Here is a 127,859-nt window from a genome sequence, read left to right on the forward strand (position 1 = left end):
CTCTCTCTGAGGGCCCATTTAGTTTCTCGCCAGGGCTCCGCACCCCAGGTAACACTGGAGCAGGAGGGAATTTCTCACAGCCTCTAGCTAGTCAGCTTATGTTCCCGACTAGCGCTTATATAGGGAATTTTTAAACACATCCCATGTGCATGCCCAGGCTGGCTTTGAGAACTGGCTGCATTGTAGGAGATGAGGTAGGGTCTGTGATTAAGCCCAAGGGGTGGGCATATGTCAGTGGAGCAGCTCAGCTCTGGGCTCCCCCTCGGAGAAGAGGAGCCACACCTCTGCCCTAACCCTGGCATATTACAGGTGGCCACTGAAGAGAAATTGCACCCCACAGCCACAGCAGGGCTGTGTGACACACTGTACCAGTAGCGAAGGAGCCTAAGCACAGGACAAAGATCCAAAACATTCCCTTCTAAAGGATCTCTGGTAGCAGAAAGAAGGTGACTGGAGTGAAACTGACTAAGACAGGGATAGTCAATTATGTTCTATCAAGACAGTGGAACCTTGCCCAAGGTGTAGTCAAGGTCCAGACTCCAGAGAAAAAAATAATAATAAAAAATAACCCTAATGATTATAAGCACATAAAAAGATTTTGGTGGCTGTTCAGAAGTGCTCATCTGGATTTGGCCCACAGTCCACCTGTTGGCTACCCCTGCACTAGGACGTGCGTTCCCAGGAGATATCTCCCAGGAGATGTGTTCCCAGGTTCTCCAAACCCAGTGATAATTTCTTCCCTGATTATTGTGGTGAGAGAACACGAGAACACAGAAGCCCCTCAGAGATGACAGACAGGTGTTACAATTACCGAGACCCTCTCCAGAGGCTGCCCCTCTCACATGAAGGTGACTCCGCCAAAGGAAACGAAAACGCCTTCTGATGAGTTGTTCATTAGGAAACGTATCCGGAGACAGGACTTGTGGGAGAGTGAAATTCCAACACATTTTAAAAACCCTGTTGTGAGTAGCAATCGGCCACAGTGCGGGCAGGTTTCGTGACAGTCGCCTGGAGCAGTGAGAATTCGAAGGGATTTGCTGTAGAGTTCTGCAGCAGTGATAGGTCACCTTGCTGTACCCCAATTAGGATTTCCTGAACTTCTTAACTACATCTTCTCATTACAAGCCTGAACTGTTACGGTTACTAGCCCAAGTGCTTTACTGTGACCCACGCACCTGTGTCGATCCTAACTGGATTCCACATGGAAGGGTGCACGAACCAGGGCCAGCGCTCATCTGACACCAGGGTCTGTGCCCCCTGCTTGGTAATGTAGGCCCCTTGTCTGAGTTCCCAGGCGCAGGAAATAGCCAACAAACACACAGACAGATAATTATCAAGCTACAATTTATTCCCACAGCATCACCCCCCCACCCTCAAGATACTGTTTCTCCTCCTCAGTTGCACAACAAGCATTCTAAGACCGGACAAAATCGTCCCTTTCTGGGACACCTCTTCAGAAGAGTAGCCAGTGGTGCTAAAAACCCATGGTTTGTGATCAGCGTTCGTGCAGCCCTCAGCCTTCCTCAGACCCTCACAAGGAACATATCATCCAAACCCAGACCCACACCAGCCTGAATGCAGCAGCTCTGCTGGGAAAGACAGCCAATCAGCCACTCTCCCCCAGCCCCATTTCACTTGCTCCCTCTGCAGTTACTGACATATTCCTTTCAGGCTTGAACTGTGAGCATCATTGAATAGAAGAGGCCCCAGGGTGTCTTAAAACAAACGCTGGCCATGATGCTACTTGAAACAGCTCCACCTGGGGATGCTCAGGGTAGGGGTTGGGCTACTATACACTCAGTGCCAGCAGAGGGTCCCGTCCAGCCCTACATGTCTAGGACTCTCTGATTTCACACAAAGAGTAAATATTATTTCTACTCCTCTGTCATGTAAACAGGAAGTCTAATGAGGACTAGTGGGATGCAGATCACAGGCAACGATCAATACACTTCCAGCTCAGCCCCCTCATCTCACACTGACGAACACATCCTGCACCTGCAGATATTTCAGAGTTTTCCTAACTACTGACAGTCTCCCCTGGTCTCCTATAGGAGCAGAACATTTTCTGCTTTGCCCTGTGCTTTTCTAGACATACCGTCTCCTCACCTTTCCATAGCCACTTAATTTTTACCCAGCATTTTACTATTGTTCATGCATTTAAATGCCAAAAAAGCCCACAGCTCCGTCCATGCAGAAAGAACGTGTGTGTTCTCTCAGGTGTGCAGTGGGGATGGAAACAGACAATATGCTTCTTCTCATATTAGCAGGGGTTAGCCTCCTAGGTGCTAATATGCAGCTATGTGCGTTAAGGTACAATATTACCTTTTGCTTCCCAAGCTCAGGACAGAATGCTTGCTGCAGAACACAAGGATGGTTTATTTGCCCTGCTGTTTAAAGACACTAATACCTGAACGTCAAAACACCCAGAGCTGGGCTTTCCTGAGCACTCAACCCCTCTAAACCTGCTGCCCAGGTGTGCACCAGAAGGCTCAGCAAGGGCTGTTAGTTGTACAGGAGCTGCATAAAAATCAGGGCTCCGAATTTAGAGCTTTGCATCAGATGACAACAGAGAACTTGGGGGCATTGGCTCAATACAGCGGGCAAAGCACATGGCTCTGCAATAAATCAAGTGGTGGCATTGCCCCTTCTGTCTGTCAGCTGGCACACTGCTGTGTCCCAGCCATGCCCACGCCCCTCCCAACACACACAAAGCAACGTCTCTCACCCCTCCGCCACAGAGCCCCATGTTTACAGGTGTCCTTAAATGAGGGGACAAGACAAACCTGTCTCCCGAAAGCTCCCCCCTGCCCCAAATAAGCAGCAGTGCGGGTGCCCGGTGTGGGGGGAGGAAAGGCGGGTGCTGGAGGGCCAAGAGGGGGATGAGGGGTAGGAGTTCCCGGGGTGCAGGGGAACCAAAGGGGGGAGATGCAGGGGGGGGATGGGTGCAAGGGGATGCAGGAGAGCCGGGGCAGGGCCCAGGCAGAGAGAAGAGGGTCGCCCCTGAGCGCGGCGGGGGTCCCCGCTCTGCCAGGCCGGGATTACTCACAGCGCCCGGAGCTTGACCCACATCTTCTTGCTGGGGGCGGACTTGAGCTCCAGCGGGGACGGGCAATCCTCGGGGGGCTCCAGCAGGTCCCGGTCCAGCTGCGGGGGGCTCCGCGGGGCGTCCATCTCCTGCTCCTCCTGCGGCGCGGGGGCGAGAGGCGGTGAGAGGCGGCGGCGGCGGGCGCCCCGCTCCCCGCGCCGCCGGGCGCTCGGCCCCGGCCACCCCGCTGCCTGCGCGGCGCCGGAACGTGCGCGCCGCGGAGCTGCCCCGCTCGCTGCCAGATAATGGCCTCCCTCCGGAGCGCCCGGGCGAGCCCACCCCTCCGCCGCCGGCTCCCCGCCCCGGGCCCCCAGCGCCACCTTCCCTCCCCGCCGCCGCCGGCTGCAGCCCCGGCCCTGGGAGATGGCGCTAAAATGGCATCCGGGGGTCTCCAGGGGCCGGCTCGCTCCCACCCCAACCTGCTGCATTATTCCCCGGCCGAGGCGGCTCCCGCGGCCCGGCCCCGCCGGGGGGAACGGGAGACGCTGCAGCCGGAACGGAGCGGGCCCGCCGCCGAGCTAGGGACGGGTGCTGGGCTGCAGGCGCGGCGCCTTCCCCTGCCCGGCTCGGGCCCGTGGGGAGAGGGACCCGGACCCGGACCCGAACCCCCGCAGCGGGGCCTCGAACCCACCTCGGAGCCGCAGGTTTCAGCGCCCGCGCTTAACCCGGGTGCAGGGCTGAGCTGACGGGCTTCCCGCTCGCGGAGCCTCTGCGCGGAAACACACGCAGCCGGCAGCGAGAACACGTCCCGTGGGCCTCCTCTCCCTCCCCCACGGCCTCGATCTCGGGCGTCTGCACGTGCTCAGGGAGACATGAGGCCAGGCCAGGCTGGGGCCAGCAGAGCCCTCTCCCCAGACAGGGCAGCACCACGGCCTGGGCTATTGTCCAGCCAGCATGGAAAGGTGAGAGGCCGGGGAAACCACCTGCATGCCATGGGAGAGGGGGAAGATGGGCCCTGTTGGGTTCAGAGAGCAGCGAATGATGGGGGTGTAACTTCAAGTGGGATTAGCAAAGGCGAATTGCACCAGGCCTCAGAAGAACACAGGGTACAGGGGGACATTTAAGGCAGAGGGAACCCCTCTGTCTGCAAATGCACAAGGAGCCTGTGGAACTCACTGCCACAAGCAACACTGAGGCCAAGATTTAGTCGTGTGCAGGACCAGGTTTGCCATTGATACGGATAATCCCACTAGAGGTACATAAGGACAACCGTTCTGGCTCAGACTAAAGGTCCACCTAGCCCAATAGCCTGTCTTGCAACAGTGGCCAATGCTAGATGCCGTAGAGGGAATGAACAGAACAGGTGATTCCTCCCCTGTCACCCGTTCCCAGCTTCTGACAAACAGAGGCTGGGGACACCATCCTCGTCCAACCAGGCTGGTAGCCATTGATGGACCTGTCCTCAATGAATTTCTCCAGCTCTTTTTTGAAACCTGGTCATCACATCTGGTGAGGAGTTCCATAGGTTAACTATGTGTTGGGTGAAGACCAACTTCCTTTTGTTAGTTTTAAACCTGCTACCCATTAATTTCGTTTGGTGACCCCTAGTGCTTGTGTTACATGAGTAAGTAAGTAACTTTTCTCTATTTACCTTTTCTACACCAGTCATGAGTTTATAGACCTTTATCATTTTCCCCTTAGTCTTCTCTTTTCTAAACTGAAAAATCCCAGTTTGATTAATCTCCCCTCATACAGCAGCTGTTCCATACCCTTAATCATTTTTCTGAACTTTATCCAATGCCAAGATACCTTTTTTCAGATGAGGCAACAACAAGATGTTCTCTTGTCTTTTTCTCTGTCCCTTTTTAAATTATTCCTAACATTCTGTTTGTTTTTTTGCCTGCCACTGCACAATGAGTGGATGTCATCAGAGAACAATCCACAATGACTCCAAGATCTCTCTCGAGTGGTAGCAGATAGTTTAGTCCCCATCACTCTGTGGGTACAGTTGGGATTAAGTTTTCCAATGTGCATTATTTTGCATTTATCAACAAGAAAATTCGTCTGCCATTTTGTTACCCAGTCACCTAATTTTGGGAGATCCTTTGGAAGCTCTTCACAGTCGGCTTTGGACGTAACCATATCTACACTTACCAGGAGAGATGGACCCAATCTGATTTCGGGGTTCGATTTTGCATGCCTACGCAGGATGCACAAAATCGAACTACCAGAGCTCGACAGTCGACCCCCTGTACTCCTCATGACCTCACAGAGAAAGGAAGGTCCACAGGAACGTTTCTATGAGGACAGCCAGATAGATCGATCCTAGATAAGCTGATTCTAGCTATTCAGTTGTGGTGGCTGGAGTTGTGTATCTAGGATTGACTTTCAGGTCCAGTGTAGACCTGCCCTACGTGAAAGGTTCAATATCACCAACTTTTCCCACCTCGCTGTTTCCTCCTATCTCCAGACCACGTATAAATATGTTGAATAGGATTGGTCCCAGTGCAGACCCCTGCAAGACACCACTAGTTCTGGCATGTACAATGTGGGGCACCTGAGGTCTCAGGTAACAGCCTGGGTGTTAGCATCATGTCCATACAGATACTTTGTCAGGTGTTATGTATGGATGCTTCATGACATGGTCTCCAGGGTTCTGCCAGACTGAGGATGTTTATTCACCTGTCTCTGTCATCCCACATGTAAAGTGAAATTCTGAGTTAACACCATGCGGCATCGTTTACATCCAAAGTCGGGTGCAGTGGAAGGGTGAAGTCAGATGGAAGACAGCACACCCGAGAATCAACTAGAGCAGGGATCAGCAACCCCCGGCACAGGTGCCAAGAGTGGCACATGAGCTGATTTCCATGAGCACACAGGGCAGAAACTCAGCCTCACTCCTCCCCCATGCCACCAGCAGCTCGCTCAAAGCCCGGCTGGCTGTGGATTGACGAAAGACCAGCTAATGCTACCAACCACCACCTACACGGTAAAGCTCTGCATCTGAATGTATTTATTAATGAAGCTGTCGTAGGTAGGACTATGAGTGACTTTAAAAAGTGTCACCGGCACTCGGACCATACTTAGAGGTCAAAAGGTCAAATTTCGTCTCTCTGCCTCGGAAAGGTTGCTGACCCCTGAACTACAGTTATCTTGCCTCTCTGAGGCACAGACCCTGAACTTTGGGACCTATCAAAAAAGCTTTGCAAGGGAGGCTTGTCAACATCCTGCACCTAGCAAGCCATCGTGAAGCGGGGTTGCACTCCTAACAACAGGATCTCAGCCAGGCTTGGCCACACAGGGGAGGTGAGCTCCTCCGGGTGGGTGGGGAGCCAGATATGTCTCTGGGAAGCATGTTGTCATTTTGTTCCATGTGCAGCCCTGTGTTTCAACTGGCCAGTCCACTGGTGAGAGCAGAGGCACAGTGAAAACACTCCTACTTTTATCTCAGTGCTGTGATGCTACACAAGGTGCTGCTCCCACGCTGGAGTGTGACTCTCCTGCCTGGGGTCATCCAAGCTAGTGCTGCAGGAGTGCTCACTGCACGCTACAGAGGAACAGGGCCTGGGGCCACCTACTGTTAAGCAGTCTGGCAAGCAGGGGCTGGAGTAGCCCAGAGGAGGTTGTTTGGTTGCTGATGGGCTGGTGGGGTATTGGAGCTGATGCCCAGTTTAGCACAAGCAAGTACCTCTTGCTGGGGAATCACAGTCCTGGGTACCACAAGAATCATCACACAAGCTCACAGCATGCACCAGGGCTCCTTGCACCCACCCATCCACCCACCCCTCCCAGCTCCCTGGGTGCTACCCTCCCATACCAAGGGGAGAGACTTGAAACTCCTTCCCCCAACTCCTGCCTGCCAGGAGTAAGTGCCCCAGTCCTCCCTCCCTCCTAAACCAGGGTATCCCATTCTGGTCCACGTGGCCCAGATTCTGTGTGTGCCCCCATGCCCATCTTTGTCCCACTTCCTGCTTCCACCCTGCCAGGTCCCCACGTTCTCCCCACCAAGGGTACTGGGTGCTTTCCATTTCCTCTCCGTCTGGGCCAACATCTCCATTCTCTGCCCCATGCCCGGGGTTTTGTGTGCATCCCTCTTCCCCTGCTTTCCTCCTGCCCCCCATGGTTGGATCTCTGTGTGCCCCATACCAAGGTCCCCCAGGGCATTAAAACTCTATTAGGCGAAGGAGCCACGCTGAGATGAGGTATTGTTAGGCTGAAAGATGTCCCTAGGTGCCATCCACCTGATGCACAGACACTTGCAGAGGTGCTGGAAGCAGAGGGCTGAGGCTCCAGGCTACCCTCCCTGTCCCAGCCCAGCCACACCAAAGTGGGAAAGCAGAGTCCAGGTTTTGACCTCACTGTCACAGCCCCCTGGTGCTGCTCGGGTGACATTAATGGGCTGTACAACTGGCAGATCTGGCAGTCGGGGAGTGGACTGTGCCGTGTAAGGGCTCAAGGCTACCCTCCTGTGACTCCTTGCATGGAGCTGGATACAGCCTGAGAGCAGGAGGAAGGCTGGGGCTTGGCTATGCTTGGGCTAACGGTGGCTGTTGGCTCAGCCCCTGGATGCTATCAGCAGTCACAGGCAAGTCAGAGCAGCCCCAAACGCAGGCCAGAGAAGCAAAGAAGCCACCTTTCCCTGTCCTCTCCCACCTGCATGCCCGTCCGGAGCAGAAGTGAGTCAGAGGTTTCAGGTGGTACAAAGAACCCTTTCTAGGCACCTGGCTGCTGGCTCCCATGCACTAGGTCATGCCAATGGCCAGATTTGGGTTTGGGAAGGAATTTTCCCTGGGTCTGATTGGCAGAAATCTTAGGGCATGGGGAGAAGGGGAAATGTCACCTTCATCTGCAGTGTGGGGTATGGATAAATTGTTGGACTCAACTGGGCACCTCGTAGCTAACCCTTTCTATGCCATTGCAGGGCAGTGGGGGCACCTCAGTCTCCCCTATTCTCTGGCTGTGATACATTGGGACTGAGTGTGAATTGCAATGAATAGTCATTGAGTGAAAGGACAGAAGGACTCCACAGTCTGGGGGCTAAGGCCCTCACCTAGAGCCTGGGACACCCAAGCTGACATCCCTGCTCCAGTGCCCACTCATGGGCTAGAAAGTGACAGAGCGTCAACAAGGGAGACTGATATCAGAGAGGTCGCCGTGTTAGTCTGTATTTTCAAAAACAACAAGAAGTCCTGTGGCACCTTATAGACTCTCAGGTATTTTGGAGCAGAAGCTTCCATGGGCAAAGACCCGCTTCATCATCTGGTCATCATCACGAAAGCTTATGCTCCAAAATATCTGTTAGTCTATGAGGCGCCACAGGACTTCTTGTTGTTTTAGGGGAAACTGAGACAGCCCCACACCTATCCCTGAGCCAGTGGCTAAGCTGCTCTTCTGCCAGGTAGGCAGCCCAAATGCAAATCCCTTTTCCTTTCCCACTGGGGGGTTTGAACTGGGTCTCCTGCAGCTCAGGGAAGTCTGAAATCACTGAGCAAAAGGCCCTTCCCCACCAACGCTGGGTCAGTCTGCCCCTCCTTTGCTCTTGTCAGATGCCCCAAAACCAAATGGGAGACCAACATGCAGCCCACAGACCTGAAGAATCAGAGAATCATAGAACACTAGAACTGGGAGGGACCTCAAGAGGTCATCGAGTTCAGTTCCCTGCCCTCTCGGCAGGACCGAACATCATCTAGATCTTTCCTGATAGTTGTCTGTCTAACCTGCTCTTAAATATTTTCAGCGATGGAGATTCCACAACCTCCCTAGGTAACTCCAGTGTTCAGCCACCCTGACAGTAAGGAAGATATTCCTAAAGTCTAATCTAAACCTCCCTTGCTGCAATTTAAGCCCATTACTCGTTGCCCTCTCCTCAGAGGCGAAGGAGAACAATTTTTCTCCCTCCTCCTTGTAACCCTCTTTGAGGTACTTGAAAACAGCTATCACGTCTCCTCTAAGTCTTCTCTTTTCTAAACTAAAGAAGCCCAGTTCTTTCAGTCTTCTCTCACAGCTCATGTTCTCTGGACCTTTAATCATTCTTGTTGCTCTTCTCCAGACCTTCTCCAATTTCTCCACATCTTTCTTGAAATGTGGTGCACAGAACTGGACACAATATTCCAACTGAGGCCTGATGATGCTGAGTAGAGCGGAAGAATGACTTCTCATATCTTGCTCACAACGCTCCTGTTAATCATCCCAGAATCATGTTTGCTGTTTTTGCAACAGCATCACCTTGTTGACTCATATATAGCTTGTGGCCCACTATGACCCCCTAAATCCCTTTCCACAGTACTCATTCCCAGACAGTCACTTCCCATTCTATACATATGAAGCTGATTGTTTCTTCCTAAGTGGAGCACTTTGCATTTGTCCTTATTAAACTTCATCCTGTTTACCTCAGACCATTTCTCCAGTTTGCCCAGATCATTCTGAATTATGACCCTGTCCTTCCAAGCAGTTGCAAACCCTCCCAGCTTGGTATCATCTGCAAACTTAATAAGCGTACTCTCTCTGCTAATATCGAAATCATTGATGAAGATATTGAATAGAACTGGTCCCAAAACAGATCCCTGCAGAACCCCATTTGTTATGCCCTTCCAGCGTGACTGCGAACTATTAATAACTACTCTCTGAGAACAGTTATCCAGCCAGTTATGCACCCACCTTATAGTGGCCCCATCTAAGTTGTATTTGCTGAGTTTATTGATAAGAAGATCATGCGAGGCCATGTCAAATGTCTTACTAAATGCCCTCTGTCATTTGAAAGCTGGTCCCTTCCGCACCAGGAGTTGGTCCAGTAAAGATATGAATTGAGCTGTCTCGTCTCTCATATCGTGGCCCCAAAATGCCAACAACCAGCGATAGCACCATGAAGGGTTTCATGTCCACCCACACAAAAGGGTGACCTTTGACCCAAATTGTAATCTTTTTTTTAACTTTTCAACTTGCTAAACGATACAAAACACATGGATTTTGGGTCAGCCGGGAGGCGCTGCCCCCCGGGTGGCCAGAGGAAACAAACATCTTCCCTTCCTCAGAGCTGGCTCCCAACCCAGCCTTGAAACACTGCACCTCCCCTCACAGGCAGAGCTCCTTTCTAATGGAGCTTGAAATTAGCACGGTCACTTCCACGCCTGTGCAGGGATATTATGAGCGGTGACAGCCCGCTCCATCAATGTCTCCTCCTGCAGCTGGCTGTGCAGAAGCAGAGCACAAAACATGGTAGGTCCAGAGGTGACCCGAGCCCTGCGGGGGAGGGAGGCAGAGTCAGGATACCCTGCTTCAGTAATTAAAATCTGCGGAGGAACGTGCCCCACCCACATGTCACCTATGAGTCCTTGGATTTCAATGGTTGTTTTTCTGTTCTGAATGGGCAGAGTTTGAGGACTATATTCGGATTGCCGTAGCGACCAGGAAAATGCCTCCCACAGGACAAGCCTTCGTTAGCAAGTGCTTAGTTGAAATGCTGGACACAGGACAGAGCCTGGCCCAGCTCAGGTAGCCTCAGCATGAGGGGCATGGGACTTCAGACAATGAGCTACCTGCACTTGCAGGAAACAAAGGCAAAACCAGTGGCAGAGCCTGAACTAAAGATCTGTGCACATGAGGCCACCAAGCTCAGGTGAGGAACTCAGTCCTGCAAGCCCCAAGGAAAATCAAGCTTCCACATGAGGGAAGGACCCCTTGCACAGGTGGCCTTTCTGCTGAGGGCCAGGGATGGTGACAGCTGGCCCCAGGAGACACAGGAGGGGCTATCCAGGAGGCATGTGCCATGGAGGTTCCACTGGAAAAAGGGGGAAGGGCAGATTTTGCACCAGGGCTATGCATGTGCTCTTGTGGCTGTGAAGGACTTGCTGGCCTCCTGTGAGGCAGCACTGCCCATGGGGAGCAGGGCATGCTGGCACGCCGGGCTCTGCTCCATCTCCCCACACAGCCTAGCCCCACCTCAGGGCTTTGGCTGATGCCCATGTTTCAGGGTGCAGTGGGCAGCCCAGCTGTTCCCCAGCCCATGAGGAAGAGGGAGATTGCTGCAGCAGGCAGCACAGGGACTGGGGATCTTCCCAGGCTCTGAGATGTGGTGTGCCCTTGCGACCAGGGATCAGAACAGGCACCTCCTGCAAAGCACAGTGGCAAACTTATGCCTAAAAACCAGCCCCTGCAGAATCCAAGCAGCATAGCGAAACCAGTTCACGTCAGTGGGTTGTCTTCCCTCCCCACACGTACCCTGCAATGTGAACTCACCTGATGGGAGGAACCCGCTGGGGCAGAGCAACACAGCTTTTTGTTCTTTACTGTACCACAAGAGTCCTTCTAGTGTGGATGGGCCTTCCCTGCAGGCCAGGACATGAGACCCGCAGACCAGCACTTCGTGTCCCTCCTGGCTGGTGATTTTCACAGTCACAGAGGCTTACGGTGCAAATGCTCACGTATTACCTTGCACTATGGGATGCCGGCGCTGTAAAGGAGAACACTGCTGCAGCCGCTCACCAGAATTCAATCGATTCTGAAGGAGTGGTGTCCAAGAAAAATTTAACCAATCGACGCACAAGCAGCCCAAGGCTGAAGCCCGATGGGGCCAGAGGAGCCACCTCCACCGCTGCTGCCATGTGCTTGTCCCACCACATGATGTGGCAGATGTGCGGAGTGGCCAGAGGGGCGCCCCACATGTGTGGCTCTCCTGAGCCTCATTTCACCACACTAAGATGCCCTGTTCACCACAAAGCGCGTATTGGACACCCCATGTCTAAACCCATTCCTGTACCCATGCCCACCGTAACCACACAGCACACAGCTGAGCCAGAGTCCAGCTACAGACTTGTTGTCATCGTTCTGCTGAGACATGGGGACCTTGGTATAAGCTGGCTTCTGGTCTCCCAGTGTCACCCCCTCCCAAATCCCTTGACTCTGCCTGCTGGGTCACCACTGCTAGCCAGCCACAAGATCCCTAGGGAAGCAAGTACCTGTGTCCTCTCCCATGTGTGAGCAAGTCCCACCCAAGCCCTGCACACCACCCTGCAGTGTTAGCTCTGTTACTCTCTACCCCGTGGCGGTGCTAGGACACCCCAGTCAGGCATCAAGCGCCCATTGTGCCAGGCATGTATGTACACCCTGCCCCAGCAAGCTCACAGCCGTTACCTGTGTACTACTTGCTTGCAAGTACAGGCTAGGTCTACACTAGCCATGGAAGTTGGAATGCTGAGGTTCCATCTTCCAGGGCGCCGTCCTGCGCATGCCTGAAGCGGCGCATTCCACAGTCAACGTCGTTCCCGGAACTCCTTGCGAGCCACGAGGATTAAGGAATGTCAGTGGGAGGAGCGCTTCCATCAACGTTCTGCAGTGAGGACAGGGACCAATGTCCACAGCTGCAAAACTGATTTTAGATACGCAATTAGCGTATCTAAAATTGCATAGCAGCCGTCGACATTCCTGTTAAGTGTAGATGTAGCCACAGTCTCCCAGGCACACAGCAGGAGTTCACTCTCCCGTCCATCACAGAAGGTGAAGACTTCCTCCACAGAAGGCAGCATTTAGTCCTGCTGGCACAGCAGGCTGAGCAACCAGTGAGAGCAGTACAGAGCAAGGAAGAAAATTGGCAGCATGTAACCTCCAGGAGAAGAAAGCCAGTTCAGATATCTCCAGTTCGGGTGGAGGTAAGCAACCTCTTTCAGGCTGTCTGCATGGGTGATACGGTGGAGAATGCTGCAGCAGGAGCTCACAGGGCAGGGATCAGAAGAAGACCCCACTGACTGGAAGGCATGGGATGCATAGTCCTAGAGATGGGAGTTCTATGACCACCACCCCCCAAGAGAAGGAGGTAGTCAGGGTCTCCCTCCTAAGAGGTACTGAGTCATCCATCCGCCATTCAGACCTGGAATCTCAGGAAGTTTGCTGCTTGCCAGGAGCTAGAATCCAGGATGTGACAGAAAGACTTCCAAAAATCATCAAACCTCCGATTATTACCCCTTCCTACTTCTCCATGTAGGAACGAATGACACAGCAAAGAATTACCTTGAGCAGATGATTGCGGATTATGTAACTCTGAAAAGGAAGATCAAGGAATATGGAGCGCAAGTGATGTTCTCTTCCATCCTCCCTGTTGAGGAAGGGGTCCAGGTAGAGACAGTCAAATCATGGAAGTAAATGTGGGCTTGCAAGGTGGTGTCAGAGAGCAGGATTTGGTTTCTTCAACTGTGGGATTCTGTTTTGGAAGCAAGGGTTGCTAGAAAGAGAGGAGATCCACTGACAAAGAGGGGAAAGAGCATGTTTGTGGGCAGGCTGGCAAACCTAGTGCGGAGGGCTTTAAACTAGATTCGTCAGGGGATGGTGACACAAGCCCTGAGGTAAGTGGGGAAGGAGGAAGGAACAACAAAGGAGGACCCCTGGTTCCAAAGGAGAAAGTAGGCCAAACAACTGGTTATCTAAGAAAACAACAAGAAGTCCTGTGGCACCTTATAGAGTAACAGATATTTTGGAGTATAAGCTCTCATGGGCAAAGACCCACTTTGTCAGATGCATCTTTGCCCATGAAAGCTTATGCACCAAAATATCTGTTAGTCTATGAGGTACCACAGGACTTCTTGTTGTTTTCGAAGATACCGACTAACACGGCTACCTCGCTGATACTAGTTATCTAAGGTGTTTGTACACAAAAGGAAGAAGCCTGGGAAACAAATAGGAAGAATTAGAGGCCCTGGCACAGTCAAGGAAGTAGGAAGTGATTGGAACAATGGAGACTTGGTGGGATGACTCACATGAGTGGAACACTGTCATGGAAGGGTATAAGCTGTTCAGGAAGGACAGGCAGGACAGAAAAGGAGGAGGAGTTACACTGTAGGTGAGAGAGCAGTATGATTACTCAGAGCTGTATGGAAGGAGAAAAGCCAGCTGAAAGTCTTTGGGTTGAGCTTAGAGGCATAAGCAACAGAGGGGATGTTGTGGTTGGTGTCTGCTATAGATCAGCAGATCAGATAGCTGAGGTATGCGAGGATTTCTTCAGACAACTAAGAAAATCTTCCATTTCACAGGCCCGGGTTCTCATGGGAGACTTTAATCACCGAGATATTTGTTGGGAGACCAATACAGCAGCACACAGACAATCCAGGAAGTTTTTGAAGAATGTTGGGGGTAACTTCCTGGTACAAGTGCTGAAGGAACTGACCAGGGCTGTGCTCAGCTTGACCTGCTGCTCACAAACAGGGAAGAACTAGTGGGAGAAATAGAAGTGGGTGGCAACCTGGGCTGCAGCGACCATGAGATGGTAGATTTCAGGATCCTGACAGAAGGAAGAAAGATGAGCAGTAAAATACAGACTCTTGGTTTCAGAAGAGCAGACTTCAACTCCCTGAGAGAAGTGATGGATAGGATCCCCTGGAAAACTAATATGAAGGGGAAAAGAGCTCAGGAGAACCGGCAGCATTTTAAAAATTCTTCCTGAAGGCACAGAAGCAAACCATGCTGATGTGAAGTAAGAAAAGCAAATATGGTAGGCAAGCAGCTTGGCTTACCAGGGAGATCCTTGGTGAGCTTAAACTTAAACATATAAAAAGTGGAAACTTGGACAAATATCTAAGGAGGACTATAAATATATGGCTGGAGAATGCTGAGGAGTAATCACAAAAGCGAAAGGACAGTTGGTAAGGAATGTGAAGGGCAACAAGAAGGGTTTCTACAGGCCTGTTAACAATAATCAAGGAGGATGTGGGGCTGCTACTGGATGAGGGAGGTAATCTCCTGACAGATGGTATGGGAAGGGCTAAAGTACTCAATGCATTTTTTGCCTGAGTCTTCATGTACAAGATCAGCTCCCTGACTACAGCACTAGACAATGTAGTATGGGAAGGAGGTGGGCAGCCTGCAGTGGGGAAGGAACAGGTTAAGAGCTATTTAGAAGAGATAGATGCACACAAATCCATGGGTCCAGATTTAATGCATCCAAGAGTACTAAGGGAATTCGCAGATGTCATTGCAGAGCCTTTGGCCATTATCTTTGAAAACTCGTGACAATCAGGAAAGGTCCCAGATGATTGGAAAAAGGCAAATGTAGTGCCCATCTTTAAGAAAAGAAAGAATAACAATCCAGGAAAACTATAGACCCATCAGCCTTACCTCAGCCCCAGAAAAATCATGGAGGGGATCCTCAAGGAATCCATTTTGAAACCCTTGGAAGAGGGGAAAGTGATCAAGAGTAGTCAACATGGATTCACCAAGGGCAAGTCATGCCTGTCCAATCTGATCAGCTTCTATGATAAGGTAACTGGCTCTGTGGACATGAGGAAGTCAGTGGATGTGATATACCTGGACTTTAGCAAAGCTTTTGATACAGTCTCCCACAACATTCTTGCCCATAAGTTAAGGAAGTCTGGATTGGCTACATGGACTGTAAGATGGATAGAAAACTGGCTAGACAGTTGGTCCCAATAGGTAGTGATCAGTGGCTCTATGTCAGGCTGGTGGTCAATTTCAAGCGGAGGGCCCCAGGGATTGGGCTCTGGGGCTGGTATTATTCAACACCTTTATTAATGACCTGGATGAGGGACTGGATTGCACCCTCAGCAAATCTGCAGATGATACTAAGGAAGGGGGAGAGGTAGATACATTGGGTGGTAGGGATAAGGTCCAGAGCGACCTACCTAAATTGGAGGATTGGGCCAACAGAAATCGGATGAGGTTCAAGAAGGAGAAGTGCAGTGCAGGACAGAAGAATCCCAAGCACTGTTACCAGCTGGGGGCAGACTGGGTAAGTAGCAGTGCAGCAAAAAAGGACCTGGGGATTACAGTGGATGAGAGGCTGGTTATGGGTCAACAGTGCGCCCTTGTAGCCACAAAGGCTAATGGCATATTGGGGTGCATTAGGAGGAATATTTCCAGCAGATCTAGAGAAGTGATTATTCCCCTCTATTTGGCACTGGTGAGGCCACATCTGGAGTATTGTGTCCAGTTCTGGGGCCCCCAGTGTAGAAAAGATGTGGTTGCACTGGAGCATGTTGAGCAGAGGGCAACAAAAATGATTAGGGAGCCAGAGTACATGACCTATGAGGAGAGGCTGAGACATTATTATTACTTAATTTGTGGAAGAGAAGAATGAGGGGCGATTTGATAGGAGCCTTCAACTTCCTGAAGGGGGGCTCCAAAGAGAATGGAAAGAGGCAGTTCTCAGCAATGACAGACGGCAGAACAAGGAGCAATGGTCTGAAGTTACAGAGGGAAAGCTGTAGGTTGGATATTAGGAAAAACTATTTCCCCAGGAGGGCGGTGAAGCACTGGAATGCGTTACGGAGAGAGGTGAGGAATCTCCACCCCTACAGGTTTGTCAGTTCCAGTTTGACAAAGTCCTGGCTGGGGTGACTTAGGCAGGGGGCTGGCTAGGTGATCTCCCTTCCACCCCTAGGATTCTGTGGTTCACTGGAGGGGAGAATGGGGTAGATGTCTGCCAATCCCCCCATGCTGACAGCTTCAAGAGGGAGGATGAAGAAGGGACTGGCAGAACTCATTTTAGTTTGGCAAAAGGAAGGCTGAGAGGGAGCCACTCACAGGAGCTAGAACTGAGGGGGACCTGCCGGGGGGATGCCACACTCTCTGGCTTGATGTGGTTTCCATCTAATACAGGGCTTAGGCTTTGATTTAGTGGTTCTGAGCACCCCCGCTGCAGGCATTGCCCCCACGTGCCTGGAAAGCACTGCTCTCCAGAAATGCATTGGTGGGTAAGCAACAGGGAAGGTGAAAAGCTAGGGAAACACAAACACCACCCGGCGAATTCAGGCTGGAAATCTGAACGTAGAAGCCATTGGAGGAGTGAGGTTCTGGAACAATCTGGAGGAGTGGGGGTGTCGTAATACCCCCTCTGTGGTCCAGGAATGGCACATGGCTTCTCAGCCATCCCTTGGCTTTGACAGAGACCCATCTCAATCTCTATCCTGGACAGGCTGCGAGCTCCCTGCCTAAGCTCGTCTAGCGCCAGCAAGGCAGATACAGATCTAAGGAGGCCGGTTGCTGCACTCTGCTGTCCTCACCATACTGCCCAGCTTTCTCTAAGCAAGCACACAGATTTTGCAGGTGAAAGTGTGACAGAGGGCGCACTGCAAACACAATCAACATGCACCAACTCCAGCCATGGCTGTGCTGGGAGCCAGGCCCTGACACCCCTCACAGGTAGGGCAACAATATCTCCCTGTCCCAAATACAGGAGAGGGAGATATGGGCGGGAGGGGCAGCTTCTCCAAGCCCCGGGGAGCCGGGAAGGAGACGGCAGCTGCTGGCACTCCCTGGGAACCCCGGGGAAGTCGCAGCTGCTAGCCTCCCTGGTAGCCCTGAGGCTGGGGGAGGGGGAACAATATGGGACAATGAAAAAAAATCAGGACACCTTTTTGGCATCCCAAATACGGGACCATCCCACCCAGTACGGGACGGATGGTCACCGTACTCACAGGCTTTTCCTGCGCTTACAGCCCCGCCTATTGATGGGATCAGTCTCTTCTTCTGCATCGTGGGTCTTTGATGGTCTGATTCCAGGAAAAGGTGCTTGGCAGACCAAGGCCCCTTCTCCAGCAAGACTTTGGGCACAGCTGGGTAATAGAGACGTACCGAGGCAGGTAGTGGTAGATTAGCCCTGTGACCCACCATCTGCTCAATACTTCACCCCAGGAGCTGGGAGGTAGCTCAGCTGAAAGCTATGAGCTACCTGATTGGCAGGGCTGGTGCCAGCTGTTTGTACAGGGAACTACAGAGCTAGGTGACCTGTAGAGTACTAAGATCCAAATCGGCTGGGAGGGAAACCTGTCACCAGGGGAGGGCGAGTCAGGGAGCTGACCCAGGCAAGGTGAAAACAATGAACAGCCCTGGAGACAGCCACTGTTTACTGTCTGCACTGGACACAGGCTGGCGACTGACAATAACAAACCCAGGAGAAGGGTAGGAGAGGGCTGTGAGAAGAGGTGGGCTCGGGGCTGTGAGAGGAGGTGAAAAGGCCCAACTGACACTGTGATAGAGCGACTCAGCCATGCAGGGGGGTCTCCTGTAGGGGGTCACCAGTCTCTGAACTGGACCCAGGCTGCAAAAGCTCACCAGGGTAGGGGAAGTAGCTCATTAAAGTGAAAGGTTTTAAGCTGTGCAGGTTATAGGCTGCCGTGTGTATGTGTGTGAGAGAGAGAGAGCTCTGACTTGCTTTTATTTGAATCTTTACCTCCCGCTCTGGTAAATAAACTGGCGTTTGGCTTTCCTGTACGCTGCCAGCCTGGGGTAAGGAGGGTGTGGCTGAGGTGAAACCTGTGCATGGTGGGGGAGGATTTTCTACAGTGGTGGGGCTGCATGTAATGCAGTTGTCTGAGAGCTAGGAGGTGAGGTATGCAGGGGCAATGAGGGGGTTGTCTGTTGTAGCCTGCAATGGATAAGGTCTGTAGCCAGTGGCTAGGCAGTTCCTCTGGTGGGCATTGGCTGGCAGAGCTCCCTCCTGCGGTCAGCAGGGGCAGTAATTCACCCTGGACGTTGCAGGTCACCCCTGAAACTTATCATAGCCGTGTTTTCACATAACCAGCACCTGAGCTTGCGGGAGGGGGAGGGAATTTTCTCGCCCCTCCTCCCAGATATGTCAGGACATCCACTTCACGCCCATGATCCCCAAAGTCCATTCTTGTTCAGCACAATCCCACAGGCCCACTGTGGTCCAATAGGCCCCCCAGATGGGTCAGCTGATAGGTCAGGGCTCACTGCTGGGTTACAGCTTATGTTCCCACAGCTCCTGCTTCAGGGCTTTGGCTGGCCACCTGCAGGGGGTCAGGAAGGGATCACCAATGTATTCAGGAAGGGATGTTTTGGTCTCCTTCCTGTGGAGAATTGGGGATGGCCATGGCTGGAGGTGAGACATTGGGCAGGGAGGGCCAGGGCCCTGAGGTGGCACCAGGGATTCTTCTGCCCAGGCACTTGGCTGCCTGGTTCTTGCCCACGTATTTCCATCTGACTGATTGCTGTATGTGGGGCCAGGAAGGGTGTGGCACTCTGCAGCCCTCGACAGCATGCTGTAGCCCTCATATGTATTATTCTTGAGTAGGCCAGGTGAGACACCCTACCCAGGGTGACCCCCACTGTTCTGCCCAAATGCACATACTGATAGTGCGTAATTGTTACTGACAGATGCTACAAGTCTGCTAGCGACACACAACAGATCCCTCTCCAGGTGAGGACAGTGAGCTGAGACTGCCTGGCTGCACCTATACACAGGAATGTGCTCTCACCTTCCAGGAGCCATGCCAAGCCAGGGCAGGCAGGGAGCCTGCCTTAGCCCTGCTGCACTCCAACCCACGAGTGGGGCTGCCAGAGCAGTCAGGGTCTCTTTTGGACCAGGGTTTTTGTTGTAAACCAAAACTTGGCAAGCGTAGCCCCACCCTGTCAATGTCTGTGTACGTGCAGACCTGGCGGGGTCACGACTTGGTCTACACTCAGCAGGTAAGTCAATTGCAGATATGCATTCTAGGTACAGCAACCCCATAGCTAGAATCGACTTACCTGCAATCAACTTACCTGGCCATCCTCGCAGAGGGTGATTGATGGGAGAAACTCTTCTGTCGACCTCCCTTACTCCCAGTGATATCAAGGAGCACAGGGGTTGACTGCCAACTCTAGGTAGTTTGATTTGCATATCTCTACGAGGTGCATGAAATCAAAAGCTGGAAAACTGACCCTTATCTGGTCTATTTTCTATGTAATGTAGACATACCCTAGCTGTGAGAGGGAGCCCATGTTGGTAAAGCTTACCCAGGCTGTACTGTCACAATGGGACTTTCCCCGGGTCAGATTGGTAGTGACTGGGAGGGTGAAGGTTCAGCTTAGAATCACAGAATCAGTCATAGGGCTGGAGAAGACTTCAGGAGGTCATTGAGTCCAGCCCCCGGCTTCCTCTACAACATGTGAGTCCTGGCATAGGTTAGCCCCAAGGTCATTCATTTCATGCAGATAGACCCAACAGATTCCAGTGTGGATTTTTTCATGCCAGTGAAAACAGCCATTCTGGATTCCCTGGCAGCTGGCCAGCCCAGGAGGGCAGTGGCAGGAAAGCTGGGGCAAAGATTAAATGAATCAAAATTAAATTGAATTTGATTGCATGGAAAGGGCTGAGTGAAAGTCTCTGGAATGCAAAGCTGAGGTTACAGAGAAGACAAACCTCAAGGGCCACTGAGCCCACTCCCCTCAGCTGAAGCAGATCAAGAATACTTACATATCTCAGAGCTAGAAGGGACCTCATGAGGTCATCAAGTCCTGTCCCTTGCCTTCTTGGCATGACCAAGCACCATCCCTTATGCTTTTTCTTCTTTTTTAAAAAAGAAGAATGAAACTAATCTCTTTGTCCTAGACCCCAAGATAGTCTTCTCATGGATTGAGCTCACAACCTGGGGTTTAAGTAGGCCTATGCACAAACCACCAGGCTATCCCTCTGTGCTTAGGCCAGTCCCCATATTTGTCTGGTAGCTCTTATCTAAGCCCTTCAGTGATGCAAACACAATATTCAAATTCCCTGTGCATCAGAAATTAAGGTGTTAGAAATCCCAAGGGGGATGTTGTTCATTTGCCTCCTGGGTTTGTGTCTTTGGGTGTCGCCTTCTCCAGCTTTTCTCACAACCATTGGGGCTAGAAACTTATTTTCACAAAAATTGAAAGCCAGAGGCTAAGAGCTGAGACTTTCCAAAAGCCCAAAATACCAGGTCTAGAACTGGCCTCAGTCTGTCTGGTGGGGTGGGAGCAGAGAAAGGTTCATGTCCCACCTGATGTGATGACATGAGCTCCTGAGGTTGGTGTCTACACTTCTCCCTTGGTCTATGTTGTGCAGGGGGTCACACTAGACCAATGTTCCCTCTAATCTTTTCCATGTGCAGATTTTTTTTCTTCTGTGTTCAGAATAACTTTTTAAGTGCATTGAGACATATGAGGATGTGAACTACCTGTAGAAGCTCAAAACCTAGCTGTGGGCACTCTGCTAATTAGCTGGGTGGCATGTGTGAATCCCTCCTGAGCAGCTGCACAAGCGCACAGCTTAAAGAGAACACTATACTATACTAGACGATCCTGATGGCACTTCAAATCCCTGGCTCTGTTAGCTGCTGGGTGGAAGGTGAGAGCAGGAAACCAGCTGAGCATTCGATGGTGTGACCTTTATAGACAATGTTGCGTTTTGCAGGTAAGGGCACAGGTAAAGTCACAGATGAGTCTCCTGGCTGCTGGTGTGGCAGTGTTATATACCTCCAGCCATCACCCCATGGCTATGTCTAAACTAGCCCCTTCTTTTCGAAAGGTGGATGGTAATGAGCGAGGTCAGAAGATGCTAATGAGGCACTGCCATGAATATGCAGTGCCTCGTTAGCACAATGACGGCCATGGCAATTCAGAAGTTCTGCTTTCCAATCGCACGCCACCTGTGTAGACAGGGGCCTTTTGAAAGAACCCTCCAATCTTTGAAAGTCCCTTGTTCCTAAAACCAAATAGCGGCATGTTCCTGGCAGTGCCTCATTAGCATCTTCCAACCTCACTCATTACCATGTCCCTTTCAAAAAGAAGAGGCTAGAGTAGACATAGCCCATGTGACACACAGAACAGGCTGGATAACACAAAAAGGTGGGGCAGGACAATCCAGTAGTCCAGGACTCACTGGGCAGTCCTGGATTCAGTTCCCCACTCTGACACAGGCTGCCTGGTCACTCTTGTGCAAGTCCCATTGTTTTCTGAGTCTAATTTCTGCAGCTAGAGAACAGGCTGGGAAGTGCTGGCCTGCCTGCTGGACAGTCGAAGGTTACCTTCAAAGACTGTGAGGTACTCAGATGCTATGGTGACAGAGCCCAGATAAGTGCCAAAGATAGCTAGATAATAGTTTCAGAAAGGTTTTGATATCTAAAGTAGGCCAGTGACAGTCTGCTGTTATTCAAAGGGTCTTACTAACTGCCAGGCATTCGGTCAGCAGGCAGTGGACTGATGCAAGGCAAAGCACATTGGAAAGAATAGTCTGATTTACTCAGAGACATTGCTGGGTCATAAATTAACTGTAATCTCTCAGGTGACAGCTCTATGCAGCTCAGCGAAGGCTTCTCCATGTGCTGCCACAGCGGAAAACAAGCAAGATGTTAGGCTGCTTAAGAGACAGGCTGGAAAACTGCAAATATTGTAACGCCAAGGGACAGCTCAAAGGGCTGCCATTCCTTGGAACACAGCATGCAAATGGGACACATCAAAGAGGAGGCTGATGGGAGGTTACTGTCCAAGACTGAATGTCCTGGTAAATATATAAATGTCCTTAAGTGGCTTCATGACAACGTGACAGTGACTGTTCTGAATAGTAGTGGCTCCCAGAGTGAACCTTTCAAAGTACACACAGGAGTCAAACTGGGCTACATCATCACCCCACCCATGTTTGCAATTTTTATTGCCATCATTCTTTATCTAATTGCTGGGGAGCTCCCAGCTGGCATTGAAATCGTTTATAGAATGGATGGAAGCTGTTCAGGCTGAGCAGGTTGAGAGCCAAGTGTAAAGTTTCCACCACATCTAGTGTAGAACTTTAGTATGCTGATGACAATGCTGTTCTAGCCCACTCTGACAAAGATCTTCAAACTATTCTGAATGTTTTTGCAAATGCCTACACGTGTCTTGGTCTCACGCTCTGCATCAAGGTGACCAAAGTGTTCCATCAGCCCGCTCCAAATTAGGTACCACATTCTCCTTCTATTAAAATCAATGGAGAAGTACTGGAGAATGTCAGTCACTCTGCCTTCAAAGGCATCACTCATACAAAGCAGATATTGGCACAGAAATCCAACACTGTTCCAGTGCAGCCTTTGCTGGTTTACAGCACAGGGTTTTTGATGAGCCTGGCATTCAAACAGGCACCAAATTTCTTGCTTATCCAGTAGTTATTGTCCTAACATTGTTCTTTGGGTCTGACACCTGGACAATCACTTCAAGTCCTTGAGAGAGAGGCATGACCAACACTGCCTCTCCACGATCTTGAAGATCAAATCAATAGGAAGACAGATGCACCAACATGAGTGTGCTGGAAGCGGCAGGGACCCCCAGTATCCATGATCATCCATCAGCAATTCCACTGGGGAGGTCACATTGTCTGGATGCCAGACCATCGCTTCCTGTTCTCGCACCTGAAGGAAGGTGCTGGAATGTAGGAGACCAATGAAAGTGTTCTAAGGACTTGCTGAAGGATAACTTAAAGAAGTGCAATATTGACATTGACACTTGGGAGACAGTCGCCCAGGATCGCACAAACTGGAGAGAAGTCCTACGCGATGGTCCTCTGCATTTTGAACGTGCCTGTCGACAAGCTGGCACAGGAGGAAGGATAGACTGGTTGTCAGTCACGGTCAACAGACTCCTGCTGGACCTGGAAATATCTGTCCTCACTGCAATAGAACTTGCGGCTCAAGGACAGGTCTTATCAGCCACATGTGGATCCACAACTCCCATGGAAGATGATCATACTAGGATAAAATATGGATGACCAAAACAAAGTGGAGCCTCAAGGGACTTCCATATGAAGAGAAATGGGGGGAGACTGGGGCTCTTTGGTTGAGAGGGAATGAATTCTACAGGGTGACTAAACTGAGTAGTCAAGGCAGACACAAAGTAGGGACAGTAATATCTGTCATTGCCGGTGGAAGGCCACAATTCCAAGCTACCCAGAGCTCTTCTTCAGGGCTGGGGTGGGCAACAGAGCACTGGAAAGTTCTGTGTGCTCAGAAGCTTGTAGCTATCATCAACCGACGTTGGTCCAGTAAAAGACACCTCATCTCTCGTGCACATGGGACCTGCATGGCCACAACACCACTGCAAACAGCTATTGATTAGCAAGAGCAACTGGGTTCTCTTACCTTTTCATAACTCACCATCATGGGAAATGGATAGCAGCTAATATGCTGCACCTCTGATAAACCAGTGGAACTCACTGCCACAGGACATCATGGGAGGTCAAGTGCCTAGGACAGGGGTGGGCAACCTGCCGCTCTGGAGCTGAATGTAGCTCTTTAAGAAGCCCTTTGTGGCTCTGGGCACTGCTGCTGTTGCTGCCTCTTGTGGCTTTCTGCCCTGGCCCTGCTGAAGTAATTGAACCCAATGGAATTGGTTTAACAGCCGGCACGGCGGCAGGAGGGATCCAGCTGTTAAACCAATTCTGTCCAGTTCCATTACTTCAGTGTGTCAGGGCAGGGAGCCGCCTGCAATGCATGTGGGGGAAGGGAGCGGAGGAAGGGCGGCCGAGTCTGCCCCGCCAGAGCTGCCACACAGCTGCACTGTGAAGGAGGAAGGTCAGGGGAGGCCTCTTGGATGCAGCTTCCCTCCCCGGAGGGCCAGCACCGCCTCCCGGGCAGCATGGCACCCCCAGCTCCTCCTCACTCTGCAGCTGTGGCCCTGCTCCATTTCCACTGGCAGCTGCTGGAGCCACGTCCTGGTGCCAACTCAGCTCCTACAGGACCTGGCCCAGCTCCCCACCCAGCCCTGGCACCGCTGGATGGGGAGTGGCTGGGAAAGGTGCAGGCATTTTCTGGCCTGAGAAGTTTGGGGTGAGGAGGGCAGGAGACCCAGAGCGCATGCAGGGGGAGAGCAGTGGGAGGGTAAGTAAAATTGGGGTTCACTGGGCAGGTTGGGGCAGGGTGGCTGAGGCTGGTTAAGCCTGGAGATTGGAGGGTGGTGTGGGGCTGAGAGGGATTAAGCCTGGTGATTTTGGGGGTGGGTCTGTGGGATAAAACTTGGGGATGGGGGGAGAGGAAGCCCAGAGATGGGGGTAACTTAACTTTCTCACTCGTACAAATCATCATGTGGGCACTGTTCTTACACATCTATACAGAACTGGAAGGGACCTTGGGAGGTTATTAAGTCCAGGCTCCTGCCCTCTTAGCAGGACCAAGAAACACCCCCCCCCTTTTTTTTTTCCTGCCTCAGATCCCTAAATGGCCTCCTCAAGGACTGAGCTCACAACTCTGGGTTTAGCAGGCCAATGCTCAAGCCACTGAGTGATCCCTCCCCCTGCTCTTAACATAAGGGTGACAAAAAGTGCAGTTTGATAAGAGTATTAAGGACTGTCTCATATTCACATGCACTGCGGCTCTTCAAGTATTGGTTTTGTAACTGAATTTGACAAAATGGTTTTTCTCACTATTTTGGTTGCAGACCCCTGGCCTAGGGGTTAAAATCTAAGTGGGAGCATCTAGGAAGTCTCACTTGAGGGCCCCTGTGTGATGAAGTGAGGGGTGTGAGGAGTTTATGCCCCTGGTTTGGTTGCATGTGTTTCCTACCGTCCTGTAGCAACCTGAGATAGGTGCCTCAGTTTCCCTAGGCACAGCTTCGGTGCACAGTGGTAAAGGGAGTTTGGGTGTGATGATTTCTCACACATAGGCAATGGGCCTCCCTGCTCATTGTAACCTCGGCAAACAGGTGAGACCTTTCTTCCCAGAGGAAACAGGACAAAGGAGGGAGGAGAGGCCTGGCTGGTTTGAATTGGAACTGTGCAGCTGGGTGGGAAACTCTCGTGTGGCTTGAGAGGGAGGAACGAGGGCTGGGGCCCCGGCTCAGGGACCCCTCTGGGCCCCTGTTCCCATGATGGATTGTACTGACAGCTTCCGGTTTCTGGGCTGACAAGTCTGTTCTACACTGCGTCCCTTCTGTTCACTGTCCACCTTCTGTTCTCTCAGCTGAATGGAGTCACATCTGATGTGGCTGGGGTGGGGTGCAGGGCCTGGTGACCCCCACACTCCATGGCACCCTGTTCCAAGCACTGGAAGGTCAGCCGGGTGTTCTTGTAGCCCTTTGTCCCCAGGCACATGGCCCAAGCCAGCAGGCGTGTGGTGCCCCACTAGGGTTGGAAGCTGAGTAAAGCAGCATCTAGTTTGTTCTGGAGCTGCCGAGTGCGTCTGCAGGTAGAGCTGGGGCTCCTGGCTGGAGGAGACGTGTTCTGGTGAGACCACAGAGAGCTGGAGCGCTGAAAATAGAGACAGCTGCGGCAGCGGGGAAGCAGTGAGCGGTGGGAGGGTCCAGCTGCCCGGCGCAATCCATCCAGCTCCTGTGGGATGCACATGGCTGGCTAGTCCCAGCGGCTGCCTGTATGCCAGGGGCTGTGCTACCCCGATTAGCTTGCTGGTTGAATGGGAGTTGCCAAGCTGGGGCTCACACACCTCGCTGCAATGCCAAGGGAACCCGGCTGGCATGGAATGGGGGTCCACACAGCATCTGAACCCCAGTGTCCAGCCTGATAGTCCCCCCACCCCTTGGCTTACTGAGCTGGGATGTGCCTGTAGGGGCAGAGTGGCAAGGGGAGACCCTCAGAAGAGGCAGTGGGATCAGACGCAAGAAGGAGCTAGACAAGTGGCTTCTTCCTCCCTTGTCTTGTCCTTAGCAGTGGGACTTGTGTTGACTGGTGCCTCTGGCTTTGAACTGAAAAAGGAGAAGATTCCCCCAGCTGGAGACATGAGGAGCCATCTGGGGTTTGCTCAACACAAAAGCCAAGGACGGAGCCTGACATGAGACACTCCCACAGGGGCTTGGCTATAGCGATGGCTCAGAACTGCCTCCCGGATCAGGCCCCTTTAAGCTGTCTCTGATCAGGCTGCCAAAATCATTAATCTTGGCTCTGATTCTAACCACCCCCAGTGCTAATCCTGCCCGGGCCCCGTACGACATGAGCCCTCCTGTCAGTGCATGGTAGATCCTGGACAGAAAATTTTGCTGAATTGTTTTATGCCATGGCCCAGCTGGTAGCTCTTGAGTTCCCAACCCCAGTGATAAGGCAGTGTTCGCTCCACTGAGTCGTGTGTCATAGCCCCCACACTGCAGACCGCTGACAGATATTCAGGAGGATCCGCTTTCTGGTGCTGCCATGAAGCTGAAAGCGGCTGCAGCGCAGTCACATGGATTTGCACTTGGGTTTGTGGCAAGAGGAATAACAGGGAATACGCTGTAATTAACCCCTAGACTCAGTGCTTGTGTTTTCAAAGCAATACACAGGCATTGACCCTCGAGCTCTTCTCCACCTGTTTGTTACCTCTGGCTTCCTTGAGGCTAGCCCAGCTGCAGGGGCGTCGTGCTGGAGGGCAAGAGGCAGCTGAGCTCCCTGCTGTGCAGCCACGTGCCAGAGAAACTGCAGCCTCCAGGTGTTATTAATAAGCACTTATATAACATCGTAGGTGTGCACGGCACCTTCCCAGGAGCTGCTGTTTGCCGGAGGTGCAGTGCCGGGGGGTGGGGATCTCCCAGCTGACAGCGACTCTCGCCGCAGCACGGAGTGAGAGGCAGCGTAGGTCCCGACTGCATTGCTTTAGCCTGGTGTGGAGGCTGCCATGCGTGGCGCAGGGCAGAGGGGAACTGACACCCACGGCCCACTGCGGGTTGGGTTCAGTTTGGCTTATTTGGGGAAGAGGCTTTGTGTTAATGTATGTCAGAAGTGGCCACGGGCGACAAGCAGTGTTCCCGTAAGCTGAGTGCCTGGGTGGTAGCCCAGGAGAGATGCAGGTGCTGCCCAGCTGATTAGTAGAGAACCCACAGCCATGTGGGCAGTGTGTGTTTCTCTTGGTGGTGCGCATTAGCACATGCCTCTGTGCATGTAACAAAACTTATTCTGCCCATGGATAGAAAAAATTAGAGGGACCACGGTGACAAGGGGTGACTCAGCAGTGCATCACTCTGCTGTACATCTGCTCGTGGGAATAAGGGGACTTCGAAGTAGGCAGGGTCCTTTCGAAAAGGAGCCCCGTCGGGACGAGCCACGTCAATTTTGAAGTGCCGCAGCCGCCCACATGCTAATGAGGTGCTGAATATGTATGTCAGCGCTTCATTAGTAAACTTCGAAATGGCCATTTGCATGGCCATGTCGAAATTTTGGGCTAGTGTAGACGTAGCCTGTGAAGGCTAGGACTGTAACAGAATTTAAGAAAGAGCTAGATAAATTCATGGCAGTTAGGTCCATAAAAGGCATTAACCAAGGGTGGGAATGGTGTCCCTGGCCTCTGATTGTCGGAGGCTGGAGATGGATGGCAGGAGACAAATCACTTGATCATTGTCTTTGGTCCACCCGCTCTGGGGCACCTGGCACTGGCCACTGTCAACAGACAGGCTACTGGGCTGGACGGACCTTTGGTCTGACCAAGTATGGCCGTTCTTATGTTCTCCTTCCCTTCCCTGGCTGGGAACAGGAGAGCGGGGTTTGTTGTGCACTGGCTTTTTCCAGCTGCTTCTCTTGAGTGCATTGGGCCACGGAGCCTTCAGCTCACTTGGGGGCCAAGTCCCACCCTGGGAAGGCCTTTGCAGACACTGGATTCATGGAAGAGGAGAGGAAAACAAAGCAATGCTCTAACCCCCATATGGGGCAGCATTTTTAACCCTCTCTGGCTTCTGCTTACAGTGAGAGCTTAGCATAACCACCCACCAGCAAACTCAAACCTGGGATCTGTGGAGCTTAGTGCCAGGAGCCTCTGCAATCTGAGCTTAAAGCCTGTTGCTTAGCTATAGCAGTTACTCGTTTTTCCTCTCTGGATGTGGTCCAAGTGCCACTCCACAGGCCAGTGACCCACACCCTGGCTTTTCTGCCTTGTTCTTTATTGTGTGTGGCCCTTTTAAATCTCACAGGCAGCCATGCTGGGTCCGGTCAGTGCACACGGGCAGGGCAGTCCCAGGTCAGCGGGGCGGTGTCTGGTGCTCAGTCTGTCCTGGGGGATGCTGGAGGTAGCTCCAGTGGGACTCACTGGCAGAGCAAGAGCTAATCTGGACACTGACTTGGTTGCCTGACAGAGCAGCCCTTGTCCCCTCCCTCGCAGGGAACAGTGGAAGCTCATTATTATTTAATAGTGTGATTGATGAGCTTGAAAATCGGAGGTGGCACCCATCTAGGCTGGTAACAAGCACCTCACCTTTCATTCTGCTGCAGGCCTGTGACAAGCCTCAGCACAGCATGCGGAGGAGGAGGCGGCAACCCTGGAGAGGAAGGCTGCACCAGCCAGATCCCTGGGCAGTCGCTAGAAGACCTCAGCAGGCGCTCAGCAGTGGAATCACCATGTGCCATTGCACACATACCCCAGGCTGCTGCACAAGAATGGGTTTGGGTTCCCTCACTGTTGTGCTGGTGCCAGTGTAACTGCCCACAGGTAGACTCAAACCTGCAACCTCTGGAGCTTAGTGCAGGAACCTCTGCAGTTTGCATTACAAGCCAGCTGGTTGTCAACTAGGGCAACAGAGCAGCCTCATTCTTTCTCTGTATAGCCACGTCTACACGTGCACGCTACTTCGAAGTAGCAGCGCCAACTTCGAAATAGCGCCCGTCACGGCTACACGTGTTGGGCGCTATTTCGAAGTTAACTTCGACGTTAGGCGGCGAGACGTCGAAGTCGCTAACCCCATGAGGGGATGGGAATAGCGCCCTACTTCAACGTTCAACATCGAAGTAGGGGACGTGTAGACGATCCGCGTCCCGCAACATCGAAATAGTGGGGTCCTCCATGGTGGCCATCAGCTGAGGGGTTGAGAGACGCTCTCCAGCCCCTGCGGGGATCTATGGTCACCGTGTGCAGCAGCCCTTAGCCCAGGGCTTCTGGCAGCTGCTGCTGCAGCTGGGGATCCATGCTGCATGCACAGGGTCTGCAACTAGTCGTTGGCTCTGTGGATCTTGTGCTGTTTAGAGCAAGTGTGTCTGGGAGGGGCCCTTTAAGGGAGCGGCTTGCTGTTGAGTCCGCCCTGTGACCCTGTCTGCAGCTGTTCCTGGCACCCTTATTTCAATGTGTGCTACTTTGGCGTGTAGACGTTCCCTCGCAGTGCCTATTTCGATGTGGTGCTGCCCAATGTCGACGCTGAATGTCGAAGTTGCCAGCCCTGGAGGACGTGTAGACGCTATTCATTGAAATAGCTTATTTCGATGTCGCTACATAAGTTATTTCGATGTAGCGTGCACGTGTAGACGTAGCCTATAGTCTTGGAGCCACCAGATGAGACAGTGAGCCATGCTCCGTAGGTGAGGGGGTTTCACCAGGGTCTGCACAGCACAGGTGAACTGAGCCCTCAGCCTCTAGGGCCTGTCATCCTCTCTGAGAATGAGATTTGCGTCCTCAGGCTCTGAGCAGGGCTGGAAGGATACAGCAGTCCATTCCCCACCCCACACAGCAAGAGCACACCTGGCCCCTGTGTGTCACAGCTGCGTGGCTGGGAGCGAGTGCTCTGCACTGAGCCCCTCATCCGGCTCTGAAAAATCCTGGCCTGCAGGATCTGGCACCTTGTGCTGCTCCAAAAACTTAACAGGGGGAACTGATAGCAATCGCTACTGTGCCAGGGCCTCCCCAGCCTGTTCCCAGGCCTTGGCATATGGTGCATGCTGGGTTGGGAATCAGCATAGCTGTATTGCACCATTGCCCTGAGGCACGCTTGAACCTAGGACTTCAAGGCTACGTCTACACGTGAAGCCTACATCGAAGTAGCTTATTTCGATGTAGCGACATCGAAATAGGCTATTTCGATGAATAACGTCTACACGTCCTCCAGGGCTGGCAACGTCGATGTTCAACTTCGACGTTGCGCGGCACCACATCGAAATAGGCGCTGCGAGGGAACATCTACATGCCAAAGTAGCACACATCGAAATAAGGGTGCCAGGCACAGCTGCAGACACGGTCACAGGGCGGACTCAACAGCAAGCCGCTCCCTTAAAGGGCCCCTCCCAGACACAGCTGCACTAAACAACACAAGATCCACAGAGCCGACAACTGGTTGCAGACCCTGTGCCTGCAGCATGGATCCCCAGCTGCCGCAGCAGCAGCCAGAAGCCCTGGGCTAAGGGCTGCTGCCCACGGTGACCATAGAGCCCCGCAGGGGCTGGAGAGAGAGCGTCTCTCAACCCCTCAGCTGATGGTCGCCATGGCAGACCCTGCTATTTCGAAGTTGCGGGACGCGCAACGACTACACGGTCCCTACTTCGACGTTGAACGTCAAAGTAGGGCGCTATTCCTATCCCCTCATGGGGTTAGTGACTTCAACGTCTCGCCGCCTAACGTCGAAGTTAACTTCGAAATAGCGCTCGGCCCGTGTAGCCGTGACGGGCGCTATTTCGAAGTTAGTGCCGCTACTTCGAAGTAGCGTGCACGTGTAGACATGGCTCAAGAGCGTAGTATAAGCTCCTCTACTGCTTGAGCTAAAGGCCAGCTGCTTCTTAGCTTAGGCTGTAGAGGACACCTGTTCTTTCTCCAAGAAGTGGTCTACCAGTACATGGGATAGTGAACCACAAATAGGTGTGCGGGTTACACTGTCATCTGTTTCCCAGGGCCCTAGGCAGCAGAGCATCACTTAGAGCGGCCCAAAGGCTGCTCTTACTGGCTACGTCTACACGTGAAGCCTACATCGAAGTAGCCTATTTCGATGTGGCGACATCGAAATAGGCTATTTCGATGAATAACGTCTACAAGTCCTCCAGGGCTGGCAACGTCGATGTTCAACATCGACATTGCGCAGCACCACATCGAAATAGGCGCAGCGAGGGAACGTCTACACGCCACAGTAGCACACATCGAAATAAGGGTGCCAGTCACAGCTGCAGACAGGGTCACAGGGCGGACTCAACAGCCAGCCGCTCCCTTAAAGGGACCCTCCCAGACACACTTGCACTAAACAGCGCAAGATACACAGAGCCGACAACGAGTTGCAGACCCTGTGCATGTAGCATGAATCCCCCGCTGCAGCAGCAGCAGCCAGAAGCCCTGGGCTAAGGGCTGCTGCACACGGTGACCATAGAGCCCCGCATGGGCTGGAGAGACAGCGTCTCTCAACCCCCCAGCTGATGGCTGCCATGGAGGAACCCACAATTTTGACGTTGCGGGACGCGGATCGTCTACATGGTCCCTACTTCGACGTTGAACGTCGAAGTAGGGCGCTATTCCGATCCCCTCATGAGGTTAGCGACTTCGACGTCTCGCCGCCTAACGTCGAAGTTAACTTCGAAATAGCGCCCGATGTGTGTAGCCGCGACGGGTGCTATTTCGAAGTTAGTGCCGCTACTTCGAAGTAGCGTGTACATGTAGACACAGCTACTGACACCAAGGACAGACAGGTCCGCTATTGCTCCAGAATGGTGCCTTAGAGCTGCCCAGTTTCAGCCCCTACCCCAGCCAAGGAGAAGACTCCTTGTGTCTGCTCATCTCTGAGCAACCAGGTCCTTTAGCCCAGTGCCCTGCATAGCTCAGAGCTGACACAGTCCCCTCCCCAGCAGAAGCTTTGTGACAAAGTGCCATGGAGACCTGAGACTTGAAAGAGCGGTTATGGCCTGGGGCTCAGGACACCTGGGTTCAAAGCTGGGTCTGTCTCTGCCCTGCTGCATAGCCCTGGTCAACTATTGAATCATATGACTCTGCAACTGGAGGTCATCAAGTCCTGCCCTCACAGCAGGACCACACACCAGCTCTAAATCACCCCAACAGATCTAACCTGCTCTTAAACATCTCTAATGATGGAGTGTCCACAACCACCCTGGACAATTTGTTCCAGTGCTTAACCACCCTGACAGTTAGGAAGTTTTTCCTAATGTCCAACCTCAACCTCCCTGGCTGTAGTTTAAGCCCATTGCTCCTTGTCCTAGCCTCAGAGATCAAGGAAAATAATTTTTCTCTCCCACCTTTCTAACAGCCTTTTAGGCACCTGAAAACTGCTATCATGTCCCCTCTCAGCCTTCTCTTTTCCAAACTAAACAAACCCAGTTCTTTCACTTGTCCCTCACAGGAGATGGTTTTGAGACCTGTCGTCATTTGTGTGGCTCTTCTCTGGACCCTCTCCAATTTCTCCACATCTTTCTTGAAATGTGCTCAGAACTGGACACAATACTCCAACTGAGGGCTCATTAATGGCTCCAGGCCTTAGCTCCAGCCTGTGGCTGCTGAGAGCCTGACCTCCTCAGGGCACAGGCTGCCTCCCACTAGGGCCTCTCCAAGGGTGGTGGGGTCCTTTGCCTGAGCTTTGGCCAGGCCCATCTGTCTGTGCAGCCCCCAGTGTCAGGTGGCAGCTCTAGTAGATTAAAAGCAAACTGTTTGGGACAGCTGGTCATTGGGTGTGATGGGGCTGACAAGTGTGTCCAGCTGAGGAGCTGGAGCTATGGTGGTGGCAGGTGCTGGCTCAGCAGAGGGGCAACGGGAGTCCTCTAAGTACCATGAGTCAGCACCAGTGTCAGGGCATTTTCTTCCCCTAACTGTTCCCTGTGGGTTTGCCTGGGCTCTGACCTGCCAGGAGCAGGAGTGGGCCCTTTGGTGCCAGCTGTGCTGGGGTATTGCTGTGCTGCATTCACCCTGCTAGTGGCCATGGGGATGAACCCAGTGGTAGCGTGAGGCTGGTTGACCAGCTCAGCTTCCATCTGGTTACATGAGGGTGAAAGACTGGTAGATACGCTGGCTCCAAGCTGTTTGCTCTGGAAGGAGGCATTCCTAGGAGAGGTCAACAGCCCAGGTCCTCTCGTCTCTGCTGCATGGGGCCCTTAAAGGTGCCACACAACATTTGAAGCCACCTAGGGAGAAGCTCTGGTATCTGGAACTGCTGTGCTCCTCCCTAGAGCTGGGCACACTTTGCTAGTGCTGCGAGTGTTTCTATTTGTAGAACACGCTGGAATCCTTCTGGTGAAGGGCCCTTGTACCAATCCTCCTATAAAACACGAGAATTACTGCTGCTCACACCCTGCCCACAGCCGCCTGTGGCTGCTAGACTTGAGCAGGTCCTGACGACTGGGGCGCGGGGATTTTGGTGGCAGCAGGAGGTAACAGGCAATGCTCCAAAATGACTCATTAAAAGGTGAGGAGAAAAGCTTCCTTTGTGGTTGTTGGAGGGGCTGAGCCATTCGCGGATCAGCTGGGCTGGCGGGAATGGCAGCTCTCCAGCCGGAACCTGATCTGGTGGGGGGAGTGCGGTGTTTCCTCTGTTTTCTCATCATGGGCAGAATAAATTTTGTTACGTGCACCAGGTACATGCAGATGTGCACCACCAGTAGACACAGCCGCTGCCCACTGTGAGAACTCTACTAATCAGCTGGGCAGCACTTGAATCTCTCCCAGGCAGCTCCCCAAACGCTCAGCTTCCAGGGGATACTGGGGAGAGGTAGACCAGGATCAGCTCCTCATGCTGAGAAGTCTAATTTCTCTATCACCAGGTCCCGGGTTGGAGGCTGCGCATTTCCTCGCTGAGCCCTGAGAGAGGGGCTGAGAGGCCACAAGCTATGGCAGAGCAGCTGGGGCAGGAAGTGATTGCTCACGCCTACTGCTCTGGTGTTCGGCTGTCTCCTGACATCTGGAGAGTCAGGGATCTGTGGGCAGCGCTGTGCTTCATTCCCTCCTTGGTAGGGCAGGGAGGGGGAATCCAGAAAAAGACGTCTGCCTGCAGTGTTATCTCGTCTAAGCACTCCCAGCAGGTGCAGGAGGTTCCAGCCAGGCACAGTGGTGTCTGCTGAAGCGTATGGCTCGATTGCACCAAAAAGTGCTAGCAGCTGTGAGCGGGGGGAGTGCGTTGTGACTCTCAGGTCAGCCACAGACCTGTTAAAGGCCAAGGGTGCCAAGGCTCAGCAGCGGGGACAAGTGAACCCTGCTGGGGAGTTAATCCAGCTGCAAACCAGGCACTGCATGACACAGCAGCTCAGAGCTTGCCCTTCCCTGGTGCCAACACAGGCTATTGGGTTGTGTGTGTTGTCGGCAGGTGGCTGGGGAAAGAGTTGCAAGCGTTAACCTGGGAGGATGCAAAGGGTTGGATTTCTTGGGTGCAGAGCCGACAGGGATCTGTGAGCCAGGAAACTGCCCACAGCTGATTGTTTCTCCTGGGTTCTGGGGTCAGTTTTCTGTAGCTCAGCAAGATTCCACCAGAGAAGAGATCTTCAGTTTGCTGGAAACAGCCCCACAAGGCCCAGATTCGGTGAACCAGTCAGGCCAATGGGGCAACAGTTGAGTTTGCTGTGTTACCTTTAAGCCTCGTTTACATTCATTCTGGCCTGAGATCTATGGGCGAGACCCACTCCTGTGCCCTGAGCCTGCTGTAGAGCTGGGCCTAATGCTGCTGCTTGGCCCAAAACGGACATTGCAGCCCTGCGTTTGCACCAGAGATATAAAGAGGGACACTGGTGGGATCAGAAAAGGGCAACAATGTCACATGACCCATTTTGCAGCAATTGCTGCAACACAGGAATAAAAGAACAGCCACACTGGGTCAGGCCAAAGGTCCATCCAGCCCAGGATCCTGTCTGCCAACCGTGGCCAGTGCCAGGTGCCCCAAAGAGTTTGAACAGAACAGGTGATCATCAAAGCTGGCTAGATACTCAGGCCAATGGCTCAATGTCTGGTTGGTGGTCAGTTTCAAGTGGAGCGCCCCAAGGATCAGTTCTGGGGCCAGTATTGTTCAATATCTTTATTAATGACCTGGATGAGGGGATGGATTGTACCCTCAGCAAGTTTGCAGATGACACTAAGCTAGGGGTTCAGCTAGATACATTGGAGGGTAGGGATAGGGTCCAGAGTGACCTGGACAAATTGGAGGATTGGGCCAAAAGAAATCTGATGAGGTTCAACAAGGACAAGTTCAGAGTCCTGCACTTGGGACAGAAGAATCCCAAGCACTGTTACAGGCTTGGGGCAGACTAGGTAAGTAGCAGTACAGCAGAATACGACCTGGGGATTACAGTGGATTAGAGGCTGGATATGAGTCAACAGTGTCCCCTTGTAACCAAGAAGACTAATGACATAGTGGGGGTGCATTAGGAGGACCATTTCCAGCAGATCTAGAAAAGCTATTATTCCCCTCTACTTAGCACTGGTAAGGCCACATCTGGAGTATTGCATCCAGTTCTGGGCCCCCCAATATAGGAAGGATGTGGACACACTGGAGTGGGTTCAGTGGAGGGCAATGAAAATGATTAAGGGGTTGGAGCACATAACCTGTGAGGATAGGCTGAGAGATGTGAGCTTATTTAGTTTGCAGAAGAGTGAGGGGCAATTTGATAGCAGCCCTCAACTTCCTGAAATGGGGCTCTGAAAAGGATGGAGAGAGACTGTTCTCAGTAGCGAGGGATGGCAGAACAAGGAGCGGAGGTCTGAAATTACAGAGGAAGAGGTGTAGGTTGGATATTAAGAAAAACTAAGTCACCAGGAGGATGGTGAAACACTGGAATGTTTTACCTAGAGAGGTGGTGGAATCTCCATCCCTAGAAGTATTTTAGTCTCGGCTTTGCAAATTCCTGGCTGGGATGATTTACTTAGGGTTGATCCTGCTTGAAGCAGGGGGCTGGACTAGATGACCTCCTGAGGTCTCTTCCAGCCCTGAATTTCTATCATTCTATGAAAGTGATCCCTCTCCTGTCATCCATTTTCTACTCTAAGAAACAGAGGCCAGGGACACCATTCCTACCCATCCCGGCTAATAGCCACCAATGGACCTAACCTCCATGAATTTATCTAGTTCTTTCTGAACCCTGTTAGTCCTGGTCTTCAGAAAATTCTCTGGCGAGGCGTTCCACAGGCCCACCATGCACTGTCTGAAGAAAAACACCTTTCATTAGTTTTAAACCTGCTGCCCATTAATTTCACTTGGTGGACCCCTAGTTCTTTTGCTGTGGGAACAAGTAAATAACTTTTCCTTGTTCATTTTTTCCCACACAAGTCATGGTTTTATAGACCTCTCTCATATCCCCCCCCTCAGACTCCTTTTTTCTAAGCTGTAAAGTCCCAGTCTTTTTAATATTTCTTCATATGGCACCTGTTCTAAACCCCTCATCATTTTGGTTGCCCTTTTTGAACCTTCCAGCAAGGGAGGTTTAGATTGGACGTTAGGAAAAATTTCCTGTCAGGGTGGTTAATTACTAGAATAAATTGTTGAGGGTGGCTGTACAATCTCCATCATTGGAGATATTGAAGAACAGGTTGGATAAATACCTAACAGGGATGATATACGTGGTGCTTCATCCTGCCATGAGGATAGGGGACTGGACTTGAGGTCCCTTCCAGTTCTAGTGTTCTAGGATTCTGTGCGTGGAATGAAAGCTAACCAAGGCGGCTCAGGCTTGGGATCCTTGTGAGAGGCCAAAGGGTGGCACAGCAAAGGAGGGATGTGGCCAGGACACAGAAATAATGCAGCAAAGGAGAGACCTGGACACAGTGAGACAAAGGAGAGATGTGGACGTGACCTAGCAGAGGGGAGATGCAACGTGGCCAAAGAGAGACATGGTCCCGGCCGGGGAGAGAGGAACATGGCTTGGCAAACAATGCAGAGCAAATCTAAACCCAAGGCAATTGGGTGCCACTCATGCACCAGCAAAGAGGAGAAATATATCACTATGACATTGTTTGTGTTCGTGCAGCACCTCGAGCCCATGCCAGAGTTCAGCCCCCACCCCATTTTCCAGACACACAGTTGAGGCAGGGCTGCCCCACAGCGCCGAGGGTCTGATCAGACACAGGAAGGGCTGCTATCCCTGTTTTGCAGCTGGGGAAAAGAGGCCCAGAGAGACGGGGTGATGCTGGTCCCAAGGTCACACAAGGAGTCTGCAGCAGAGCCAGCACCCAAGCTCTGATGCCCCAAAGCCCCAGCCCAGAGACTCAGCCACTAGGCCAGTCCTCCCCGCTCAGATTGCTGCCAGAGCTGCTGCACTTGGCTATAGATGGGCCTCTCATTACCTCCAGGAAGGTGCCCCGCTGCAGGACTCAGGGAAGCCTCTTGGCTTTGTCCATCAGTGCTTCTGGGGGTGATCTGCCTGCGGCACGCCCCCTTCCCCCAGTTTACATGGGCGGTTAACAGGCTGTTAACAGACCAAGCCCTGGGATACTGTCGGTGACATGCCGCATTCATAGCCAGGCACTTCACACAGCGTCAGGCAGGGAGGGCACTCCCAAACAACCTATGTGGTCTCGGAGCAGGAGAATTACCAGGCGCCAGCCCTGGACCAGCCAAGCCACTGGGTGCAGGCCTGGTTTTTAGCACACGATTCCTCTGTGTGCCAAGTGCTTTGCTGCATCCAGCCCGGATCAGGGTCTGGTTCAGTGCAGTTTGCTGCTGCACCTCGGCTCCACCCTCGGTCCTGTCTGGAGCATTCCTGAGGCGCTGATCACCGAGCCGTCCAGGCGCCCCAGCCTCACAGGGTGAGCCCACTGCAGTATCTTGTCTCCTGCCACCTCAGAGCAGCCCACCAGTCCCACAGCCGCCACCCACCAGTGGCTGACGCTGAGGTGGAGGGAGAGCTCCCTCCTGCGTCCAGCTCCTGCCTAAGCCCTGCGGATGGCTCACTTTGAACTGGAAGTGCCCTGCACTTTGTCTTGGCTTCAGGCAGCTGCAGAGATCCACACTCACCTCAGATTTGTCTGACCCCTAAGTCCCCTGCCTTGGCAGATCCTGCTCAGAGTTTTCTTTACTTGTTGTGAGCAATCAGCACTATATCAGCTGCTCCGCATAGAACTGGAAGGGACCTGGATAGTTCATGGAGTCCAGCCCCCTGCCCTCACAGCAGGGCCTATCACATCCCTGGCAGATACTTGTTTTTAAATTTAACCTGCTCCAGGCCCTTGAAAGGCCCCTCAAGGACTGTGTCCAGGTCTCCTGTGCAGCAGGCTCTCCATGTCCTGGCTGCAGACCCTTGAAAGGGCCCCTCAAGGGCTGAGCTCACAACCCTGGGTTTGCAAGGCAAATGCACTAACCACTGAACTATCCCACCTCCTGGTGAGAGGATTGATTTGGCTAAAGCATCAGTAGCCGTGCCAGGCTTCTTCACCCTGGGCCAAGCAGCTGCAGCCTCTTTCTTACACTTCTGCTGGCTCCAGGACAAGTGGAGAACAGCAAAGACAGGGGACAGAATTAACCTCTCCACTCCACCTTCAGCGAGTGGGAGCCTCTGGGCTGCAGGCACAGAGGAGCACATTCTTCAGCCATGGATTGTGGTGAATCCAGTGGTGGCTCTTCCCACTGGGCTACCCTGGCTTTTCTTATTTCACCTTCCAGAGCTAGGTCACAGTGATGAACTGGTGTTTTGTGCTGAAGTAGAAGAATTTCCTCAGCTGGATAAAGGTCCCAATGTCCAGCTGTAGTGCAGAGAATGCATCTTCAAATACTGTAGCTGATGGGTTATCCCTTGTATGTATTGCACATCTATATAATGCTTTTCTAGCAAAGAAAATTTGTATTTTTCTTTAAGAAAAAAAAAAAGTGGAGCAGTCACGCATATAACCAGGTAACCACAGGCATTAGCTCTCGGCCACAGGAGGGAGAGGTCGCTGTCCCCTGGTACTGTCAGGTCAGCAGACAGCTGTTCAGCAATGTGACAGCAAGAATCTGGCCGGTTCTGCTCCAGGGAAGATGCCGGGGGAGAGATTGGAACTTTGACTTTGAAGTAGCAGGGTAACGTCTCCCTGCATGCCCCCAGCCTCTGGTGAGTCACTCTCAGAGGTGGTCACGGTGGCTCTACTCTGCTATCTCCATTCCAATCTGCTGGGCACAGGCACATGCGATGTGAGCAGAATGAAAGTTGAGGCTGTGTCGCAGCAGGAAGACACAGACTGCCTGCCCCCGTCTCACTGTTCAGCTCAGGAGCCCTGGGCCTCACTACAGAGGAGAAGATGGGAATGGGAAAGAAATTTTGGCAGAGAACAAAAAGAACAAATGAACAGACAAACTCTTTCCAATGCATCCTCTCTGTCCCCTCTGCTTGTCTGTATTACGGAATGGTTCTCCAGCTCTTCATGTCTCACCACCAATGTTGCCCCCACCCACCTGCTTTGTCTTATCTTTTCTTTCACACAAACACAAAAGGTCACTAACAAGAACTGCTATAAAAACAAAAAAGCAGTAAAGTAGCACTTTAAAGACTAACTAAATAACTCATGAGGTGAGCTGTCACGGGACACAGCCACTTCTTCAGACCATAGCCACACCCAAACAGACTCATAAAAAAGGAAACTGACTTCAAAGGTTCCCTGTTCCGGCTGCTTCAGTTCCAGGGGAACCAGTCAAAGCAATGCTTGGCTAAAGCGAGTGGGTGTTAGTGGCTCTGCTACAGTCCAGAGAGGGGTGCACATGAGACACCTGTTTCTACTGAGCTCTTCAGAGGGCCTGATCTCCAGGCAATCGCAAAGTTCCCTGCTGTCTAAATGCCAAGCCCTCCTTCAGGGCTGCGCTGTGCACTGGGGTGTCACTCAGTGACCTCAGGCGGGAGTTAAGGACACACAGTGGAGCCAAATGCTATCATTAGTTGAAGGGATTTTAGGCTGGCAGAAAACCATCAGAGAGGCAGGAATCTGCCCAAAGCAAGCTTAGATTTTCTTTTTATTCCAGCAGCTGATGTTGACATTTTTCTGTTCAAAACTTTATTTACTCTCAGAGGGAACGGCCATGTTAGTCTGTAACTTCAAAAACAACAAGCTGTCCCATGGTACCTTAGGCTATATTTACACTGTGCCCTTACCTCAAAGTAAGATACCCAATTTACACTGTCCAAATTGCGTATCCTATTTTGAGTCAATTTCAAAATAGGTTATTTCAGGATTTGGCGCTGTTTATGTAGTGCCAAATTTCAAAATACTGGGCTATTTCAAGGCGTGCCTTATCCTCCCTCAACAAGGAGTAGATGGATGCCAAAATAGCATACCCAGTATTTCGAAAAATATTTAGTAATACCAGGCACATTTCCTAGACACGGAGTTACTGTTTTGGGATACCTTGGTATCTCAAAATAACTCCGCAGTGTAAACATGGCCTTAGAGACTAACAAATTTATTAGGTCATGAGCATTTCTGGATAAAACTTACTTCATCAGATGGGCTGGAGTGGAAATAACAGAATCCAGGGTGTATAGATCAGCCAAATATATATATATGTTGTGGCAGGGCCACGGTGGAGGGCCCCTCAGAGAAAGCCCATACAAGCAGAAGGGTCTGCAGGGCAATCACAGGTGGGAGATAGCTCAGCCTAGTTAAGGCCAGCTGGCCCCAGTGACTGGGCTAGTAAGAGGCCTTTAAAATCCTTCGCAAGGGGACAGGTAGGGAGAGTGTGTGAGAGGTGAGCAAAGGAGACAGGAGCAGAGCAGAGCAGAGCAGAGCAGAGCAGAGCAGAGCAGAGCAGAGCAGCAGGAACACCAGAGATCACAGGGGGAGAGCAGGAGCTTTTACAGATCAAGAGTGGGGACCAGCAACTGCTACAGCCTGGAGAAGGTACCGGGGGGAATCATCTGGGGAAGTGGCACAGGGAAGAGAGCTGCTGTGCTAAGGGAGTCAGCTCCTTCCCTGGCAGCTGCGCAGGGTCCCTGGGCTGGAACCCGACATGAGTGGCCAGGGGCTGGGTTCCCCCCAGACCACCCCTTGCCCCAGTGAGGGCAATGGGGCCCTTAAGTGGTCCTAAAGGACTGAACAGAGGCCCAGGAATAGGACTGACTTTTTCACTCTATAAACAGGTGGTGGTGGTGGTGGTTTTGTTTGGGGCTGCTATATATCCCCTGGATTCTGTTATTTCCACTCCAGCCCATCTGATGAAGTGGATTTTTTTTTTTCTTTTAAAACTTCCCCCTTTGCCCCTAATTTTTCAGGTTTTTTTTGCCTTTTTTCATTCACTGACAATTTTGTCTAAATGTTGAATTTTTAAAAAATCAAACCTACTTTAATTCAGAATGTGGAAATTTAATATTTTGAAAGTGACAGTGTTTGGAAACATCCCTCAGAATGTTTGGATTCCAACCATATTCTGAAGAATGTATTAAAATCAAAACAAAAAACCTGGCCCATTCTGAGTTGATAAAACCACTTGCAAAACTCTCATAGAAACTTGATTTGATTGGTCAGCCCACTCTAGTGCTGAGCTGATTCTTCCCAGGGCACATTCCCCATATTCTCCACAGAAGTAGACCTGTGCACCTCCATGTTCTTGCTGAGAAAGCTGGGGGACATCATCTTGGAAACTGGCACTGATTTGAAAGAAGGAAAAAATTGTCATGCTGCTCAGTTCTGAGCTGTTCCAAAGGAAGTCTGCCAAAGGAAGTGATCCTAGCAGTGCTCACAAGCAAAATATGGAGATTGGAGACCTGTAAGCAACAGGCTGTGCTCTGTAGATGGCAACTCGCAGTGTGAATCAGTTTGGGGCCAGCAGCCCCCTGTGCTGGAATTACCATCGCTCTGCTGAGACTACAAATTAAGGATGATGTTACGGCTCAAATCCCAGTCTGGGCAAGTGTCTTCCACCTCCCTGCATTCCTCTGCAGTTTAAACTGGATGCTTCTATGGACCCTGCCCTGATCTCACTGCTGTGTTCTTGGCATTTCTTCAGGGCTCATTGTTGTTGTGTTTAACTTGTGTGCTAAACAGCTGCAGCACTCCACCCAAGAGGTGCCTGTATTTCAGGGCTGGGTCTATGTGTGCAGCAGACCACCTGATTCCAGGGTCCTTATGTGGCCAAAACTCCTATGGGAATTCTGCCTGACTGAGGGCTGCAAGGAAGAGGGGTGCAATGGGTTTGACTTGCATTTGCAGCGCTGCCTACTGGTCACACCATGAAGTAGCTCAGTTTGTTTGAGTGTGCCCCCTCTTGGCCAATCTCGCCCCTGATCCCTCAGCTCCACTGTCTCCAAAGCCTACAGCTGGAAGGGACCTCAGGACATCTAGTCCCGCCCCCCTTGAGCCAACCCGAACTAATCCCAGCCAGGGATTAAAAAAAAAAAAACCGCAACAACTCAGGTGGGTGTGGCACATCTACCTTTTGAAAGGCTGGTGTGTTCTACCCCAATTACCATTCACCTCTCTGGTCTTAATTTTCTCTTTCAGAATCTGCTCCAAGTCCTTGCATACAACTGTGGTGAAACTAACAGGCCAGATCATTTTCCCCCACCCTTTCTTACAAACGTGTACAATATTAGTAATTCTCCAGTCATTGGGTACATCCTCCAACTTTACACATTCATTAACCATGCTTGCAATAATATTCTTGGGTGGTGACTCTTCTAGTCCCATTATACTGTTTTCACTTTGACTTCCACTTCGGATGTGGCCACTTCTATTTCCATATTGTCATTCCCACTAGCCAGCCTGCCACTGCCCCAAATGTCCCATTGCCCTTATTAACAACTAAGGCAAAGTACTGGTGTCGGTGTTGGGCCATGACTAGGTGTAGCAGGGCCTCCAGCCCCATGCCTCTCATGAGGGTTTACACCCCCTCATCAGGCCAGCAGCCTACTCAATAACACAGTCAGGACGTGGTCCCCTTTCCTTGGGGTCATGGGGGTGGGGGGCCCAGGCCCTCCCTCTCCACTGGGCCCCAGCCCAGGGCCCTGTCAGTAGGGGTGTGTCCCCAACCACCAGCTCAGTGGGGAATCCCTCTGCTACAGGCCGAGCTCCCTGGGTCAGCCTCCTGGCCCGGGCTACTTCCTACCCCATCCAGATGTGAATCACCTCTCAGGCTCCAGCAGGCACCTTCTCCTCCGGGTGGCCAGCCCCAACTGACCAGCAGGTCTGGCCTTTATACTAGGGCTGCAGCTGGAGCATGCCTGGTAAAGCCATGGTGGCGGCAGCTTCCCTACCCAATAACTTTGTGCCTCCCCCCCACCCAGTGCGGGGTGGGTACACCCCCTCACACTAGGTTATCTTTAATTTCCATCCCACTCACAGTGCTTAGCACTCCTGCTTCTTATTTCCTTGTTTTCCTGCAGCTGCCACAGAGCCAGTTACCTGGCGGGGGCTGCTAGAGCAGGCCAGCTGTCCAGCTGGGGCCCGGGGGATGGGGCCAGTTGCCTGCTGCCCGGATGAGGGGTGGACAAAGCAGGGCTGGCAGCCTCCGCTTGAATAAGCAGCGCATTTTATTACCCAGCATCCCCGTTCTCCCTTGCACTTTCTGCACTCCAAGAGGTCACTTTCTCCTGGCTCATCCTGCCCATGTCCTGCTCCATGTAGGCGCTCTTCTGCCTCTTAGTAAGTGGCTGGAGATGCTTGCTCTTCCTGCTCGGCCTGCAGCCCTCCCTATGAGTTTGCTCCGCTGGGACACGCCAGGCACTAGCTCCTATCTGGGCACCGCCCCACGCCCCCTCCAGAATCTGAGCAGCGGCTCCTGTTGATGTTTCCATCTGCCTCGCGCCTGCTGCATGAGCTGCTTTGCGCTGACAGATGCGGAGCCGGCCCTGCCCGGATCCCTGCTGCTCGCTGTCTGGGCAGAGGCATGTCAAGTCAAACTGAACCTGTCAGGAAGTGCAGGTGACGCGTGTTGTTTTATGCGACTCCATTAACCTCTGCTCCTGCCTTTTAAAACACAGGCTGGGGAGCAGGGGCTCCCAGAGGGGAGCTCAAGGTGTGACTGATGCATTGGCTGTGAGTCTCAGTTGCGTCTCTGGAGAGGTCAGTTGCTCACACTTAGCCCCAGGCTGCTCCGAGAAAGCCCTGAGGCTGTAATAGTAATGCCGTCAAATAGCGCAAGGCTCCAAGTCTGCGCTCACGGCCCATGTCTGCGGCCATAATCTGTCCTGCCTTTGCACAGCTCTGACACCTCTGAGCCATTTAAACTCCGGCTCCCCTGAAAGGCCAAACTCACACCTCACTCCAGCCCATCCCGCAGCGCACGTTGCAAAAGGGCCTGATTTGCTCCTGCCCTGGGCAGTCAAACAGCATCCCCCAGCATTCAAATATCACGCGTCTGCCCCCGTTCCCCCTCCGCAAACAGAGACTGGCACAAAAGTCCTGAGGTTCAGGATTCCAGGAGCTAGGGTGTTAAGGCAACGTGGCGTGAAATGCTCCTGTCACTGCTCTGGTTGGGCTCCCCCTGCTGGCAGCTCAGCAGATTGCTGAGAGGAGATCCAGGCGCATGACACCCGTGTGCCCTGAGCCCCCTGGGTCTCTGCAAGCTCCAGAGCCTGGCTCTTCCCATGGCCTCTGGTGCACTGACTCTGTCTGTCACCGTGCCATGGGAATGGAGCTCATCAGCCCACCTTCTGCAGGACCTGCACTGACCCCAAGGTACACAAGGACTGAAGCTCCTTAAATACCCCCTCTCCCAAAACCCCACAGAGGGTACTAACCTTCTGCTTCCCTTCCAGGGCTGGCAGAGTGCAGAACGCTCAGGCACTTTGCACTGACACCTGATTGCTCTTTGCTTAATGACATGGAAAATACACAGCTCTAGCAAATATAAGCAATGCTGCCCACATTTCCCTGCCTCAGTTTCCTCGCCCCTCCAAGGAATTCTTTGCACTGGACCCTGCATCATCCAGCACGCTGCTCCTGTGTATGGCTTGTGCTCTTGAACACAGGGCCTTGTCCCTGGGGCAGGGTGACCATGGCCAGTCTGTGCCCTTCTTCCTCCTGCCCCAATGCCCTGCGTGTCTCTCCTGTCACAGCTCACAGGGTCTGTGCTGTGCTGCAGATTTGAAATGGTCCCTTGGAGAAGCACCATCCTGTGTGCCGGTCCCACTCTTCCTTCGGGGCAGGCCATGTAGTAAGGTGAGGGCCTGAAACATAGAAGCCTAGAGAATCACAGAGAATTCTAGGCCTGGAAGGGATCTCAGGAGGTCATTGAATCCAGGCCCCTGCCCAAAGCAGGACCAACCCCAACTAAATCATCCCAGCCAGAGCTTTGTCAAGCTGGAACTTAAAAACCTCTAGGGATGGAGATTCCACCACCTTTCTAGGTAAAAAGCAAGACCTGAGCCTGTGTTGTCTGGAAATTGAACCCTGACCAGCTGTTTGGACAGCAGAAGCCCATGTGTCACAGATCCGCTGCGAGAACTAAGACCTAAGCCGCAGTGGCCAAGACTTTGCTAATGCAAAGGTGTGAGCAAGAGGCAGTTTGATAACAGAATCAGGCACAAATGGAGCCGCTGCTATAAAACAGTAACAGGTGCAAGGCAAAGACTGAGGGCACAGTCCAGAGGGGTCGTGACAGAACACCTTGTGACTAAACAGCTTGGTACCACCAGACTTAGCCCCAAATAACAGCATAACCATTGCCCCAAGCATAGCAGTACTTGCCCAACTGTAGACACCTGATCTGGGGAAGCAACAAGGACTATGCCTTGTTTACAATGAACTTGGCCAGGTGCTTTCAAGTCTTATCTGATTTGGTGGTCTTTACCGAGGATTGCTCGGATTCTGCTGTGTGGGCTACTTGTGCAAAGACAATGTTGCACCCAGAGGGACCAAACATGCAGCTAAATAGTTATCATCATTGATGGAGCAGGAGACCTGTCAGGATGCTTCACTGGTGATTTCTAGTACCCACAAGCCACATGGTCTCACCACCACCAAGAGTGAGCCCCTGAGCTCCAGCCCTCCTGACTCACCCTATGAGATCTACCCAGCCAGTCAAACTGAGATGGACTGCTGGTTAGAAACTTACATGCCCTCAGGGACCAGTACATCACAGCGATGACTGGCAGAGATAGCTGGCAGCCTTTCCAAAACAACACAATGGTCACCAGTCACTTGCACCCACACTCAGGAGAACTCAGGCTAGCGAAGAAATATAAAGATTAAAACACAGTACAGTAGCGAAGCCAACAATATCGCCTGCTCTGAGGATTCAAAAGCCAAGAGTCAAACCTCCAGAGTTCCTCAGCTTGGCTTTAAAATGACGAGATTTTAAACTTTGGGATCCTTTAGTTGACTTTGGGGTTTGGAGTGTCTGGGGTCTGCATTTTGTAGCTTCTCTCCACCCACGCGAGGGCTAGAAACTTACTTTTAAAAAGTCAAATCTCCTGTTCTCATGTAATCACCTGACCTCGAGGGCTGCAGCTGGCAGAAAGAGGGATGGAGATGGGTTTGAATTGTCCTTTCAGGGTTTCCACTGACAGGGGTAGGCTGAGGACTGTCCTTTAATGACCCATTCATTCCACCCAGAAATCAGGCAGGAGAAAAGATTAGAAAAGCCCATAAGAAATGGCGCTAAACTCAGCTGTGGACATTGGCAAGGCAAGGCAGCAGAGGAGGCAATAGCTTTCAGTGGACCAGACTCTGCTGGTGAGAGAGGCCATCTTTTGAGCTTATGCAGAGAGCTGCTGTGGAAGAAGTAGGTGGAAAGTGACGGGTGGAAAGTCCCAGAACTGGACGGATGCAGAGTTCCTGAGGAATTGCTTCCTGACAGACAGGAAAGGAGAAGAAGGGGGAGCTGAAGAGCCAACCCCAGAGTGTTGGGACGGGGTTCACCCCAGCTTGCAAAACATAAAGCACTTTGCTCTGGGTGAATGTGAGCACAAGGTCCAGGGCAAGGGTGGGTACTGCCGACAGAGGCTGATATGGGACACAGCTCACTAAAGAATCTGGAGTTTGATGTGATGCTAAATCATAGAGCACTAGAACTGGAAAGGACTTCAGGAGATCATCAAGTCCAGACCCTGCCCTCCCAGCAGGACCAGCCACCGTCTAGGTCATCTCTGTTAAATGTTTATCTAACCTGCTCTTAAATATCTCCAATGATGGAGATTCCACAGCCTCCCCAGGCAACTTATTCCCATGCTCAACCACCCTGACAGGAAGATTTTCCGAATGTCCAACCTAACCCTCCCTTGCTGCAGTTTAAGCCCATTGCTGCTTGTCCTGTCACCAGAGGCCTAGGAGAACAATTTTTCTCCCGCCTCCTTGAAGAGGAAGGCCTGGGCGGTGCCTGGGCAGGCTGGGGATGGGAGCAAATTCCAGAATGTCACTGCCTCAGGCCAGGTCTGGTGAAGATGGGGACTGGGGCGCTCACCCTGAAGCACCTCGAAGGGCACAGCATCAGCCAGTGCTGAGCACCTGCCTTGGAAACCTGGTCAGCTGCCCCTCCCTTGCATCCCCCAGTCACTTATTACCTCAGAAATTTTAGCCTTAGGCACTTGGTTAGGAATCAGAGGGCAGCTGCCAAGGCGGATAACAGCCTGTGGAGCACATGGCCTTTGCACCGTCCCAGCGGTGTCAGTTCTCATACCAAATACTAACAGTCCCTGCTCCTGCCAAGTGCTTTCCAGCCCTGACTCGTAGGTGCCTTACAAAGCCTGTAGGATCCCCCTTTCACAGGCAGGACGAGGGCTTCTTACCGACCTCAGTGCACTGCTACAAACCCAGCATGGACACGCTTCTCTCAGGCTAAAGGGGGTGGTGCTGGATGAGCAGCTAAACGAGAGCTCCCAGGGCGATGCTGTGGCCACAGCGATGAATGTCGCTTCTGGACACAGCAAACAGGGGACTCTTACATAGGAGTTGAACACTGTCTTTGGCCCTGGTGCAACCGCTGCCAAAATCCTAGGTCCCGTTCAGTGCCCACAGCTCACAAAGGATGTTGATGGATTGGAGGGTTCAGAGGAGAGCCACAAGAATGACCAAAGGGTTAGAAAATCTGCCCTAGCGTGACGGACTCAAAGCATTCAGCTCAGTTCTGTCTATTCCGCTCCACAAAAAGAAAGTTAAGAGGAGACTTGAGCGCAGTCTCTAGGTACCTGCAGGGGGGACAATATTTACTAATGGGCTCTGCAGTGTAGCAGAGGAAGGTCTTAACATGACCCAGTGGCTGGAAGCTGAAGCTTGACGCACTCAGACTGGAATTAGGGTGCGCCTTTTGAGCAGTGAGAGCAACCGGCCACTGGAGCAGTGGGCTGTGATGCATTCTCTATCACTGGCTAATTTACAATCAAAACAGGTAAGATTTTGCAATGCTCTGCCCTTGGAATTCTTTCCAGGAAGGCCCTTGGCCGGGGGAGCTGATCACAATGGTCCCTTCTGGCCTGGAACTCTGTAACCCCATGGGCTCAAGGTGCCACTGCAGGTGGTTGGCCAACGGTCCCTCTAACTTTTTCCGTCTGTGGATAGAATAAATTTTGTTATGTGCACTGATGTGTGGATGTGCACCAGCAATGGAAAAGCATGCTGTCGGCTGTGGGTGCTTTGCTAATCAGCTTGGCGGCCCCTGAATCTCTCCTGGGTGGCTGCCCAAGCTTACAGGGAACACTTGTGGTCAGACAAACAGGATTCAGAGGGGCTGGAATATAACACAATAAGTGTTATTGGAATAAGGTGTCTGGCCCCCCGTTCCTGTTCCAAACTGTACAGCAGACACACGGGGTTCAGGGACTGGGCTGGAGACAGATCTGAGCGGTGTTTAGTGTGACTGCGTGTCTCTCCAAAAGGGCCTCACTTACCAAGCAGTGCAGAGTGCCGGGAGACAGCCCTGCTCTGGGCATAAGTTCCCACTCTGCCAGTCTGCCATAGGGATAATGCCAGGACTGTGTGTTGAGATCCAGAGGCTGAGAGCAGGGCTGGACAATTCTCAACACCACTGCGGGAGTCAGAGCTTAGTTCTTTGCTGTGTTTTTAAGGAATGCTGCACAATCTCAGGGTGTCGCATGAGCCCATCCAGCAGGCCTGATTCGGCCCACGACTCAGGGGCTGGTGCTGGAGGCTGTTACTCCCAGGGAGTAGCTGGCACATAAGGAGCAGCTGCACTGAAGCTGATGGCAATTGCGTGAGGCAGGAAGCGTGAGATGCACTGCGCCCCTTTTTTGGAGGCAAAGCAGATCAAGGTAGTTTCCCTGGCCCTGGCTTGGCCAGCGTGCTGTGACTCCTGGCAGGTGTCAGTTGGCCCTGGCACAAGGCCCTGAGGCCATCGCTTGCACAAGGAGCCACAGCCGAAAGCAAGAAAGAGCTTGTTCCTTATTATTTGTCAATAAGCGCAACCCCTTCCCTGGGTCCTAAGGGCGCTTTGCTTCTCTACCCCCTCTGGTGCAGTGTGGGCATCCTTGGCCAACCCCTTTGGTGCCCTCAGTGCTCAGTACACTGGCACAGACTAGGGCCACGTATAACAGCTGTCCCCCACCCCCGGTTGCCAAAAGCCCACTCGGCCAGGAGGAACAGCGAAGAATCCAGGACAATCCCAGTGGGCGCTCCCTGGATTCTCCCTGGTTAAGACAGCATGTGTCACTCTGAGATGAGAGCATGTGTGCACTTGTTATGTTCCTCTCTTGAGGCAGTACCAGGCTCCCCTGCATCAGCCAGTTCCAGCACGTGCAGCCGGCCGGGGGAATGACAATGGGCGTGCAACTGGAAATTCCCAGTGCACACTTGTGCAATGCTGCAGTGTGGCTGGGACTGCGGGGTGGGCAGGCAGAGGCTGCTGCCTGCTGGGTGAGTAATACCTGCTCCTTTCACTCCAGCCGAGAAACTTTGTATTTGATGCTGTTTTTTTTTTTTTCTGGCTCTGAACTAGAAGGGCAGGAGGGTGCAATGGGTATGGCCCCAGCCTGGGCTTTGGGAGGGTTGGGTTCAGTTCTCAGCTCTGCTACTGACTTCCTGTATGACCCAGGGCAAGTCCCAGAGGGTCAGGACCTTGGTCTTAGCAGAACTCTCACTCAGATCCACCTAGCCCTGTAGGCACCTTAACTTGCTCTGTGCTTGTGCTACCAGCTGTTGGGCGCCAGTGATCTCAGGCACTCTGATTGGCTGGCTTCTTTTGCTCTACTGATGATTGACTATTTTTTTCTCTACTCTTATTGGCCAGTTACTTTTCTCACTGGAGACTGGCTGTTTCCTTTCTGGCTCTGCTGATTGGCTGGCAGAGTGGGCGGGCTTGCACGGGAATCTTTTTTTTTGCCCCTTTGGCCAATAGGTTGGTCACCCCTCTGCCTAGCCAGTTTGCAGGCCCCAGGCCAGTCAGCATCTGACTCCGCACACGGCAGGGGAGGTGGAAGAGACACTCCCCTGTGTTGTAGCCCTGTGGTTAGGGCACTCCCCCAGGAGACAATCTCATCCAAGGCCCCCCTCTGCCTGATGTGAAGAAGGGACTGGAAGAGAGATCAGCCCAGGGCTGTAGCCCCTCCTCAGGCCTAATGGGTCATTACTGGGGCCAGGTGTGCACTACAGACCTAAATCAGCACAACCGCATTGCTCAGGAGCATGAAAAACCCACCCTGTGAGCCAGGTACCTCCACGGCACCATCCCAGGCAGTGGCACCTAGGCCACGTACAGAGAGAAAGAAGGGGTCTCCTCTGCAGCCTGAGCAGGGAGCCAGCGGGCTTTTAGGTCCACCTGTTGAGGATCCTGCACTAAGCTCCAGAGGTGCCAGGTTTGACTCCGCCTGTGGGCGCTTATGTAGATGGTGCAGGGGACCGCAGGAGCATAACTGTGCCAATGGGGGGACGCTCACAAGAGCATCGTCTGTAAGGCGCTCCACAGCCTCCCGCAGCCCAGCCTCACCATGGAGCTGGCTGTGCAGACAAGCCCTCAGGAAGGATGGAAGGACTTTGGCGTCAGTGACAGGCCTTGGCAAGCCCCACATCCAGCTGGCCCATGGCCCTGTGGGCTGTGCATGAGCAGGGGAGGTGGCCGACCCCTCTGCCAGTCCCCACTCCTTGTCAGCCAGGGGTGCTGAGCGCTGGGCTAATGGTTACCGAGGCGGTGACCCCCTCCCTGCCCCTGCCTTTGTGGATCATTGGCAGAGAGAGGTGCCTATCTCTGTGAAAGGGGCAGGAAATAGCACACACCCTTCCCACCAGCCAGCCCCTCATAACCTAAGGTGCCTCTCTGCCCCTGTGCATTGTCCAGCTGGGCACCGTGACTCCAGCAGGGTCCTGGGATTTCCTCAGCTTTGAAGACCATTCCAGCTCCTGAGTCCTGCGTGGAGACGGGCTGTACTGGGGAGACTGTAGTGCAGACACAGCCTCCACCGACTGTCACTGTGGGAACAGCACCTCCTGAGTGACAGTTGCTATGTCGACAGGGAGATTTTTCCAGACAGGGGTTTGACAGCAGAGCTACCTGCTCACAGTGTGGTTCTGTCACACCTCTGACTGGACCAATATCACTTTCAAGAGCAGAGCAGGCCTTAGTTTCTATAACATACCCGTGTGCAGGCCTGACCAGTGGGCTGTGTCACCTCCCACCTTGCAAACCTCGGCACCTCACAACAGCCAATGTGCAGGTCACACCCTGTGTGTCTGTGTGAACACCACCTGCCATCCCCACTGGGGTTCCCTGGCTCTCCCCAGGCTGGGTTAGCCTGCAGGGTGACCTCACACACCCCAGGCTCTGATTGTGCCCCAGGAAGGTCTGTAGTGTTGTTCCCGGCTCTTTCCTGGAAAATACAAATATTTTCAATGTGTTAAGCCGGTCAGGGACTGATAGGCCAGTTGATTAGCTCAAACAGTGATTCAGACACTTCAATTTCAACACACTGGATTAGATAAAACAGCAAAATAAGCAGATTGATGACCGAGATTTTAAATGAGTACAAGTAATGAGCCATAAAAGTCAGAAATGGTTTCAATAAAAGCAAGATAAAACATTTAGTAATGCCTAACTTAATGAGCCACATTAGAGCCAAGCAAAGCTTCTCGCCACACGCTCCAGCCAATTACTGAGCAAACTCTCTAGGACCAGAGTCCAGCACCTGCTTGGTCTCTTCAGGTGCAGCGAACACAATGTGAGGGGTGGGGTGTCTTTGGGTGTTTGTCCCTCCTTGTTATGGTTTCAGCCCCCTTCTTGAAAAACATTTCCAGCTAGGCACATGGAGACAAATTGTCTAGGGGAAGGATGTTTCCTGCTGGGTTTTCTCACCTGTTTGAGTTTCCTGTTTCCTTTCCTGCTTGGCAGCTCTGGAAGCACTCATTGTATTGTATAGGGCAGACCTGTTTGCTAACTTCTGTGAGGACAAAGCTGTGGCATGTGGACCATGTGATCCTGACACCAGACAGACAGGGGACTCATCACTTCACATACAAGATTGCCACACATGTTTTACAGGACATTAATGCTCAGCAAGTTATGAGTTTGATACTTTACACAGCAAAGATGAGTGCAACAGATGGTCCACCAGGCACTTGGCGAATGTGCCTTGCTACCAGTTGAGCCGGCCTGTGTGACAGGTGATCTCATGCATCAAGAATCACAGCAATAGGTAACTCCCATTCCCAAGGGCTCAGCCACTTACCCCAGGTCAGCTGCACCTTAGATCTTGCACCAGATACTTGTAGCCAGGCCTATAATGAACTGTACACAAGTTTACACAGTCGGGGAAGGAAACCAGAGACTTACTTACAAGGGTGAACAGGAATGAACACACACACATACACACGCTGCAGTCTTAAATTGGGGAAGGTAACGGCAGCTTCTCTAATCAACAAGCTCCATGTCTTCTTGGAGCTAAGCCAAGCTAAGCAGCTGGGGAGCACTTGCTTGTGCTTAGAAACACCTGCCCCACCTCCCGTGGCCAAGCACCGTAGAGATGCAAAGCTCCTTTTGTGTGGGGCTTTCCTCTCCCTTCTGCTATGTGCTTTGAACTGCTGGGAGGAATCAGCTTGCAGGACTCATCTTCTCCGGGAGGAAACAGGACAACAAGTCTTTTGTTCTCTTGTCAGGGCCCACAGGGAAATTCCAGTCCTGCAAAATAGTCCATCTGCTGTTGATGGTCTTGCCTTTCGAGAAGGGCACAATACCATCTGTTGAAGCTCAGCCCTCCACACGAGTTAATGCCTCCCTCCTGACTGATGACTTACACAGTTGTGGAGGCTCACAATGCAAATGCTCAAACATTAGCTTCCATTATGGGCTCCAGCTGCTCCAAGTGAGATTACTGCTGCAGCTCATAAGCATTCAATTGAATCTAAACCATAAACATCTTTGTACGTTGCTAACACCTAGTGCTATCACCTAGTGTAACGAAGAATAAGCAGTCCTGGGGTACCTTAGAGACTAACACATTTATTAGGTCATGAGCAAAATCCAAGAGTTTTTGCTCACGAAAGCTCATGACCTAATAAATGTGTTAGTCTCTAAGGCACCCCAGGACTGCTTGCTCTTTGTGAGGTTAGTCTAACACCACTATCCTTCTGAGACTATTTCCCTAGCATAACCTTGCTAGCACACAGGTGAGCCAGGCAAGTACCTGCTAGGTGTTTGCCACTGTTCAGCTCACACATGGTGACCTTGGCATGGACTGGCCCCTGGTCTGCTAGTATCATGCTGAGCCCTTTGGGAACTGTGCCCCTTGTGTCTCAGTTTCCCCCTCTGTCTCTGAGGGGGCCCAGCACGCTCCTATCACAGAGCGGGGGAGGCCTGTGCAGATGATGCTGTTGCTGTGTGGTGCAGTTGGCGTCCATGTGGGCCGGGCTCCAGATCAGGATTTGTTTTTCATCCAACGGGTTTGCAAAGCAGCGAATGCGCCAGAGCAGAGTGCTCAATGGGGCAGCGCGATGACGGGAGAAACAAACGCGTTAATTAATTAATACCAATAAATCTTGGAAGCGCTCGCCTGCCTCCTCATCACCCTGCTTGGCACCGTCTGCCAGACAACCAATGAGGTTTAATGAGCAGTGTAGTTCCAGACGCCCCACGGGACTGAGGGTGGGGGAAGACCAGGCTGGGAGGGTGCAGGCTGTGGATGGAAGCAGGGGAAGAGAAACAGCTACAGAGAATGGGGAGAGAGGAAATACACCCCCCCCACACACACACGGCCTATTTACTCTTGCACTTGTGCCACCTGCCTGCCTGAGCTCCTTGGCTCAGGAGGAGCTATGAGCTCCATAGCTGCACCACAGAACCCTAGGGCTAGACAAGATGTCAGGAGGTGATTGAATCCAGCCCCCTGCCTAAAGCAGGACTAATCCCAACTAAATCATCCCATTCAGGGCTTTGTCAAGATGGGAGGTAAAGAACCCTCGGGCAGAGGCGAGCAACCTTCTTAGGAGGACTCCACTTTTCCTCCCTGTGATCAGCAGCCCCAGCCCCCGCTTGTCTGATGTAATCCAAACTGATGGAAACGATGGTCATTTTTATACAAAAAAACAAAATAAAATAAAAACCCTTTCAGAGCATGTAAGAAAATACCTCTGTGGAATGTCAAAAATGTGAATACACGTCTAGAAAAACAGTAACAGATTTCAACATTTTGAATGAGCTGAATGTGCCTGAGACCCAGCAGCCATCGTGTCGTGTCCCCGCTTAGGAAATTTCATGCCCCCCCCCGAAAGGCTCACCCTCCACTTCACACACCCCTGCTCTAGTGAAGGAGGTAACCCATTCCAGTGCTTTACCACTCTCCTGGTGAAAGAGTTTTTCCTAATATCCCACCTACACCTCTCCCTCTGTAACTAAACCATTGCTCCTTGTTCTGCCATCCCTCACCACTGAGAACTGCCTCTCTCCATCCTCTTTACAGCTCCCCTTCAGGAAGATGAAGGCTGCTGTCAAATCACCCTCACTCTGCTCTTCTGTAAGCTAAATAACCCCAAATCCCTCAGCCTCTCCTCATAGGTCCTGTGTTCCAGCCCCCAATCATTTTTGTTGCCCTCTGCTGGTCTCTCTCTCTCCAATACATCCACATTCTTTCTAATTCTTTCCTAATTCTTGATTCCCCCTCCCGCCTTCTGCCCCTCTACTCTCTGATTTGCTCACCTTGATAGTATTTTTCTGATTTGTCCACCTTGATTACTATTTTTCGCTCTCTGTGCCTTAAATATTGAGTCTGTTCTGGTCTGGCTATGGTCTGAAGAAGTGGGTCTGTCCCACGAAAGCTCACCTAATAAATTATTTTGTTAGATTTAAAGTGCTACTTTACTGCTTTTTTGTTTTGATAACATATAGACGAGCACGGCTTCCTCTCTGTTACCATCCTTTCCACAGCGGAGCGCCCAGAACTGGCTGCAATACTCCAGATGTGACCTCACTAGTGCTAAATAGAGGGAATAATAACTTCCCCAGATCCGCTGGAAATGTTCCTCCTATTGAACCCCAATATGTCATTAGCTTTCTGGGCCACCAGGGCACACTGTTGACTCTTAGCCACTGTAATCCCCAGGTCCTTTTCTGCTGCACTGCTACTTAGCCAGTCAGTCCGCAGCCTGTAACAATGCTTGGGATTCTTCTGCACTTCTCCTTGTTGAACCTCATCAGATTTCTTTTGGCCCAATCCTCCAATTTGTCTAGGTCTCCCTGGACCCTATTCCACCAGTCCGGGGGTGGAGGTGGGGGGTGTTCACACCCAGGCTGATACATCAACCAGGAAAGGATGCTGGTGTCAGCAACATTGCTGACTGGCGTGGACCAGCTTGAAGGGCCTGGGATGTTTACATCACTGAGGCCATGCGCTGAAAAAGTCCTGTGGACTCTTGCCTGGCTGTCACCCCTCCCTGTATTGGGCTGGGGAGCCAATGGGTGAAACGCTGAGTTCCTGACGCCCCAATACCGCACCTGGCCTCAGATTCTGGGGCCTTCTTCCCAGCTCATGGGATGCTCTGAAAGCCAAACTACCAATTGGAGGGGCAATGATCAGAGCTGGGGGCTGGGAGCTGCCTGGCTCTTGTACCCTGCTCAGTTCTGCATGGGCAGCAGCAACCCAGGCAGGGCAGAGGGCTCTCTGCATCTGTTTAACCACCCACAGGCAGACCTGAACCTGGGACCACAGGAGCTGCTACCATTTGGGCAAAAAGCAGCTGGTACTCAGCAAAGGCTGCAGAGGAGATTCATTTGTTCTCTGTGTAAGTGGCCTGGTGCCACCACCTGGGACAGCAACCCACACCCCTCGGTGTGTGGGTTACACCTGCACAAGGAGGGAATGCATATCTGGGCCCTACCATAATACACCTAATAAATAGTAATGACAATGATCTAAAAGCTGAAATCAGGATGGGCCTGGAATGGCGCTGGTGCCAGTGGATGCCATGGAGGCCCTGACCTGGCATTGTTTTGCTCCCCCTGGTCCAGCAGGACCCTTGAAGGACAGCAAGAGGGCTCTGCGGGAGGGGCCCGAGAGGAGGCAGGTGGTGTAGCTGAGGGAGAAGAGGAATGAGGGCACCACAGCACAGGGCTGCAAAGGAAGGGTGGGGCCACTGCAGGGCTAGTCAGGACCCAAGGTCCTTCTAGACACCAAGCTCGGGCCCAGCTACTGCTCCTGGGTTCTCAGAGGAGCTGGTGGGGACGTGGCCTGTGTGGTTGCTGGGTGGGGATGGTGCCTGGGCCCCCGGCTCAAAATCACTCGCTGAGACAATGGCCCAGCCATGACAGCTCCACAGACCTTGCCTGGGGCTCGGCACTAGGGGGCACAGTGCACTCCCCGCCCCTGCGCCTGTGAATTATCCCTCTCCCATTGCAGGAGCCCTCCAGCCTGTCAGCGTCCTGCCTGGGCCCAGCTCCACAGGACACTCTGTGGGAATCACGGTCATGGGCTAGACCTAGGTCCTTACGCTCCCACCCCGTGAGCCGCTGCTGCCTGGGCTGACGCTCCCAGCTGTGCAGGACTTTTTTGACACTTAGCTAGAGCGGTGTCATCAAGCATCTTCCGTGCCCACCCTCCAGCTCCAGAGAACATGCGGGCTGGGCTAGGTGGAGCTCGTCTGCGGAGCCAGAGCCGTCGTAACGCCAGGCCCGAGATGCTGTGGTCACGTGCGAGGAGAGCAGGAGATGCCAGTTGAAATCCTGACCCTTTAGCCCAAAACCAGCCTGCCCAACACAATACTGCTCCGTGAAAGCACTGGGGAGGTCTCGGCATCTAGGCAGTGCAGAGCTCAGATGGATCTAAACCTCCAAAGCCACCAGCATCCTGCCTAGGCCTGCCCCAGATCTGGCAGCCAGCTCCCCATGTCCAGCTCCGGGGGGGGGGGGGGGGCGGGTCCAGGCTCCCTCCATCCAGACCACTCTCCCAACTTCAGGACTCACATCCATGGCCACTAGTTCCAGCCCCAGGACCCTGGGGCTTTGCTTTCTGCTGCAAAGTGATTCCCACAGCTAAGAAATGTGCTCCTAGCTCATGTCCATCAGCATCAGGCCCCACAGACGCCCTATGCTCTGTCAGCCGGCTGGGCCGTCAGCAGCACAGACTGAGAGCAGGATGTCCCCATCGCAGTGCACGAGCAGCTGGTGCCAGAGCCGAGACACTGGACTCGCTGGTGCAAAGGGCGTAGCCGGCTCCCAGGGCTCTGGATAGAGAGCAGCCACTAGAGGGACACAGAGCACCGTGGATGAAGGTGAAAGTTCTGTGCTAAATGCTGATGTGCAGGACACCGTTACCGCGTGGAACTCGCTGCTGCAGGGCCTTGGCCGGTGTGAACATCCGTCATGGTGGAGAGCATCGAGGGCCCCTTGGTAATGTGAGGCATCAGGGCCAGGCTCACAGTCGCAGTCAGGTCCATTGAGACACCTAAAGACAACAGCTGGATTCTCTGACGTGCTCCAGCGCTGGCAGCTCCTCCTCAGCCTGGCCGCTGCCAGACATCCCAGGGAGCCAGGGGCTGCACAGCCAGGGCAGGTTACTCAGTGCCTGCCTGGAGGGTCCCCACACCCCTGGCTCTGAGACAGGAGACTGGGCTAGTCCGATATGGGCCAGCCCAGTGCACCTTTGGCAGGGCAGAGAGAGTCGCTGTAGGGTCTGTTGTTGTGGGGCTGGGCCACAGGCAGTGGTGCTGATGGATCACGTGTGTGTGAGTCCAGGGAGCGGGTCCCAAGTCGCTCAGCGAGGGCTCCCAGGGAGCAGCCTGCCTTGTGGAGATTCAGGAGCCGACTGTGGCTGGTTTCAGCAACCCCCACCAGCCTCAGCCCATGCAGGAATTCTACTGGGGCAGGTCTCCAGCCTGTGCTATGCAGCAGCTGAGACTGGACAATCACAGTGGTTCTCCTCTGTGTCCTCTGTGGGGCTGGGGGTGAGTTACCTCCTCTCCCCAGGGGCCGGTGGGCAAGTCCGTGATATCAGGGGGCAGGAGGATGTGCAGAATGAGGCTGCCATGGGGGGATGCTGCCCCTGGGCTCCCCACAGACCCTGCATCTGGCACTGATTTCTAGGGTGGAAACATTTAATACATCAAAATCTTCCTTTCAAATAAGCCCTGAACTGACTGTGGCCCTGACTCTGGGGCTGGGCCCATTTCCAAAGGGCCTGTTCCTGGCAAGGAGCAAAGATACCAAGCAAAGGAGTTTGCACCTTGGCCCCTCCATGGGACAAGAACCGGCCAATTGCCAAGGGCCTATGCCACAGCCCATGCCATGGGAGAGGGTTATGGGTCTAACAGGCTGGCACCATCCCCCATGCTGTAGAGGTCATGGGGCTGGGGTTTTGTTACTGGCAAGCTCAACTGAGGAACCATTTCTGTTTCTCCATGAAGGGCAGGGGAGGGGCTGTCGCTCAGTAGATGGGGCCGTATCACTATCTCCAGCCTAGAGAGGGGCAGGAATTCCCACAAGTCGGCAGCAGGGCTGGAAATACACCATGGGAGCCCTGCTTCCCAAACAGGTGGATTCTCTGACAGGCTCCCCGGAGAACCCATTCCCCTCCGGGGTGAGGGTGGGGGGTAGAAACCAAGAGTCCTGAACCCCAGCCACTCACCCACACAACTTCCCTTGGGGAAGACAACACGTCACACAGCCTGGAGCAGCTCAGAATGGTGAGTGCCGAGCTCTGGGCGCTGCCAGAGGCAGGCCAGGCGCCCCACGCCGGAGGGGTGCACTGTCATGCCATTGCATCACGCCAGTAACAACTGAATTCCAGGAGCACTGCACCAGTCTGGCACAGAGCCAGGCTGAGCCCGGCTCTCCTGGCTGTCTTGCCACCCAGACAAACTGGGCTTTGTGATAAATTGGCCACCAATGCCAAAAGTCACATCACAGGTTGGGTGCTTGCCGGCCCCAGGGCCTGCCACTAACCCCAGAGCAGTTGGCACTCTGGATCTCACGCTAAAGACAACACTGGTAGTGAACTAATGATTTATGAGCTACGAGAAGGAAGTGAGACTCACAGAAAAGGTAAAGCAGGTGAACTCTGCCCAGGGGAGTCCCAGCTGGTAATTCCCAGCCACGGCTGTGATGGAATGAAGGGCCCGTTTCCCAAAAGTCAATTCAGGGGACCCAGATTGTCTCTGGATGTCCACATTGGATCCCTCTCAAACACCAAACAGGCCAGAGACACAGAATCTTCCTTTGGTTCCAGATTTACAGCTTCAGACGGAAAAAAAGCTGCCGGGTCGCTCTCCGCACGGCTCTTCCTTTGACGGCCCGGAGGGAGGAAGGCACCTGGGTCTTTGACTGCCATTCATCACACACATCCAAAGTCCTATGCTGCGAGCTGTAGGAGTGGAAGAGGGTTACTGCTGCTACGATTGCATCACACGCAATCACCACCCGTTTTGAAATTAGCACTTTTCTGTTGGAGACTCTCCTTTGCAAGCCACCAACCTTCTTTCTCCTTTGCTGGCTCCTTTGTGGGAATAAACAATGGAAACGTTTGCTACTCCAGTTCATGGGGTACACAGGACAGAAAACAATGCAAGTGACCTCCCACTACGCTGCATGAAGTGGAAACCCCAGCCACACGCTTACGAGATTCACCATCACTTTGATCTGCTGACACACAAGGGAATAGGCTCTGGTGTGAGCTGGCTCTGCTAGCGTCACACATCTACATGCAAATATGTACAGCCCTCAGGCCCCGTGGCAATACAGGAGACTGACCACAGCCTGGAAGATGTGGGCTCATTCGCAACGCTCCAGGGAAGGGGGCCGAAGTGGGGCTGGGAGCCCAGGCTGGAGCACTCAGTGTGCGGGGAGTTTGCTCAGCACGAATGCCCTGTGCACCTCGCGATAGGCATTGCGGAGCAGCACGTAGGGGAAGCAGGTCTCCAGCATGTCGACTGTCAGGAAGGACGACTCCTCCACAATCTGAAAGGGACGGGCAGAAAAGCTGCGTCAGGGCCAGTCCCACCACATGTTCCACCGTACGGCCCCACGGAGCAGGGGGAACACTGGGCACGGCTGCTGCATGGGCCCACTGGAGAGCCCCAGGGTATGTCATGCTGTGGCAGCAGCGAGTCTGGCAGCGCCAGTAGTGATTACCCGAAGGAGAGCCATGCGGCTGGGCACACAGACCTCAGGGCCCGGTCTCCTCAGTGAGCCGGGAGAAAGGGCCAACAGCAGGTGGTGGTAGGGGAAGGGCTGGCTGGTAGCAAAGGGGCTGTACAGGGGCTCAGCAGCACAGGGCCCTTCCTAGGGGCTGCCTCACTGCTCTGTACCTCAGCTTCCCCATCTGTACTAGAGAACGAGCTACGGCAGTGAAGAAGGGATGACTCATTAACGGGAAGGAAGTGGTCTGTGACGCTGCAGGGCCAGGGGCTAGAGAAGCGGGCGCTGACTCTCCTTACACCAGGGAGTGAGGCAATGGCGGTGCAGGAAATAGACGCCAGAGTCCAGGCACCCTCGGCATGGAACAGCCGCGCAAGGGAGGCCAGTGGCCGGCACGGCATGTCTAGCTCTGCCCTTTGCTGTGCAGACAGCAAGGCTCCAGCTGGCCTTGGGCATGGGGCTGGGGTGGGGTGCAGGGCTGGATGTCAGGGAGGGCTGGGCCACAACGCCAGGAGGGTCAGGCATGGAAAGGGCCCAGCCTGCTCCTTGCAGGGGGCCTTGCTCCCCAGAAAGCCCCTACAGGGCAGTGTGGGCAGACTGGGAGGTGGGAGTGGGATCAGCCCCGGTCCAGCTGCCATCTCCCGTGACTGGGAGATGGCGATAGAGCATTGCTCTGGGGGCAGAACGTCCCCCCTCCGTCTGGCCCACAGGGAGAGGCTGGTGAGAGGAGCCCCCAGTGGACATGGCAGTGCTGGGGGGCAGGGGCCAGGGCTGTTCTTTCTGTCTGTACGTGTGGGGTGATGAAAGCCACTGACCCAACACGTGAGCTGTGCACATCACAGACCCATGCCCTCGGCGGCTATTGCTGCTGCAAGACAGGGGTGCTCCCACAGGGCCAGCATCTTTCCTTCCTCCACCCTGGCCAGGGAGCAGCCCATGGCCTGTGCCTGCTGCTGCTGCTGCATGGGGCAGCCCAGCCACCTCCAGTCCCCTCTGAGACCCCTACATGGGCATCCCCTAACCAGCTGCAGCCACCTGCCAGGCTCTGTGCTCGCCCCAGAGGTGCCACAGGCCCCTGGGCTGACTCCGGAGCTGGAATAGGTGCAGGGCCTGGGCATTGGTCTCAGCAGCATGCTCCCCAAGTGGGGGGCAAGGAGCCTGTGCAGCCTCATTCGCATGCGCTAGATTGAAACATTTGCATTTAAATTGCTTTGCTGCAAACACCCGCACTCCCCGAATACCAATCGCCGGCAGCGCAGCCCTGCCCAGGGAGCGGATGGGGAGCCCTCTCCTTCCCCAGGCACAGCCGTCTCCTCCCATCAGGGCAGAAATCAATATCCTTCCCAGGCTAATGGAGACAGATGGCTGGCTGCCCAGCCCGCACGGGACCAGGGCCGGCTGGCACAAGGGCTACAGCTCACGGGGCGGTAGCTGCCTTCTTAGAGACTCCCCCTCCCACCGCACCTGCAGCCCTTGCCCCACACATCACAGCCGGAGGACAGATGCTCCAAGCAGGCAGGTGATCGGAACTGCCAGAGAGCGAAGCCCAGAGCTCCTGACAGTGTCTCCTGTGGCACAGTGCTCAGCTGCTCTCAGCTCGGCCCCACTGAGGGTATCTCCAAGCACAGCAGTACTGGCCACCCACCACGGGGCAATGGCAAGCGACCCCCGCCGCTCCCCCCGCCGCAGCCCTTGCAGTGCAGGGGCAAGAGGCAGTAACTCCATGAGTGGTGCCCGACCAGATTCACAGCCCTGACAAATGCATCATGGACCATGAAACCTTTCGTGTGCCTTTACTTTGCGCTCTACCGATGGCTCAGGGGAGACCTTGTCTGGCCCCACAAAGGAGTCATGTGGGGGGGGGGTCACATCTTCAGCTGTTATTGCTTCAAGCCAGGGGTGCTGCCACAGTGCCAGCCTCTCTCCTTCCTGCACCCCTGGCCAAGGAGGAGCCCAGGGCTGGGTTCCCACACCCAGCCCCAAACAGCCCACCCTGCTCTGCTCTCAGCAGCACCCAGAAACTGTTGGCTGCCGGGAGACAGGCGGAAACCAACCCCCAGGCTGGCAGGGCCTGGTGAGGGAGCCTGTCTCTGCTCCTCTGATGGCTTTTACCCCTCCGGGAAAGGTGGGAGGAGCCCAGCCTTGCCTCAAGCTGGGAGCAGCTCAGCACCGTGCCACCCAAATCCTGCCCACGTCACAGCACCAGGCCCAGCATGTTCCTGGGATGTCTCATAGCCTGAGTGTCCCCAGGGGACAGCTGCCCAGCGCCCACTCCCGCGTGCAGCAGCCTCACCAGATGCATCAGCAGGGAGATGGATTCCCGGTTCTTGGCGCGGAGCTTGTCGGTCTCTTGTCCCAGCTGCAGGAGGCTCACGGACGCCAGCTGTGAGGAGAGCAAGAGAGATGAGTTCCCGGGGGGGCCCTGGCAGGTCTGCAGTTAATGAGGGAAGTGAGCCCACAGACCCTGTGGCAGCAGAGCTGGGGCAATGCCTCCGGAGAGGCTGGGGCCTGGTGCGTGGGGAGGGTGTCTCGGGCAGCTGAGCTTTGCTAAACACACCTCAGGAATGGAGCCTGGCTCTAAGGATTACAACCTGTTGGCTTCTCCAGAGCCTGGGGCTGGGGCTGGGGCTGGCAAGAGGCCTGCCCAGCAAGGCTCCAGACCACAGCCCCAGCTCAGCACCAGGCCTGAAGAGGGGGAAAGAATTCCCAGCTGTAGCGGAGACTTCCTGGGCGCACAGAGGTGGAGCTTCGCCAGCCCCTTCCTGGCCCCAGAACTGGAGCTGGCAAGGAGTGAGCGCCAGGTCCTTTTGGGACATTGGACTGAACATCAGGGAGCTTGTGACAGAGAAAATCAGTAACCTGCCCATGCCAGGACCAAGGGGACCAAAGAGACGTCTGGGCTGGGAGCCCGTCCCTGCCACCAGCCTTCACTGGGCGAGAGGAAAAAGCTACCAGGGCACCTGGCAAATGTACACCTGCCAGCTCAGCAAAGCGGGGGTGTGGAGTCCCATTTTTTCCCAACGGGGATTCAACGTGGCTCACAGCCGGGGAGCAGGTTCGTCATCACTGGTGCAGAGGAGACGAGTTCTCCATTGCTCAGGACAGAGGGAGGGGGATGCTCCTTTGCTCTGAGGGCACCGCTGGGCTCTCCACGCTGCTGACCATCCATCCCCACCTATCCGGCCCCAAACACTGCAGGGCCAGCCCCCAGTGCAGGGCCCAGAGAGGGTGCAGGGCTCCAGGCAGCCAGAGGCTCCCAGCCTCAGGGGAAGTGGCGCACAGCCAGGGGAAGGGCTGGCTTGGCTCTCCCTATGGCTGGTCCCAGGCACATGCTTCTCTAGTTCCACCCTCCACACCAGCCATCATGCAGATACAACATCCCCCAGATCCCAGGCAGCTGTGGGTTGTGGGGCAGGCCACAGCCCGGCCTCCACGGCCCCTCTCTGACACTCGCACTGCCAGAATTGCTCCCTGCAGAGGCCTGGGCCCCCTCACAGCTCAGCTCCCATCGACAGCCTGGGAGCTGCATCGTGAGTGCTGACACGCAGTAGGCCTGGAAGGAGCACAGAGCCTGGGCAGTGCCCCTAGCTCAGCCTCCCTCCTCTGGCAGGGCCACCAGCTGCCTCAGAGCAAGAGTAACAGCCCCACAGCCAGCGACACCGGAAACCCCCGACTGGCTCAGCCAGCACAGGGAGTTGCCATGAAGCACCATTACGGTGTGAGCCCACGGCTACGCTACGCAGGCCCATGGAGGGAGGTGCGAGGCTCTGTGCCCTCAATGGGGGGCCCCGCTGGTTCCTCGCTCTGCCCGCGCCCTGTCCCTGGCCCCCCCAACCAGCCTGGCCCACTGAGTCCCACTGAGAGGCTGGAGGCCTCCCAGCCGCCCACAGAGAGATGGGGCTAGCAGGCCAGGAGGTCAAGCTGAGGCACCGTGTGCTGAGTGCTGGGGGGATTGGGAGGCGATCCCCTGTGGCTGCTGTCCGCCGCCAAGGCCCTGCCCCAGGTAATCCCCCACTCCCAGGCTGATTGGTGGATGGGGCATTTGGGACAAGCAGGGACCTGTCTTCAGGCAGGGGGGATGCTGGGGCCTTGTTGCGGGGTTTCAGGCTGAGCAGAGGTAGGGGGGTCCTTGGGCCCAGCAGGGGCTGGGGTCTTCAAGCCTGGCAGGGACGGAGGGGGCTGTTCAGAGGGGACCAAACCAGTAGTGGTGGGGCAGGGCCAGCTGTGCGGGAGGGTGGCCCATAGCTACAAAAAGGCCACCCCTCTGTGACGTCACTTGATTTGTACAGTAAATGTGAAACCCATTTCTGTAACCACTGTATTTAAGCTTCTGGGCCAAGTGAGATGGCTAATGAAAGCTGGCGATTCACTGCATCTGGTTGTGCTGCTTATATGGCTGCACCACTTTTGTACGTGACGTTGCAGATATTGGCTCCCTAGTTGTAGTTAAAGAAATTAGCTCTGAAAAACACAGCGGGAGGCGGGGCAAGCTACTGTGACGAACGCCTTGCCAAGTGAAGCCGAGTGAATCCTAATCCACATCCCAGGAGGTGGCTGGAACGTGCTGTCTAACCATGTGGCCAATGGCAGAATGCCCCAACAGGCAACCTGACCAGGTGGTCCACCGTTCATTCAGCACCTGCCTAGGAGCAGAGATCTTCCCTCCACAGGGCAAGTCTATAAAGAGAACGCTGGCAGCGGCTGTCTTGTCCTGAGTCCTCAGACCACAGCTGGAAGCAATCGGCAAGAACATCTCTGCTATGAACTCAGCCTGCTTGGACGGGGGCTCTGTCCCTCAGAGGATGTCTTTTCAGAGACTGCCAAGATAGCAGGTTTCACCGGTGGCTGTAATCTGCATCGTGAGATTTGACTGATGTGTGTAATTTGACCACTTTAACAATTTTTCTCTGTAACCCTATTCTTCCTCTCTTTATTAATGAACCTTTATATTTTAGATTCTAAAGGATTGGCCCAGTGTGCTGTTTTGAGTATGATAGAAGTCTATATTGACCAGGGAATGTGGCTGGTCCTTCTGGGGCCTGGAAGAATCTGTGTGGATTTGGTGAAATTAGTTTATATAACCTCTCACCTGATTAAGGAGGGTTGCAGGTTCTGGTTGTAGGAGCAGCTAGAGAATCTGTGGGTTTGCTTGTGTGTCTTCTGGTTGGCCAGAGGGGCTGGCAGAGGAACCTTTCTGGCTGGCTTGGTTGGCCTCACTAAGGAGGAAACCCCATCTGGGTTGTAAGTGGCCTGATTTTAAGCAATTTGCCCTGGGTTGGGTCTCTTAGGAGGGCCCAGAAGCCTCCTAAAAACAACGAGAAGTCCTGTGGCACCTTATAGACAAATACATTTTTGAACTTTAAACTTTCGTGGGCAAAGACCCACTGACACTGAACACGAAAGTTTATGCTCCAAAAAAATCTGTTAGTCTATAAGTCGCCACAGGACTGCTTGTTGTTTTTGTGGATATAGACTAACATGGCACCCCTCCGATACCAGGAAATCTCCTGCATATTCCACTCCCTCCCTTAGAAATTCCTGCGTATGGGCGTGCTACAGCCCTACTTTACAGTGGCCTGGCTACAGTACTGTATCCAAGCTGCACTAGCGGTGTTGCATCAACACTTCCTACAGCAAGAGAGGCGGTTTTTCCCATTGCACTAGACCAGGGTTTAGTATGAGTGCCAAGCATGGCATGCAAGACAATTTTCACCGGCACGCAGGGCAGGAGCTCAGTCCCACCCCTGCTCCTCCACGCAGATGGGAGCTCACTCAAAGCCAGGCCACCTGTGGATTGACAAAAGACGAGCTAATGCCCCCAACCACCACCCACATGGTAAAGCTCTGCAGCTGAATTTACTTCTTAATGCAGCTGTTGTAAGTGGGACTATTAGTGACTTTAAAAAAGTCTCTCAGCCCAGGCGCAGAGGTCACAAGGTCAAATTTTGGCACTCCGCCTCGGAAAGGTGGCTGATTCCTGCACTAGAACCCTCACAGCCCCTTGAGGGACAGCGTCTGGCTTGGTGGAAACACCCTTCCCTGGGCCTGGCTGCATCTCCATTGTGGGGGTGGGGGCATGTGTACAACCCTGAGCACTGCCTGGGCAGCCAGGGCTTGGCATCCGTCCTCAGCATTATTTACCTCCGCACACCAGACACATCCCCATCCCCGCTCTGTGCTGCCCAACCAGCGCAGCAGGTCAGGGTGCACAGCAGCAGGACCGGGTAGGGACCAGGCGTGTAGAGCACAAAGGGTTTGCTTACAGCTGCCCTGGCAAATGAGCCCCCTGCAGTGGAGAGCACAGTTCTGCCTGCCTGTGTCATGCTCTCACTACCAGCCAGCTGTGAGGCCCTCCAAGAGGCAGCCACCTCTCCGCCCCAGGTGTCCGGCATTGCAAAATGCCTGGATTTCCTCCCTGCAGACTCTGCGCATTCATCCCGGGGTGTGCCCCCTGCCACATGCCAATACGTCCCTGTATCTGGGCCTGGCTCTAATCTCACATGCAGCAATGGCAGACAGGAGCCCCTTCCTTGCATTACATGGAGACACACCCCTGCCAGTCAGCCCAGGAGCAGGCCTGAGTTACCAGCCTGCTTGGTAGCTGATCCACACCTGCCACTTGGGCCGCCTAGTGCATACGGCACTGCACTAGGACCCAGAAGACGGTGGCTGTAGTCCTGGCTTCCTCCTGGGTGCTCGCTGCCTGTAAAAGGAGGACCATGACACTGACCTGCTTTGCAAGACGCTCCAGAGAGCCAAGAGCCATTAAGACTTGAGGCATTATCAGCTGGCAACAGTAGCCATCTCTTATCCTCCAGGTGGATCGGGTCAGGCAGGGTCAGTTCCCATGACTCTGGTACCGAGGTATTCTCAGATTGCAATTAAATACAGCGTGGGCTCAGGGTAGGGGACATTTAACTGCTGTGTCAATGTTCAGGTCCCCAGTGAAGCCCACAAGTGGGGTGGGTCCCTGAGCACCACCTTTCCCCAGCCTCAGCGCCCTAGTCAGATGACACAACTCCAGCACGGGTGCTTAATAGCAGTGTCAATGTGTCCTTAGGCTCTCTGGGCCCCAGCCACATGACAGGGATGCTCTGAAATATGTCAAAGATTGGGAGATCCCCAAATGTTACAGCAATGACTAAGCTGGAGAGATACATGACTGACAAGACAGTCATACGGTGAAGCTCCCTCAGTAGGGAGTGAATGGAGAACTAGGAATTCATTACACATTATGGGACAACAGAAGACGCCAGCTTTTGGTTACTCTCATCCTAAGTCAGACCCCAACCAGCAGTGATCTCAGCAGGTTTGTGGTTGCAGGTGAAACACCCACACAAAGGAAGCTGTTGGCTGGCTTTGCAATCTCTGATGTTTCTAATCAACAAGGTATCAGGTGTGGTCCTCAGCTGGCTGTTTTCCCACCGGCCCGCAGTAAAAGTCTGACCCACATGCCTTTTGCAGTCCCCCAGTTCCTCTGTAAATCACTCACCAGGAGCCAGGGAGAACGGCACGGGATTGATTTTCCCTGGCGTTTGGCCATGGGACACCAGAACTGCGTGGAGCAAGGGCTCAACAGCATGGAAAGGCCGAGGCAGAGACACTGAGATGGGAGCAGAGAACCGAGAGCACTGGGAACCAGACAGTGGCTTCTACCTGGCTAAATTCCTCCAGCTGAAGAGATGGGGAGGCAAAACCCTTCCTGGACTGAGCTGGGTAGCCAGGAATAAATTGCAGCCTTATCCAATATGCCATTCTACTGCTCTCCAAAGGCCTGGCCTGTTTCTCTTTCCTCAAAAGGAATTTAAATGCCTCTGAAGAACTCAAACAAGAGCTCCTGGGGGAAGGAATCACTGTGTATTGTCAGACTCTGGCAGCAGCTCCCTGCTAATCTCTGGGGAGCATCCTTAATTAGATGTATCGTATCACAGCACAGCAGGGCCCAGAGACCTGAAGGACCAGGGCTGGACACGGAAACAAGAAGGGGCCCCAGAGTTGTCTTGTCCGTTGGACAGCTGGGGGCAGCAGCCCTGTGCTTTGGGGGGTGCCATGGGGATCACTGTGGGGGGCACACACAGCCAGCAGGGGTCAGGCCTGCCCCGCACTCACCAGCAATAGCAGGAGCCACGGAGCAGAGCAACCCGGCTCTTTTCTGCTCCACGCTGCCACTTTCCAGCCAGGCTGCTCCACTTCACCACGGCAGGGGAGTGGGCTGGGCTGGGTCGCTCTGCTCCCCTGTCCCCCACCCCTGCTGCTGACACCAACTCCCAGCAATCGCCTGCATTGTTCGAGGGAGGCGGTTTGGGGAAAAGGTGCGAGGGGGCAGGAGGGGAAGAGCAGGGCTGGAAGAGGTGGGGCTGGAATGGAGACGGGTGCTGTCCAAGGGGGCCATTTCGGAAGGGTGGAGCGGGGGCAGCAGCTGTGACTATCAGGGAGCGAAGAGAAAGTGCAAATTACTCCTCTGCCACCTCCCCTCTCCAGCCAGGAGCGAGGGGCATGTATGCAAACCGCGTACTTTCCTCCCGCTCCCTGACAGTCTGGGGAGCTGGCCAACCAGCAGGCACTGTCCCAGTATGCTGGGCTGCTGCCCACCCCCTACACGCACCCCCCACCCCCGATGGGCCATTGGGGTTGTCCCAGGCCCTGCACACCGCTCGGGATGGCCCTGTGGGCCCCCGAAGTCTTCCAGTGGAGAACACAGAGAGGGAGGGGGCGGTGGGACAGAGGCAGGGGAAGAGAACCCAGCAGTTCAGCAGCAGAGCCAGTGTTAGAACACAGGTCTCCCCAAAGCCTCGCCCAGGGCCAGACGCCCCAGCCCCTACCAGCTCTCCAGCCAGCCAGCCCCCCTTGGGCAGTTTGCAGCCTGTTTGTTCGGGGCGAGCTGGCTGCCCAGCCAGCCCAGCTGGACCCATTTGAGAACCACCCAACTGGGTGCCACCAACCACTTTGCACTGCTGCCCAGAAAGTCCCTTGCCCCGCTGGCATGACTGGCTGCTCCATGCACTGGGCCGTAAACCTCCCCCCTGAGGTGCTCAGGGTGAAGCAGGAATTAGCCCCAGGCAGTGGCATGGCCTGGCCAGGCAGGACCTCAGATGGTCACAGGCCCGTCTGAGCTAACACTGAGTTTGTGATGCAGGAGGGGGCGAGGGCTCCAGCGGGCGGTGCGGGCTCTGGGGATGAGGTGTTTTGGGTCCAGGGGGCTCTGGGTTGAAATCGAGGGATTTGGGGCATGGGGAGGGGCTCAGGACAGGAGTTTGGGGTGCAGGTGTGGGGCCAGGGCAGACATTTGAGTGCGGGAGGAGGTATGAGACGTGGGGCCTGGGAGGGAGTTGGGGACTTAGGGTGCAGGAGGGGGCTGCGGGTGCAGAGTTGGGGAAGGAGTTATGAGTGAGAGGGGGCTGTGCAAGGGGGCTGGGGTGTGGGTGCCTGCTATGGCAGCTCCCATTGGGTCTGGTGGGGGAGCAGGTGGCTCCATGTGGTCCTGGTTGCTTGCAGGCACAGGCCCCCCGCCCCCGCCCTGCAGACCCCATTGGTCAGAAATCATAGTCAGTAGGCGCTGTGGGGGTGGAGTCTGCAGGCCAGGGCAGGACTGGGACAGAGCTTCCTTGTCATGGTGATGTGGTGTTGTGGCCCTGGGGTGGGAGGAGGAACGGCAGCATGGCAGGGCTGTTGGGGGCTGGGTGGGAGAAGGGAGCCCGCTGGCATGTAGCCACTGGCAGTAGTTGGGAGTCTCCAGTAGAAAGGGAGCATCAGCTGCCATCTGGCTGGGATACAGGTGGCTGTGTCCATCCATGTCCCATTGGAGGCTCCCTGCCAGCTTCCTATCCAGCGGGCAGCAGGGACAGCAGCTTATGGAGGCCACAGCCCTTCCCCAATGCCAGACCACCCTTCTCCCTCCAATGCTGGACTGGGAGTGGGCCCCTCAGAGCCCCCAGGATAGTGGGAGATGAATCAGGCAAGTTCCATCTATTAACATGGACAGAAAGCTGGCTAGATAGTCGGGCACAATGGGTAGCAATCAATGGCTCAATGTCTGGTTGGTGGCCGGTTTCAAGTGGAGGGCCCAAGGATCAGTTCTAGGGCCAGTATTGTTCGACATCTTTATTAATGACCTGGATGAGGGGTTGGATTGCACCCGCAGTAAATCTGAGGATGACGCTAAGCTGGGGAAGAGGTAGATACGTTGGAGGGTAGGGGTAGGGTCCACAGTGACCTTCTTAAATTGGAGGATTGGGCCAAAAGAAATCTGATGGGGTTCAACAAGGACAAGTGTAGAGTCCTGCACTTGGACAGAAGAATCCCAAGCATTGTCACAGGCTGACAACCAACTAGTTAAGTAGCAGTGCAGCAGAAAAGGACCTGAGGATTATAGTGGATGAAAGGCTGGATATGAGTCAACAATGTGCCCTTGTAGACAAGAAGACTAATGGCATATTGGGGTGCCTTAGGAAGAGCATTTCCAACAAATCTACAGAAGTTATTATTCCCCTCTATTCAGCACTGGTAAGGCCACATCTGGAGTATTGCGGGCAGTCCTGGGGGGGCCCATTATAGAAAGGATGTGGATGCATTGGAGAGGGTTCAGCAGAAGGCAACCTAAATGATTAGAAGGCTGGAGCACATGACCTATGAGGAGAGGCTGAGAGATTTGGGGTTATTTAGCTTCCAGAAGCAAAGAGTGAGGGGCGATTTGAAAGCAGCCTTCAACTTCCTGAAAGGGAGGCCTAAAGAGACTGGAGAGAGGCTGTTCTCAGTAGCGACGGATGGCAGAACGAGGAGCAATGGTCTGAAGTTACAGAGGGAGAGGCGTAGGTTGGATATTAGGAAAAACTATTTCCCCAGGAGGGTGGTGAAGCACCGGAACGCGTTGCCTAGAGAGGTGGTGGAATCTCCATCCCTAGAGGTTTTCAAGTCCTGGCTGGGATGATTTAGTTGGGGTTGATCCTCCTTTAGGCAGGGGCTGGATTCCATGACCTCTTAAGGTCCCTTCCAGCCCTAGGAGTCTATGATTCTATGATTCCCTACCATGTCCCTGTGCTGTGACGGCTGTGGAAAGAGGGCTGCCTTTATGCTGGCAAACCCCTGGTGGTGCCTAGAAGGGAGGCCAATGCCATTTGCTATGGTCACTGGGGGTGAAGATCTCAGGCTGGGGCTAGACAGGAGCTCAAACAGGGAAATCAGAATGGTCCCTCTGGCCTTAGCAGCTGGGGAGCTACGAGCAGTCAGGCAGGACATGGAGGTGACTGAATCCCTGGCCATTCCCATGAGCCAGAGCTGGAGCATTTTCAGGATAAACAGTCTCAGGCACGGCCCGCCCAGCAGCAAGAGGCAGCACTGAACTCAGTGAGCATGTGAGCTCCATGTTCTGCTCATGCCAGTGGGGCTGGAGAGAACTGTTCAGTCACCCAGGGGCCCAGCATCCCCTCAGGGGCAGGTCTCAGATGCTCCGGGGGCGGGGTCACCCTACACACCCTTGGGGGCAGGTCTCCCACTGCATCCCAGGGAGCGGGTGTCTCAGACGCTTTGTGGGGGGCAGCATCTCCCAGCATGCCCTCAGGGGAATCTCCCAGACGCCCCTAGGGGCAGGTCTCACAGCGCACCCCAGGGAGCAGTATCCCTTGTGCTGTAGCCGGCTGCATGGGATGAGCCCCATCCCCCAGAGCCTCTCACCAGCAGGAACTCCTTGAGGTGTGTCTCGATGTTCTTGCTGTAGATGGTGAAGAGTGCGGCAGACACCTGGATGATGGCTTTGGCCAGGCAGTGGATATTGTTGCTGTAACCTGCAGTGAGAAGGAAGGAAGGAAGCTTGTCACCTGCAGCTCACTGAGCTGGGATGGGGGGCAGGAGGGCTGTGCTGGTGGGCTCCCTACGGCTCCCCCAGCACCCGGCATGCATGACGGTGCTCTGGGTGCTGCTCTGCTACAAAGCCACCACCCCCTACCTCGTAATCCAAGGTCCCGATCCTGGGAGCTCTCACACTATTTTAAACCTCTCAACCTCCCTGAACCCCAGCGCTTGCCATCCGGGGCAGTATTGGCAGCAGTGCAAGGGGTGTATCGCTGCCGTTGGCCCGGCACTGAGGAGACCTCCCCTGGAATACAGGGGGCAGCTGTGGGCACCGCCATGGACGGGAATGCAGTCCAAGTGGCAGCAGTGCAGAGAGGGGCTGTGAGGACAGCCAGAGGACAGCGAGCCCAGAGAGCAGGAATTGAGGCTGGGGGGAGGCTGCGGCTGTGGGGACGCTGTTCTCTCTGTAAATCCTTCCATGGGACATGCCAGGGAGGGGAAGAGCTACTGAAGCTAGAGGACAAGGATGGCCCGGGAACTGCTAGGGATAAACTGCGGCTGGGAATGAGGGGCAGGTTTCTCACCCTTAGAGGAGGGAGGTTTGGGAACAGGCTGCCTATGGGCAAGAAACCCTGCCAGCTGGAAGACAGAGCTTGAGATGTGCAGGGTCTGACGGGGCTGGGCTGCAAGTGAACGCCCCAGCTCAGCACTGGTGTGACGTGCGCAGCGGGGAAACTCTGGCATTTTCCTTTGCTCATTCCTGTATTTTTCTTGACAAATGAATTATGGACATAATCAAGTGCATCAGCTGGGGCAGGTTCCCTTGACCCCCTCCCAAAGCCTTTCCTTGGCTGTAGGCTGGGAGTGGAGTTCAGAACAGCTCTTACAGGGGCTCCTTTCCGGGCGAGCGCTGTGTAACAAGAACTTCCACAAACTGCCCTGCTGAGCACCCACCCTCCCCACCTCCACCCCAGGGCCAGGGCGCTGTACCCTGCGACGCCTCTTGCAGGGCAGGATGGGGACCTACTCATGGAGCTCTGGCGTTGGGCTCTTTATTGGCACACGTGGCCAATGAAAAGCAGCTCGGCCTGGCCTCTTACCATCCATCTCGATGCTGTAGACGGAGTAAGAGTCGGAGGCGAGGAGCGGCAGGGACACAGCCACGAAGACCATCAGCAGACAGGCTGACTTGTAGTCCTCCTCGGGGGATGAGCTGTCTGTGAGGCAGAGCAGAAGAAGACATACAGCCGGAAGTTTCAGTAATAACGGTTTGTGCTCTCCACTCTTCTCCCCAGCTTGGCCACTCAGCCGACTTTTAAAAACATATATAAAAACCACCCAGCGGCTGTGACAGGGCAGTAAATTATCTGATAGATGGAGCCAGACTCCTGCTGCTCTGGAGCTTTGAGTTTTGCTGAACGGATCTGACACTGCTCAGGTTCACTTGAAGCTGCTTCCGCACCACAGAAGAAACTGCCTCGGTGGTGGTGCAGCCAGGGGCAGCGGAGGAGCGCTCCCTTGGGTGCCATGGGCTGATGGACGGCGTGCAGACAGCCAGGGAGCAGACCCGTGGGGATCTTGGCTGTGTCTCCCAAATGTCCCTGGCTCAACTGCAGCGCCTGGGATGGTGCTTCTTGTGTTATTGAAGTGCATTTGTCATCCCAGCCCAAATCTTTATTGGCTTTGCTCATTGCATAGAGGCAGCTGCTGCAAAGCCAGCAAAGGGTTCTGCCTCCATGTGCTTCAGGGTAAGGCAATGCCCTCTTATCAGGGGCTTCCACTAATAGCACACTCTTAATGCAGAGAATCCAAAGGTCAGTATCACCATTGCCATTGAAACTGAGGCACAGAGTGGGGCAGTGACTTGCTCAAAGTCACCTTCATGCTTCTATTTCCACACCACTTCACCGACTGATCCCCAGCCCTCACTGGAACGCTCTGTCGGAGGTGGGGTGATATTGTACTGATTTAATCACAGTGGCACCAGCCCTAGGAGGGACACTGTCCCATTCAGGCATAGCATTACTGGCATAAAGCTTTTTAAACTAGCTGTGGCATTCTGTACCAATAGGTCCTTCGCCCCGTGCCAAACTTTGGGGAGTGCCCGGTAACCTCCATATGTTGCATTTGCATATAACCGTGAGACTGCATATAAAGCATGCCATGTGAGGGATCTGGGAAAGCATGGTGAGCTGCTGAAAACCACTGCTCTGTGGAAATATATCTATCAATGACACATAAGAACTTAATGAGATTGTGGCGTTTGGTTGTCAGTAAAACATGCTCTAAATTGGGGAACCAGCCGGATACTGTACAATTCAATGACTCACCAGCATGAGGCCACACCAGGGGAATTGCTCAACCTTGCCTGGAGAATCAGCAAGGCCCCCAGACGTGCCTGGATGTGCATTTTCCTAGCGCATGGTGCCCAGGGCAGAAAAGAGCCCACAGGGGCCCGTGCTTGGCCTTTCTTCTGCCCCTACATGTACTGCAAGCAACAGGGATGCTGAGAAGACTGAAAACTCCAACAGAGGAGACTGACCCAGGCTTAAAGGACAACCTGTGTCCTATGAAGTACAAAATCCAGTGGGATGAGAAAAACTGCTTGATCTAAATGTTCCCCAGTTGAACAGGGCTGAGAGTTTAGACTGTATTTATATTTTGTTTTAGCAACTACTCTTCTGCCTACCACTCACAGTCACTTAAAATCTATCCCTTGTAATCAATACACTTGTTTTATGGTTTATCTTACCGGCGAGTTTGCCTTAGGCGTCTGCTCAATTGCTCAGGTTCACCAAGGCTGAGGTGTATCCACTTGACATTGATGAAGGGGTGACCCAATTAATAAATTTGCAATACTCATCTTGAGCAGTGAACGATAGTTATAGTCCTGGGGTACAGGGCTAGGAGCTGGGACCTTTGGCTGGTGCCCTTTCTTTGTGATTCATGAGTGGCTCTGGGAGCAGCCATGCAATCGCTTGGGTATAGGGCACCACATAGAGTTGTGCTGAGTGATAACAGCACCTGGAAGGGTTTGCTGCTTGTGCTAGCAATACAGTGTGAGAGACAGCCCAGGCTGGAGTGTTACGGGAGCACAGCAATTCCACAGTCCCAGGCTGCACCCTGGGGCTCCCATCACTCTCACAGAGCTGCATTCATGCTGGGTGGGGTTGTGCTCCTCTGCATAGCCTGGGATAGTTAGATAGTTACAGTACCACTTTCTAGTGTAGACAGGGCTGGAGCTGAGCACTGTTACAGACACAAACGTCTCCAGCGTCCATGTGCTGGGGTCCAAGCTTGCATTAAAATGCACCTGGATGAGGGAGTGTGCCAGAATCCAAGGCGGTGTCGGTGCTGGGAGGCTGGGCTAGGGCGACCCTGCCTGGCAGCTCCTGGCCTGAGTCTTACCTGTCTTCAGATTGGAAAGTGCCGTCACCAGGGCTGGGTCAATGTCGCATGGGATCCCGGCAGCCGTGGCCAGCTCAAAGATGCTCAAGGTGACCTGGGGGGAGAGGGGATGGAGTCAGCAAGGCTGGAGAGCTCCCAGGCACCCTCACTTCTGCTCCATGCAGTGAAACAGCTGCATGTTTATGGAGTAACACACCAGCAGCTGTGAGAGCAGGAATCCCCATCCCTCAGCCTGGTCAACAGGCCACAGGCTGTGACCAGCTGTTGAGAAAAGAGCCACCTCTGCTGCATATTGGCACTACTGCCTGCCACAGGCCACAGGGGCGACAGACAGGCCTTATTGTCCCCCTGGCAGGGACTGTCTCCCTTCCATGCTGAGAAGCGGGGGCCCAGAGCCCACAGGGATGAAGACACTGGACTGTGTGAAGCATCAGCAGCTGAAGCAAAGGGAACCTGACAGGGGATTGGAAACTCTGCTGCAGGAGGCTGTGCAGGAGCTCAGCGGAAAGGGGCAGTAAGCTGGGGCAGCTGCCAAGAGCTCTGCTCTCTAGGGTGCCCAGCACAGTGGGGAAATGGACCAGAAGTGGCTTGAGAGTCGCTCCTGCTATGTGCCCTGTGTAGACAGGATTTACACCCATGCTGCTGGCTGGATGGGCAAGCCCTCCAGGTCTGCAGCTAGGGGTTAAACTGGTCAAAGCTAAGGCAGTTGAGACAGGAGCCTGCCCCAGGCCTGAATGCACCACACCCTGTGTCATGCTCTGTGCCCAGCTAGGAGCCTGTGCCCAGCCTGGCCATACCATGCTCTGCATGCAGCCGGAAACCCGCGCCTGGTCTGATTGCACCGTGCCTAGCTCGCAGTGGCCGCATTTGCACAGACTCCACTATTGGAAGAAGCTGCCGTCATTGTGCTGTGAAATAGCTCTGGCTCTGTGCAGGAAGGCACATGACAGGTCTTATCACAGGTCAGTGCCACTGGGATGGAGGGCAATGTACATCAATAAGTGAGTTGTTCCCCACACCCCATCAAGTCCAATGACTGAGAAGCCACAAGCCCATCACAGCATCAGTGCAACAAGGACCCAGCAAGGAAGGAGTGTCACCCTGTGTCCAGCCATCTGCAGGGTTGGGGGTGGCCTCTGTTGAAAGTGAGGAACAAAAAGAGGGATGAGGCTATGGCCAGATGTTTGTGCCAGATATGAGAGGCACTGGCAGAGAAAGGGTTAAAAACGTCCTTGGGAGAGGGCTGTCCTGGGAACCAATTGGGGTAAGGCTTGTGGCAGCCAATCACAGAATCACAGAGCTGGACGGGACCTCAGGAGGTCATCTAGTCCAGCCCCCTGCTTCAAGCAGGATCAACCCCTACTAACTCATCCCAGCCAGGACCTTGTCCAGCCAGGACTTAAAAACCTCAAGGGATGGAGAATCCACCACCTCTCCAGGCAACACATTCCAGTGCTTCACCAACCGCCTGGTGAAGTAGTTTTTCCTAATATCTAACCTACACCTCTCCCTCTTCAACTTCTGACCATTACTCCTTGTTCTGCCATCTGACACCACCGAGAACAGTTTCTCACCCTCCTCTTTAGAGCTCCCCTTCACGAAGTTGAAGGCTGCTATTAAAACACTTCTAAGTCCTCTCTTCCGTAAACTAAACAAGCCCATATCCCTCAACCTCTCCGCATAGGTCTTGTGCTCCAGCCCCTTAATCATTTTTGTTGCCCTCTGCTGAACCTGCTCCAGCAAATCCACATCCTTTTTATACGGGGGGGGCCCAAAACTGGGCACAATATTCCAGATGTGGCCTCACCAGTGCCAAACAGAGGGGAACAACTACTTCTCTAGATCTGCTTGAAATGTTCCTCCTAATGTGCCCTAATATGCCATTAGCCTTCTTGGCTACAAGGGCACACTCATATCCAGCCTTTCATCCACCATAACCCCTAGGTCCCTTTCCGTCGTACTGCTGCTGAGCCAGTCAGTCCCCAGCCTGTAACAATGGTTGGGGTTCTTCTCCCCCAGGTGCAGGACTCTACTCTTCTCCTTGTTGAACCACAACAGATTTTTTTGGCCCAGTCCGCCACTTTATCCAGATCACTCTGGATTCTCTCTCTACCCTCCAACGTATCTACCTCTCCCACTAGTTTTGTGTCATCCGCAAACTTGCTGAGGGTGCAATCGAGTCCCTCATCCAGGTCATTAATAAAGATTTTGAACAACACCGGCCCCAGAATCGAGCCTCGCGGCACTCTGCTTGAAACTGACCACCATCCAGATATTGAGCTACCCGTTGGGCCCGACCATCAAGCCAACTTTCTATCCATCTTATAGTCCAAAGATCCAATCCACATTTTCTTAACTTATGGGCAAGAATGTTGTGGGAGACCGTATCAAAAGCTTTGCTGAAATCAAGGCATATCACATCTACCAACTTCCCCATGTCCGCAGAGTCTCTTACCTCATCATAGAAGCTAATCAGATTGGTCAGGCAGGACTTGCCCTTGGTGAATCCATGTTGGCTACTTTTGATCACTTTCCCCTCTTCCAAGTGCTCCAAAATGATCCCTTGAGGATTCCCTCCACTATTTTCCCAGGGATTGAGGTAAGGCTGACTGGTCTATAGTTCCCTGGATTGTCCTTCTTTCCTTTTTTAAAGACAGGCACTTCGTTTGCCTTTTTCCAGTCATCTGGTATCTCCCCCGATCTCCAAGAGTCTTCAAAGATAATGGCCAAAGGTTCAGCAATGACATCTGCCAATTCCCTTAGTACCCTTCGGTGCATTAAATCCAGACCCATGGATTTGTGTACATCTAGTTTTTCTAGATAGCTCAGAACTTGTTCTTTTCCCATGGATGGCTGCCCTCCACCTTCCCATACTGCACTGGCTAGCACCATAGTCTGGGAGCTGACTTTGTCCATGAAGACTGAGGCAAAAAAAGCAATGAGTACTTCAGCTTTTCCTACATTGTCTGTCACTAGGTTACCCCTCTCATCCAGTAATGGCCCCACACCTTCTCTGATAACCCTCTTATTGTTAACATGCCTGTAGAGACCCTTCTTGTTACTCTTCACATCCCTTGCCAGCTGCAATTCCAATTGTGCTTTCGCTTTCCTGATTACTCCCCAGCATTCTCCGGCCGTATGTTTATACTCCTCCTTAGTCAACTGTCCACATTTCCATTCTTGTACACATCCTTTTTGAGTTTAAGCTGACTAAGGATTTCCCTCTTAAGCCAAGCTGGTTGCCTACCATGTTTGCATTTCTTACTATGCAGCGGGACGGTTTGTTCCTGTGCCTTCAGTAAGACTTCTTTAAAATACTGCCAGTTCTCTTCAACTCTTTTCCCCTTCATCTTCGTTTCCCAAGGGATCCTGCTCATCCGTTCTCTCAGGGAGTCAAAGTCTGCTCTTTTGAAATCAAGGGTCTGTATGTTAATGCTCACCCTTCTTCCTCTTGTGTGGATCCTGAAATCTGCCATCTCATGATTGCTGCAGCCCAGGTTTCTACCTACTTCTATTTCTCCTACTACTTCTTCCCTGAGACAGTTGGCTAAGGTCAGCAGATACTCTTGTTCCAGCCCTGGGGGGAAGAGGGATCTTCCAGCCTGGGAGAGCTGGGTACCATGGAAAGCGTGGTGCTGCGGAAAGGCAGTATGAGCCAGGGGAGTGCTGGCCAGGCACGCTCCAGGCTGAGACAAGGCCTGAGGTTTCTACAGCAAGCGAGGCAGCCAGGACAGGGGAAGGCAGCAGGTCCAACCCCCTTGTCCATGATAAGCAGACAGATTTCAGACTGCAGTTTGCCCCTGAGGTAAAGGAGCTGGAGGAAGATTGGTAGTGGATCAGGGAGGCAAGGTGGGTATAGGAGTTTGGTGTTCCCTGGGAGGGAAGACCCCAGAGGGAAAGGGTCTGTGGTTAGGGATTGGTGTGGGTCCTGATACAAGGTGGAGAACAAAGAGATACCTTGGGGACTCCTGAAAAGTCTCCCAGTTCGCTGGCCCCCAAGAGAACCCTGTACCACTCAGGAGGTCAGTGCCTCAGCACAGAGCCTCCTCAACCCAGTCCTGTGTGCTAGTGGATGCTGGCACCCCTAGCTGGCATTCTGAATGCCCCCCAGGGGCAGCTCCAAATTCTTGGGCTTGCATGCAGGTGCAAAGCAATTAAACCCACAGCCCCAAGCAGGGAGCCTAGGCTGGGCTCTCCATGGGATGCCCCAGGAGCCAGCAAGCTCTGGGACTCTAGCGAAGGAGTTGGGAGCTGGAAGGACAGTGACATTTGGGGCTCAGGAGCTGGCCTGGATATAGCTCCCCATAGGAACTGGCCAAGCAGATCCAACCCGGGTCTCCAGAAGGGGCGCCAGCTGGTTCAGCGGAAAGTGGGAGGGACCCTGGCAGGAGAGCAGGGCATAACCTGCTCAGGGGCAAAGCCTTAAAGACTGTTGGTAGCCGCTTTATCCAGGGAGGCCCCAGCCCTGCACACCCCCATGACCACTCTGTGCAGAGGACGTGTCCTCTCAGTCTGTGCAAATATCTGCTCCTAGCTGGAACTCTGTTGAGTTCTTGGCCTCATTGGCAGCCTGGGGCAGGGAGTTCCAAAGGCTAATGGTGTGATGCACGAGACGCTGTTGTCTTGGCTCAGTTTAACCATGTTTCACTTTTCCCTGGTGTTGATGAGAGGGGAGAATAGGAGCATCTGGTTCTCCTTCCCCAGTCCCTGCATATTGTCTGCCCAAGACTCACACCCCTTGTATTCCTTTTTCCTAGAAGTTCCCATCTCCTCTACATCAGCTGCAGCATCTGTTGCACTGAGGAATCTCCTGCCTGTGCCACTTGCAGAGAGAGGACCCTGCCCTGGCTGTACCCCTGTCCTAGGCAGCTCCTGGCTGGTCAGTGCCCAGAGCTCTCTGTGGGCAGGCAGGGCTGACTGGCAGCAGGGCACAGCTCAGGGATCTGCTTAGTGCTGGCACAGGAGCTCTGTGCCCCATGGGTCAGGAGCTCTGCAGGGATTGCTCAGCATTGGGTCTGAGAGAAGCTGATAGCCTGCAGTGTAGCTAGTATTCTCCCCGACACCATCTCAGAGGACTGCCTTGGCACTTTCCCAGCTCCTGCCACTTGCAGTGTTCCTGTTCCTTCCCACCAGTCCTGGAGGGGAGTGGCCAGTTGGCTGCTGAGCTCCTCCAGCCGGTGGCTTTGTAGTGGACCAGCTCTGCAGGGACTGCCTGACTGCCCAGTCCTCAGTGTGTGACTGTCTGCAGGGTGTTGTGATTACTGGACCAACAAAGTTACCATCAGCCCAATTGTAAAAGAATGAGGAAGTTCATAAGATGTTATCGTAACCATGAAAAATCAGCCCTGGTGTTTATAAGGAAGACGCTGGTTACAGGTGTCGAACACAGACCGGTGCCCAGTGTAAATCAAGGACTGCTGGGAGATCGGACTTGATGAACAAGAAAATATGAGAACAATGCCAGCTCTTCCAGGCCTGGCCTTCATCATCATCATCGTCGTCGTTGTCCTTTACACCTACTGGCATGTAGGGCAGCAGCAAAGGCCCTCCACTTCTGCCTGTCATGGGCCAGCCTCTCAATAGTGCTCCAAGTGTGATTCTTGCTCACCATTTCTACTTCAACAGTCCAGCCATCCTTGTAGTCTTGGGTCATCCTCGTTTCCACTTCCCTTCAGGAGTCAAATGCACAGCAGTCGTGATGGAGCTTCCATCTTTCCTGAGCACGTGCCCACTCCACCTCTAGCTTCTTTTCATAATGATGGTGGCCATGTCATCTTGCTTTCACTGTGCAAGCAGGGCCTGATTTGAAATTATTCTCGGCAAAAACATACAGAGGTCCTTCAAAGGCTTCTAGTGTGAAAAGTCGATAATTTACAGAGGTCGTACTCTGTCATCCGCCTGCATTCTAGTAAGACACAGCTCTGATACAACTTCTGTTTGGTGTGGATGCTGTACTGTGATGACTTCTGTTCAGACTCATGAAGACATTTCTGGCTTTACTGATTCTGCTCTGGATATCACTTCTGATGCCTCCATCTTGTCCGACGATACCGCCCAAGTATGTAAAGTTCTCTGCGGTACCTAGGTCAAGACCATCAATCTTGACTGATGCTGATGCCTCATTGTTTAGGGTCATGACTCTTGTCTTCTTCAGGCTAGCTCTTAGTCCAACCTGTTTTCCAAAGGCACAGAGTCAATTTGTCTTCTCTTGTGTATGATGATGCCTTACAGCAGGGCTTCTGGCCTTACAGAAATGCATTTGACTGGTGGACAAAAAAAGATAAAACCTGCCACCCACATCTACTCCTTTTGGGAGATTTTAAAGATACTCGTTTTCCCCTGCCCATAGTTGTGCGCCTCAGCTTGACTCTGCTGAGACTCTCCTTGGGTGGGAAAGTTGGCTGGGCTGGCTCCTGTTTGGGGAACTGTGCTCCCACCTGTGTGTGCTGAAAGTCACCCCTCTGGCAGCCAGCGGGAATAGCAAATGACCACCACCACAAAGGCAGTAGGATCCTGCTGTGTATTCCCTTCCCTCCTTGAGTTGTTTTCTAACTCATGCTGTCTTTTCTCCTGCCCTACCTCACTCTCTTGGCTTCTCACTGCATCCAAATGTCGCACATGCTACATCCAACCAAGCCTTTCTCCTTGCCTAAGGAGAAAGAATCCAATTCAGCAAGGCCCCTAACCAGATGGTACTGGCAGGGTCCAAGCAGTAGGCGTCGTGGTTGACTTGCCAGCCAAACCACCTACTCGCAACTAACTAACAGCCCTGTGTTTCAAACAGATCAGCAAAAGCTGCATTGTCCCCACCTTTTCTGTACTCTCTCTTCTCTCCCTGGCATCTGTCTGCCGTAACAGGCCACAGGAACTCCCTTCACATGGCCCTGTGAGCAAAATTAACTTCTGCTTTTCACCGGAGAGAGATCAGTCTCAAAATGAGACCGATATTTTGATGTCAGACGGAGAGAGACTGTTAAGAAGAGCTGACTGTGTTTGTTTTGCATAGTTGCTCACCTGCCATTTCAAGGGAAACGTTGGCTTTAATGTCTTGTTCTTTCATGGTTTACTCCATATGTGCTCAGTTTGAATGCATGCCCCGGCTACCCCAATGCCTGCCCGACTGATCTCATGCTGTTTAGCATTTTACAGTGATAGCACTTTGAACCCTTACAAAGGATGACTAAGGGACAAGGATTCCTAAGAGCAAAGTGCAGCCTGACAACATCCCCTAGAGACCAGCTGGGAGGGCCAAACCCCTCGGCCTTGTCACAGACTGATAAACTTGTTAAGAGAGACAGGACCCAGCTCCCACTGGGATGGACTGCCAGCCTCTGTTGGGAGGCCACTAAAGAATGTCTGGTCATTCTACAGGGCTCCGCTCAGGGGGAGATTCAGAGGAGAAGGCCTGCTACTCTGAAAGGAGAAACTCCCTGTAGCTCCTAGCTGGAGTGCCTGGGAAGCACAGGGCTGCAGAGAGAAGCCCAAGAGAGATGGCCAGGGCCCACAGAGAGGCGTTCTGGGAGTCTGCACTGTTACAGGTGTGGCTGTGCTGTGCCTGGGAGTGAGTAGCTATTCCAGCTGCTTCCTGGTGTGTCCAGCAGGACCCTGCCTTTCCTGCTGCTTCATTCCCTTCCTCAAAAGAAATACACAGACTGGCTAAGTAGCAGCACCGCAGAAAAGGACCTGGGGATTACAGTGGATGAGAGGCTGGATATGAGTCAACAGTGCACCCTTGTAGCCAAGAAGACTAATGGCATATTGGGGAGCATTAGGAGGAGCACTTCGAGCAGATCAAGAGAAGTTGCTGTTCCCATCTATTCAGCACTGGTGAGGCCACATATGAAGTATAGCATCCAGTTCTGGTCCCCCCAGTACAGAAAGGGTGTGGATGCATTGGAGAGGGTCCAGCAAAGGACAACAAAATGATTAGGGGCTGGAGAACATGACCTATGAGGAGAGGCTGAGGGTTTTGAGCTTATTTACTTTGCAGTAGAGACGTGTGAGGGGGGATTTGATAGCAGCCCTCAACTTCCTGAAGAGGAAGGAGAGAGGCTGTTCTCAATAGTGATGGATGTCAGAACTAGGAGCAGTGGTCTCAAGTTACAGAGAGGGAGGTGTAGGTTGGATATTAGGAAAAACTATTTCTCCAGGAGGGTGGTGAAGCACAGGAATGTGTTACCTAGAGAGGTGGTGGAATCTCCATTCCCAGAGGTTTTTAAGTCCTGGCTTGACAAAGCCCTGGCTGGGATGATTTAGTTGGGGTTGGCCCTGCTTTGGGCAGGGGGCTGGACTCAATGACCTCCTGAGGTCCCTTCCAGCCCTAGGATTCTATGATTCTATGACACCAAAAACCAGAAACCCTAATCTGTTCTTTATGGCTACGTCTACACTAGCCAAAAACTTCAAAATGGCCATGCAAATGGCCATTTCGAAGTTTACTAATGAAGCGCTGAAATACATATTCAGCACCTCATTAGCATGCGGGTGGCTGCAGCGCATCGAAATTGTGTGGCTCGTCCAGATGGGGGTCCTTTTCAAAAGGACCCCAGCTACTTCGAAGTCCCCTTATTCCTATGAGCAGATGGGAATATGGGGACTTCGAAGTAGGCGGGGTCCTTTCGAAAATGAGCCCCGTCGGGACGAGCTGCATCAATTTTGAAGCACTGCGGCTGCCCGCATGCTAATGAGGCGCTGAATATGTATTTCAGCGCTTCATTAGTAAACTTCGAAATGGCCATTTGCATGGCCATTTCAAAGTTTTGGGCTAGTGTAGACACAGCCCCAGACCGTGTCTTTGTTAACTGGTGCAGAAGTGCCTGAAGTGTGACCCTCAGCTAACCAGCAAATTGAGTACAGAGCTGCCTGACTATGCCACTGTGGTGGTACCCAGGCCTGTCATTGCCAGTAGCTCTTAGCGTGAGAACCCCTTGTCTGTGCCTGCTATGGATCTGCTTTCTGACTCCACCAGCCCATGTCAGCCCAAGCATGGCCTCCCAGGCCTGCACCAGCCTCTCTGTCCGTACAGGTCAGTGATAGGCACATCCCTCAGAAGGACTCAGCTGATCCTCTGAGCAGTTACAGAACCCTGCCTGGGGAACAGTACACAGCAGCTCCGTGAATCGAACTCAGGATCACTGCACTGCTTAACACACGCTGCTTAACACACTTAGCTACAGTGAAACGACAAGAAGGTTATTAAAGTCAAAGCACAGAGGCTCCGATGATAGGAACAGGACTGGAAACAAAGGGTTACCTAGAAAACACAATCTTAGCACACCTTCTAAAGCCTAAATTTAACCCACAAGCTGTTCCTCTGGCGCCTGCTGCCTAGCTTACCCTACTTCTTTTCACCCAGCATGGCTGGGATCCCCCTTTCAGAAGTTCACACCTGCTGGCAGCTTCTCTTCACTCTGTGAAGGATGCCAGAGCATTTCTCTTCATGCCCAGAAATACCAGAGAAGAACTCCGACTTCTCCTGCAAACCGGGCTAGCTCTGCACTCTGCACTTCCTCTGCAGCCAGACAGCAATACAAGGGCAGCCCTCCACCAGTCTGTCCAGCACCCGCTGCCAGTTTCCTGTCCACATCCTCCAAGAGCAGAGCCTGGGGAGGGATTGGAAGCAGGATGAGCTGCTGCTTTATGGATCTCCAGGAGCTTCCCCAGTGGAAGGACAGAGTGTGGAGGGGATGGAGGGGAATCAGACTAAGCAGATGGGGCTTCTAAGACCTTGTGAGATGATTGTAGTGGGGAGGAGTCAGGGCTACACGGTGCAGAATGGAGTGGGGCAGGTTGTCAGGGTGAGGGGAGAGGTCTGTGTTAAAAGACGGGTGGCAAATGCAGAGGTGCTGGGGCAAGGACTCAGGCAAATGCGTTTAGTGGCTGCATTTCAAATGGACAGGGAAGTATAGAGCAGAAGTGCTCAGATGGCTGGCAGGGAGAAGCCTGAAGCTAGTTCTGTCCATGCAACACAGCAGTTACCTGCAGCACCACAGCAAAGGACACCAGAACATCCAAGAACATCCCAACCCCAGCTCTACCAGGGGGATTACCTAGCCATCAGCTGAGCACCTGCTAACGTCTCCTCCCTCCCCATCTCCCATGAGGAGGAAACTCCTAGCCCTGGTCTACACAGAGGCACAGGATGAATTAAGTGCCTTGCAGAGCATCACATACAGAGTCTGTGGCTAAACTGGGAGTTGGACCCAGCTCTGCCAAATCTTAGTCCAAGGCCTTAACCACACAGGCGCCCTCCTCCATTCCCTCAGAAATGGGTATTTCACTGCAGCGCGATCTCCAGGCAATCCTGCGAGAGGTGAAAAAAACAGGAACTAACCATGAGGAAAGCACAGCTCAGCAGCCAAGGAGGAAGAGATGGTGAACAGCTGAGTGCTGGGTCTCACCACAGCATTGCACCTGAACAGCTGAGTGCTGGCTGTGCCTGCCCATGGAGGAGCACAGAGACCGTGTCTATGGGCTGTGAGCTCCTGCCAGCACACACCAAAGAACATGGTTGGTTCCATTGGGATTTCACTGTATGCAGACAGAAAGGGCATTTTAGAGCTGTAAGTCCTGTCTTGGGGCATTCAGCCCCACTGTACAGTAGGGACATTGTTCTCTCAAACCCTACATGGTGGATCATCATCAATGGCACCCATGTGCTCTGCCCTAATGGAAAAGCAGCCCATGGCAAGCAAGAGCCTATGCCAGCAATAGCAGTGAATGGGACAAGATGACCACCTGCATTTCAAAGTCACATGGGTGAAAGCTGAAGGAGCAGAGCTGATGTTAGGGCTTTGCTCATTACCGCAGAGCCAGTTCTGTGCCCCAGCATCTGACCAACCCTTCAGAATGCTCTGCACCTGGTCAGACACTTCCCAGCAGCACTAATTAGACCAGGGACATGGGACATTGCACACCAGGTAAGAGCTGTTCCTTCAAAACAGAACAGGTGGCCACCATAATTAGAATGAATGCTGGGCCTTAAAGGTGACCCACACTCCAGATGGGCTGTGCATCCCCAGTGAGTGCCTTTCACATGCTGCTCTGTTGCTGCATCAAAATGGAGAAGAGGGGCCTATTGGTTATCACAAGGGGTCTGGGATCAGGGCTCCTAGCCCGAGCATTGGGGTTTAGCCATCAGAACCAGACACCTGGGTTCTATTTTTGCTTTGCCCGTGACTTACTCTGAGACCTTCACTTCTGTAAAGCCTGGGCTGCTTACATGCGAGTGAGGGTTGCTCAACAGCAGGTAGAAGCTGCCCAGCTCTGGCTCCCAGCTCTAGGCCATTCATTAACCCGACACAGGTGATGGAGCCTCTCCAAGTTCACATGATGTATGGGAGGCAGGGCAGGGCCATCTGTTGTCTCCAGCCCATCAAGTCCCCAAACTCCTGAATTCCCCCCAGTCTGGGGGAAGCAGCGTTAATGACTGGGTGATAACTGATTTACAGTGGATGGAAGGCTGGATATGAGTCAACAGTGTGCTCCTGTAGCCAAGAAGGCTAACAGCAGTTTGGGGTGGATTAGGAGGAGGGGAGGGGGTGTGTTAAATCAGGGGGACTGGGGGGGCCTGGCTCTGGAGGAGAGTAGGGAAGCGGTGATTGGTTTAAAGCAGGGCAGAGCTGGCTCTAGAATATTACACTTGTTGTCTGAAGTAAGAGATAAAATTGCTATTAGGACCATTGTAGTTTAGATTTTTATAATTAGAGCAGAAAGGGTTTAAAAGGACCGATTCTTCAGAAAAACAAAGAATAAAATTGCAGATCTGGAGGAAGTCGTACACAGAAAACTGTGTGAGAAACATTTGAGGTGGGAAAACCTGTAGTGAAGAAACCCCAGCCCAGGGGTGGGAATGGAAAGTCTTCTGAGCTAAGAAAAGTGCGCAGTTACAATTCTGAGTGTCTTAGATTTGGGTTTCCTACAAGTGGAAGTGGGCCCCCTTTGCCCCGGCACGATTTGCCATGAGACATTTCAACCATCTCTGTTGAAACAACACCTTAACACAAGTTGTTTAAACAAAGGTGTTGCAACTACAGAAAAAAAGTGTGCGTGCCTGAAAATTGTGGGTACTGGGGGTATTTATAATTTTTTAAAAAAGGGAGTACTTTATAAAAAAAAAAAAGTTGAGAAATGCTGCTGTAAGGCAGCCAGCAACCTGCTGTCCCCCTCAGGGCAGCTGCAGAGCTGACAGGCTGACACGGGGCATGATATGCCAGAGAAGCTGGTGGGAGCTGACTGGCGCGGAGAGGGAAGGCGCAGCCCAGCAGCCAGCAGCAGCGTAGACAGAGGGGTCCAGCTCAGCTAGGAAATGGTGCTTTGCTGACAGTGGCGGGACGAACTGGATTCCCTCCCTCCAGGCAGAAATGCAAACGTGTACCATCTGCCCCAGATTTGCCCGTGGCCCAGTGTGACCCAGGAAGAAGGGGAGAGTCTAGCCTGATCTAGTCCTAGCTCCAGCCCTTGGAGATGCCTCCCCCACCTCCATCTGTCAGAGACAGCCATGCTGGCTGCTCCTGAGAACTGGCTCTTTCTCCACCTGTACCATGGATCTGACAGACCTGCCAGGAGTCTGGTACCAGAGAGCGGCAAGTAAATCCAGGCCAGTGGGAGGAGCAAGGCTGGCAGGGGGATGTGATGGAGTGGTGCAGCAGTGGTAGGATCCAGAGCTGGTGGGAAACGAGGGACTCCCAGCGACACCACAGCCGCTGCTGCTGGGAGTCTGGGCCCCAGGGTCTTAATCCAGGTTCTAGTGTCTGTCCATGGTTGTGTGCCCACTGCCTGGCCTCGTGGCTAGAATCTTAACCTTCCTGGGTCTGAAATGGAGAGTCAGAGCATCCCTGGCCTAGCCGGCTAACACACGTGACATCCCAGCCCAGCATCTGCCTGGAGTCTGTGGAGCAGGATAACGCCGCTCCCTCCCCATTCCAGCTTGGCATGGGTTGAAGAATTGACCCCCCAAGACCACGCACTGTTCTGACAGGCCCAAATACCCCCCAAAGGGGTCACATGGCAGCTTGCTGGACTCATCCCCACCATCTCTGATCACACTCCCTCCAGTAAGACAGCGCCCGTCCCCGCTGTACAGGCACATGCCCCCTCTGCCCCCACAAGCTCAGCCCCACATGGCTCCGTCTTTACACCTAATGTGCTGTCTGCTACTGCCCCTGGGGCTCACAGAAGATACGACAGCCCTGACCAGCTAGCCAGCTATTGATTCTCACAGCTCTGCCAGGCTTGTCTCTGCAGATAACCCCCACGCTGCCCACAGCCCCAGCCCTCCCTAGGTGTTTCTCAGGCCTGTCCTCTGGCTGCCCCCCATCAATGGCCCTGGGAAGCCCAAGCAGTAAAACGGAACAGCACCTCCTGCCCGTGTTTGCCAAACTCCTGGAGGTCAGGGCCACTGGTGCCACTGGGGTCCATCCCCTGGCACATGAATCAGGACACCCGGCTGTGGCTGTGTCTCCCAGACTTGCACACCTGTGCCTTGTCCCCAGCAATGCTCCATCCACCACCAGGGCTTGCACTCTAGCTAAGCAGGAGTTTGCATGCAGAGGGCTGGAGCCGTCATTCCCTCTCTGGTCCCTCAGTCCATCCTGGGCCCTCTGGGTGCTATGGGCCTCCCAGCTTTTCCTAGCCCACAGGCTGCTGATTCCAGGCTAGTTCTACTAGGGCAACCAGTTCCTTCCTTGTAGGTTCTGGGTGCGCTGAGGGTGCAGCCCACCTCCCTGGGGAACAGTGGCTGGCTGACAGGAAGATGGATACAGCAGTCCCAGGCACACTGGAGACAGAGCGGCTCATCCCCCATGCACATTCCCCACTGCTTCTGCCTGCTCAGTGCCCCAACCCTGATAAGATAATTGGAGATACACATCTCCTAGAACTGGAAGGGACCTCAGGAGGTCATCTAGTCCAGTCCCCTGCCCTCTTGGCAGGACCAAGCACCATCCCTGATGTTTATTTGCCCTACACCCCTAAATGGTCCCCTTAAGCATTGGGCTCACAACCCTCGGTTTAGCAGGCCCATGCTCAAACCACTGAGCTGTCCCTCCCCTGATGCACTTTGCCAGCCCAGTCCTGCCTGCATGAGGACATGGGCCAAGGGGGGCATGGAGGACAGGACCCAGCCAGCAGCTCCAGGCAGCTCTTTCCTTTGCTCTAGGGTTATTCTCTCCTTTCCACTCTTCGCCCCAGCTGCATTAGCCCAGCACCATGATCTATTTGCCAGGTGATTCACCCCAGCCTGCTGAGCACACCCACACTGGACAGGCCTCACTCAGCCTGTGGATGGCAGGTGTGTGGTGCTCTCACGGGAGCCAGCGGCTGGCATCCCACTGTGATATGCCTGAATCCGGCCTGGGGACAGTCAGCCCTGCACAGGATGTGGAACGGGCATCGTGCCACAGGGCCAGAGCAAATGCCCTCCTCCCCCAGAACCCATCTTGCTGAATGGCGTTCCAGGCCCTTTCTCCCGGGGTCTGAACTACGGGCTACAGCTGGCATGTGCTTCTCTGGCAGGAGGGACTGGTTCGAGCAGAGGCAGCCCAACAACCAATGCCTGCACACCACTCCTGGACTGTCTAAGGGCTCTGGGCACTCAGTGCCCCATTGTCCCTCTGCAGTTCACACCCTGGGCCAGTCACACGCCCTGAGCAGCTCAGCAGTCACACCTTGCGTGGTTTACACGCCCACCGCCCCGCTCCGCATCCACCCTCTGTCGCTAACGTACCCGCTCTGCTCTGTCGCTACCCTCAAGCCACCCTTTCAAGTACCCCACCAAACAGGCCTGTCCCCTGGGTGGCTGCTCCACCCCACCCCCAACTCTGCAGCCCCAGATCCTGTAGACTAAAAGTGGCCCAGCCGGGAAATCATGACCCTGTGAGCTGTTCGCCTCCGAGGGACCCACTGTGTCAGGGTTCTGGCTGTACCGCAAAGGCAGCACCATGCTTGCACGTCATGCCACACCCCAGGGTACCAGGGGGCAGTGAGAGTGGTATGAACTGGTCAGTGCCAACTGAATTGGCACATCCCACTGCAGAGCCACCCCTGCTGAGCTCAGGGCAGAATCTGGCCTGCAGGGGTTAAGTTCATCAGGATCCCCCACTGTGCTCCAGCCCTGTGGACCCGGCCCCTCCCACGACAGACCATCCCCAGACCCTGCCACCCTGACGCTGCGGTGTCCTTGTTCAGAGCAAGGGTGCATGGCACAGGGCTGAACACATCACCCCGGTGTCAGCAGAGCTCAGTGTGGCTGTGCCTGGCCCAAGAGAGGCTCTCATGCAACCTGGACATGAGGCTGCCTCGGCCTCTGAGCCCCAGAGAAGACTCCACTCCCACCCAGGCCTGGAGACCAACGATGCAGCTATGGCCCCAGACACACAACTGTCTGGCCAACACAGCCCTGGGGCCAGTGGGCTGAACCACAACCCACTGATGTCGGGGGACTTGTACCACGGAGGCCCATTGGGGTAGGGCTGCCAGACGTCCCACAATGTGCAGCACAGTCCTGAATTCCCATGGAAGTCCCGCATCCCGCTGGACGTTTGCACTTAAATGGGAGATGCAGGACTTGTCATGGGAATTCCCCCAGCTGGAGTCCCCATGGCTAGCCCCAGCCATGGGGCTGTAGGAACCCAGCCGCCCCATCTGGATTCCCGCGGCTGGGGCTGCCTGTGGGGCTCCGTGTCTCACATAAACATTTCGAAAACCTACCCTGGGCCAAGGTGACACATCCCCAGGGTGCTGCTGTGGCCGGTCTCCCTCTGGGAGCAGAGCCCCCCAAGACCCACGACCATGCACCACCTTCCCACCAGGCCCACCCAGACCCAGCACCGGGAAGGGAGATGGGGTGCAGAGTGCCTCCCTTTCTTGCTCTGGGTCTCCCTCTGCACTGTTCGAGGCCTGGGTCCCCTCACAACAGGGCAGAGGACTTCCGGAGAGCTCTGCCCAGCTGCAGCAGCAATGGCTGGCCCAGGCCGCAGCCCCTGGAAGTCCTGCCCTGGAGACTACAGCGAGTGATCTGGGGATGTGTGGCAAGCTGCAAGGTGATGGTCAGACCCAGACCCCCCTGTGGTGGGCAGGCATCTGGCCAGCTCTGCAGCAGCAGAGGATAAACTCAGGCCCAGCATTTCCATCACGCTCACGGAAAAGCAGTAACTCAGGTGCTGAGGACAGAGCCCTGTTCACGCAGCAGCAGCAGCTCCCCTCGCCCATCCTTGACTGGGTCTGTAGACCCCCAAGGGCCATCCTGAGACCCTGAGCCAGGCATGGGAGTGAGACAGGAGGCTCAAATCGAGCTCTGCTGGGGCTTGGAGAGAAGTCGGGAACTTTGTCCCCTGGGAGAGGGAGCATTTCCCATGTGGCTGGGCAACCCCCCCGCCCCAGCCCATGTGTGGCCATGCTCTGCCTCCCCTAGCAGGAGGTGGGCTGCCCTGGCAAGTCACCCTGGGGCCCCAGCATGGACCATGCACCAGGAGGCAGCCCGCCCAGCAGCCCAGCCTGCCCTCCGATCGGCCTGCCTGGCCGTAGGGCCGCACCTGCAGCCGCAGAAGCGTCAGGGTCGCACCCACCTTTATGTCCGTGTCCGGGGTGACAAAGTCCTTCAGGCACTCGATGGGGCCCATCAGGAACGGGCAGCGATTGGAGAAGACCTGCAGCGAGGAGAGAGCCAGCCCTTGAGATGGCAACATGCACAGGCTGTCCCTCACAGAGCAGCTCCTGGTGCCTGCCCCAGTGCTCAGCCCTCCCTCTCTGCCTCACCGTGATGCCGGCCTGGGTGCCAAGCTCCCTCCCCCCACCCTTCCACCCCCCAGGCTCCTGGGGCACTGCACAAACTGCCAGGAAGGCTTCAGCCACCGCTGAGCTGCAGCCAGCCCTGAGGTGGGACGGAGCAGCGGTTACTGCCCAGCAGCACAGGCAGGAAGGCAGCAGTGCAAAAGGTGGTGCTCTTGAGTTTGTCTGAGACCTGTCCGAGAGGAGATACAGTGCGTGCTGCCCTGAAGGGGGCTGTGTTGTGAGCTGGTGGGATGAATATCTGTGTGTCTGTCAGCTGTGACCATCTCTTTGACTGGAGCTAGCTGCAGGGACAGTTTGACACGTGTGTGTGTGTGTGTGTGTGTGTGTGTGTGTGTGTGTGTGCGCACGCGCACAGACAAACACAAAATGTGAACTGGGAGTGCTTTGTTCCAGATGGGCCTTGAGTGGAGGAAGGCTTTGAGCCAGGCCAACTGCTCTGAGCCAGCAGCCCTGTAAAAGGCAGCCTGTTGCAAACCGAGTGTGGACAGAGGACAGGCAAGGGAGGAGGTTCACCTGCGGGGCGGGGAGTTCCCCCAGGTTTTGTGCCTTTCAGGTTCTGTGAGCAGCAAACAGAGCATCCAAGGAGCAGGGCTGGTCCTAACTAATTGAAGGCAAATGGAGGCCACTGGGCTGGGGGGGCGGCAGGTGTGTCCTCCCAGCTGCTGCACCCCCAGATGCCTGCAGCGTGCCCCAGGAGGGTCAGCTGCAGCCCTGCCCATCCTCATCCATGCACGGCAAGTACCCACTGGCTGCAGCCTTGCACAGGCTGTCCATTTCAGTGGCCCCTTGAAATTGGCAGCCCTGGGTGACCGCCCGGGTCGACCGCCCCTGGGACCAGCTCTGCTTAAAAGGTTCCTAGAAGAGGACACTGCGGATACTGAGGGATCTGCTGCTGTGATTTGCACAGAATGTGTCATGTTTGTGTTTCTCCCAGGGGGTAGAAGCGACTTCGTCCATACAAAGTGCAGGCTGGTCTCCATACTGGTATAAGGACCAGAGCCCCACATATCTGCCCTGCACCACGTCAGAGGAAATGGAGACTTTCTAGATAGAAGTCTGTGGTTGGTGCTGCAGGCCCAGCATGCTGGAGAATCAGACAGGGCAGTGCAGAGAGGGAGGACAAATGGCAGCATGCGACCTCCAGAGGAGGGAAGAGGAGAACTCCCGAACCCCCAGTGCAGACACAGGTAAGAAACCATTTTCAGTCTGTCTGTGCAGGCTCTATAGAGGAGAACAGTGTGGAAGGGTTGTCAGAGGGTAGTGAACAGAAAGTGACCCCATTGAATGGAAGGCCTGGGATGCATTGCCCTAAGGGTGGGGGTTCCACAAGCATCACTCCCAAGAGGAGGAGACTGGCGGTGGTCACTGGGGACTCCATACTACGGGGGACAGGGTCATCCACCTGCTGTCCAGGCTGGGAAACACAAGATGTGTGCTGCTTGCCTGGAGCTAGAATTCGGCATGTGATAGAGTGTCTGCTGAGGCTGATCAAGCTCTCGGACAGTAGCCCTCCCTCCTTCTAGACATGGTACTAATGACACTTCCAGGAATGACTTTAAATTGGTCACTGCAAGACTACACGGCTCTGAGCAGGCAAGTAAAGGAGTCTGAGTTGCAAGTCGTGTTCTTGTTCATCCTTCTCATTGAAAATAAGGCCCAGGTAGGGACCATTGAGTTGTGAAGGTAAAAGCGTAGCTGTGCAGGTGGTGTTGAAGAGAGGGCTTTGGATTCTCTGAGCATAGGTGGTTGTTCCAGGAACAAGGATTGCAAGGAAGAGATGGGAATCTACCTACCCAGGCAAGAGCACCTTTGCAGGCAGGTTTGTAAACCTAGTGAGGAGGGCTTTAAACTAGGTTCTATGGGTGACGGTGATGTAAGCCCTAGTTTAAAGCCCTCCTCACTAGGTTTGCAAACCTGCCTGCAAAGGTGCTCTTGCCTGGGTAGGTAGATTCCGTCTCTTCCTCGCAATCCATGTTCCTGGAACAACCTCCTGTGCTCAGAGAATCCAAAGCCCTCTCTTCAACACCACCTGCACAACTACTCATTTACCTTCACAATTCAATGGGTCCCTACCTGGGCCTTTTTTTTTTTCCAATGAGGAGGATGAACAAGAACACAACTTGCAACTCAAACTCCTTTATTCACCTTCCCACAGCCATGTAATCTGCAGTGACCAATTCAAGGTCATTCCTGGAAGTGTCATTAGTGCCACATATAGAAGCAGAAGAAGCAGAGAGCAACAGAATATGGACCTTGGACTTCAGAAAAGCAAACTTTGACTCCCTCAGAGAACTGATGGGCAGGATCCCCTGGGAGGCTAACGTGAGAGAGGAAGGAGTCCAGGAGATCTGGCAGTACTGAAGTACAGGAGCAAACCATGCCAATGTGTAGAAGGAATAGCAAATTTGTCAGACCACCTAACTTGGCTGAAATAGAAGTCTTTAGAGAGCTTAAACACAAAAAGGAGGCTTACAAAAAGTGTAAACTTGGACAGATGATGTGGGAGGAAGATAAAACGTTGCTCAAGCAATGCAGAGGTGTCGTCAGAACAGCCAAAGTGCAATTGGAGTTGCAGATAGCCAGGGACGGGAAGGATAACAAAAGGGGTTTCTATAGGTATGTTAGTGACAAGAAGGTGGTCAGGGAAAGTGCAGGACCCTTATTGTATGGGGAGGGTGACCTAGTGACAGATGATGTGGAAAAAAGGTAAATACTTTAGACTTTTTTGCCTCAGACTTCCCAGACAATGTCAGCTCCCAGACTGCTGCACTGGACAGCACAGTTTGGGAAGCAGGTGGGCAGCCCTCAGTAGTGAAAAAACAGGTAAGGGACTATTTAGAAAAGCTGGATATGCACAAGTCCATGGGGCCAGATTTAATGCATCCGAAGGTGCTGAGGAAGTTGGCTGATGTAATTGCAGAGACACCGGCCATTAGCTTTGAAAAGTCTTGGCGACCAAGGGGAGGTCCTGGACAAGTGGGAAAAAGCAAAGGTAGCACCCATCGTCAAAAAGGGGAGAGAGAAGGATCCAGGGAACTACAAACTGGTCAGTGGTCCGCATCACCTCAGTCCCTGGAAAAATAATGAAGCAGGTCCTTAAGGAATTCATTTTGAAGCACTTGGAGACGAGGAAGATGATCAGGAATAGTCCGCATGGATTCACCAAGGGCAAGCCATGCCCAAACAACCTGACTATCTTCTCTAATGGAAGAGCTGGCTCTCTGGGTGAGGGGAAAGTGGTGGACGTGCTCTACTTTGACTTTAGTGAAGTTTGTGATATGGTTGTCACAGGGCTCGCCTCATGCTTTATGGAAATTGGCTTATGAATACAAATATACATAACTCAAAGGCTCTTGATGCAAAATCTCTCAAGTGATATGTCAATCATGATGTTGAAATTTGCTGAATGTTTATATCCTGTTTTTGTGCATGTACCACTCTTGTGTGTAAAGTTAGAAATATGAAGTGTGACTCTGGTTTTAATTCTCAATATGCTAATGAGAGCCATTACTGATGCCCCAGAACCTGAATGGTTTGGTGATCAAGTCAATGATCTGTGGACAGCCTTGTCTGTCCTGTATGTCCTAACTGTGGTTGGTCCTAGAAAGACATGACCATGTCACCTGATACTAGTATCCATCTTGAACCTGGTATTTTTCCACGGGGGAGGGCTGCAGGGACAGGACCCAGCTCCCTTGCCTGGCACTGGGCTAGCACTATAGGGCCTGTGGGGACAGGATGCCTCTCCCTTGCCTAGTGCTGGGCTAGCTATCCAGTGGGAATAGGAGCATAAGGCTGTAGTCAGGGCTAGCAAACTTGTAACTACCTTCCATTGTGCCAGTTCCCCACTGTCCTGTACCTTGTACAGCCATTGACCCCGTTTGACAGTGGGTGCATGCTGCTCCCTGTGTCCAGCTGGATCTGGACTTTGTAGATCCCCACACAGACTGATTGGAACCTGTCTTGTGCAGCCCCATCCCTCAGATGGGCCGGCAGCTCCCTCATGCAACCCCTCGCCCCAGACAGACCAGCCCGCACCTCACGCAGCCCATTCTGCGCCATGGAGCGGAAGCTCAGGATCTCCCCGATGATGGTCATTCTTTTCAGCACATTGTCGGCAGCTGGGGGAAGAGCAGCAGGGGGAGTCAGGGGTGAGTTCACAGAGGCACAGGAGACAGGGCTGAATATGGGATACAACACACCGCAGGTCTACCCAGGGGAACTGCTTACATCCCATTAGTGCTCCTGACTCCTGACCTGCAGCCCTCCCTCTGTCATTCCCCTACTAAGCCCCCAGCTCTGCCAGTGGCCCTCACCCCAGCCCTCAGCCCCCAAACCTCCCAGTTCTGCCAGTGCCCCCTACCCCCAATCCTCAGCCCCTTCCTGAACCACCAGCTCTACCAGTGACACCCACCCTCAAACCCTCAGTCTGCCCTCACCTTATCCCCTCTATTCCTCACCTCTCCATTCAAAGCTCTCTGCAGCACAGCCCTACGCTGCACCCTCCACCAGCTACGGATCAGGCAGTAGATTCAGTGGCCAATGCCGGGATGAGGAGAACAATACTTACATGTCAGCCGGGGCACCAGTGACGCCATCTCCTCAGGCTTGTAGAAGTTGGAGCGGATCTGCACCAGCACGTCCATGTTCTCCGTCACCAACTTCTGCAGCAGAAACAATCTCCAGGGTAAACCGGGGCCAGCCAGAACCAGCCAGGCCCGATTGGCCCAGGGCCACAACCAGACAGGCCTGACTGGTCCAGAGGCAGGTGCTGCTTCCATGGGACTCTTCCCTGGTATCAGCATTTTGCCCAACGCCAGCATCTCTGCCTCAGAAGGGAGCTCCCAGACACTGATGAACTGACCCCCCCCCCATAAATCACAAGAACCTAGGAACAGTGGCCCTTTGCTTTCCGCAGTTAGCTGGGCAGCAGCAAATGGAGCTCAGGGGAAGCATCGCGTGGGATACAGCAAGTCAGTGTCAGGTCTTGCAATAAAACCCATGAGTCCTGGCACCCATGTCCCCACCCCCACACTCACCCCCAACACTCCCTGAGAACCCAGGAGTCCTCCTGGCCCCTCTCCAGTAAGCAGAGGCTCGGCTGCCTGCTCAGCCGGTAGCCGGGGGATCGCAGTGCAGCCAGCAGCGTCTCTGCCCGCCCCAGCCTCCTACCTTCAGCTCCACCACCTGCGAGGTGACATGCCACATGAGGTTGTCACTCAGGAACTTCATGCCGTAGGGCCCCAGCAGCTCAGCCAGAGCCCGCATCTCTGGGGGGGAAGGGAGGGGTCACACATGAGGTGTTAGCGCCTTCTGCCTGGTGGGGTCAGACCTACACCCTGCTCTCTGGACAAGGGACAGCCAAGCTAAGCCCAGACCCTCGTACGCTCCTGAATTTCCTTTTCTACCACCACACCTTCCAGTCCTGAGCCAGGCAGCCAAAGTCCCTGAGACGTGCCTGGCCTGCCACCAGCCAGCCCAGGACCATATATCCCAAACCCCGGCCCCAGAGCCAGCTGACCTGCCCCACCTTACCCCCAGGCCCAGAACTGGCCTCCCTGCCACTGCCACAAATCCCCAGCTCCAGCCCAGAGCCGACTGCCCCCTGCTCTGCATCCCCATAGCATCCCTAGAAGCAGCCTCCCTGCATGTCCACCCCCAGTGCCTAGAGCCAGACAGCCCACTATGCGCCCCCTCCTGCATCCCCAGATCTGCCATCCTTCAGCTGCTCACCCCACCCCCATCCCCAGAACTGCCCTTCTGCTGCCCTGCATCCCACTCCTGTCCCTCGCCCAGTGCTGCAGAGTCCTGCCAAGCAGGCGTCCTGCTGCCACCTCCCCTCCTGTGCTACACAGCCCATCGCCTCAGCCAGCCAGGACTGGTGCCCAGAGGCAGCCAGAACCAGCTGCCCTGCTGTCCAGCAGGTTCCCTGCATCCTGGACCCTTCACCCCCCTGCCCCCACACATCAGGACGCAGCTGCCACAGCCCACCTGAGACATCGGAGAACTCCTCAGCACTGAAGCTCTGCTCTCCCTCCTGGGGGATGCTGATGAAGGCCTGCCTGGCCGGAGAGAACACAATGACGCCAGCGCTAGCCTGGCGCAGCAGCGCCTCCAGGTACCTGCAAGGAGCCAAAATTCATCCACCTACTCAACAGCCAGGACCAGCACTGGTCTCTCAGCCTGTGCCTAGACTGCCCTGACAGACCCCAAACCCTTGTACGGATGTGAGAGCATGAGATGGGAGTGAGGGGCACAGGCCGAGCTGGGGGGTGACACGGACAGCGGGGGGGCTGTGAGTCAGGGATGAAGGGCCAGGGAGCAGTGGCTGTGCACAACTTGACCTGCTGCTCACAAACAGGGAAGAACTACTGGAGAAATAGAAGTGGGTGGAAACCTGGGCTGCAGTGACCATGAGATGGCAGATTTCAGGATCTGGACAAAAGGAAGAAGGGTGAGCAGTAACATGCAGACCCTTGATTTCAGAAGAGCAGACTTCAACTCCCAGAGAACTGATCAGCAGGATCCCTTGGGAAACGAAGATGAGGAGGAAAAGACTTCAGGAAAACTGGCAGTATTTTAAAGAAGTCGTACTGAAGGCAGAGGAACAAACCATCCCACTGCATAGTAAGAAATGCAGACATGGTAGGCAACCAGCTTGGCTTAAGAGGGAAATTCTTAGTCAGCTTAAACTCAAAAAGGATGCGTACAAGAAATGGAAATGTGGACAGTTGACTAAGGAGGAATATAAACATACGGCCGGGGAGCAATCAGGACAGCAAAAGCACAATTGGAATTGCAGCTGGCAAGGGATGTGAAGAGTAACAAGAAGGGTTTCTACAGGCATGTTAACAATAAGAGGGTTATCAGAGAAGGTGTGGGGCCATTACTGGATGAGAGGGGTAACCTAGTGACAGACGATGTAGGAAAAGCTGAAGTACTCAATGCTTTTTTTGTCTCAGTCTTCACGGACAAAGTCAACTCCCAGACTATGGTGCTAGACAATGCAGTATGGGAAGGTGGAGGGCAGCCATCCATGGGAAAAGAACAAGTTCTGAGCTATCTAGAAAAACTAGATGTACACAAATCCATGGGTCTGGATTTAATGCACCGAAGGGTACTAAGGGAATTGGCAGATGTCATTGCTGAACCTTTGGCCATGATCTTTGTAGACTCTTGGAGATCAGGGGAGATACCAGATGATTGGAAAAAGGCAAACAAAGTGCCTGTCTTTAAAAAAGGAAAGAAGGACAATCCAGGGAACTGTAGACCGGTCAGCCTTACCTCAATCCCTGGGAAAACAGTGGAGGGGACCCTCAAAGAATCCATTTTGGAGCACTTGGAAGAGGGGAAAGTGATCAAAAGTAGCCAACATGAATTCACCAAGGGCAAGTACTGCCTGACCAATCTGATTAGTTTCTATGACGAGATAACAGGCTCTGTGGACATGGAGAAGTCAGTGGATGTGATATACCTTGATTTCAACAAAGCTTTTGATACGGTCTCCCACAGCATTCTTGCCTATAAATTAAGGAAATATGGATTGGATCCTTGGACTATAAGACGGATAGAAAGCTGTCTTGATGGTTGGGCCCAACGGGTAGTGGTCAATGGCTCAATATCTGGATGGCAGTCGGTTTCAAGAGGAGTGCTGCAAGGCTTGGTTCTGGGGACAGTGTTGTTCAACATCTTTATTAATGAGCTGGATGAGGGATTGGATTGCACCCTCAGCAAGTTTGCGGATGACACAAAACTAGGGGGAGAGGTAGATTCGTTGGAGGGTAGAGAGAGAATCCAGAGTGACCTGGATAAATTGGAGGATTGGGCCAAAAGAAATCTGATGAGGTTCAACAAGGAGAAGTGTAGAGTCCTGCACCTGGGGCAGAAGAACCCCAACCATTGTTATCGGCTGGGGACCGACTGGCTAAGCAGCAGTACAGTGGAAAGGGACTTCTGGGTTATGGTGGATGAAAGGCTGGATATGAGTAAATAGTGTGCCCTTGCAACCAAGAAGGCTTTTGGCATATTGGGGTGCATTAGGAGGAGCACTGCGAGCAGATATAGAGAAGTGGCTGTTCCCCTCTGTTCGGCACTGGTGAGGTCACATCTGGAATAATGTGTTGTTTATGGGCCCCCCAGTACAGAAAGGATGTGCATGTCCTGAAGCAGGTTCAGTGAAGGGCAACAAAAATGGTTAAGGGGCTGGAGCACAAGACCTATGAGGAGAGGCTGAGGGATTTGAGCTTGTTTAGTTTACAGAAGAGAAGACTTAGAGGTGATTTAGTAGCAGCCTTCAACTTCCTGAAGGGGAGCTCTAAAGAGGATGGAGAGAAACTGTTCTCAGTGGTGTCAGGTGACAGAACAAAGAGTAATGGTCTGAAGTTAAAGAGGGAGAGGTGTAGGTTGAATATTAGGAAAAAACTACTTCACCAGGAGGGTGGTGAAACTCTGGAATGCGTTGCCTAGAGAGGTGGTAGATTCTCCATCCCTTGAGGTATTTAAGTCCCAGCTTGACAAGGTCCTGGCTGCAATGACTTAGTGGGGGTTGACCTTGCTTTAGGCAGGGGTATAGAGTAGGTGGCCTCCTGAGGTCCCTTCCAGCCCTAGGATTCTGTGATTCTCTGAGGTGACAGGGACTGGGACAAAGGGGGAGCTGCAGGTTAGGGATGAGGGGCACTGGCTGAGGGAAACTCTCACATGGGCAGCACACTGTCTCATAGAATCATAGCATCCTAGGGCAGGAAGGGACCTCAGGAAGTCATCGAGCCCAGCCCCCTGCCCAGCACAGCATCAACCCCAACTAAATCATCCCAGCCAGGGCTCTCTCAAGCTGAGACTTAAAATCCTCTAGGGATGGAGATTCCACCACCTCTCTAGGCAACACATTCCAGTGCTTCACCTCCCTCCTGGGGAAGTAGCTTTTCCTAATATCCAGCCTACACCTCCCCCACCGTAACTTCAGACCATTGTTCCTTGTTCTGCCATCCGTGGCTACTGAAAACAGCCTCTTTCCATCCTCTTTACAGCCCCCCTTCAGGAAGTTGATGACTGTTATCAAATCTTCCTTCCTCATTGGCTTTAGAAGTAGGTTTTTGTTTCTTCTCCTCCCCAGGCCCATTGGCCCAGGAAGCACAAACAGGGCCTGACCTAAGGGGGCACAGGGCTGCATGGGGTGGTGGGGACTGTGGTGCAAGGGAGGGTGCTTTGGGCCCCAGGCCCGGGCCACTGGGGAGGGACTGGCCCAGGTCCCACCCCTTCAGGCTGGTCCTGCTTGTCATGCTCCTGTTCAGTCCCCTCTGCTCTGCACTCAATATGCCGGAGACTCTCAACTCTTCCTCATACTATTGTCCAGCTCCTCCCCCTTCTCCATGCTTCAGGCACCCCCAGGCTCTCCTGCATCATGGCTTCCCCCATCCTGTGGCCCAGGCCTTGCTGCCCCAGCCCAGGCGCCCACCAGTTGGTGTAGATGGTCGTGAGGGTCTGCTCCCCGCTGGAGTCCAGGGGCTGCGTCTGCTGCAGCAGCACGTTGCGGATGATGCGGCTGGCGTCCACGCACATGAACTGCCCCAGCGACTGGATGAAGGCAAGGTAGGCGCGCAGGCTGGCCAGCACCTCAGAGGGCCTCATGATCTCCTGTGTCGCCTGGTTGTAGTTGGCCAAGTTCACGAAGGATCTGAAAGGGGTTGGGGGGTGGGGGAGCTCAGACATGGCCCAGCACAGACCCTGGGTGGATGTGCTGAACCCACAACTTCCCCGCCATCCAAACATCCAGTCGCCCTCCCACATCTCCCAGCACAACCGTGCTCAGAAGTTACTTGGGCTTTGTGGATGCCACAGCACCACGACCTGTCTCAGCCTCTCTGCAGAAGAACCATGGCGGGCACAGCCCATGTCTCAGCCCCGCCTCCCAAGGGCCATGCCCCCCCCACCCCACCCACCCAAGGGCTATGAGCCATGGAAGGCCACACCCCCACCCACCCAATGTCCATGGGCAGGTACAGGCCACGCCCCCGCCCACCCCCCCCCCCCCGCCCACCTGAGAGCCACAGGCAGGGACAGGCCATGCCCAGCACCAGCTGGAGGGGCCCACATACTTGTTGAGCCGCATCTCCAGGTGGCTGCTGAGGTACTCTGCCGGCGTGATCGTGTGCTCAAAGACGGTGAAGCTGGGGATGTGGTTGAGGCTGAGGGAGAGCTCACTCAGCATCTGATGCAGCTTGTCCATGCTGGGGGCAGAGAGGCCGGCTTGGTCACTACTCACAGCCCCCGGCCCTGGAGCCCCCCAGCCCCCTGTTAGCCCAATGCAGGCCCGCACCCAGACCCAAATGCAACAGGATCTTTCAAAGGCATGGGGAAGTGCTGCAGCAATAGGCAGCCCAGACGCCTGGGTTCATTACCCCCTCCGCTCCAAGGGGTGATAGTGAGCCGGGACGCCTGGGTTCATCACCTCCCCACTCCAAGGGGCAACAGTCAGCCCGGACACCAGGATTCATCACCCCCCACACTCCAAGGGGTGACTGTCGGCCCGAACGCCTGGGTTCATCACCCCCTCCACTCCAAGGGGTGACTGTTGGCCTGGACGCCTGGGTTAATCACCCCCTCCACTCCAAGGGGTGACAGTTGGCCCGGACGCCTGGGTTCATCACCGCCTCCCCTCCAAGGGGTGACTGTCGGCCCAGACACCTGGTTTGATCACCCCCCACACTCGAAGGGGTGACAGTCAGCCCAGACGTGTGGGTTCATCACTCCCCACACTCCAAGGGGTGACTGTCAGCCTGGATGCCTGGGTTCATCACCCCCCACACTCCAAGGGGTGACTGTCAGCTCGGACGCTGGAATTCATCACCCCCCACACTCCAAGGGATGAATGTCGGCCCGGACGCCTGGGTTCATCACCCCCCACACTCCAAGGGGTGACAGTTGGCTCAGAGGCCTGGGTATGCTGCCATGTCTGCTCAGAGCGGCGACAGGCAGCCCAACGAAGCCAGGGTCTGGTGGACGCAGGCAGGCTGGGCGTCCTTACGAAGGGCCAGGTACCAGTGTTATTTCTCGGATCTGAGCCATCAGCACCTCGGGGAGCCCAGGACAGTGCCTTCACTGCGCCAGACCCCCCCCACCACCTGAGGCACAGGGAGTGCCCCCGGGACAGCAAAGCAGCTCTAAAGCTCCCTGGAAGCCCCCCGCACTGTGGGCTTACTTGGTCACCACGCTCCGGTCCTTCCTCTGGCTCTCGGCCCCCGGCTTGTCCCGCTCCGGCTCCCCCTTCTTGGGAGGCTGCTTATGGGCCTTCTTGTTGCGGGCCTTGCTGATGGTGGAGGCGCAGTGCTTGGGCAGCAGCTTGTCGGGAGACAGAGAGGGAGCACTGAATGAGGGAGGGGCTAAGAGCTTGGCAGGCCTGCGTGCACCGGCCCCCACCCAAGGTACCAACCTGAGACCCCAGTCCCACTGCGCCCCTCCCCAAGACAGTGACCCAGGCCAAATCCTGCCTGCCTGGCAGCTGGCTCTCCCTGCCTGGAGCCAGTGGGCACCCTGATGCCCACCCCCTACTGCCGCCAGGGCTTGGCACACTGCAGTCGCTGGCTGTCAGCTTCCCTGGCAAGGCAACACAGCTCCAGCCACAGCCATCTCCAGAGCCCCCAGCACCAAGCAGACCCCAGGGCTGTGCCAGTTTGGAGGGCACCCTGTGGGGGCCCCATGCCAGCTGAAGCCCTCAGTCAGCAAGCTGGGGGTGAGCAAGCCTGGTACATGCACCTGCTGCTGTGTGCTCAGTCCCCACCCCACCCTGTGCCCTGCCATGCCCCATACCCCTTTCCTGATCACTGACTTGCTCCCCATTTGGTGGCTGCCCTGGACATCCCCTAGCACTGTGCCACCATGCTTTAGGGGCTCACAGAGTGGTACCCAGGCTGACAGATCCCCTAGCACTGTGCTGTGCCCCTCACAGAGGTGCCCCCAGACTGGCAGATCCACCAGGCACCCCCAGCATCATGCCACAGCCCTCCCCTTGTTGCAGAGATGCCTGCAGGCTGGAAGCCTAGGCCCCGGGGTACCCCAGCCCAGTGCAGGCCCCTCACCTGCTCGCTGAGGTTGCGCTGCTCAGCACAGGCATCCATGATGCAGCTGGCAGCCTGCCTGGCGATCTCCTCTAGGAAGTTGTTGCACAGACCCAGGCTGCAGCTCTTCAGGTGGGGATACTGCGGAGAGAGTCCTGAGGCTGCTTGCTGCTCCCCACAAGGCCCTTCCTGCACCTTCCAGCCCCGGATCCCAAATGCCAGCCCCGCTGAGCTCCAGACTCCATGGGGCAGCAGTTTGTGCCCCGACTTCCCTCCCGCCATGCATCTCCATGCATGGCCCCAGTCCCCCCGCGTGGGTTCTCTTCCCCTCTGTATTGACACCTGTGTCCCCCGCTGCTTCCCCAAATCACCACGCATGCCCCCCCACCCCCATTCACCACCATGCACGCCCTAGCATGCTCCGTCCCACTGCAGGTTCTCTATCCATGCATCCTCATGCATGCCCCCGTGCCTGCTCCAGGCTCGTCCCCTCCCCAGGCTAGGGAAGCACGCACCTCCTCTGGACACATGGGGTGGGAGCAGTGAGCAAAGTGGCTGCAGACGAGCGGGAAGGCAATGGTGAAGCGCAGCATGGCCGGCTCCTCCATGGTCAGAGCAAACAGCTTCTCAAAGGGGCGGATGTAGAAACTGTCAGGGGACAGGGAGGGACACATCAAGGAGAGGGTGGGTCTGCCTGAGGGGGTGTGTGTGTGTGTGAGAGAGATACTCTGTGTGTGTATGTTGTACTCTGTGTGTGTGTGTTGTACTCTGCGGCTACGTCTACACGTGCACCCAACTTCGAAATAGCTTATTTCGATGTTGCGACATCGAAATAGGCTATTTCGATGAATAACGTCTACACGTCCTCCAGGGCTGGCAACGTCGATGTTCAACTTCGACGTTGCTCAGCCCAACATCGAAATAGGCACAGCGAGGGAACGTCTACACGCCAAAGTAGCACACATCGAAATAAGGGAGCCAGGCACAGCTGCAGACAGGGTCACGGGGCGGACTCAACAGCAAGTTGCTCCCTTAAAGGGCCCCTCCCAGACACACTTTCATTAAACAATGCAAGATACACAGAGCCAACAACTAGTTGCAGACCCTGTATATGCAGCACGGACCCCCAGCTGCAGCAGCAGCAGCCAGAAGCCCTGGGCTAAGGGCTGCTGCCCACGGTGACCACAGAGCCCCGCAAGGGCTGGAGAGAGAGTATCTCTCAACCCCCCAGCTGATGGCCGCCATGGAGGACCCCGCTATTTCGATGTTGCGGGACGCGGATCGTCTACACGTCCCTACTTCGATGTTGAACGTCGAAGTAGGGCGCTATTCCCATCCGCTCATGGGGTTAGCGACTTCGACGTCTCGCCGCCTAACGTCGATTTCAACTTCGAAATAGCGCCCAACATGTGTAGACGTGACGGGCGCTATTTCGAAGTTACTGCCGCTACTTCGAAGTAGCGTGCACGTGTAGACGCAGCCTGCGTGTGTGTGTGCGCGTGTGTGTGTAGGCATGAGTCCATGTGCGTGATTCTGTCTGGGTGCATGTGCCTCTCCATGTAGCTCTGTGCACATGATTCCATGTACTTGTGTGTGATTCCATGTGCGTGATGCTGGGTTTGTGTGTGCATACAATTCCTCGTGTGGAAGACTGCGTGTGTGTGAGTCTGTGTGTTTCCACAGGAGCTTCTCCCCCACAACCCACCTCTTGCTCAGATCCCGCCATCTGCTCAGCCCTCTGCGACTGTGCACTGTTCTCCATCCCAGCCACTGAGATGCCATGTGCACACGTGTATGTGTGGTTCCACATGGGGCGGGCATGGGTCTGAAAGGGCTGAGCACAGGGCTGGAGGCCTGGCCTTAGCAATGCCCTTGGGCACCAACTCTTCCCACCTGCCATGGGACTGTCTGGTGCTTTGGAATGAACCCAGCCTGAAACCATCAGTGACCCCACCTCCAGGGGCAGCAGATCCTCCCCAGCAGGCCAGTGTGTGGTGCGGAAACTGAGGCACTGGTGGGGCAGAGGCAGGCTCTGGGGTGTGCTGGTCGCCCCACGCTGGGTGCTGTGTGTACACACCAAAAAGCCGACAGGTCCGAGGTCTCCACTAGCAGCTCCTCCAGCGAGTCCAGCATCTTCGAGTGGAACATGATGAGGTTCATCACGCGACCCACGTCTGGGCACTCGCGCAGCTGCATGGGGGCCTTGGCCACGCTGGTGTAAGCCTGTGGGGACAGAGAGGGGGTCAAGAAAGAGCCCAGGGCTTCGGGCAGCCACGTCACCCCTCCCCAACAATCTGTGCTGAGACTCCCCTCATCGAGCCGGGTGGCTGCATTAGCTGCCAGGGCTGGGTGCTGGGTGCTGCCGGCTCCCAGGTCAGGTCCTGCCCAGAGCAGTTCCACAAGCTGCCAGGTGCCCGTCCCATGAGCCTGTGGCTGGGCAGGGAGCCTGGAACCAGGCCTTGGCCCTCATTACTGAACAGAAACAGCTGTTCTGGGTGTAGGGGTACAAGCCTGGCAAGGGGCTGGGTGGGGGAGGGGTCACTGGTGCAGGCCTGGTGGGAGCTGGGTGTGGAGGTGTTGCAGGCGTGGGCCTAGCAGGCGACTGGCAGAGGATGGCAAGGTGCTGCCAGTGCACCCTGGCAGGTGCCCTTCCCCTAATGGGGTGCACATTATGGGGGAGGGGCATTACCTGCAGCCGGAACCAGTCCAGGCGCAGCCCTGAGAAGTCAAACTTCTCCTTGTTGTCAACTGCATGAAAGAGAAACGGTTAGAAGTGGTGGTGGCCCCACGAATGGGGGTGGGGCTCTCCCCTCCAGGCTCCTGTACCCAGCAGTGGGGGCAGAGACAGGGCCTTGGGGCGGCACAGCCCCCTCACTCAGCACATGGGGTGGCTGGCATGGCACAGGAGAACATGGCTGCCAGGCCTGTCCCCTCGCATGCTTAGCAGGGGCTGCCAGTCACTGTTCCCTGTGCGGCTGCTCAGGAGAGATTCCAGCACCGCCCAGCTGACTAGCAAGCGCCCCCAGCTCGGCCTGTGTTTCTCCCGGTGGTGCGCACACATGTGCCTCCATGCACACACAAAAGTTTATTCTGCACCCAGATGGGAAAGATTCAAGAGAATGCTGCTGCTGGTCCTGGTTGGCTGCAGCCAAGGGCACTCCTACGGCCCTCCAGGCTGGAGCTGCGACTGAGCAGGGGGCCTGCAGCCCACAGAGGGAGGTACAGTTCTGGGCACCACAGGGAGTCACAGGGGCACCTGCCTACCTTGTTTCAGGGTGAGGGATGAGAGGGTGCTGACGAAGGATGACATGATGATGGACTCCTCCTCGGGACAGACGGTCAGATTCTGAAAGAGACGGTGCAGCTTGGGGGCTCCTCGCTGGCCACTGCGCAGACGTGTTCTGGGGTGCAGAGCTCCTGTGCCTGCCCAGAGCTGGGCTGGCTACTGCAGGGCTCCCACAGGCCAGGGAATTCTCCCCACCTGCAGGGCCGTGTGGCTCACTGGCATGGCTGGCGCAGCCCTCCCCAGCATACCTGGATGATGTCACTGAGCAGCAGGGCGTCAAAGCGAGCCAGGTACTGGACGTGGTAGCGCTGGATCACGGGGCTGTGCCTCCGCACGAGGGCACACAGCTGCTCCATGACGAACAGCAGCTCGGCGATGTGACTGCAGGGGCGACACGGGGCTGGGTCAGGCTCCTCGGAGGGAAAGAGCTGCACCCCGGCTACCTGGCCCAGGTGTGTGGGCAATGACTCGGGCCCATGGCTCCTGCTGCCAGTCCCACCAAGCTTCCCCCATCTCTCTGCACTCTGGCCTTGCACTTGTAGCATGGCGGGGCTGGATCAAATCTTACTGGGAAAAAGGGGGACCAAGACAGCCATGTACCCACGATGGTGCCATGGGCTCCGGACGCACCCTTGCACAGCTGTCCAGAAAAGCGCTGCCTGGCCCACTGGCACGTTCCCTTCTAGCTGTGGGTCCTGGGTGACCATGGGACCTTGGGTGACCATGAAGGCTGAGCCCCCACAGAGCTGCAGTGACTCCCCCAAGTCCCTCCTGTTCCAACTAGAGCAGGGCTCTGAGAAATCGCCCACAGTGGAGAGCCCACCACAGCCTGAGTATGTGGTTTCAATCATGCAATGACTTCACTGGTATAATCAGTGCCATCTGTCCAGCCCCATGTGTCTGGCTTCAGCTCCTGGCCACGGGACCATGGCAGAGGTTTGTCTGCGAGCAGTCTTCATTCCCCCTGGGTGCTCAGGGACTGTGATCTAGTCACCCCTTGGCCTGCTCTTTGGAGACATAACCCACAGAGCTCTGCAGTAGCTTGCTAGAGGGCTTCCCAAAACGAGGGGGCTGCTACTGCTCCCATGGCAGTCGTCTGACCTGCAGTGCTAGGGATGCCCACTCCCTGACCACCGCGTCAGGACCCACAGCTTCTCCCCTTCCCTGCAGGAGTCTTTTCTCATTGCCTCTGCTCACTCTTAGCCCATGTCCCCACCAGACCATGCCAGGAAAAGCAGGTGCCACTTGGGCCTGGCAGCAATCATGCCCCTTTTCCCTCCTGCCCCGGTGTATGTGATGCCCAGCACCAGCTGAATTGGGCCCAGGATGGTCACCTGAGCCACTAACAGCTGCCATGTCACTTAGAGTTACTATATTTGACCTTTCAAACAAGAGGACGCCCCTGAGAGGCAGTGTATCCGTATCAGTATCTAGCAACTCCTGTTGTATCAATGGACTATCTCTCTCTCTCTCTCTCTCAGCAGTCACTCGATAATGAGTGGGACGTCTTCATGTCACCCTCCTATTTGTGAGTCCATTGATGGCTGATGAGCTCAGTTCTGGAGCTGCAGATCTTAACACAGAAGAAGCAGGTGTCAGTAGCTGTTAAAGGGTGTGGGCAGTTTTTGATGCTCTTTTCCTCTTCTCTACCAATCTCCTCTGCACTGTGGTGGGACATCTCAAATTTTGCCCCCCTCACAGATGACCACTCTCCACAGGGACAGTCTTGGGCAAGGTTGTCCCAAGTGTCAACACCGATGCTGCACTTTATCATGTGTTCCTTCAGCATGTCTCTACATCTCTTCCCCTGGCCCCCAACACTCCTCTGTCCTCCCTCCAATTCAGAAAACAGAATCTATTTGGGAGGTTCTGATCAGACATCCGAACCACATGACCAGTCCAATCAAGTTGTTGATGGATGATAATGGCTTCAATGCTGGTCTTGTTCAACTCTTCCAGGACACTAGTGTTCATGCGCCTATCCTCCCAAAAGACAATTAGGATTCTCCTGAGGCAGCGTTGATGATATTATTCAAGTGCCTTCAAATGACTCTTGCATGTTGTCCAGATTTCACATGCACGTGGTAGTAGTGGAACAGCCACTGGACAGTAGACAAAGAGCTTTGTCTTGGGATAGATGTTCCGGTTCTTGAAGACCCTTTGCCTCAGGCGGGTGAAAGCAGAGCTTGCACAGCTCAGATGATGCTGGGTTTCCACATCAACGTCAGCTTTAGTGGAAAGATGACTTCCAAGCTATGGGAAGTGGTCCTCATTTTCCAACAGTTCTCCACTGACTCCAGTAGAAGGTGCATAATATTGTCCCATTGGTGAAGGTAGGTGGAGCACTTTTGGTCTTGTTGATGTTCAGTGTGAGGCAAAGATTCTCGTACACTTCAGCAAAGGCGTTTAATATGGTCTGAAGGGCTGTGGGAGAAAGAGCAACAACCATATTGTCATCCACATACTGGAGCTCCATGATCAAGGCCATGGAGGTCTTGCTTTTAGCCTTCATTCTCCTGAGATTGAAAAGCTTCCTGCTCATTCCGTAGGCAATCTTCACGCCACCTGAAGGCTGCCACCAATGAGGTGAAGGGTCATGGCGATGAAGAGGCGGAACAGTGATGGAACAATGACGCAGCCTTTCTTGACTCCCATTTTGACCTCAAAGGGGTCACTTTGGGATCTGTTGTTGCTCAATACTGGGGCAGTGATGTTTTGTGAAGCAGCCTTAAAATGCTAATGAATTTTTGGGGGCAGCTGATCCTTGAGAGGAGAGTCCAAAGGGTGCTATGATTGACTGACTTGAATGCTTTGGTCAGGTCGATGAAACTCATATATAAGGCTTGGCTGTGTTCATGACATTTTACTTGCAGTTGCCAGGCAGTGAGGATCATGTCCACTGTTTCTTGGAATGTACTACATATACTATAACTTATAACACATTAACATGTGAGTTAGTAGATACTGATTCAGATACACTCCTTCTCAGGTGTGTCCTCATTTTTATATGGTAACCCTAATGTCACTTGGTTCCATTTCCTAATCCCCAATCAATGCCCACAGGCTGCAGGGCTCTAAGGGAAGCTCCCAACCTTCTCCTCTGGCTTGGGGCACACGCCTCGAGTGCAACCTACTCAGCATGGGTCCATGGCCTCCCAGATCTCATAGCAATCAGTGGCTGTCTCCCTCATCTCTCGAGACAGACCCTCTTTCCCATGCCTCCCCCACTTCCAGACCCAGACCCCCCATGCCTTTTCCCTCCCCCCCCAGAGCCAGACCTCCCCATGCCTGCCTCCCTACCAGAACCAGATGTCCTGTGTCTGCCCCTCCCCCACAGAGCCGGACCCCCAATGACTGTCCCCTTCCCCCACAGAGCCAGACCTCCTCAGTGCCTGTCCCCCACCCCAGCCCTGACAGCTAGACCTACCCAGGACCTGTTCCCTCCCTCACAGAATGAGACCCCCCTGTGCCTGTCCCCTCCCCAACATAGCCAGATCCCCAGTGCCTGCCCCCCTTAGGATCTGTCCCCCACCCCAGCCCTGACAGCCAGACTGACCCAGGGCCTGTCTCCTGCACTCCCAGAACCAGACTCACCCAGGGCCTGGCCCGCCCCTAAGAGCCAAACCACCCCAAAGCTTCTCCCTGCCCTGACAACCAGACCAGACCTGGGATCTGTGCCTCCTTGTCCAGTGCCCATCCCCCCCAGGCCCATCCTGCCCTGCCCTGACCTGTCCACGTAGTCCTCAGGAGTCTTGGTCTTGGTGACGTGCTCACCGTGACGCACCAGCCAGTTCACCTCGTCACGGCACAGGGAGAGCGCCACGAAGACAAAGAGAGCCTGGCGGGGGAGATGAGTGAGCTCAGGCACCTGAGGCACCACAGCGCACCGGCCTGCAGCCGGCGGAGGGGCTGTCGGCGCCAGCTACCCTGCCGTGGGCAGCTGAGGGGAGGTGTCCATCATTCGGGGCAACCTGAGCCAGGGGAATCGCTTCAGGTCGAGACACCCATGCCCACGGCATGGCCCCGGGAGGCAGGAGGCCCACCTGTCTCCTGGCGGGGGGATTACAGCTGTGTCTGACCGTCTTCTCCCTAGGCCAAGAGCTGAGAACTAGCCAGCTGGTCTGGCACGGCCAGACCTCAGTATGGGAACAATGTGTGAGCTCCTGTGTGAGCTCCTGGGCTCTGAACCTGTGGTGGGGGGCGAGACCTGTCACAGGGCTGGGGACAAGAGACAGCCCAGGACAGAGCCTGAAGCCAAGTCATAGGGAACCCCGGGGAGGTCCCAGGGCCCTGACGCTGCCTGGGACTGAAGGGGAGATGAACAGAGGAGCACGCGCTGACCTGTCCCCATCACAGTGGGAAACTCCACCAGCTGGGGGTCTCCTGGGACTGGAGGGGCATGTCAAGGACTCACCATGGGGGGAATCCTCTTGTCCCCTCAACGCAGGACTGCAGGGCAGACACCAGGGCCCTCCGTGTCAGTGCAACAGGCAGGGCCAAAGGACTGGACATGGAATCACAGAACACTACAGGGCCCACACACGCTCACACACACACACACAGACACGCTCACGACCCTTCTCAGCTCCAGCCCTGTCCCCTCCCCCCCTCACCTTGGGGCCCAGCAGCCCAGGCTGGTCATCCAGCAATGCCTCCAGCTCCCGGAGTGCATGGCGCAGGAAAGCCCGACGGTTCCGGTGCAACTGGCCACTGTGCAAAGTGGGGGGGGGCATGTGATTGCACTGAACACTGCGCTGCCCACCCCCACCCCCACCCCAGTCCCACGCCCACCCCAGAGCCTGGCGCAGCACCAGGGAGTCGCAGGCTGCTCACTGCACTGTGAATGCAGCTGCAGCGGGGCAAGCCCAGTGCCACCAGGGGCCTGCAAGGGGCAACAACTGCAGGGAGGTGGGGGTGGAGAATCTCTCGGGGGGAGGGGCAAAAATCTCCCACCCCCGTGGGCCACAGGAAGGGGCCTGAATGGCAGCGGCTGTGGGGATTGAGGTGCATGGGCGGAAATTGGGGCAGGGGGACCCAAGGCTGCAGGTTGGGACAGGGGCCACTGTCAGAGCCGGGATAGCAGGGGCCACAGGTTGGGATTGGGGGCACTGGTGGGACAGTGGGCAGAGCACAGGGCAGGATAGCAGGGCCTGTGGATTAGGGGGCACTGGTGGGGCAGGGGGTAGAGTCCAGGGCTGGGATAGCAGGGGCTGTGGGGCAGGAGAGGGGGCGCTGGTGGGGAATTGCCCTGGAGCAGCACAAGTTGCTGTGTGGTAGCAGAGGTGCATGAATAGAGCTGTTGTACAATCCCTGTCTGCATTTTAATGGGCACTGGCCATGGCAAGGGGACCCCCCCATGGGCACTAAACCCCCAGCCCCGTGGATGACCAGGTGCGTTTGAGGACGGGTGGGCAGGAGACCTGTACCTGTGCGCTGCAGCTTGCTCCTTGCACTCCTTGATATCCGCCACCCGCTTCCCATACCTGCAAAGGGGGTGAGAGTCAGCACTGACCGATGTGGGGGGCCCCCAGCCAGGCCAGAGCCCTGAGCTGGCCCCCAGCACAGCCCCAACACAGCTCCACTTCCTCCCTCCCCCGACCTGCCTGGACTCCAGCGCAGACTTTGGAATTTTCTGTAAGTATTTTCATGTTGCCTATGGGTGCCTCAGTTTCCCCAATACTGTGCATTGCTACCCCATGAGGGGGACACAGGTTAGGTCAGCACTCAGGAGGGTGCGGCGGACAGGCACTGCCTCACTGTCTGAGCCTGAATGGGGGACTACCAGCCTGGCTGAGGCTGCTGTGGATAGAAAATGTGCATAGAGAGTGGAAAACCCAGCCCCAGGACAGGGCCAGCCTGTGCCCAAAGCCCAGCCAGAGAAGCAGCAGGAACACGGTTGAAGAGCAGCCCGTACAGGGAGGTGGGTGTGGGAGGGCTGGCTGCAGGAAAGACCCTGCCACCTCCCGCACTGGAGGTCAAAGGGAGGCACTAGGCCTGACCAAGGGGCTCCCTGAGGCCCCAGGCTGGTCAGCCAGTGCGTCCTCCTTCAGGTGCTGTGGATAAAGGACTGGAATGCTGGGCCCCAGGGGACAGCTGGGCTGGATGAGGCAGGGCAGGGGTGTCTGACACTGAGGGGGAGACCTAGCTGCAGGGCAGAGCTCTGGGGTGGGGCAGGAGGGCTGGAGCCCCCTGGGTCAGTCCCAGCAGGCATGGAGGCCGTCTGGGTGCCCTGGAAGAAGTGAGACCCTTGGGGGTCGGGCACATCACAGGGGTCCCTCCAAGGGCCGGTCCCAAGGCTGAGGCACCAATCCTGCAAGCTTGGCCACCGTACTAGTCACTTTGGGCCCTCTCTGTCCTTCCCATCCCACCCGACCAGCCCCCAGCCACTGTCCCTCCCCACCCTCTGCTTCCCTGCCCACTGCCCTCCCCTGCCCTGCACAGTCACCCTCCACCCCTTGCCAGCTGCCCCCACCCACCCCCATCAGCTGACCCTGCCCCAGGACCTTCCCTGAGCGTGCCAGCGCCCAGCCCCTGTTACCCTTTCAGGCTGCTGAAGAGCTCCTCAGAGACCTTGTGGATCTGCAGGGCTTCCTCGCGGATGAGGGGGATGTAGAGCGAGTTCTGCAGGGCCAGCTTCCACAGCTCCAGGCACTGCGGGCTCGAGCTCAGGCAGCCGTGGCACAAGAGGAAGCCAACTGCAGGGAGAGGCAGGGAGGTGAGAGGCAGGGGGCTGGGGCAGCCAGGGAATGTTAGGGGTACATATGGGTCTGGGCACAGGGAGCGGGAGGCAAGGATGGACAGGAATGCAGGAGGTGGCAAGACATAGGAGGAGGTGGGGCAAGGGGCACGGCAGGTGTGCAGGGGAGTGGGGATGGGTGAGTGGAGAGGTAGGTGCCTATGGGGCTGGGGGGGTGGCGTGACGGATGGGCGGGAGTGGGGATGGGTGAGTGGAGGGGTGGGCACATATGGGGCTGGGTGGGCAGAGTGACGGGTGTGCATAGGGTGCATGCATGCAGCGATGGATGGGCGGGAGTGGGGATGGATGAGTAGAGGGGTGGGTGCCTATGGGGCTGGGGGCGTGGCATGACGGATGGGCAGGAGTGGGGATGGGTGAGTGGAGGGGTGGGTGCATATGGGTCTGGGTGGGCAGAGTGACGGGTGTGCATAGGGTGCATGCATGCAGCGATGGATGGGCGGGAGTGGGGATGGATGAGTAGAGGGGTGGGTGCCTATGGGGCTGGGGGGGTGGCGTGATGGATGGGCAGGAGTGGGGATGGGTGAGTGGAGGGGTGGGTGCATATGGGTCTGGGTGGGCAGAGTGACGGGTGTGCATAGGGTGCATGCATGCAGCGATGGATGGGCGGGAGTGGGGATGGGTGAGTGGAGGGGTGGGCGCATATGGGGCTGGGTGGGCAGAGTGACGGGTGTGCATAGGGTGCATGCATGCAGCGATGGATGGGCGGGAGTGGGGATGGGTGAGTAGAGGGGTGGGTGCCTATGGGGCTGGGTGGATTTCAGGGGTGGGTAAGGACTCCCTTGGGCCCTGCTGGGAGAAGTGACCCTCCCCTGCTACCCGCAGAGGCCTTGGGATCTGTGCCCAACCCAGCCATGCCCTCGGCAGGTCCTTCCCACCAGAGGCATGTGACTCACTCAGTAACCAGCGCTCCATCACCTCCAGTGACAGGTACTCGCAGGCCATCTGGGGAGAAAAGGGAACCATCTCACCACTGGGAACTCTCCTGCCCCTCCCCTCTCAGCCCCCAGAACCAACCACTTTGGATCTATGGGTCCTACAAGAATGTCTGCCTGGACCAGATCTTAGCGTGGGCCTGGCCAAGGCAAGCTGGACCTTGCAGCTCCCAGCCCCATTGTCATAGCTACAGAGCGCATCGCTCCACGGTGGCCTGCCCTTAGCCCCCCGCAGACAGGGATCAGAGCAGCCCCACTGACGTGCATGCTGGGAGGCCCTGGGGCTCGTGGCCCCTGCTGGGCAAGGGGTTGAGATCTCCCCAAACTCCTGGTGCCCCAGCACAGCCCTCAGCTGGGCGAGCCAGCCCTGGGAAGAGCTCTTGTTCTGTGTCCTGCAGACTACACCCCTGATCTCTGCATCAGGGCCTTCCCAACCGGCCAGCCCCCAAGCCCCCGGAGGCCAGACTCACCACGTCCGAGCTGGCCGGGCTCAGCATGGCGGCTGAGTTGCTGATCAGGCTCAGGAGCTGGTCACAGCGCCACTGCTCGGCCGACTGGTTCCTCCGGGCAAAGAGGAAATGGAGAGAGAGGAGGGCGCTGGTCACAGCCTGGAGAGGGCAGGGGCAGGTAGCAGCAATCATTAGAACTACAGCCACATGGCCCCTCAGCAGCAAGGTCAGGCCCAGAGGCCACAAATGGGTCCACAGCCTGCCCTCAGGTGAGGAGAGCTCTACAGGGAACACAGGGCAGGGCATGGGGCCAGGTCTGAGCCAGGGTGTGAGGCCAGGCACCAGGATACAGCCATGTTGTAAGGCCAAAAGCCCAGGGCCTTGGTCTGCAGCTCAGCTGAAAGAACAGCAGCCATTAGCGGAGAAGCGGGAAGTCACCGCCTCTCATCCTGTCTACGCGGCATGAAAATGGCGGGCTAGCCAGCTGTTAAGAAGGAGACCGTCTCTTAATGGCACCCAAGAGCAGCACATAAACCCAGATCTGAACTACAGTTATCATATCTCAACTTTCAAAACCAAGCACACCCCTGAGAGGGAATGTATCTGTACCAGTGTCTACCAGTTCACCTTGTATTAATGTTATAGTCTATCCAGTCCATTAGCACAATGGGAGTTGGTGGATACAGATACACACTCCCTTTCAGGGGTGTCCTCGTTTCTCAAAGTTCCTCCTAAGGAGTATTCTGTCTGGCAAGAAACTCCTCATCAAGATGTACAGGTGAGGGTGGGTGCCCATATTGTGAGATTACCCCTAGGTACAGGTGAGGTGGGTGTCTATATTTTCAAGGTTACACCTGGGTACAGGTGAGGTGAATACCTATGTTGTGAGGTTACACCTGGGTACAGGTGAGGTGGGTGCCTATGTTGTGAGGTTACACCTGAGCCCTGCGGTGTGGGTGAGGGGGGGCTGCCCCTTGGTGTGGGAGTGAGAGATTTTTGGGAGGGTAAGGCCTCACCCTCCACAGGTGGTGAAAGGCCCTGCGTCTTGGTAGCAGAGTGAGACATAAGGGTGAGGAGGCGACGTGTGGAGTTGTTCCCTAGGTGCAGTTTGGAAGCAAACCAGCTGCTGAGCATGCAGCCAGCTTGGGCTGTGGAAAGGGAGGGGCTGGGGGAGCTCATGGGTGAGGACCTGATGAGAAGGTCCAGAAGGCTGGGGCTGGGGGCAGGTGGCACAGGCGCTGAGGGTGCTTTCACGTTGGAGCACCCGGAGGGAGAAATTAGTGGTGCTCAGCACCCACCATCAGCTAAGCTCCCCGCTCTGGCCTCCCCAACAGGCCTCCCACCTGCCCCACACAGCACCTTCTGTCAGGTGTGAACAGCTGTTTCAGGACCCTCTGGAGGGAGAGGGAGGACTGGAGGTACGGCCTACGGGTGGAGCTCCCCTGGCTAGGGGGCAGTCAGTGCCTATGGCAGGCGGGGAATTGTCGGGGAGCACCCTCTGGCAGGAATGTGTACGCAGCCGGGACTCTAGTCTCACGCAGTGACAGCTGAGTGCCATCTGCCCCTCCCACCCGACACAGCTCTTGGCTGTGCCTAGCGGTTATCTCTAGTGCCAGCTGCCCCCTCCGCACTGTGCCCAGCGGTTATCACAAGGACCCGCCACCCTCCCCCCAACACAGCCCTTTGCTCTGCCCAGAGGTTATCACTAGTGCCAGCCGCAGCCGTTATCACTAGTGCCATCCACCCCTGTGCCAACACAGCCCTTCGTTGTGCCCACAGGTTATCACTGGTGCCAGCTGCCCCCTCCCCACCGTGCTCAGCCATTATCACTAGTGCCAGCCACCCACTCCCTGCTGTGCCCAGCAGTTGTCACTAGTGCCAGCTGCCGCTCCCTGTTCAACACAGCCCTTGGCTCTGCCAAGCTGTTATCACTCCCCTTTCCACTGTGCCCAGCCATTATCACGAGGGCCAGCTGCAGCCATTATCACTAGTGCCAGCCACCTCCTCCCCACTGTGCCCAGCAGTTATCACTAATGCCAGCCACCCCTCCCACCAACACAGCCCCTTGCCAGCGTCACTCACCTTGGTGTGAGGCCCAAACTCTTCGGTGAGTTTCTTGAGTGGGGTGTCATACTCCAGCACCATCTGGCTCAGCCGGGCGTAGCTGGGGTCTCTGCAGACAGACATTGGGGCAGAGAATTGGTTCATGCCCCCAGGGTGAACTGCTCCCCCAGTGCCCAGGTCATGCACCAAATGGCAAACTACCCCCACGTGCCTGGGTCATGCACGCACCCCCAGCAAACTGCCCCCCAGTGCCTGGGTCACATGCCCGTATACTGCCCTATGAACCCATCAGGGCTACACATGTCTGCGGCAGGGAGTCCCGCTGGCTAACTCCCTCCACGGCTCAGCCCAGCATTGTGTGAGTCCCCTTTCCAGCACAACCCTCCCCCTTCCCACTCCGCTCTCACCCAGTGCCCTGGATCATATCATGGGCACAGTTGTACATCCCGATCAGGGCTTTGCGGTCATCGATGCGCGACAGCAACAGGATGACAGACGTGTATGTCACCACCAGGTCCAGGTAGCTCTTGGTGAAGTCGTAGTTCAAGTGCTGGGGGAGCAGCATAGCGGAGTGTCAGTGACTGGGAGCGACTGTGCACAAGTGTGCGTGGATGTGCAAGCGCTACCCTCTGCCAGAGGGGATGAGCCCTGCAAGGCAATTGCACTTACCTGCAGCGCATGGAGCTGGAGGGTGCAGGGCCCAGCAGAAGGGACAGCGGCAAAGCCAGCCATGCCGTGGGGACTCCCCCACCCTACTCAGCACTTCCCAGTTGCCCCTCGCACACAGCCCTTATGGCTCTCCATGTCAGGCAATGCTCCTGGGGGACCAGCCACCACAAGGAGTGGTGGTGCTCAGTGCATTATGAGCCCTCTGGAGAACAAGGCCACAGGTGCTGCATGGCAGAGTGAGAGGCTGGCCCTGCAGCTGGGCCTGGGGAGACTGAGGGGCACCCTAGGGACAGTGCCCAGCCAAGCACCTGAAGACCTAGCCTGAGGACGCAGAGCCAGATCCCCTGATTCCCAGCCTGGTGCATCACCCCCACAATTGTCCTGCTTCCCCAGTGAAGCAGAGACACCAGCAGCCTGTACCCTCCTCACACACTGCCTTTTTGTGGCACCCTGTCCATACACCACCCCATAGCCTGCTCCTCCCCATGCACCACCCCTTGCAGCCCCTGTGCCTACCCCTCTCCCATAGCCTGCCCCTCCCCAGGCACCACCCCTTGTGGCACCCCATCCAGGCACTTCTCCCACAGCCTGCTGTGCCCCTGCCCACGTACTGCAGCTGGGGGGCTGCCCAGGACTCACAATGTCGAAGTAGCACTGGCTGGCATCGATGGTGTTCAGCAGCTCATACACATGGTCCTGCCAAGGGAAGCTGTGTCAGTCGCACCTAAGGGTCCGAGCCCCCAGCTGGACTTCGCCTCTCCCTCAGGCCTCAGCCCTGACAGCCCAGCATTACAGGGCACATCACCGCGTCAGTGTGAGCAGAGGGCTCTGCTACACACCACCAAGCCCTGGGTATGCCAAAGAGGACAGTGGCAACTCCCCCAAGGTTTGGCACCACCCCAGGGCAGGGCACCACCCCCGTGCAAGACCCCATGCTGTTCCCTTCCCAACAGGCCCTGGTGTTACTGGTGCTCAGGGTGCAGGGATGCAGACAGCTGGCCTGGAATGAGCTGTGGGGAAGCACTCATGTGGGAGCTAGGGCCACGGGGCTCCACACAGCCTCTGCAAGAGCTGGAGGGGGCAGGACCCAGCACGGGGCACAGCAGCAGGTGTAAGCAGCACCTGTTCCATCCATCACACACCAACTCAGGCTGGCACACAGCAGGTCAGAGCTCAGTCCAGTGTCCTCCACGTGTACCCATCACTGCAGCATCTAGGCACCCTACAATCTCCAGCGGATTTGCCCTCCTCCTCACATCCCCAGGGGGTAGGGCTGGGCCACCAGCCACTGTGCAGACCTCCGAGATCAGACTCCCTAGGGACTGGCTGGTCCAGGGGAACCCAGGGCCTCTGGCAGAGCCAGGTCCTGCAAATCCCAGGCCAGGACCTTACTGTCTGGGCCACCCTTCTCTCCCCGGCTGCTGCACCTACAGCCTGCCTCCATGCTCCCAGCCACTGATGGACACTTGCTTTCTCGCTGGGGCCGTCGCGCCCTCTGCAAGAACTCACCCGGAACTCCATCACGTCCACGAAGGAGTGGTAGTAGCTGCTGAGCACTTTGATGATCTCTGCCTTCTCCTTGTGCACCGGGCCCAGGTGTTGCTAAAGCAAAAGGCAGACGCTGGGGGAGAAGCTTTCATCCTGGCTGCCCCCAGGGGAGCCAGCCATGCATCTGAGAATGCACAGTCCTGCCGGGAACCAGCCACCAAACCCCTCACCACTGGGGACAGAGGTCACTGAGACATACAGGTCTGGCTGCAGCTGCAGAGCCCTGGCTGTGGGGCCTATGGCTGAGCCAACAGCAGTGGTGCCCCTGGGGCCAGCACCTACAACCCCAAGACTGGCAGTGGAGAGGGTGGCTGGGACCATGGGCTGGGAGTAGAGCCTCGAGGGTGCTGGACTGGCAGCCAGGACCCTGAGACTGGCAGCAGAGCCCCTGGGCATGGGCTGATGCCCAAGACCCTGATGTGGGGCCAGACACCCGGTATAAAACCGGGGGGTGCTGCCGCACACCCACCTACACCCCCACCACCCACTCCCCTGGCACCGTGCCAGCGTGAGGGAGGCCTGTACGGATTCCTGTCCCCTGCCCAAAGGGCGTGAAGGCAGTGGGAGGCTATATGTATCCAAGCCTGATGACAGAGGTGGGGCCACTCCACAGCTAAGTGCCCGTGTCGGGTCAGCAGGCTGGTACAGAGCGAGGTGGGAGCTGTCCCTGGGCCAGGGGCTGAGACTCTGGCTGCTGGAGGCTGCTCACCGTGCTGCTCCGAGCATCCACATTTGGGAACTTCTTGTTGATGTACTTGATGGAGGGCTCCATGGTCTTCTCAGTGAAGAAGGGGGGTTTGGACTTGGGGTCTGAGCATGTCTGTAACAGAGAACATCCGGCAGGGCTGAGCCGCCAGGGGGGCAGGGACAACTCCCAGGCCCCACTGCCCACGGCAGCCCAAACCAGCACCATCTGACTGCCAGAGAAATCTGTCCCCTGCCCAACAGTGACAGCCCCCAGCCCCTGCTGTCCCAGGCAGGGCCCTCCAGCTGTCAGTCCTCCTGGACCCTGGCCTGCAGCAAGGGCACCATTTGTGGGGATGGGGGCTCCTGCCTCACCCCCTTGCCAAGGATTTCTCCTACAGGAGGTGGCTCTCAGGTGGGACTCTGCTGTACAGCATGTGTGTGGCCGATGAGTTCTCAGGGGAGAGGTGCTGGGCCCAGCTGGGGCCCTGGGGCAGGAGTGAGGGTTTGGGTTATAAAGAGGCAGAGGGGATTAAGGATGAGCGGGGCTGGTAATTAAACTGAGGCTCTGGAAGTGCTTAGATGAGCCTGTAAAACAGGAATCCCCTGGGGATGGGGGAGGGGTGTTGAGGAGAGCACAGGAGCTCCAAAGTCATACTACTGAGCCCCTGAGCCGGGTTACATTCAGGGAGGAGGGAGATGTGGGGGGGATGGGTGGAAAGAAGGGGTCAAACCTGGGAAGGGCTGGCAGTGATATAGAGACTGTCCCATTTTACCTGAGGTACTTAGGTGGCCCCATGACCACAGCACCTGGCGCCTCACACTGCCTGTGTCTTCACACAGCCGCGGTGAGGTCGAGCAGCGCTGCTCTCCCATTGTACTGACGGGACACACAAGGACAGGGCAGATTTTCAGAGGCATTTGAGCACCTAGTGGGATTTCCAAAAGCACCTACAAGGGTTTGGTCCTTTGCAAACCCCATTAGGGGCCACGTTGCATCTTGGGGACCTAAAACTCATTGAAACTCTGTCCCTAAAGCACTGGCCTCAGATCACACAGGCAGTCCAAGTTGGGAGGAGGAAGTGGAGAGGAAAAAAGCCACACGTCTCAGGGCTGGTTCCCTGTGCAGAGTACCAGCCTGGAACTCCCGTGCATGCTGCAAAAAGGAGAGGATTCTGACACATGGGAGCAAAACCAAGGAGGCCAGTTCTCTGACTCTTAGGTGATTGGGAAGAATGTCCTGGCATGATGTTCAGGAAGGGGAGCAAATGAGAGAGGATCAGTTAACCAAGGAGTGCACAAAGTGGGGGTCTGACCCCTCAGTGGCATGACATTTCTTAAGGGGGTACATCATGACCAGCTGCTGGATCTGAGGCCCATCCATTTCATTAAAAATGTTGAACTATGCTACTGCTTTTATGGATGTATGTTCACGTTATAGACCGATGAATAAAGTTTTTACATTCTACATACGTATTTTCTTACACAGGCCGAAAGGGGTTTTTTTTATATGAACATAACCAAAATTTCCATCGGTTTGGATGACATTACACAGGTTGGGGAGAGGGGCTGCTAACTGCAGGGATAAAAAGTGGGGCCCGATGTAAAAAATTTGCTCCCCGCTGAGTTAACCTGTGAGGGGTGGCAGGTACTCTCCCAGTCTGGCTGCACTGAAGTTTTCCATTTAGACTGAAAATCATTTGGTTTGTCAATGTTTGTTCCAAGTTAGAGAGAGAAAAGGAACAAGTAAGAGTTGCATGAGTAACAGATTATGTCTCAAACTCAGGACTGCAGGTGCACCTACGCTAATTCCTGAACAAAGAACAGAAATTGCATTCACAAAGTCAATGATGACTGCCATGATTTGCACAGTTCACAGAACACCAGCTGTGTGCTCTGCACTGTTCAGAACATGCCAGAAAGTGCAGTCCCTGAGCCAACATATGTACACAATGTGTAGCCCTGGGAAAGATAGCTCAGATATTTAAGTCTTACTTCCTGTTCAATCAATTCCTAAACAAACAAGTTTATTTACATTTACAGGAGACAATGCTTCCCATTTCTTATTTACAGTGTCACCTGAAAGTGAGAACAGGTGTTCACATGGCACTTTTGTAGCTGACCTTGCAAAGAATTAATGTGCCAGTTAAGCTAACCATTCATATGCCCCTTTATTTGGCCGTCATTCCAGAGGACATGCTGCCATTCTGATGATGCTCATTGTGTCCAGTTCTGGGCACCACATTTCAAGAAAGATGTGGAGAAATTGGAAAAAGTCAGAGAAGAGCAACAAGAATGATTAAGTGTCTAGAAAACATGAGCTATGAGGGAAGACTGAAAGAACTGGGCTTGTTTAGTTTAGAAAAGAGAAGACTTAGAGGGGATATGATAGCCATTTTCAAGTACCTCAAAGAGGGTTACAAGGAGGAGGGAGAAAAATGTTCTCCTTGGCCTCTGAGGATAGGACAAGGAGCAATGGCCTTAACCTGCAGTAAGGGAGGTTTAGATTAGACATTAGGAAAAACTTCCTAACTGTCATGGGGACTAAACACTGGAATAAGTTACCTAGGGAAGTTGTGGAACCTCCATTGCTGGAGATATTTAAGAGCAGGTTAGATAGACACCTATCAGGGATGGTCTAGATGGTGTTTGGTCCTGCCAAGAGGGCTGGGAACTGGACTTGATGACTTCTTAAGGTCCCTTCCAGTTCTAGTATTCAATGATTAAAACATGAGTTAATTAAATATGTGACTGAACTCCTTGTGAGAGAATTGTATGTCTCCTGCTCTGTTTTACCCAAATTCAGACATCTATTTTGTGTAATAACAACACGTTATTTGTTTCAAGAACACTTTCACTGAAGATTTAACAAAACACAAAGGAGGTACCAATGGGAAATTTCTAAAGATACTTCCAGCACTCAACCCAAAATGTAAGATCTCAGTACCTTCCAATGTCTGAGAAGGAGGAGCTGAGAAATAAGCTTTCAGAGGGCCTTAAAAGAGCAATACTTTGATTTGGAAACTACAGAACCCAAATATCACCGGCAGCATCCAACTCAAATGATGAAAATGAACATGCATTGAGCCAAACTGTTTTGCATTGTTACTGAGCACACTAAGATCATACGGTCACTTGTCCTCTGTGAATTTCTAATGTATGTAGCCTGTAAATGTCTTGTGATGCTGAATACAATAGTGAATGCCTGTTCTCGTTTTCAGGTGATGTAAACAAGAAGCAGGCAGTATTAACTCCCATAAATGTAAACAAACTTGTTTGTCTGAAGAATTCCACAGAGACTTTAACAATCTGCACCCCACCATCAACATGCCTCAACTACTCCATGGGAGAGATACATTTCCTGGACACTACAGTACAAATCAAGGATGGTGTGATTGGTACCACACTCTACCGGAAACTCACTGATCTCTATACTTACCTACATGCTTCTAGCTTCCATCCTACTCACACAACTAGATCCACTGTTTACAGTCAAGCCCTTAGGTACAATTGCATTTGCTCTGATCCTACCGACAGAGACCGAAAACTACAAGATCTTTACCAAATATTCATAAACCTGAATTACCCACTAGGAAAAATAAAAAAACAAATCAACAGGGCCAGATGAATACCCAGAGACCAGCTACTCCAAGATAGTCCCAAAAAAGCCAAGAACAGAACACCACTGGTCATTGCCTACAGCCCCCAACTCAAATCACTGCAATGCATTATTAAAGACCTACACCCTATCCTTAATCAGGATGCCACACTCCAGAAGGCCCTAGGTAACAGGCCTGTTCTCTCCTACAGACAACCTCCCAACCTTATCAGGATTCTCACCAACAACCACAGTCTATACCACAGGAACACCAGTCCTGGAACTTTTCCTTGCAACAAAGCCCATTGACAATTTTGTCAACATATCTATTCTGGAGATACCATCACTGGACCTAACCAGGTTATTCACAGAATCACGGGCACATTCTCATGTTCCTCAACTAATATCATATAACATGGTCTGAAGAAGTGGGTCTGTCCCACGAAAGCTCACCTAGTAAACTATTTTGCTAGTCTTTAAAGTGCTACTTGACTGCATTTTGTTTTGATCATATAACATCATAACATCATGTGCCAACAATGCCCAGATGCTTTGCATATTGGACAGACTTGAAACTCTCTTAGACAAAGAATTAATGGGCATAAAACAGACATAAAAACACTCCTGATCCACAAACCAGTCAGTCACCACTTTAATGGAGTGGGCCATTCTGTTAATGACCTGAAAGTTTGCGTCTTACTGAAGAGGAATTTTCACAACACTTTGGAAAGAGAGGCTGCTGAACTCTCTTTTATATTCAAATTCGACACATTAACACGTGGTTTGAACCGGGATGGGAATATTTTAGGTCATTATGGGGGCTCTTTTGCATACTTGGCTTAATCTAATTCTTGACTCCCCCACCCCTTCTGCCCCTCTACTCTCTGATTTGCTCGCCTTGATAATGTTTTTCTGATTTGTCAACCTTGATTACTATTTTTGGTTCTCTGTGCCTTAAATATTGAGTCTTCTTCTGGTATGGGTACAGTCTGAAGAAGTGGCTCTGTCCCACGAAAGCTCAATACCTAATAAATTATTTCATTAGTCTTTGAAGTGCTACTGGACTGCTTTTTTGTTTTGTTTGTCTGAGTGACTGGGGCAAACAAGAGGATGAACTAAGTGGACTTTCAGGCTTTAAAGTTTCTTGTTTTATTTTTTAATGCAGAGTTTTTTGTACGTAGTTCTGCATTTGTAAGTTCGACTTTCATAACAAAGAGATTGCAGTACAGCACTTGTATTAAGTGAATTGAAATACTGAAATTTTGTTTCTTTTTTAGCGTGAAAATATTTGTAATGAAAAAGCAAATATGAAATAAGTGCTCTGTACTTAGGGAGGATTAGCTCAGTGGTTTGTGCATTAACCTACTAAACTCACGCTTGTGAGCTCCATGACTGAGGGGGCCATCCAGGCACCTAGGGCAAATAGAGCAAAAAAAAAATCTGTCAGGTAGGGTGATAGGTCCTGCTGTGAGGAAAGGGGACTGGACTCAGTAACATCACATGGTTCCTTCCAGGGACAGCTTGGTGGTTTTGAGCATTGACCTGCCAAAGCTAGGGTTGTGAGCTCAATCCTTGAGGGGGCCATTTAAGGATCTGGGGCAATTAGGTCAAAAAAAAAGGGGGGGGGCATGGTGCTTGGCTCTATAAAGAGGGCAGGAGATGGGACTTAATCACCTCCCAAAGTCCCTTCCAGCTCTGTGAGATGTGTATCTATATATATTATTTACTGTTTTAACTGAAATTAGTACATTTGAAAATACAGAAAATATCCACAAATATTTAAATAAATGGTATTCTATTATTAACAGCATGACTGTGTAATTAATTTTTAATCATGCAATTAATTGCAATTAATTTTTTAAGTTGCTTAACTGCCCGAGTTTTAAATATTCTCCTGTGAAAACTGCAATTCAATCACTGTAGCATTGTGTTTGAGAACCTTCTGGGAAGTAGGGAGCTTGTAAACAGAAGTCAAAGTGTTGGCAATTCTCATGATTTTGTCTGGCGTCTCTTTGTAATTATTCTTTTCCTGAAAGCTCCAGCTCCTGGAGTCACATGGATGTGATGATTTCAGCCTTTATCGTTAAAGAAAAATGAAGTTTCTAGCCCTCACAGCTGCGGAGGAAGTGTCAAAATATGACCTCAGTGCATTCTAAAAGCTGAAAAAGCAGAAGGTAAATAAAAAGAACACCAAATCTGTGACATTTACACCATCTCCTGATTTTAAAGTCAATCTCACAATTAACAACAAGAAGTCCTGTGGCACCTTATAGACTAACAGCTTATGCTCCAAACTATGTTAGCCTATAAGGTACCACAGGACTCCTTGTTGTTTTGGAAGATACAGACTAACTCAGCTACTTCTCTGATAATCTCACAATTATTGGTGACCCCGATTCATGATTTTTGAACATTTGGGGTTGATGAGATGGTGAAAGTGACTTGAAAGCATCACCCCTAACTAGGTACCATATAAACACACAAGGCCCTTGCCCTAATACAGGGGTCAGCAACCAAAATAGCAAGAAGAGCCATTTTTTCCAATTCAGTAAAAAAAATCAGTAATTCAAGAACCGCAACATATGTGAATATGAGGTGGTCCTTAATAGATAACATCAAGACATACTTTTGTAACCGCTAAGTTAAGAACAACGCACACACAGTGATTTGTAATGCCATATATGGTTATGCAGGATGTTCACAAACTTTTTACATTATCTACTGCCGCACACTTTAATATCACTGTCTTCCTGACTTTCACTCCTGAGCCTTCTCTCTCTGGAGGATGCTGGGGGAGTTATCCAATGTTTCAGAATCACAGAAGCTGTGTCTACACTACAGAGTTCTGTCAACAGAAGTAAATTTCAATAGATATTTCCTGATAGAATCTCTGTCTACAGAACACGTACGTCCACACCTCATAGCGGCTCAGCCCAGCCCTCTGTTGACAGAGCAGCCAACCAGAAGTGCTGCAAACAGTGCTGCCTGGTGAACCGGAAACACTCTCTGTCAACAGAGGCCCACCCTGCCCTCTTCAGAGTATCTACATCATTTTTCTGTTGACAGAATC

At 54.1% G+C, this 127,859-nt stretch overlaps 1 protein-coding gene across 1 annotated transcript; it reads right to left on the reverse strand.

Annotated features, from left to right (window-relative positions):
- Positions 1-59,624: 59,624 nt before the first annotated feature.
- NCKAP1L (NCK associated protein 1 like) lies at positions 59,625-121,294 on the reverse strand. The gene is made up of 30 exons (XM_074979731.1): positions 121,217-121,294; positions 120,469-120,561; positions 119,599-119,655; positions 118,698-118,840; positions 118,309-118,399; positions 116,248-116,385; positions 115,739-115,787; positions 114,627-114,783; positions 113,515-113,571; positions 112,702-112,798; positions 111,817-111,926; positions 108,337-108,469; positions 108,067-108,148; positions 107,492-107,550; positions 106,880-107,025; positions 105,318-105,450; positions 104,824-104,943; positions 103,947-104,086; positions 102,844-102,975; positions 102,204-102,422; positions 98,741-98,871; positions 97,922-98,019; positions 97,320-97,413; positions 96,788-96,870; positions 92,524-92,604; positions 75,959-76,052; positions 73,651-73,767; positions 72,434-72,543; positions 63,057-63,146; positions 59,625-60,583 (listed from the first exon to the last, which is right to left on the reverse strand). Exons 1-30 carry the CDS (start codon positions 121,277-121,279, stop codon positions 60,458-60,460), a joined length of 3,243 nt encoding a protein of 1,080 aa, XP_074835832.1. The 5' UTR covers positions 121,280-121,294; the 3' UTR covers positions 59,625-60,457.
- Between the last annotated feature and the right edge of the window lie 6,565 nt (positions 121,295-127,859).

Source organism: Carettochelys insculpta, chromosome 29 (assembly GCF_033958435.1).
Source record: "Carettochelys insculpta isolate YL-2023 chromosome 29, ASM3395843v1, whole genome shotgun sequence".
Lineage (NCBI taxonomy): Eukaryota > Metazoa > Chordata > Testudines > Carettochelyidae > Carettochelys > Carettochelys insculpta.

Bases quoted from the DNA above. Each gene is read 5' to 3' on its own strand.
- NCKAP1L (XM_074979731.1), bottom strand. From the start codon at position 121,279: ATGGAGCCCTCCATCAAGTACATCAACAAGAAGTTCCCAAATGTGGAT. The intron at 97,414-97,921 runs GTAGGAGGCTGG...TTTCTGCTGCAG, and splicing joins CGCAGGTGGTGGAGCTGAAG to AAGTTGGTGACGGAGAACAT. The intron at 72,544-73,650 runs GTAAGAGGCCAG...TTCTCACTGCAG, and splicing joins CTACAGCATCGAGATGGATG to GTTACAGCAACAATATCCAC.